Source organism: Tiliqua scincoides, chromosome 9, assembly GCF_035046505.1.
Source record: "Tiliqua scincoides isolate rTilSci1 chromosome 9, rTilSci1.hap2, whole genome shotgun sequence".
Classification (NCBI taxonomy): Eukaryota; Metazoa; Chordata; class Lepidosauria; order Squamata; family Scincidae; genus Tiliqua; species Tiliqua scincoides.
In genome coordinates, this window is record NC_089829.1 from 4,952,169 (window position 1) to 5,060,356 (window position 108,188).

General features: G+C 46.3%; 3 protein-coding genes and 1 pseudogene across 3 annotated transcripts; 3 read left to right on the forward strand and 1 right to left on the reverse strand.

Moving 5' to 3' along the window:
- Nucleotides 1-2,049: 2,049 nt before the first annotated feature.
- LOC136660254 (solute carrier family 2, facilitated glucose transporter member 5-like) lies at nt 2,050-15,905 on the forward strand. The gene is made up of 8 exons (XM_066637379.1): nt 2,050-2,072; nt 5,642-5,766; nt 6,985-7,137; nt 7,221-7,346; nt 11,037-11,224; nt 11,811-11,921; nt 12,632-12,733; nt 15,630-15,905. Exons 1-8 carry the CDS (start codon nt 2,050-2,052, stop codon nt 15,903-15,905), a joined length of 1,104 nt encoding a protein of 367 aa, XP_066493476.1.
- Nucleotides 15,906-20,818: 4,913 nt separating this feature from the next.
- LOC136660255 (solute carrier family 2, facilitated glucose transporter member 5-like) lies at nt 20,819-37,953 on the forward strand. Its single transcript, XM_066637380.1, has 12 exons — nt 20,819-20,878; nt 22,084-22,179; nt 24,744-24,904; nt 26,768-26,892; nt 27,884-28,036; nt 28,115-28,240; nt 30,490-30,677; nt 31,726-31,827; nt 32,204-32,279; nt 32,395-32,514; nt 33,978-34,093; nt 37,795-37,953. Exons 1-12 carry the CDS (start codon nt 20,819-20,821, stop codon nt 37,951-37,953), a joined length of 1,482 nt encoding a protein of 493 aa, XP_066493477.1.
- Nucleotides 37,954-39,838: 1,885 nt separating this feature from the next.
- Nucleotides 39,839-39,954, reverse strand: LOC136660811 (5S ribosomal RNA; annotated as a pseudogene).
- Nucleotides 39,955-42,226: 2,272 nt separating this feature from the next.
- LOC136660256 (solute carrier family 2, facilitated glucose transporter member 5-like) lies at nt 42,227-76,677 on the forward strand. Its single transcript, XM_066637381.1, has 19 exons — nt 42,227-42,283; nt 42,957-43,052; nt 44,136-44,296; nt 45,299-45,423; nt 47,193-47,345; nt 47,424-47,549; nt 53,738-53,925; nt 58,886-59,039; nt 62,004-62,056; nt 66,132-66,292; nt 67,055-67,179; nt 68,236-68,388; nt 68,469-68,594; nt 70,963-71,150; nt 72,033-72,143; nt 74,395-74,496; nt 74,953-75,028; nt 75,142-75,269; nt 76,519-76,677. Exons 1-19 carry the CDS (start codon nt 42,227-42,229, stop codon nt 76,675-76,677), a joined length of 2,442 nt encoding a protein of 813 aa, XP_066493478.1.
- Nucleotides 76,678-108,188: the final 31,511 nt, after the last annotated feature.

Genomic DNA, 108,188 nt, shown 5'->3' on the forward strand with positions numbered 1-108,188 from the left:
CAGGTGGGTCCCCATTCATTTCAATATTTTATTTTGAATATATTAGACTTGTTGCTACCATGGCATGTGACTGCATTTGGGGAAATGTTACAGATCTGTACTTTTAACGGCTGCTATATATTTGCTTTTAACAATGATAGTAAATGGGACTTACTCCTGGGTAAGTATGGGTAGGATTGCAGTCTAGGATTGTTAAACATTTTCCTGCTTGATGATGTCACTTCTGGTTATAACATCACTTCTGGTAGGTCCTGATAGATTCTCATTCTAAAAAGTGGATCCCGATGCTAAATGTTTGAGAACCATGACCCTACTGATTTAAACGAGATGTCCTTTACACAAATGTCCACTGAAGAAGGCATCGTGATGGCCTCTACCCTATATGGCATTTTTAAAATACTGTTAACTACCTAAATTTAGAGAGGATGGGTCTTGCAAAAGCTATTAGCCCCGCTAACCAAAAGACCTCAGCATTGAAAGTCAGGCTGCATCTTACACAAGACAGACCTGTGTGAATCCAAGCATATGCACTCTAATAGAGAAAAACAGTACTTTAAATAGTGCAGGGGACACCACCTGCCATTCTTCTTACCCTTTTTATGCCCCGGAGCTACCCAGAAATCTACTGTTCTAAGTGCAATTCTCGAAGTGTGCTTTTAGTTCTTAACGAGATAGTACATGTTTATTGGTTTTAAGTATGTTTAGACTATATGTGATTTAGGCTTTACACTCCAACCTCAGAATGTAACCCTTGCCTCTAAGATGTGGGCCAACTGTGCATTCAAATACCAGGTGCTAGGGAGAAAAGAGGAGGGGCAGGTTAGTTATTATTTTTTTAAAAAATGATATTATTATTATTATTATTATTATTATTATTATTATTATTATTATTATTATTATCATTATTATTATTATCATTATCATTATCATTATTATTAATAGTGTTTATATACTGCTTTTCAATGGAAAGTTCACAAAGCAATTTACAGAGAAAATCAAACCAACAACTAATGGCTCCTTGTCCCAAAAGGGCTCACAATATAAAAGGAAAAGAACCTGCCTTTCCCATGCTGAAGCAAATGCCCAAAGGCAGCTTACAAAATTTTGCAATAAATGTACAATAAACGTATATTTTATAAAACGTATATTGCTCTATAACATTTATAAAACGTATATTGCTCTATAAATATTTAAAACTATTTTGCTCTATAACAGCAATATTGTTATATACAGCTCTATAACAGTATATTGCTCTATAACAGCAATAAGTGAAATCATGTAAAAACACACACACAAACATAGACATTAGAGCCATTGGGAAGGGGTAACTATTTGGCCCAGAGTTATTTATTTTATTTATTTATTAGATTTGTATTCCGCCTTTCTCCCCGAAGGGCACCTAAGGCAGCCAAGCCACAGTATTAGGGCAGACATCAAGTCATCATCCCAATGCCAGATGAAACAGACATGTTTTGAGCCCCTGAGGGAGGGGAAAGTTCTCAATTCCCCTGGTAGGGAATTCTGTACACTACAGGGTGTCATTACAGAGAAGGCTCACCCTCATGCTGCCATCTCTCTAACTTGGGACACACATGGCATTTGAATGAGAGCCCCCTTGGATGACCTAAGAGGGCAGGCTGGAATGTAGGAGACTAAGTACCTGTATTGAGGATTTCCTGACCAGGGGGACCTCTGTCTTTTCTGGATTCAGTCTCAATCTATTGGTTCTCATCCAGACCCAAATAGCTTCCAGACAGTAGAACTTCCACAGCTTCCCTGGAACAAGATGGCAAGGAGAGATAGAGTTGGGTGTCATCTGCTTATTGGTGTTGCCCTACTCCAAATTCCCTGATGATCCCCAGTGGTTTCATGAAGGTATTAAAAAGCATGGGGGAGAGAATCATGCTATTGGAAACCACATATTGGATAAATGACCGACTCAGCAAAACAATCCCTATATTCTTAATCAAGTTGGAAGATCACCCTTTCCTTTCCACACAGTCCTGCCTATTTTCTGATTTCTATGCAAGAAAGCATGGAGTATAAGACATGGCAAAGAGTCCCAAAAAGAGGTGAGCTTGGAAGTTCATCCAACCTGTTCATGAATCATTGACAATGTGAGCTGATGTACAGTATTTTTCTGAGTTGTCAGTAGTGCCAGTATGTAAGCAGAACTATACCATTTATGATTATATTATAGATAACAAATCCAATAATCCACCTCTAGAGCCAGCTGCCAGAAGATCTGAGAACAGCTTCTTCCAGCAAGGTTTGAAGACCTATCTGTTTCACCTGGCCTTTGCGGGGGGGAGGTACTCCCTAGGAACCCCTTTTTAAACTTTTAAAAACTTTTATGCTGCTATATATTATTTCCTATCTTCTCTTTTATTGTTGTTGTTGTTTACATTATTTCATTGTTTTAATGGTTTTTTATTTTAATAATTTATTTTGACATTCTTATGTATTTATGCTTCGTTGTAAACTGCTTTGGATGTTTCGAAAAGCAGTATAAAAATCTTTTAAATAAATAAATAAGGGGGAGAACAGAAGCAAAACAGGGAAGACAATAAAAATATAGTGGCATCAAAAAAGGAGGCTAAGGAGATAAATTGATTCTGGGTCCTTTCCACTGAGGCCACCAGGACTTATTTCCAAGCAAATATGTTTCAGATCAGAGTCTGCACCTTGGCAGTTTTTAGGAATGTCTTCAGGAAGACTATAATAAATTATGTTAAGGGTACCATTGGGTATGAACCACTGATGGACACATTGATAAGGTGCACCCAAGAAGAATGGGAATATGAAAGAGACAATACTACTGTACAAAACAAGATACAATTTTTACTGGTTGCATTTCAGAAATTTGTGTGTATATTAAAAATGTATTAATCAAAGATATTTTTTCCCATGGGAACCAATGTAACTGGTGTGGTTAATGGTTGGCAACCTTCAGTCTCGAAAGACTATGGTAGAAGCCTACAGCACCCGGTATTCCTAGGCGGTCTCCCATCCACATATTAACCAGGCCTGACCCTACTTAGCTTCTGAGATCAGACAAGATCAGCCATCTGCAGGGTAACAGTTGCATAACTGGTATGGCTTAGGGGAAAAGTAATGGATCACTCGTGCCGACAACAGGCAACTTCTGCTTGCCTATGATGGCAGAGGGGGAAGTGGAGGAGGAAGGTTACTGGGACTGGGAGGGGCTACTGATGTCAATGGCTAAGAAAGCAACGAGAAAAACAAAGACATTAATCAAGTGCTGCCTGCACATCCCCCCAAAATACTGGGATTAAGTCAAGCTAAAACAGGGCTCAGGTTACAAAGCTTTTCTTAATTATTATTTTTTACTACTACTACTACTATCTTTTACTGGAAACAGAACCAGTCTATAGAGAAAAGTATGAATGATGTGCTGCATCTGACTTCTTTTTTTATTTTACAGTTCAGTTTGGTTTGTGACCCAGAAATGAACTTAGGGCTCCATCCTAACCAACTTTCCAGCACCAACTTAAGGGTAATGCAATTCCGAGGTAAGGGAACAAACATTCCCTTACCTTGAGGAGGCCTCCATGACTGCCCACCCCCAAATGCAGGATGCAGCACCTGCCCCAGTGGCACAGCTATGCCAGTGCTGGAATGTTGGTTAGGATCGCACCCTTAGTGTCTAATTTGAAGGTTTCACAAATGCTTCTCTGTTGCTTCTTCTCACAGGAAATGACGTGGACGCTGATTCTGGCCACGGTGATTTCCTGCTTTGGATCTATTCAATATGGCTACAACGTCTGGGTAATCAACCATCCATTAGTGGTAAGATAGTCCAGCAGTGCAGATGATCCCTCTCACCCGGGTGAGGAAGACATGAGATTAAGGATGCAGTCCTACTTTGCGCTGGAACAGGCAACCCAAGAGGCTTGCACTGTATCCAGCACAGGATAGGGGCCCAAGGCAACTCAGCCAGAGGCAAAGAGAAAAGCTTCCCCTTACCTCTGGGTAAGGCACTTTATCCCCTTTGGGTCTCCTTGGACTTGCACCACCTCCTGAGGTGGCAAATGTCCGAGGAGACTGGAGTGGCTTGAAGCTCCCTGGGAATGGGAACTGGATCCATCGTACGTGCTGGATCCCAGCCCCACCTCCTGCTCTTCACCCTCCTGCCCCTAGGACCACCCACCCTCCCCCTCCCAGGAACACCTCCTCCCCGCCCACCCCAGAGGCTTGTGTCAGCCCAGGCAGGCCGACGCAATCCTCGCAAGGAAGCTGGCACGGAGGCTTGTGTCAGCCTCCACAGGCTGGTGCACCTCCGTGTGCCAGCCCAGCTTCCTCCCAAGGAGGCGCAAACATGCGTTAGGGCACATTCGAGACCCTCCTGGGCCAGCACAAGGACCTTGCGCCGGCCCAAGTGAAGGGCAGGATTGCGCCCTAAATGTGCGTTTGCTTTCCTATCAATAGAGGTGGAAGAAAATTGTTTGGCATAAGCTGAAGTGGATTGTTGTCCACAAACGCTTGAGCTGAAATAAACACGTGAGTTTTTCAAATGCGATAACTAGACTCTGCTTTTTGCTGCTACAGTTTAACAAGGAGGCCTTTGGGACTTGCTCTGCAGACTATAAATATCTTTAAACAGTTGCCTGGGGCTATTAAGCAGTGGCGGCTCTCACAATGGCAAATTTGTACATTGAGCATGCAGAGAAGTGGAGATGAATTATCCCATCTCAGCCACTCTTCCTCAGAGTGGCCGGTTGAAAAAAGCCTAACTGCTGACCCCAGTGTCAAAAAAATGCAAAGGTGCAAGACAAGACTGGAGGCCAAAGCATGCCTCTGAAGGGCCATTTTGCCTCTAAAAAATGTGATGTGTGAATGAGACAAAGCTTTGTATCCTATAGGGAGACTCTCTGTGCAGCCAGAACTGCCTGCTGCTCCCTGCCGAGAGTACATGTCTTTACAAACCTGGGATTTCTGCCATATAATGTGTGGAAAGCTCTCACGCCAGTCATTATGTGCTTCTCTCCTAGCTCAGGCAAGGCTCACAATCTCTGAACAACACCCAACTGAAAAGGCCAGAAGAGGAGGAGACCTCCGAATTCCTTGAATTTTTGATGGGACTCACCATTTTTATCTTCCCGTTGGGAGGTTTTGTTGGTTGTCTTTTGGTTGGCCCACTGGTGGATATCTGTGGCAGGTACAGAGTTAATATTGCAACTGAAGAACGTGCTATACAAGGGCACAAGTAGACACTGGAAGAGGAGGGAACCTGTGGCTGCTGCTGACTCCAAGCAGGGCTTTAACCCACCTCTGCCCAGCCCACAGGTGTACACATTTGGTTCCTGTTGTGTATATGCAACGTTGGGCAGAAATGGTTTAAAATCAAGGTTCTAACCCTTATGGAAATGCGTGAGCAATGTCAGTTGAACCCTCAAAAAAGGAGGTGGCTTAATAAGATTTTGCTGGTCGTTCCAGTTGGAGTTGCCTCCGAATCATTGTCCTTTCCCACAAATAACAAAACTAGAACCAAACCACCACAATGAGATGAGATGAGAATTGGAGGCTAATTCCCCAGCTCCCACACCACCCCTTCTCTTCCTCCCTCCTCTTATCTGTCACATTCACTGTCACCCCCTCCCTCTTTTCATTGCATTTTCAGGAAAGATACATTGGTGCTAAATAACTTCCTGTCCATCATCTCTAATGCCCTCACGGGTTTGTCCTCCGTCATAACTGACTACGAATTCATTGTCTTTTCACGTTTGTTCTGTGGAATATGTGCAGGTCAGTCAAGGTCTTCAATTTGCTGTTCAAAAAGAGGCGTGCCAGGGGTGGAATCTACCTAAAATCCATTCCCTTCGATATGGGATACTAGCTTCATTATTTCATTCAGGTGCTAGGAGTATTCGGCAGTATATAGAAAAAACTCTGCATGTGCTCAGAGTACCCTCTTTGCTCATACATTCCGGCACTGAACAGAGACGCCGACAACTGACTCAAAATGGGAATCCAAAGCATCAAAACGCACATGTGCAAAGGACAGCCATGAGCACAGATTTGGTTTAGTCATTGCCATGGTAGTTCATAGGACCAAAGAGGCAAGCTGTGTTCTTAACTTGAAAATTGGCTAGGCTGTTTGGCAGCAGCAATGGCTGCAGCAGAGACAGCCAGGAAAGAATCCCCATCCCATTCCTCCTAAGTGGCTCAGAAAAACAACATGGTCAGTAGGATCTAATGCTGTTGTGGGGTCCCTGAGAATCAAGAGGGGCGCCTCCCGCACACATCTTCTGCTGCCAGTCACCCACGAAGACAAAATCAAAACAGTCTTTGTTCCCCAGACAGGTCGAACAGCAGACTAAAAGGGGTCTAGATCAGTGTTTCCAACCAGTGGTACCACAGGTGGTACTTGAGGTGGTGTCCAGTGGTACGCACATGATCCCCAGACCCCTACCACCTGGCAGCAAGACCAGCAATGCAACACGACAAGCAGCATTAGGAGGCTTGGCTCAGCAGGCAGAGCTCCAGTGCGCAGTTTCTGAGCACTCGAAAAAGCCCTCCCATCCGCTCTGGGACTCTTACCAGTGTTTGTTGCGCTGCGTCTGTCCTCCCGATCCAGAAGTAATTGGCAATGGCACCATCACCAATTTACTGTCAGTGGTACTTCCAGCAGGTGGACCGTGCGAAGTGGTACAGCAAGGGACAAACACTGAGAAACACTGATCTAGAGAGATTGTTTCATCCAGGGAAAACGGCAGCAGCCAGCTCATGAGCTCACACTCCAAGCCGGCACACAGGAACAGAATGTTAGAAACTGGATTTTAATTATTTAAATCAGGGATCCAAAGGTGAAGGGGGGGTGTTAGAGGAAACATTGACACACTAGGGCCTCCCTCCTATACTCCCAAGAGATGTTAGCATGTCACAGATGCTTTAAATAAATTAATACTTCCACCCATGTCGCTTGCAGACTATAAGTAACCTCTTAATTGCTTATCCACCTAGGCATATTTTCTTGCGCCATCCCATTGTACCTTGGAGAGATCTCCCCGGTAGACCTGAGGGGAGCCACCATTGTCATGCCGATGCTCTTTGTCAACATCGGGGCCCTGTTGGGTCTAATTATGGGCCACCCAAAAATCCTGGGGACCAAAAAAGGTATTGTGTAGAGCTGTGGCCTTTGGGCTCCGACAAATCAAACGTTACCTTGCAGAAGTTTGTGACTCTGTCTTTTTGCACAGGTTTGCCCGTATTCATGAGCCTTGCCATAATCCCGGCGTTCCTGTCTATCTTCCTGCTGCGCCTCATCCCTGAAAGCCCAAGGTACCTGTTGCTTCAGAAAAGCAATGAAGAGAAGGCCACGAGAGGTATCAGAGCCCTGGATTTCCCAGAAACGTCTGGGCGCATGGGTGTGATAGTCAAGAAAGTCAGGAGGCCAGCAACCACCCAGCTCTGAATATCCCCTTCAGGTTGCCCTGCTGCAGAGGTGGAATCCTTAAAGGGGAAGCCTCTGAACTGGGGCTAGGGTCAGTCTGTCCATGAGGTCAACTAAAACACTTGCCTCAGGCAGCAGATTGGGGGGGGCACCTACCTACTTGCCCCCACTGCTTTTCCTTCACCTTCCAGTCCCTGGATTGGAAGAACAGATCTAGAACATTGGAGAGTGAGAGGAGCAGGGCGGGCACATCATCAGGTAATGGGAGCCATATGTGGCATTGTTACCCCAGCATCAGGAAGTCTTGGGCCGGCCTTGCTTGGAGCTGAGCATCCAGCGGCCTCTCAATCACTGCTCACCTGATGGGCTCACTGTGTCAGCAGGTAGGCAGTGAAGGGTGAGGGTTGTTCACATGTTGGGGGTTTGACCCCTCAGGCAAATATGGTTCAGGAGGAATTGCCTTGGGGGAGGGGGTTGACTTCCAGTTCCTGGAGCTCTGAGGTGTCCTGACTAGTTACTATGTGTTCTTCCTGTACAGTTTTTGAATTGCGGGAAAGTTTGTTTTCCCTGTGTTTGTTTTGTACTAATGCTTTCAATTCATTTTGGCTACCTTGAGCTTTGAAACTGCGGGAAAGTTTGTTTTCCCTGTGTTTGTTTTGTACTAATGCTTTCAATTCATTTTGGCTACCTTGAGCTTTGAAAAAAAGATGCCAAAACCAAGGAGAAGTGTCCTTTTTGTTCAATAAATACATAAATTGCTCTTTTCAACAGAAATTCATCAGAGCCTCACCTCACAGTAGTTTATGATCTAAATTTGACCATGAGGAATATCGGAATTGGGAAAGTGAGGGTAACAGCAGAATCAGGCTGCTGGAAAAGGTCCATGGAAAAGTATCCACCACATTAAGAACATAAGAACATAAGAACAGCCCCACTGGATCAGGCCATAGGCCCATCTAGTCCAGCTTCCTGTATCTCACAGCGGCCCACCAAATGCCCCAGGGAGCACACCAGATAACAAGAGACCTCGTCCTGGTGCTCTCCCCTACATCTGGCATTCTGACTTAACCCATTCCTAAAATCAGGAGGTTGCGCATACACATCATGGCTTGTACCCCATAATGGATTTTTCCTCCAGAAACTCGTCCAATCCCCTTTTAAAGGCGTCTAGGCTAGACGCCAGCACCACATCCTGTGGCAAGGAGTTCCACAGACTGACCACGCGCTGAGTAAAGAAATATTTTCTTTTGTCTGTCCTAACCCGCCCAACACTCAATTTTAGTGGATGTCCCCTGGTTCTGGTATTATGTGAGAGTGTAAAGAGCATCTCCCTATCCACTCTGTTCATCCCCTGCATAATTTTGTATGTCTCAATCATGTCCCCCCTCAAGCGTCTCTTTTCTAGGCTGAAGAGGCCCAAACGCCGTAGCCTTTCCTCATAAGGAAGGTGCCCCAGCCCCGTAATCAGCTTAGTCGCTCTCTTTTGCACCTTTTCCATTTCCACTATGTCTTTTTTGAGATGCGGCGACCAGAACTGGACACAATACTCCAGGTGTGGCCTTACCATCAATTTGTACAACGGCATTATAATATTAGCCGTTTTGTTCTCAATACCCTTCCTAATGATCCCAAGCATAGAATTGGCCTTCTTCACTGCCGCCGCACATTGGGTCGACACTTTCATCGACCTGTCCACCACCACCCCAAGATCTCTCTCCTGATCTGTCACAGACAGCTCAGAACCCATCAGCCTATATCTAAAGTTTTGATTTTTTGCCCCAATGTGCATGACTTTACACTTACTGACATTGAAGCGCATCTGCCATTTTGCTGCCCATTCTGCCAGTCTGGAGAGATCCTTCTGGAGCTCCTCACAATCACTTCTGGTCTTTACCACTCGGAAAAGTTTGGTGTCATCTGCAAACTTAGCCACTTCACTGCTCAACCCTGTCTCCAGGTCATTTATGAAGAGGTTGAAAAGCACCGGTCCCAGGACAGATCCTTGGGGCACACCGCTTTTCACCTCTCTCCATTGTGAAAATTGCCCATTGACACCCACTCTCTGCTTCCTGGCCTCCAACCAGTTCTCAATCCACGAGAGGACCTGTCCTCTAATTCCCTGACTGTGGAGTTTTTTCAGTAGCCTTTGGTGAGGGACCATGTCAAATGCCTTCTGAAAGTCCAGATATATAATGTCCACGGGTTCTCCCACATCCACATGCCTGTTGACCTTTTCAAAGAATTCTATAAGGTTCGTGAGGCAAGACTTACCCTTACAGAAGCCATGCTGACTCTCCCTCAGCAAGGCCTGTTCATCTATGTGTTTTGAGATCCTATCTTTGATGAGGCATTCCACCATCTTACCCGGTATGGATGTTAGGCTGACCGGCCTATAGTTTCCCGGGTCCCCCCTCTTTCCCTTTTTAAAAATAGGCGTGACATTTGCTATCCTCCAATCTTCTGGTACCGTGGCCGTTTTGAGGGACAAGTTGCATACCTTAGTCAAGAGATCTGCAACTTCATTCTTCAATTCCTTAATAACCCTTGGGTGTATGCCATCAGGGCCCGGTGACTTATTGATCTTTAATTTATCAATGAGGTCTGAAACATCTTCTCTTTTAACCTCTATCTGACTTAACTCCTCGGTTAGGAGGGGCCGTTCGGGCAGCGGTATCTGCCCGAGGTCTTCTGCCGTGAAGACAGATGCAAAGAACTCATTTAATTTCTCTGCCATCTCTAAGTCTCCTTTTATCTCCCCTTTCCCTCCCTCACCATCCAGAGGGCCAACCGCTTCTCTGGCGGGTTTCCTGCTTCTAACATATTTGAAGAAGCTTTTATTATTCCCCTTAATGTTGCTGGCCATGCGTTCCTCATAGTCTCGCTTGGCCTCCCCTATCACCTTCTTACATTTCTTTTGCCACAGTTTATGTTCCTTTTTATTCTCTTCATTAGGGCAAGACTTCCATTTACGGAAGGAAGCTTCCTTGCCCTTCACAGCCTCTCTAACTTGGCTGGTTAGCCATGCGGGCACTCTCCTGGATTTAGTGGAACCCTTCTTTCTTTGCGGTATACACCTCTGCTGGGCCTCTATTACTGTTGTTTTAAGCAGCCTCCATGCACTCTGGAGAGACTGGACTCTTTTTACCCTCCCTTTCAACCTCCTTCTAACCAGCCTCCTCATTTGAGGGAAGTCCGCCCGTCGGAAGTCAAGGGTTTTTGTTAGAGATTTGCTTGGTATTCTTCCCCCAACGTGCACATCAAAACGGATCGCAGCATGATCACTGTTCCCCAATGGCTCAGTAACGTTTACACATTACTCTTGTAAAGTTTGGGTTGCCATTACCATCCCACTGGTTCTAGAAATTTGAAAGGTGAGGTACCCACCCAGATCAGGAAAGGGTCCACCATCCATTAAGCATAAGCATGTTTGCCTAAAAACCAAAGGTAGCCTGTGTGAATTCTCAGCTGGACACCTCATTTCAACTGAGTTAGGTGGGCCTGCAGAGATTGGCCTTAACCAAGAGCTCTCTGAATTCTGGAGCTGGACGCTGGTTGTTTGTGGTACCAGAGAGTCTCCCACCCAGCCTTCTCCTGCAACTCAGAACCTTTCTGTGTCACCCAGCCTTGAAGAAGCTGAGAGAACGGGAAAACGTGGAGGAAGAAATGCAAGAACTCTATCAGGAGGACATCTCTGAAAGGGGAGAAAAGAACATGAATGTCCTTAAACTCATACGCTTCCGAACCCTGCGATGGCAAGTGTTGTCCATCATCATCCTGATGGGGGGTCAGCAGCTCTCCGGAATCCACATGGTAAGAAATGTGCTATCTGAGGCATTTGGGAGGCTGAGCTAGGAAAGATGCAGGCATCTACACTCAGAGGTTGTTGCAGGGTGGTTGCTAATCTTGCACTGCCCATTCTTGTCTACGTAAACAAGGAATTCCAAAGTGTTCTCAGGCAAATATCGTTACTGTGGGCATCCATAAACCACTCCTCTTTCTCCAAATGTGTTCCAGCTTCTGCACATGTGGGGGAGATTTTAGTTCTCCAGACACTTGCAGGGATCCGAACAACCTCAGAATGGTCAAGCTTCATAGCAAAATGGGCATCACCAACTTGGCTTAAACGTGTTCCTGTTACAGAATGTTTTACACAGAGAGTGTATGACATGATTGAGAAATGCATAGCCAAAAGTTTGGGATGATCATGTCAGGCCTGGCCTGACCACCAACACCCAAAACATGCACATATTGCCACATTGTGGTAGATGCGCAAGGAGAGGTGGGATACAGTTCTAGAGACTTTCCACACTCTGGAAAGTCTTAAGTTTCCAGAACTCTGTCACAAAGTGCTTCTTCCTCACAGCTGAAACTTTTGATGATTGTGATCCAATTTCAGGCCTTTGTCTACATGGGGAAAGTAGATCAGATAATAGCAGTAAAAAACTACCAAGTCGCGGCCATTGGCTTAGTATCAATCTTCATTACCGTCTTGAGCTACGTGGTCTTGGTAAGTCTCTCCTGATTTTTAAGTCTCTAAGCTGAATGTCCTCATGAGGGCACTCCTTTGCTAGTAACTTTCAGTTCAGCTAACATGCCTGTTCCACTACAATGCTGCCTCTCCTCAAGCTGCACCTAGTCCCACAGCCAGAGGCTTTCCTTGGGTAGGTTAACTCTTGCAGCCACCATGGGCCCACCCTTTCATGACCGACATATGGCCATAATAAGGGGACATTGCACTGGCCAAGTTGCCCCAGGCCTACACCCTGCTAGGAACAGCTCTGTACATCAAGCCTGAAATGGTGTGTGTCTTTGTTGTCCGGGGGGGGGGGGCATATATGCACACATGCATGCACTCCACCCCCTTCACCCTACTTCAAGGACTCCTGCTGCCTGTTCTCCCTGATATTCAAGCCACCACTGCCTTTTCCTTCTGGATCCTTAGGCTGGTTATGTAGGAGGAGGAAGCAGCTGGGGAACTGTCCAGTTGTCCAACAGGTGCATGGAGGGAGCATGGACTGGGAATGCTCTAGGTAGCCCCACCGTATCCTAACCTCCTGTTCACCTGTCGGCTGCAGAATCGGCCCACTCTTGGACTGCTTTCGAACCAACCATCATCCAGTGCTCTAGCCACCTCTGCCACAGCTTGTCCCTAGAATAAATTTGTCCTGATGCTCTCTCTCTCTCTCTCTCTCTCTCTCTCTCTTTCTCTCTCTCTAGATACATATCATTGATTCTATGGGACGGCGGATTCCGCTTCTCTTTGGCTATGGTATCACTAACATCCTCAGCATTTTGTTGACCATGACTCTTGAACTCGAGGTTTGTAATTCAAAGTATAATGGTGGACTAATGGTGCATTGGAATGAGGGATTTCCTTCAGGCCAGTTGACCTGCAGAAAAATACAAAAGAGTGACGTTCCTTTGCCATGAAAAATTCAATTGGATCATGCATGACCGCACCAGGTGACGTGCAAGGGGGGTGACGTGCACTGGGGGTTGACACGCTAAAATCGCGGTGGTTAGGGATAATGCTGTCATGTTATATACCGTTGGATGCAGAATTTCCAGTGGAATGCAATGAAAAAAACCAGAGTGAAATATCTCTTTTCTATCAAAAGTTATTGGCAAAAAAACCAGACAACAAAAAAATGCATGGAGCCCTATGGAATGTGAAACTTGGCCATATCACGCGTTTACTCGCGAGTAAGTGAACTTGCCTTGGTCTGTCACAAAGGGCAGGCTGAGAGGAATCCAACGACACCAGAATGGTCCTGATCCAATGAATGTAGCCCCCAAAAAACACCCGAGAAGGAGGTCCCTTCCTCCAAGCTGGCAAATGTATTGAGCCAGTGAATGGAAAGTGAAACTAAGCCTCACAGTCGCATTTACTCACGAGTAAGCAGACGTGCCTTGCCTCCTGGGCAGGTCAGGCAAAGGGCAATGTGAGGCCACCAGAATGGTCTCGATCTGATGGAACTGGAGCTCAAGAAATGTTCCAGATGGCAGCCCCCCCCCCCCATAAAAAGAATAAAACAGACTGAAGAGGGTAAGGTGAATTTTTTTTCTATTTTAGACTTGTAAAGCCAGATGGGTCCTGATAGTTATATGCTTGAAATATAAGAACTTAAATTGAACTGGGTACTGGGTAGGGCTGAAAATCTTACTGATTCTTTTTTTTTGGGGGGGGGGTGTTATTGCAGGCAGGCTACAGAGAAAATTCACTTGGTGGAACAGGGCTGGCTTCCCCTTATTTAATTATCTGTTTTACTTTAATTATTTATAATTATTTTAATTTGCTTTATGATGTTACTTCTGGCCATGACATCACTTCTGGTGGGTCCTGGACAAATTGTCATTCTAAAAAGTGAGTCCTGGTGCTAAAAGTTTGAGAACTGCTGCAATAAGGTGTTGGTAAGTTGACACCCTGGGGGAGGTGACAACTGTCTGTCTGTTGGCAGCCTTCAGTCTTGAAAGACTCTGGTATCACGCTCTGAATGGTGGTTCTGGAACAGTGTCTAGTGTGGCTGAAAAGGCCAATTCGGGAGTGACAATCCCTTCCACGCCGGGAGCAAGTGTAGTCTGTCCCTGGTCTGTCTCCCTGGCTATGGGCCTTCCTTCTTTGCCTCTTTGCCTCAGACTGTTGGCCAAGTGTCTCTTCAAACTGGGAAAGACCATGCTGCACAGCCTGCCTCCCAGCGGGCCGCTCAGAGGCCAGGGTTTCCCACTTGTTGAGGTCCACACCTAAGGCCTTCAGATCCCTCTTGCAGATGTCCTTGTATCGCAGCTGTGGTCTACCTGTAGGGTGCTTTCCTTGCACGAAGCGGTTGAAGACTTTGCTCTCAGTCTGGAGAGGTTGAAGAGCTCTTCAGACGGAAGAGGTGACACCACTAGTGACCAAAATCACTAAAATCACAGTTTGGAGGAATGTTATATCTTATGTTATATCTCAATCAATGTGTAATTTCATGCAGAATGCAATGAAATAAACCGTGTTAAAATAACTATTCTATCAAAACGTACAGTCAAAAACCAGTGGGGGCAGGGTGATGGCCTGGGGTGTTGCCCTGCCCACTGCATGGGGTGATGCGTTGGCCTCCACACCAGGTGATGCGAACCCCAGTGACGCCACTGCCTTAAGGATAAGGAGCTTGTGCATGACTGAAGCCAGATTACTTTTCTCCAACAGGGCACCATCTCCTGGATGTATTACATCAGTATAATTTTTCTCTTCATTTTCATCTTTGGATATTCATTTGGGCCGGGTAGGTGCTCAAACTATATTTTGCCCTTGTTTGGGGAAACACCAGTTACAAACATGGTAGTGATCAGTGGGGAAAACTGGCACTCAGTGGTTTACCCATCCTCTCTCCCCAGGTCCTATTCCCACTGTGCTTATGGTTGAACTCTTCCTCCAGTCATCCCGGTCATCAGCCTTTGTACTTGGGGGATCTGTGCAGTGGCTGCTGAACTTTTTAATGATAGTCCTGACATATAATACGATGGTAAGCTATTTGTAGATTGATTTACCAGTGAACCACACACAAAATCGCAGAGGAAGCTGGATCCTAAGACTGATCAATTCATTATCACTTGGTGCCCCTAAACATTTAGGTCACATGGTAGAGTGGACAGGCTGGAGTGCAGATTCCCAGGTGGCCATAATACCCACTTTGTGACACCCAGTGAGTCACCGTCTTTTAGCTTAACCTGCTGTCCAAGGCCCAAGGGAGTAGACCAGGAGCCTTATGGCTCGAGACTGGGAGCTTCTGTGAACTGCTGGCACCAAGTAAGTTCAGGAAGAGAAGGAGCAAGAGGGTACCTGTGCAACAGTAGCCCCTGTGATTGCACAGGCGTGTATCCACTCTAGGAGTTTGGCCTTCTGCTCTGGCTAGCTGAACAAAACAATATCTTCAACACACTGGACTTTTCCCAACCCTATATCAAACTGGCAAGTTCTAGCAGCTCATTGTCAAGATCCTGGGGCAAGAAATTCACCCTCCCCTCCCCAATTCTTGGTGCTTTTCTTAGCCTGTCCCTGATGCCTGTCATCCAGGGTATTGTTGGAGATAACAAGACTTGAGATAATCCCTGAGCTCCTTGGAAGGTACCCCTGGGATAAACAAAGAAGCTTCTGCATTTGTTCATGTCCTTCTCTCTCTCTCTCTCTCTCTCTCTCTCTCTCTCTCTCTCCCCTCCTTCTTACTGTAATTGCTAGCGTTTGGGAGCCTTTGTCTTCCTAATCTTCTGGCCTATCTGCACAATCACCTTCATCTATAGCATCAAGGTGATCCCGGAAACCCAGCAAAAATCTTTCATAACGATTAAGAAACTGATGGCGCTCTATATGGCCAGGAAGAAGATGGTCAAGGGACCAGCCAGAGATGATTTCAAGCGCCACTCAGCACGGAGCTCCAGAAGAAGCAGCTCAAAGCGGAGTTCCTCAGTGAAAACCTCCGCAAAATCCTCGGTGAAACCCTCAGTGAAACCTTAATGTCCTTCTGCTGTCTTGGCTCTTGGTGATAGTTGTTTTCCTGCTCATCCTAAGGGGCAGACCTGACCTTTTTGCACTCAGCCCTCTAAAGAGACTTTTCTCCTCTGCTGTCATGAAAACAATCAAATTTATCAAATTATAATGTATACACATCATTACAGATTTCAATATATGAAATGCTCTCCTGGCTTCCTAATCTCAGTCCTCAGTTCCTCCCCATGCGCCATGTCCTCTCCGTACCTAGGTGCTGTGTGAGTTCTTGGGACAGACAGGTTTCTGGAAGATTCTTCTCGTCCATCCTCCCTGTCCCTTTGCCAAACTTCTCATTACTGGTTTCTTAGCTGCACGATGGGCAAACTTCCAGACCTAGAAGAACCTTTTTTTGAGCCCAGACCCTGGTAACTGGAACCAGTCAGAAAATGGTGGATTGGAGGTTGGGTGGATGTCAAAACACGTCACAGAGTGTCTGAAGCAGCACACTTGCATTTTCTTTCTCACATTCACAGCTCACACACTACACGCCCAAACCCAAGTTAGTAAATTGGGCAAATTGGATTCTCTCAGTCCTTGGGCCAAGCCCAACTGATGCCCTAAGATGGTATGAAAATTCATCCTGCCCTGGCTAATTTCTGGTCTTGGTTTTTTGGCATGCCACCTCAATCCTCTTGCTGGCTTTCCATCCTGCTTGCAAGGATCAGCAAGGTGGTGGGACTGGACAATGACAAGGCAGGAGTGGGATGAGGAGACTGGCCAGTGCTCTTGCCCTTCCTCCAGGCCTGCCCCTGACATCCATTGCTGCTTCCAATGTGGAAACAAAAGCAAGGAAAGAGAATCACAGAAGCAGCTCAACTGGAAAAGGAGAACATCAGAATAAAAGAGCCCTGCTGGATCAGGCTCAGGGCCCATCTAGTTCCACTTCCTGCACACAAGACACACAAGAGTTCTATCTCCTGTTGCCAATTTCTTGGGTATGGTAGACAGCTCACCACTGCCATTTTTTTCTTCATGGTTGGCAACTTTCAGTCTCGAAAGACTATGGTATAAGCCAGGGGTGCCCAAACCCCGGCCCGGGGGCCACTTGCGGCCCTCGAGGCCTCTCAATGCGGCCCTCAGGGAGTCCCCAGTCTCCAATGAGCCTCTGGCCCTGTGGAGATTTGTTGAAGCACTGGTCCAAATGCAACTTCTCTCAGTGTGAGGGTGACTGTTTGACCTCTCATGTGAGCTGTGGGATGAGAGCTCGCTCCACTGCTTGCTCTTTCACATCTGTGATGCAGCAGTGGCAGTGAAGGAAAGGCTGGCCTTGCTTTGTGCTAGGCCTTTTATAGGCCTTGAGCTATTGCAAGACCTTCATTCATTCATATAAGTTCATCTTTAATATATTCATTTATGTAAACTTATGTAAATTTATTCAAATTTTAAATGTAAATTAATTCTTTTTCCCACCCTGGCCCCCGACACAGTGTCAGAGAGCTGATGTGGCCCTCCTGCCAAAAACCTTGGACACCCCTGGTATAAGCCTACAGCACCCGGTATTCCCAGGCGGTCTCCCATCCAAGTACTAACCAGGCCTGACCCTGCTTAGCTTCTGAGATCATGGTATAAGCCTACAGCACCCGGTATTCCCAGGCGGTCTCCCATCCAAGTACTAACCAGGCCTGACCCTGCTTAGCTTCTGAGATCATGGTATAAGCCTACAGCACCCGGTATTCCCAGGCAGTCTCCCATCCAAGTACTAACCAGGCCTGACCCTGCTTAGCTTCCGAGATCAGACAAGATTCATATTTTGCAGTCCTTTTCACAAGATGAATGTGCAAAGACAGCTGCACTGCTGGGCATGCATGGCTGAGCTGGGCAAGCAGCTGACTGAGCAGCCAGATGGGGAAGGCTGCACCACCCCCAGTTCACCACTCTCCCCAGCTGGGAAAGCAGCTGCTTCACCCTACCTCATGAGCAGGTCAGACCTGAATTTCCCCCTCCAAATTCAAAGGCTTGAAGAGAAGGTGCACTTTAACTCCTCTTAACCTCTTTTGCCTCACTCTGCCCCTACTCCACATAAGGGAGTTTGCTCAGACGAGGGGGGGAAAAGCAGAGCTGCTTCCATCTCCCACAGCATACCTGCAGGAGAAGCCCCACTTTTGGGAGCAGTGGAGGCAAAGAGCAAACAGTGATGCCATGTTACCAGGAAACCCCAGCAGCACCTTCACTGCTCTGTTAACCATGCTGGCTTGAACCTGGGTTTTCACATACCTACATTTTGTGTTGGTGCAAGGACACCAGTTCAATTCTGGGAAATGTGCACTGGAGATGGTGGGAAACATTATGCATGCTTTTGGAATCAACTCTGAGCAGAGTTAAAGCAGGGTCCCCTCCATCCAGCAGAGATGACTTATATTGTTGTTGGCATCCTTCAGTCTCGGAAGACTATGGTATCGCGCTCTGAATGGTGGTTCTGGAACAGTGTCCTCTCCAGTGCGCGAAGCCTGGGTAAAGAAGGTATGGAGGATAGGCTGTTACCCATGCAGCAAATTCCCCCTCTCCACGTCACTGAAATGGTCCAATGGAAAGGCAGAAGCCAATACGGTTGGTTCCAGTGACGTCGCAGGAGTTGCCAGAACGTGACTGTGTTCAGCCATGAACTGCCTCAGGGACTCCGGCTCTGGATTTTGCCTCGAGGTTGACTCCTGAAGCCTTTTCCATAACTGGATGTAGCCACAAGGCAGTGGAGGTTTGGGATCAGAGTTTTCCTTCTCTCAGATGAGCTGCCTTCCCAGGCTGACGAGTCCCATCTACCCGTTGGCTGTTTAGTCGCCTCTTACGACAAGTACAGCCAAACTGAGGGCCTATTCTTATCCCCAGCCCCCAGGGGTTATATTAATCTTATATACGTATATCTGTCCACCTACTTGCCTTCCCTGCTCCTCTCCTCCTTTTTCTGCTCCCTGGATTGCAAAAGGAAGAGGAGGGAAGACAGAAGGAGGAACTGTGGAAGGGATTGATAAGCGAGAACCTTAAAGAGTGGGAGGAGCAGAGACTGACGCGTCATCAGATAAGGGGAGCGGCATTTGGCAGGCCACCTCAGGAGGACTCGGGCCAGCTCCACGTGTGCATAACTCTGCCTGTTGATCTAGTACAGCGGGGCATCATGTCAAAGTACCTCCAAAAGTAAGCAGTCAATAGGCCAGAACTTTACTAAGAAAATAGTTGTTTATTAAAAAAAAAATTTAGGGCACCTGAGAACACGGCAGCAGGCAACAGAGTCCAAGAGACAAGGATTTATCCCCACTGTATTGGAACAGGGAGCCATCAGTCCATTATGGTTTCCATTTTTCAAGAAACTTCTGCCAACCAGACTTTCACAAATGAGGTGGCAAAGAGCAGAGTGCTCAGGGCCGTCTTTCCTCCCTTCCCTAGCTAGCCCTAACTAGCTAGACTTGTCCAAAACAGAGGGTGCAATGGTAACAACCTCTCTGGGCAGTGGAAAGAATAGTACTGTACTCAAAAGACGAGATGAGCCAATCTACAAAGATAGGAGCTGTTGCAAGACAACATGAAGAGTTGGTTTACAGACCACACAAGGCTTCTATTTTTAAATACTTTGCTATCGTCCTTATGAAAGGACCTTTGTCTGCTGAAGAGCTGGGTAACCAACCTCAGAATGAACAAACGTAAGGAAGGCCACTTGCAGTACAGATGGAGTATGATCTGGGCCTTCCTGAAGCATCACTGTTTACTACTGTGCTGTACCAGCTCTATTATGGCAGTAACAAATTCATACTGAGCTATTGCAAGAGCATGTGCTTGTGTTCCACAGTGAATCACAACTGGTCCACGGACCCCTTCTTCGGCTACACAGAGTCAAGGCGCTGGCTTCAGATGTTCGGAGATGACGCCACGCATCATCACCAAACTTCTAGGTTGCTGAGCTCCATGCTGAGTGGAGCTTGGTTTGGAGCTGTGTGGCCATGTGGCTTACAGGGAACAATGGCCGCAACTGTCAACAGCTTCTCTCGGAACATTCCAGCATCCTTCACCTGATTGGCTCCCATGATGCCATTCACCCTCCAAGCAAGAGAAAATAGGGCTTGGTTGATTTCTCCCCTACTCTTGTGAACAGATAAATACGGTCGGTTTGTGCGCTCATCGCCCACTCACCCCCAGACACCTAAGTGGGACTCATCCTGCATAGGAGGGAGAGGTTGGCTGTGGACAAAAGTCACACTTATCCAGCTTTGGTGCTGTTTATGAAGTCTGGGGTACAAAGGCTCCTGTACTCTCCTGAACTCCTGAAATGTTGAAGGGGTAGGGGTATGAATGAAAACACTTCCCTCCCATGGACAATTACGACCAGCAGATAAGAGGGCAGCCACTAGCTTAGATGGCTTTTTAAAACCGGTTCCGCGCATATATGGTGGGGAACATGTCTATCAAGAACCTTTAGGGTGAAATCCTAACCAACTTTCCAGCACCGAGGTAAGGGTAGTGCAACATTGGGTAGGAACAAACATTGCCTTCCCTTGTGGAAGCCTTCCGTGACTGCCCCCCAACTGCAGGATTCAGCACTTGTCCCACTGGCACAGCTATGCCAGTGCTGGAAAATTGGTTAGGATTGCGCCCTTAAGCAACTAAATGGGTTTTACTTCTGAGTAGACACGCACTGTGCCATTCAAGTTACAGGGATCATCCATGTTCAGATGCAGGATTTCTCCAAATACCAGATGAAGCGATGCAACAAGGGCAGGTCGTCATGAGCTTCCTAGAGGCTTCTAGGTTGCTCCTGTTGAAAACTAGATGTTGATACTTTGGTCCAACTGAATGAGGTAATTCTTACATTCTTTAGGGAGCTGAAAGAATTGGCAGCCTCCTGAGAGGATCCTCCTCTTCCTCCACTCCAATCATTCCTAATTTCTGAAGCAATGGAAGAAACCATAGAAGAAACAGAACCGGAGACAGCAGAGGAAGTGCGCAAGAAAGGAGTAAGTAAGAGGGTTGTCCATCATGCCGAATTTCTAAATAACTGGCAATCTACATCATTCTGTTATTCTTATGCAGGCTCTGAGTAAAGCTGCTGCAAATACTTATCCTTAGATGTAATGAAATTACATTATTGGTAACGCAATTGTGAAATGGGATGACTGAGGAGAAAAATAGAGACGAGACCATATATTTCTTATACAGGTCCAGCCTATTTATACATGGATTTTTTTATACACAGATTTGACTCAATATGAATGGGTCCTGCAAGCGAGAAGGAATGTGCTGATCCCTGGGGAAGGGGAAAATGCACACCTTTAAAATCAGTTTAAAAAACTGAACAGTCCTTTAACAAGAGCCTCCTTAATGAAAGACGGAGGGCAGCTGGCTGACAATCCATCAGTCCGTCTCTCCCTAGTGGACCCCTCCCTTCCCCCTAAGCAAGTGAAAGAAAGGTTTCACCTTTGCGTTGGTGAAGGGAGGGGCTGAGTGTAAGCTCTCAGCTCTTTGTAAGCTCTTGGAGGAGGACTGATGGATTGTCTTCTTAAGGACTCTTATCTTACATCACAAAGGTCAGCAAGGCTGTTTTGAAATCACTGGAGCAAAGAAACTTTGTTTTTTAAATTGATTTTGCTATAGTTTGTTTTTTGCCATTCAAAAAAGTGCTTGGAACTGAACCCATGCAAATAATGAGTCTCAACCTGTAGTTCCAAAGAGGCAGATGAAGCAGGACTCTAGTTCAAGTTGAGGCAAAGCTTTTATTTTGTCCTGGAGACAGAATCAATTTTAATGGAGGAGTATAAGAAGAGGTTATGGATCTAGAATTGGTCTATCCACAGGTTTAAAAAAAGTGTGTTTTTTTTTCTTTAGGTTAGTAGCTAAATATTTGTGTTGTCTTTATAGTCCACATTTCATTTATTTAGGAGATTTTTAAAATCTCACCTCTTGGCCTCCAAAGGAGCTCCAAAGTAGTTCACCTATTTAAGTTTTTTTTTTTTTTGTAAATTAATGTAACAGACTATGAACAAAAATTTTTTTTATTTTATACAGTTGCTTTGTTGTTTTAAATTATGCTTTTACTATGTTGTGCACCTCACTGAGCCATGTAAAGCACAGTAAAAATGTTTTGAAATAAAGAAAATAAATATATTTTTGAATGCTATGTCCTGTACATTCAATTGACACTACCCACCATGCCTTCTTGTAGGACTTCACAAAGCATCTTATCCTGGTTACGGTGATTTCTTCCACTGGATTTCTCCAATATGGTTACAATTTCTGGGTCCTCCACTTCCCATCTGTGGTAAGGTAGCCCCTCCCCCAGCACTGCAAACCCCTTCTTAGTGCTCTGGTTAAGATACTTGCTTGAGTTGTCACATTTTTATATCAACTTTCCTCCAAGGAGTTCAGGGTGGTCTACATAGTTCCCTCCCTTCTTTTGTCCTTACAACAACCCTGTAAAGTAGGTTAGGTTGAGAGATAGTGACTGGCCCATGGTCACCCAGGAAGCTTTGTGGCTGAATGGATTTGAATCTGGATCTTCCAGGTCTCAGTCCAACTCCTGAACCACCACACCAGTGGTTCTCACACTTTTAGCACCAGGTCCCACTTTTTAGAATGAGAATCTCTCAGGACCCACTGGTAGTGATGTCATGACTGGAAGTGACATCATCAAGCAGGAAAATTTTTAACAATCCTAAGTTGCAATCCTAGCCACACTTACCCAGGAGTAAGCCCGATTGATATCATTGTAAAAAGCATATACAGAGTAGCCTGTTAAAAGTACAGATCTGTAACATTTCCCCATTACTGGGGAAACCCCTGCTAACTGGGTAAGAGGCACTCTTTCAAGTGGGTGCTCCTCTTTTTAGCAGGGGGAGAGTAACTGGCCCACCTCACCCCAGCAGTGTCTTTTCTAGTGGCTGTCTGCTGGTGTTCTTTTGCATCTTTTTAGATTGTGAGCCCTTTTGGGACAGGGAGCCATTAGTTGATTTTTTTCTCTGTAAACCGCTTTGTGAACTTTAGTTGAAAAGCGGTATATAAATACTGTTAATACTGTTAATTACAGTCACATGCCATGGCAGTATCAAGTCTAATATATTTAAAATTAAATATTGAAATAAATGGGGCCCACCTGAAATCAGCTTGCAACCCACCTAGTTTGTCCTGACCCACAGCTGGAGAAACACTGCACTACACCATCCTACCTTTCTGCTTATATTGTCTCTGTAGGAAATAATGATGATGATGATGATGATGATGAATATTTATATACCCCTTTCTGGCAAGAAGTTCACAAAGCAGTTCACAGAGAAAATCCCATATATAAATAAATAGTCCCCTGTCCCAAAATGCCTCACACTGTAAAAAGATGCACTAGAAAAGGAATGACACAGGAGTTGTTGTTCCACCCTACCGCCTGCTAAACACTTTGAAACAGCGCCTCTTTGCCCAGCTTGCAGTGGAAATCTTGTAGATGCCTACAGTCCCTAGAAGTTAACAGACCAACCCTATGCATGTCTACTCAGAAGTAATTCCCATTATATCCATGGGATTTACTGTCAGGGAAGTGTGATTTGCATTGCAGTCCAAGTCTCAAAGCTGGATAGGCACTAGTTTATTTATCTATTTACTTATTTATTCTCCCCACTCTATCACCCTAAGGTAAACATACAGGGGGGACCAGTGTGGCCATCATGTGGCCATGCATGTCAGGTGTTCCTGATCCACCTCTTAATTCTTGCAATACTGAAGAGTATTGCTTTGTTGGGGGGGGGGACCTAAGACCCCCGGACCAAACTGCATGGCTGCCCCGTCAGCTTTTTTCTCCATTTATAGCATACAGAAGGCATGTAATTGAGTTTGGAATCAAAGCAGGAAGAAAGTTCTAAAGCCCCCCCCCCATGCAATTTATAAAATAAGGGGGAGGGGACAAAATAGACCTTTCCCTAATGTGATCTGGCCATCACTGAGAAAGTAAATCTGTGTTTCACCTGTAGTACTTCAGACCACTACTTGGGACTCAAAAACTTGAACTCCACCATACAAAAATATGACATCCTTCCATGATGGGAAACAAGATAAAAACATGCATTGGCCAGGTATACCTGCTAGGCAACCAGGATCACTTGCATTACCTTGCAGTGGCATAGCTAAGGGAGTGCAGGGGATAGCAGTCGCACCAGGCAACAAGCTTTAGGGGGGCAACAAGCTGAGCTTGACACTAGTGACCAAAATTGTGAAAATCTTGGTATGTATGAATAATACCATCATGTTATATATCATTGGAAAGGTAATTCAATGCAGAATGCAATGAAACAAACCACATCAGAATATCTACATTCTATCAAAAGGTATGGCCAATTAACCAGAAAATGAAAACACAACTACTTTAAGGAACAAAAAGTGGATTTCTGTAACTCAAAACTGACCTATGAGACTGATTGTTCTGAGAGCCAATGAGATGTTATTATGATGCAGCATGGAATCAATAAGGTATTAATATGGAGCAGGCAGGTTTCCCCCCAATATGCACTTTTTAAAAAGCCCAGGTGTGACGTCACTTCCGGTTGTGACATCACTTCCGGGGCATCTTTTTGAGCTCTGCACTGGGCTACACGTTCATTAGCTACGCCACTGCTGCCTTGTCAAGTACACAGTCTGACAGGCTGGAGGCAGTGGGTGAAACCAGTGGGGGGGCGGCAACATGGCTGTGGGTCACTGCCCCCCAGACATGCCAGCTGGGGTCACTTGATCCCCTAGACTTCCCACCCAGGTATGCCACTGCAGTCTATAGTATCCCCAACCTGGCCACCATATAACATGTAGCAAGGTATGAATGCCAAATGTTTTGCTTTTCTCTCCTAGGTCTTGATGAACTTTTACAATGCCACTGACGACCAGAGGGGAGAGGGCAGCGCCCATCAAAGCATTCTCTGGCTCCTCTTCTTTCTTGCCATTGCTTTGTACCCACTTGGTGGCCTTGTCGGGTCCTTTATATTTGCCCCTCTGGCGGACATGTGCGGAAGGTACAACACAGAGACAACATGGCAGTCAAGTATCAACTGAAAGATCCAACTTGAGATGATGCATGGGTGGCGGCGGGGGAGGGGTGGAGGGACAACATATATCACTGCTACTCTCTCATGTCTCCCTAGTTGCATTTACCATTACTAAAAGTGTCACCAGAGCCTTCAGCACCTCCCCTCCCATTTCCAGAATTCAAAGAAAGAGCAAACACAATGTGACATCATCTCTAGATGATCCTACGCCAGGGGTGTCAAACATATGGCTCGGGGGCCCGATGTGGCCTGCAGAAGCTTTATATCTGGTTCTCAGGGTCTCAGCTGCTGAGCAGTGCTGAGGTGTTACTGCTGAAAGGGCAGCCCCCACGAAAATTGGGCTCTCCCATATCTTGAAAGATTATCGAGATTTGTGTGCTTTCTCTTCTGTCATTTGCAACTAATGAGTTCCTAAGTGAAAAAAAGTGGTGCATATTTTTGGTTATGACCAGTTTAATGACATCACTTCTTGCCTTATGACATCACTTCCAGCCCTCAGAAGGCACCATGAATGCTATTTGGCTCTCAGTGTGAAACAAGTTTGACACTACACATTATGTAGGGGACAATGGGGGCTACATGAGCTACATATCTTCTACTTATCCACCTAGAATCGTAGATGACCTATTACTAGGTAATGAAACATTGGAGGCCGAAAGGTAGAATTTTTTTTTTTTAAACAGACTAAGGGCACAAGCCTAACCAGGTCTACTCAGAAGTAAGTCCTATTTTGTTCAATGGGGCTTACACTCAGGAAAGTGTGGTTAGGACTGCAGCCTAAATTTTTAAAAAGTGCCATCCAGTCAACAGGGTACTACTCTTCAGTTGATTTGGCCCTTAGGACACAGAGGGTTCAGCATCAAAATGTTGACTGTGTCTGAGCCTTACTGAGTAAGCATGTCCTGACTCAAACTGGCTACAGGTCTGCAGCTGGGTGGGGGAATTTTTTTCTTTTTCCAAACTTTCTAGCTCAGCTAATTTATTAAATTTCTCCCTCTGTGTTCAGCTGCTTTTGCTCCTCTCTCCAGCACACATTCCTCAAGCAAGCCTTAGGCAGTTCAAAGGATGTCAATGGAAATGGAAAATCCTTTTTGCTCCTTCCTAGGGGTTTTTGGAGCCTGGATGTGTATTAATAATAATAATAATAATAATAATAATAATAATAATAATAATAATAATAATAATAATAATAATAATAATAACTTTATTTTTATCCTGCCCTTCTCCCAAAAAGGGACCCAATGCACAGCTATACCTCTCTGGGAACTTTAACCCTCTCCCTTTAACCCTTTGGTTTCCCAAGAAGTAAAACTTTTGGGGTGTTGTTTTTTTGTTTGTTTTTTTGCATTCTGTTCAGACGTAATTCTGCTAATCTCTGGAGTTTGGTGAGTGCCCAGAAACTGCCACCTATTTTATGAGTGATCCAAATTTGCTACAGTTCTATTGACACAGAGCTGTGGACTTCAGAAACTGAGGAGGAAATTGCCCTTAGGGAAGGACCAGAGTATGTGCTGAATCAAGGTCTCAAAATCAATCTGTAGTGGCAAAGTAGCAACGCAAGTGTCTCTCCCTTGCAAAACTATGTGAGGGCAGTCTGTTGAGAAGCCAAAGTATGTGGCTGAATAGGGTTTATGCTGGCTGGAGTTTGGCACTTCAATGCCTTGCAAAGCTTTGTGTCCCATCCCATAATTAGCAAACCCAAAATAAAATGGGGGGGAAACAAGTGATACTGTTGCATCGCCTTCACTCCACTCTCACCAAGCTCCACTGCTCTTTTGACACCACTACTGACATCTCCCAAACCCTCTTTCTTTTTAATTCTCTTTCTAGGCAACAGACTTTGATCATAAATAACTTTTTATCTATGGTCTGCGCTATCCTGATGGGCTTTTCCAAAATGGTACAAGCCTACGAATTCTCCATGTTCTCACGTTTTCTCACAGGAGTAAGTTCAGGTGAGTCAGGGTCCTGAATTTCCTGGAGTTTCTGGCACTCAAATCTACCTGGAATTCTTTTCCTTAGACCAGAGAACATTACCTGGTAATCCCCGATTCCTGGAATCCAGAGTCTCTCCTTCATTGCATGCTTGAGCACTGAGAAGGAACTGAAAACGGGCCACAATCCATTTTACAGACTGTTGCAGCCCACACAACATGCTTTTCCCCTGCACTTTGCTACATGAACACTCAAAAGCCTGCTCTCCGATACTTTATTTAGAACCCAAAAGTATCATCCTCCTTTGAAGTGTTGCTATCATTTTTTTGTGAATCAACAGTCATCTACAATTTTATACTGCTTTTGTACTGGGGGGAGGGGTTTTCATCCTTCACTTCAAGAAGCAGAATGTATGGGTCCTAGTCCTGGCTAGCCCTGGGTCACCCTATTACAGTTGTCTAACTATCGTACCCTCTCTCTGGACACCAACAATGCCTATGAATAAAGACATCTTATGGTATTTCTGATTGACATACTGACTCTGAGAACCAGAGACTCTGACTGACTCTGAGAACTCTCATACAGAACCAACCGTATTGGCTTCTGCCTTTCCATTGGACCATTTCAGCGACGTGGAGAGGGGGGGTTTGCTGCATGGGAAACAGTCTATCCTCCATATCTATTTTACCCAGGCTTCGTGTACTGGAGAGGACACTGTTCCAGAGCCACCATTCAGAGCGCAATACCATAGTCTTCCGAGACTAAAGGATGCCAACAAAAAAAAACTGACTCTGGTTTTGCCAAGCCTCCAAGGGAAAAACATTCCATCAACATACCAACAGCACTGAACATGTCTTTTTACGATTTCACCAGAAGCCTCACATGCACATTGAGGAAGCGGGAGCAAAATTACCCATAGCCACCTAGAGATTTTCCTGCATTCTATAAAGATATTTGTGTGTTTCTAAAGAAGCATAATGTAAACTAACTCTTGAATTACCATCTCACCAGGCATATTCTCCAATATTGTCCCAGTGTATCTCTCGGAAATAGCCCCTAAAAATCGGAGGGGAGCGATCAATGTGGTGGCCTCATTCTTCCTCATCTTTGGCATCTTGATAGGTCAGGTCTTTACTGCTCCACAACTCTTGGGGAATGAGAAAGGTAAACCACAAAGGTGCATCCTTGGGTTGGTCACCTGAGACCTGTGAGCACACTTTGTAACTGGATTTTCTTCCACAGGTTGGCCAATATTGATGAGCTTTGCTGGGTTCATGGCATTATTTCAGATCGTCCCACTGTTCTACATTCCTGAAAGTCCTCGGTATCTATTGATTCAGAAGAGGGATGAAGGGAATGCAAGGCAAGGTACAATGTCCCTGCACAGCACACAGACCTCTGGGAATGGGCACTCTCCACAGCTGGGATAACTCCTCACACTGAAGGGATTTCACATGGGCTACTCCCAGGGTGAAAATTAATGCCATCTCTTGCCCTTCTCAAAGGTCCTCACAGCACTGATATTACCAATTAGTTACCCTTTGCTGTTTATATGCAAGCAAGATACATGAACATGATATACACGCATTTATGACTATCTGTGAGAAGCCAGGAGTGCTCTTCAGATCAGGCCCTGCTTCTTTGTCTTTCAAGGTGCAAAGCTAACAATGTAGCTGCCATAGAAGGGCCATTTTTGAATTGGTTTTTTTTTTTTTTTTACATTTTCCGTCATTTTTTTGGTGTTAATATTTTTATATTTCTTGGTAGGATGCTTTCAGATTTGGAAAACCATCTGAAATGCATTTTAAATAAATAAGTACTCAGAATTTGGACAGAGAGTCATAAGGAAAGAAGAAAAAAAACAGAGACAGATTCCTGGCCCTTTAATTTTGACATTAATTATTGGAATTTATTAGTTTTATCATTAATGGAGAGGCGAGGGTACCTGGAGTATTGTGTCCAGTTCTGGTCGCCGCATCTCAAAAAAGACATATTGGAAATGGAAAAGGTGCAAAAGAGAGCGACTAAGATGATTACTGGGCTGGGGGCACCTTCCTTATGAGGAAAGGCTACGGCGTTTGGGCCTCTTCAGCCTACAAAAGAGGCACCTGAGGGGGGACATGATTGAGACATACAAAATTATGCAGGGGATGGTCAGAGTAGATAGGGAGATGCTCTTTACACTCTCACATGACACCAGAACCAGGGGACATCCACTAAAATTGAGTGTTGGGAGAGTTAGAACAGACAAGAGAAAATATTTCTTTACTCAGCGTGTGGTTGGTCTGTGGAACTCCTTGCCACAGGATGTGGTGACAGCATCTGGCCTGGACGCCTTTAAAAGGGGATTGGACAAGTTTCTGGAGGAAAAATCCATTACGGGGTACAAGCCATGATGTGTATTCTGATTTTAGAAATGGGCCATGTCACAATGCCAGATGCAAGGGAGGGCACCAGGATGAGGTCTCTTGTTATCTGGTGTGCTCCCTGGGGCATTTGGTGGGCCGCTGTGAGATACAGGATGCTGGACTAGATGGGCCTATGGCCTGATTCAGTGGGGCTGTTCTTACGTTTATGTTCTTAAGAGTGCCATGGGATGGTAGCAGATGGAGAATGACAAGCATCCCATCTGTGTAACTTACAGGGAAGTTCCTAGTATCTCTCAGGTCCCGATCAAGAGACCTGCAAGACTCCACATTTACCAAGGCCAGTAACGGGCTCACCATCCCCAAAGAATTGCCGTTTCCCTTTTTTATGGAGGTTGCAGAGTATGTGAGTTTATTCTTAGGTTTGTGCCCTCAAGACTTATTCAGGACTCCACAAGCACACCATATGTGGGCGCCATCAGTCACGTAACTAAGGGGGGAAAGGGCTGCATTGTCCTGGGTACCCCGCCTTGTGGAGTGCTAACTTGCAACCCCAATGGCAAATTCCAAGGTGGAGCCAGAGCCTTAGAAGGCCTGCGGGAGGCCTTAGAGAAGCAAAAAAAAACCAGGAGTGCCTTTTTAATGCCTCTAGGAGGCCTTCCGAGGTGTGGGTAGGAGTACACGCAGCCTGCCTGTAGCTCACCTCCTGGATGCGACTGGATGCAACCGGGTAAGTTGTTAAATTTGATGGTGTTAAACATTTTTTGTGCCTTTGGGTGCTAGAGGCGTTAGCTATGCCACTGGCCGCCACCTACTCCATGCTCTGTGTCTCTCCATGCATATGCCAGCACTCTGGGCAGTGACGTAGCTGGAGGGGGAAGGCCGAGCGCTTAGACTGGCAGAGAGCCTCAGCAAGGTGGGCAAGCAGCCCCTCCCTTCGGAGCCATTCTATATGGCTCCGCTTTGCTCCCCCGCCGGGAATGGCTCGAAGGGAGGGGCCACTTGCCCGCCTGGCTGAGGCTCCCTGGCAGCCTGTGTGCTCCGCCCCTACTCCAGCTACACCACCGACCCTGGGGCTCCCCAAGTCTCCTGTTCTAGGGGGACACACTGAAGAGGCCCTGGAGCAAGGAATTCTTTCATCCTGTCGATGCCGTTGGTCTTCCTCTAGGGCCCTTGGTGCGCAACACTTGAAAATTTCCTGACCAGCTTCCTCCTGTAACACCAGTCCTGTCTTCTCTTCTTCTAATTCAGTCTTGATGAAACTCAAAGGTCAGGACAATGTAGAGGAGGAGATGGAAGATCTTCGCCTGGAGGATCATGCTGAGAGAACAGAGAAGAACATGACCATTTTCAAACTCATACATTTCCCAGGTCTGCAGAGGAGATTCACCATCATCCTTGTCTTGATGTTTGCCCAGCAGTTTGCTGGTTACTCTGCGGTAAGGAACACACAGCCCAATCCTACGCATGTCTACTCAGACCTAAGTCCTGTTATAGTCAATGGGGCTTACTCCCAGGAACATGTGGACAGGACTGTAGCCACAATATCCTAAGTTGCTAGAACAGTGAGCAGGAAAACGTGGCCAGGCATTCACCATCAAGATTCAGTAGCAGTGACATAACTGTTGTCATCCTGAGTTGCAAACTCTTGTCTAGGCAGACATGGAAATCCAGAGTGTTTTCAGCACATATCTTGACTGCTCAGAGTTCTTGAGGACAGGAAGAATTTTCCTGCTTTTCAGTGCCTGCCCTCTGCAGAAAGGCACTGAATGCAGCAGCATCCAAGCTCCTGGCGAGCCACGCAACCTCCCCGGGTTCCTCACTCCTTTCCTGCCCCCCCCCAGGAGCCACTAGATAAGGGAAATTAGTTGGATGTTGCTTGCTCCATTTTGAAAGCCTGCAGGAAACATAAATTAACCCACAGAGGCAGGATGCACTGTGGCCCTTTCAGTGGGAGGCAGGTGGGCAGTTTGTGATCTGCCTGAAACAAAGAACAGATACCTGTTAACAATCTCTCCTATCATTTAATCTGCTCAGGTGTACTATTACGTCGATGGAATATACCTGTCTACCGGAATGAGAAAAGAAATGCTCCAGACCCTCCATATAGGAACATTCACGTGTCTCATACTGATTTCCTTAGTGTCGGTAAGACCCTTCCTCATCTGACTTTCTTCCCTTTTAAGTTGTAATCCTACACACATTTTCCTGGGAGTAAATCCCATTGATCACTATAGAACCTATGCCAAGAGACAGCACTTGATCCAATGTCAACCAATAAGTCTGTTGACCAAGCAGGAAGCTAACCATTGGTCCAGATACCCTCTCTGTATTCAACAAACTTCATTGCCTTGTGATAGTATCTAACACACACACACACACACACACACACACACACACACACACATACACACACACAGAGAGAGAGAGAGAGAGAGAGAGAGAGAGAGAGAGAGTCACTTGCTTCCATGCCCTTATTTTCCCTAGATGCATCTCATCGATTCCGTGGGGCGGAGGATTCTTCTTCTCTCGGGCTTTGGGGTCTGCAGCATCTGCTGTGCCGTATTACCCATAACCATCCATCTCCAGGTCTGTAATTCAAAATCACAAGTCCTGGTGGGCCCAAAAGGGCCCAAAGTTGTTCAGTACTCACCCCCTCCCCGCCACTCCCAATCTGTGCTAGAGAGATGGTTGCAGATACATTTCAACAGCCACTGTTTCAGCTGAAACAGCTTTTCAAGCAGGACTTTCTCTGCAAGCCGAATGAAAAGAATTCAAGCAGTGGAGTGGGAAGTAACAGATATGCCTTCCCTGTTGATGTCCTGAGGTCTCCATTGCTTTCTCTGAGCAAGCAAGACTATGGCATAAGGGAGCCCAGCTGCAAGGAAGAGGCATCCCTGAACATAAGGAGTGTCTGTCCCCTGCATTTCGGCACGATTGAAGCAAGATTTCTTTCTTTCAACAGACGTTTCACTCATGGATGTCTTACATCAACACAATTTTGATCATCACCTTCCTCCTCGGACACTTCATTGGGCCAGGTACGTGTTCCGATGATGAGCCAGACTCTGGATGAGCACAAGATGTGCACAACCCAGACAAGTTAGAGAACAACTGAAAAAAGGCCATCAAGCCTGCACCTCTCTTTCCAAACAGGCTCAATTCCCCACCTCCTGGTCGCCGAATTATTCCTTCAGTCATCCCGTTCCTCAGCCTTTGCAGCTTCAGGAGCTATGTTTTGGTTGTGGAGGTTTATTGCAACGCTGACACTGGGAGGTATAGAGGTGAGTGTTTTTGCCAATGAATTTGGTGGGAAGGGGATGGTCTAAACAGGTAAGAAGCCAAGACCCGCCTAAACCCCTTAAAGCAACTCTGAAGCTTCATCTTCGGCCAGAGATGTCAAACTCATTTCAGGTAGTGAGCCAAACAGCAGACTTGGTGACTGCTGAGGGCTGGAAGTGACATCATTTAGCACAGGGGTGCCCAAACCCCAGCCTGGGGGCCACTTGTGGCCCTTGGGGACTCTCAGTCCGGCCCACAAGGAGCCCCTGGTCTCCAATGAGCCTCTGGCCCTCTGGAGACTTGCTGGAGCCCGCACTGCCCGAAGCAACCACTGTTAGCCTGAGAGCAACTGTTCGACCTCTCACGTGAGCTGTGGGATAAGGGCTCCCTCCACTGCTTGCTGTTTCATGTCTGTGATGCGGCAGCGGCAGCCAAGGAAAGGCCAGCCTTGCTTTGTGCAAGGCCTTTTATAGGACTTGAGCTATTGCAAGACCTTCATTCCTTCATCTAAGTTCCGTCTCTAATATACTCATTTATGTAAATTTATGCAAATTTATTCAAATTTGAAATGTGAGTTAATTAATTTTTTCCCCGGCCCCCGACACAGTGTCAGAGAGATGATGTGGCCCTCCAGTCATAAAGTTTGGACACCCATGATTTAGCAGGAAGTGACAATAGGCAGATGGTGTCCAGAAATAAGCAAATTGTTCTCACAAAGAATCTCATAGAAGAGATAGTGCGCAAATCTCGTTCATAATTTCAAGATATAAGAGAGCCCATCATGCTGGGACAGCGCAATTATAATGGTGGCTAGAGAAATGGCTTCCAGGGGGGCACATCCAGCCTGTGGGCCTTATATTTGACACCCATCTTAGGTAGATCCATTTATTCTCATTTGCGAACCCAAACATTCAGGTTAGTGTTTGTTGCTTCACGTCAAATTCAAAGGCATTCAGAAATAAGTGGTACATCTTTTGCAACGTGTTATAGTGGACCAACTGGACCTCGATTTCCTCTTGGCCATACCACCCACTCCACAACCTTCAGTCCATTGTGTTCTCCAAGATTAGCCTGCTGCCCGGGCTCTGAGAATGAACCAGGAACTTCACTGTCTAAGCCTAGGCTTTCGGCTTAGATTATGTGCATGCTGATGATTAACAGGGTCAGGACCAGTGGTGGGATTCAGCAGGTTCTCACCTATTCTATAGAACCCCTACCTAATCCAGCTGTTGGTTCTAAGAACCGTTTGCTGGCCAGGGAGTTCACGCCTTGAAATGTCAGGGCTAACCCTCCTGGGGGCAGCAGCCGTGCGGGGCCAACCCGTCCTGGGGGGAAAGGGGGTCGCTCCCAGCGGGTGCCGAGGCTGCTGGGGCTGAAGGGGCAAGCAGGATGCGGCCAACTGGAGTCTCCCGCGACGCAGCTGCCGCTCACCAGCCCTTGCGAGCTCGCTTTCACAGCTCCTGCGAAAAGGGCGTGCCTGCAGATGCAGCCTGCTGACCAGGGCGAGAGAAACAGCCCAGCTGCTCGCCCCACGCCGCGCCTCCCCTCCCCGGCCGAGCTGGCTGACTGGCAAGTAGACTGCTCCTGCGCCTGGAGGCTCCTTGGGCTCAGCTCTCCCGTGGGCACCAGAGCAGCTGCCGCCCAAAGCCCCTTTGGCTATAATGACTTACTCCTGAGTAAACATGCATAGGATTGTGCTCAAAGGCTGCAGTCCTAGCCACACTTTCCTGCGAGTAAGCCCCTTTGGCTATAATGAGTAGATATGCATAGGCTTGGGCTCTCATGCTGCAGTAAGCTCTGTTGACTATAATGGGACTTACTTCTGAGTAGACGGGCATGGGGATTGTGCCCTTACTTCCCACAAGCACAGGACTGCACCATGGGGTTGGTTTTCATCCTTGGGGTTTGGGAATGCAGTTTTGTGCCTGGGATCTTTTCATTGCAATACAACTTGTTGTTACACAATGATTGTATAATACACTATCAGACACATAGAGGCGATGCTCCCACAGCTGAAATTCCTCAGGTTAAAAAAAGGCAGGAATGTGGCACAAAACATTACTTCATTAAAGGTACAATCCTATGCAGGTCTTCTCAGAAGTAAGTCCTGTTGTGTTCAATTGGTCTTACTCCCAGGAAAGTGTGGATAGGATTGCAGCCTTTGAGCAGAATCCTATGCATATCTACTCAGAAGTAAATCTCATTATAGCCAATGTGGCTTATTCCCAGGAAAGTGGAAGTAGGATTGCAGCCTTTGGGGCACAATCCTATGCATGTCTACTCAAAAGTAAGTCCTATTGTGCTCAGTGATGCTTTCTTCTAGCACCTGTGCAGTCACAATGCAGCCCTGAGGTAAGGGAACAAATGTTCCCTGCCCCCCACCACAGGATGCAGTGCATGCGCTATTGGTACAGCTGCACTGGCACTGGAAAATTGGATAGGATTGGGTCCTAAGTCCTCTTAACTGTAACTTTCCAGCACCAAGTCCTGGAGGTCTCCTTGTGACAAGGGAATGTTTGTTCCCTTACCTTGGGACTGCAGTGTGGCTGCACTGGCTCTGGAAAGTTGGATAGCCCTTAGGCTGCAATCCTACTCACACCTGGAAAGCAAGCCCAATTGACTATCTAATGTGATTTACTCCTGTGTAGGCTTGCATAGGATTGGGCTGCTATTCCCAGGTAAGTGTGCTGAGGATGGTACAGTTAGCATTGTTCCTTCTCTAGCAGAAAAGTTCCTTTAGGTTATTCCCCCCCCCCCCCCTAGAAATTGAAGATTTTTTGAACAAGTTTGCAAATTGGGTTTAGGTCTTATCACCTAATGAAGAAGAACTGGAGAAGCACTGGGAAGAACTTGTGATCAGGGTGAACCTCAAAACCTGCAAGGCTTGTTACATGTGCAGTTAATTTTCATTTTTAGGCTGGGTGGTGGGTGCTTGGGCACCTACACAGCTGTAACACTTTTGAAGGACTGTGGTGGGGAGGTTCTGCCTCACCTGCCTCCCCACCCACTGCAGGCCCCTGCTTTGCACTCCCTGGTCAGTAGCAGCCCTCAAACTTGTGGGAGAATCGCCACTAGAGTAGACCAAAGTGATGGGTATCTGCTGTTGCTTGTCAGAAAGCAACCTAGAAGAACAGTCCCCTCATAGTACCTTTTTGCTCATTAGTGAAACTGTCCTTCAAGGCTGCCATTCTCTCTCAAACCCTGGAAGTCAACAACTCCCCTTGAACTTGTTGGGCTTCTGAGTAGACGTACATTGGATTGCAGAGTTGGAAGTTGGAGGGGGAAGCTTTAGAGTTCACTGGAATTCTTTTTGGGGCTGGGTGGTAAAAGCAATAGAGCAGCATTTCTCAACCAGTAGTACTCATACCACCAGTGGTACTTGAGGTGGTGCCCAGTGGTACTCATGGCAGGACCCCCCCCCCCCAGACCTCCACTGCCTGGCAGTGAGACCAGCAATACGATGCAACAAACAGTGGTAGGAGGCTCAGTTCTGCTTTTCTTGCACTCAAAAAAGCCTTCCCATCTACCCTGGGAGCCCAATCCTATGCATGTCTACTCAGAAGTAAGTTCCATTATAGTCAATGGGACTTACTACCAGGAAAAAGTGGATAGGATTGTAGCCTGAGCCTCTATCTTACCGTGGTTTGTTGCATCATATCTGGCCTCTTAGTATGGAAATAACTGGTGATAAAGTCATTCCAGTTACTTCCAGTTGTACTTCCCAGAGGTGGGCCATGCAAAATGGTACAGCGGGCGAGAGGCAGATGCTGAGGAATGCTGTAATAGAACAAAAAAGAAGGGGAGATATAAAGATGTTACTATGCTGTTGTTGCTTTTGGCTGATGATGAGGTGTCAGACTATGTGCTCAGTGCACTTTTGCTGACCAGATGTTCACCACTAAAAGTGAACCAGATCCTTGAGAGGATTGACTGCTCTGGTAAAAATCACCAAGTTCCCACTGAGAAGGAATGTGGCCCAGCTCAAAGCCCAGTGCAGCAAGTTGGTTTGTGCAGATGTGAAGGTGCTATGCTGCTGTGGTGTCTCCAGAGGTTGGTAACCTGGAGCCCTGGCAGTTCCCACCTCCTCTTCTTGGTGCCTTCCTGATTTCATTATACAACTGCCTTGAGAATTCAAGAAAAAATGTCCATTTGAAGTGTGCATTTCAGTCGCATGTTTATCCTCCTTGGAAACTAGTGGCCAGAGGCCTGTAAGTATGACTATAGAGGACAGAATTGCAGCCTTGCAATTTGGATTTAGACATTGGGTTAAAGTTACAGTGCAATCCTATGACTGTCTACTCAGAAGTAAGTCCCATTATGTTCAATGGGACTTACTCCCAGGAAAGTGTGTACTGTACAGTATAGGAGTACAGCCGTAGTCTTTCAACTTCCTCTGCGGCAAACAATTGAAGCTGAGTTGCTCATTGCTCATTAGGACATAGAACCTGTTGTTAATTTATTTGAATCCCACCACTGGTCAGGACCAGGCTGCTGTCTTGGCCCTGGGGTGTGTGTGGCCTCCCCCATGGCGGCCTCCTCTCTCTCCCTGCCATCTTGCTCTCTCTCCTTTTCCTTCCATTCCAGGCTGAGCTCCTCTTTCTCTCTCCCTTGTCCCCCCTCTCCTATTTCCTGGACAGGCAGTTGAGCCTCTCCTCCAAGCTTGCTCTCCAAAGTCCCCCTGCACTGGTTGCAAGTGGAGGCAGCAACAACAGAAGAGTGCATCTGACCATTGTGAAACAGGGTGGGGGGGCAACACAAGCTCAACTCCAGGTCCTATGATTAACCTTCTTGGCCAGGGCCGGCCCAAGACCTCCCAAGACCTGAGGTAACCGGGGGATGTGCCAGCCCCCGCTCCTCCCTCTACCCATTGTTCCAGCTCAGCACACTCCACATTTCCACAAGTAGGTGGACAGAGATGGGCACCCCCCCCCCACCAATCTGCTGCCTGAGGCATCTGCTTTAGTTGGCCTCATGGATGGGCCAGCCCTCTTCTTAGGTCTGTACAAAACTTATGGATTGTCTTCTACACTTGACTTGCTCCAGCCCACTCTAAGAGCAGGACTGAGTGACGTGGCTCTGGCAGCTGAATGCCTGGGGGGCCCTACTCTGGGGTGTAACCACAGATTCGAAGCCCAAGATGCTCCTGGCCTCTGCTCCTTGGAATCAGCAGCCCAGGAGGTTATGCCTATCCTGAATCAAAAAACCCTGTTATTGTGCTCATGCCTCTCTCTCTCTCTCTCTCTCTCCCCCCCCCCTTTTTGTTTCCGTCTCCAGGCTGCTCTCAGGGCGTACGCCTTCTTGCTCTACCTGCCCGTTGGCTTGGCCACTTTTCTTTTTATCTTCAAGTTCATCCCAGAGACCAAGAAAAAGACATTTCGAGAAATCCGGAGGATCTTGGCGACCCAAGCGACCAAAAAGATTGTGGTCAAGTAGCAGACAGTGACACAGGAACTCTGGGAGAATCCTGTGCAGTCTTTTCTTTAATGGTGATAATAGGAATAATGTTAATAATAATAAAAAAGCAAAATTTCAAAGCAGCCTCTGATGTTGTTCTTCAGCCATCTTGGCTCTGTGGATATATGTCATGAATAAGTACGTGTTAGGCCTAGGTTGGCGGGAGAAGCCTGAGCAAAACTAAGACAGTGTAACTGAGAAGTTGCTAGCAGTTCCCAGCTGCAGGGATGTGAGTAAATAAACAAAAGGATTTGTTGTCTCTCCTTTGCCGGGCAGGAAGGACAGATAACAAGAATTACAACCAATTGGAGTGTTTAGCACCTTAGCAGACAGAGCAGAGCCTTATCAAGGGTGATTGAGGGCAGCTGTGGATCTCCAGTTGGGAGGAGTAAGAACTGAGAGGGGTTAGCAATCAGGCCAACTTCGAGAAGGTTCTGTTCCTCAAGGGTTTTGACTGGACAGTCTAATAAGTATGAAGTCACCTCAGCAATATTAGCATAAGAAGTATAATAATGAGTATAATTATAATAAAGTATAAAAAACACCCAGGGGGTGTGAGGGGTTCCTTCTTGGACAGAGTTTTGGGTACAACATCCTGCATGCATGGGAGCTCCGTTGTCTATCATGGGCACCTGGCCCCATAGGTAGCCCTGGAGCTAAGAGATCTACAAGAGTAACTGACCCAGGTGAGAGATAGGGATTAATAGAGATAGCCAGCTAGCTTTAATAATTTATTGCTGATATGTTTCCTAGATGTTTATGCCTCTAGCACTTGCTACCTTATTGTAGAGTGTGTAACCTTATGCACTTAAGAAACTAAAATACCTTTTACTAAGTTGTTTCATTGTCTGATGGGGACAAAGGTTCAGAATCCTGCCTAGCCATTCAGCAAGCTACCAAGTGCTCATTGAGGTCTAGTAACTTGAGGACTGAGGCTTTAATTGGGGAAAGAGCTCAGTGCCTGCAAGGGATAGAATTAAGCCTAGAGGGTCTCAGTGAGACCTAGAGGGTCTCAGAGCCACTGGCACGTACAGGGTGGTTGTAGTACTACTGGGCAAGGGGCCTTGAGGGCTTTAGGGTTCGAAAACCAAGATCTCTGAGCCCCCAAACCCCCCCCCCTTTGTTTATGACAATACAGCAGTTTCCCTTCAGTTGGAAGGACCTGTCTGTTCATATACAACCTTTCAACTCTCCTGGTGTGAAGCATACCTTATTAACCTATGAAATGCACGCATAATTACAGAGTTTCATATATGAAATGTTCTCTTGGCCTTTTTAATCTACAGGCTTCAATTCCTCCCCTACTAGTGGGATGAAATGTGCCCATTTGCAGCAGGGTTGTGCCTGGTGTGGTACTGTTAGCCAAATTGCTAAAGTGCTTAGGGGGCATCTATGGTTTGTCGTGGTGTGGAAGAATCAAAAGCACAACAGGTTTGAAGTTTCCCATGTTATTCTGCAGGAGAGAGACACAGCAGTTTTACAAGGGGCAGACAAACAAGCAAGTCTCTATCTCCTTTCACAGTAAGTCTTCAGTATTTATACAAGCCATTTTCAACCAATGTGCCATGGCACATTGGTGTGCTGCGAGTGGTCCACAGGTGTGCCACAGGAATTTGAGGGAAGGTCATTTATTAGTAGGGCCTATGAGGATTAAAGGCCCCCACTAGCAGCATGGTGTGCCTTGTCAATTGTCCAAAACCTGATGGTGTGCCTTGACCATTTTAATGCCTCGTGTGCCATGAGATGAAAAAGCTTGAAAATCACTGATTTACACAGTCATGCAAGCAAGCACATTTCTGCCCCTTTGAGGGCTGAGCTCATTATACATGGTTGGCAACCTTCAGTCTCGAAAGACTATGGTATAAGCCTACAGCACCCGGTATTCCCAGGCAGTCTCCCATCCAAGTACTAACCAGGCCTGACCCTGCTTAGCTTCCAAGATCAGACGAGATTGGGCATGTGCAGGGTATGGTAGTCAGTTGAATTTCCACCCCATTTATTGTTATCTACACCCTTCCCTCTTTGGCTGGGTTTTCTGAATTCTTTAGCCCCCCCCTTACAAATAGCCCCCCTTAAGAACAGGAAGCCACTTATAACAAGCGGCTTCCTGGCCTTCTTCTGTGTGGGAACGGTAGACTTTGCTTAAAGTGTCTAGTTCTCAAAGGCTAGCTACAAATTCCTTGCTTCTTGTGCTAACTACAAGCTGCTGGTGCCTTGACATATTTCAGTCATTTCCCCCCCCCTGCTTATTTCATGTGTCCAGGGTGACCCCTTCCCTACCTCCAGCTTTGACACCAGCAGCCTGCCCCTCAGAGCCAGTGGGAACCAGAGATCTTCTCCTTGTAGCTGCTGGCCCCACAGCCCAACAGCTTCACTTTGACAGCTTGTCTAGTGCAACAGTACAGCCTCTGCACAGATTGTTAGAGCAAGCTTTGCCTGATGCCAAGGTTAGCACCCCCCACATGATAATCACATCCAGGTTTGCCACCAGGCGTCCAGTCTGCAAGGGCTTGTAGCCTCAGCCTCAGGAACCCCCCAGGCCTAGCAGGACAGCCAGGTAGAGAAAGCAAGCTCCTTTGGGAGAGCGACCAGAGAGCAACATCACAGGGGGAAGGCAGGAGGAGCAAAGCAAGGGCGAAAGGACTGGCAGGGCTTGAACTGGGGCTGAAGCAGGAAGGGGCAGGGTGGAAGCAGGAGGCTCTTGTATGTAAGGACCATTTCGTGGCCGAAGAGGAGCTTAGTACAAGGGTAGGTGCCAACCCAGCCAGGGTTGTTGCCCATTACCCCTGCAAGTAAAGGCTCATGACTCATGAGGAGGAGTCCTTATTTCTGTTCCCTCCAATTTTTCTAGAGGGTTCTTGGGCATCCATCCGGGACATCACTTCATTCTTGTCTCTGGCGACTGCAGCCAAATAGTCTGGCATGGACCCCCTAACACAGCATCAGTACACCATGATAAAAGCATATCTGGGCAGTGAAAAAAATAGTACTCAAAATATGAGATAAGCCAACCTAAACAACCTGTCTGGGCAATGAAATTATCGTACAGCACTATACAAAAGATATGAGATGAGTCAATCTACAAAGACAGGAGGTTTTGCAAGAGAACATGAAGAGTTGGTTTAAAGACCACACAAGGCTTCTACTTTTAAATACTTTGCTGGTCCAGGACCTTTGTCTGCTGATGAACAAACATAAGGAAGGCCACTTACAGTACAGGTGGAGTATGATCTGGGGCTTTCCCGATGCATCGCTCAGCCTCTGCACTACTGTGCGATATCAGCTCTATTATGGCAGTAACAAATCCATGCTGAGCTATTGCAAGAGCATGTGTTTGTGTTCCACAGTGAGTCACATCCTATATGTGGACCCCTCCTTCTGCTGCAGAGTCATGGCACCAGCTCTGGATGCTTGGAGATGACGCCATGCATAATTACCAGGCTTCCAAGTTGCTGAGTGGAGCTCGGTTTGGAGCTGTGCAGCCGTACGGCTTACAGAGAACAATGGCCACAACTGTCAACGGGTTCTCTTGGAACCTTCCAACATCCTTCACCTGATCGGCTCCCATGATGCCATTCACCCTCCAAGCAAGAGAAAATAGGTTGATTTCTCCCCTACTCTTGTGAACAGATAAATACGGTCAGTTTGTGCACTCATTGCCCACTCACCCCCAGACACCTAAGTGGGACTCATCCTGCATAGGAGGGAGTGACTGCCTGTGGACAAAAGTCACACTTCTTTGGTGCTGTTTATGAAGTCTAGGGGACAAAGTTTCCTGTACTCTCCTGAACTCCTGACTTAACTTAAATGTTGAATGGGTAGAGGTAGGAATGAAAGCACTCCTCTCCCATGGACAACTACAACCAGAAGAGGACGGCCAATGACTTAGTTGGCTTTTTAAAACTGGTTCCATGCATCTATGGTGGGGGACATGTCTATCAAAAGCCTTTAAGTAACTAAATGAAATTTACTTCTGAGTAAAACTGCATCAGTGCACTGTGTTATTCAAGTTAAAGGGATCGTCCATGTTCAGATGCAGGATTTCTCCAACTGCCAGATGAAGCAACGCAACAAGGGTAGGCTGTCACCAGTTTCCTAGACGCTTTTTGGTAGCGTCTGTTGAAAACTAGATGTTGATACTTTGGTCCAACTGAATGAGGTAATTCTTACATTCTTTAGGAAGCTGAAAGATTTGGCAGCCTGAGAAAGTCCCCCTCTTTTTCCACCCCAAGCAATCCTAATTTCTGAAGCAATGGAAGAGACCATAGAGGAAACAGAACCGGAGACAGCAGTGGAAGTGTCCAAGAAAGTACGTTTAACAGGGTTGTTCATCATGCCGAATTTCTAAATAACTGATAATCAGAATCATTCTGTTTTACAGACTCTGATTAAAGCTATTGATATAAATATTTATACTTAGATATAATAAAATTACATTGCTGGTAACACATTTGTGAAATGGGACGACAGGAGAAAAATAGAGACAAGACCATAAATTTATCATAATACCAAAGAGGCAGATAAAGCAGGACTCGAGTTCCGGTTGAGGCAAAGCTTTTATTTTGTCCTGGAGACAGAATGAATTCTAACAAAAGAGTGAAGGAAAAGGTTATGGATTCAGAAATTGTCGGTCCACAGGGAGAAAAGAAATTGTGTTTATTAAGTAGTAGCTAAATATTTGTGTTGACCATATTTTATTTATTTAGGAGATTTTTAAAATCTCATCTTTTGGCCTCAAAAGAGACTCTAAGGCAGCTCATCTATTTAAGTGTAAATTGATCTAAAGAATTTTTATATTAGCAAATTTGTTATTGTATTTTATTTTATGTAGTTGTTTTAGCTATTTTAAATTATGTTTTTATTATGTTGTACTGTACACCACTTTTGAGCCATAGAAAAGTAGCACAAAAACATTTTTGATAAATAAATTATGTTTTTAATGCTATTTATTAAGCGACAATACCCACCACTCCTTCCTGCAGGACTTTACAAAGCCTCTTGTCCTGGCGTCCGTGATTTCTTCCATTGGAGGTCTCCAGTATGGTTACAATTTCTGGGTTCTCCACTTCCCATCTGTGGTAAGGCAGCCTCCACCCCACCCCTGCACTGCAAAACTCTTCTTCAAGCTCTGGTTAAGACACACACTTGGGTTGTCCCAGGTGGATGTAAAATTTTGTATTTCTCGCACTTATTTGTTATTTAGTTTTTCACATTTTTTATTCCACCCTTCCTCCATAGAGCTCAGGCTGGTCTACATAGTTTCTTCCCCCATTTTGTCCTTACAACAACCCCGTAAGGTAGGTTGTTAGGCTGAGAGACAGTGACTGGCCCAGGGTCACCTAGGAAGCTACATGGATGAGTGGGAATTTGAACCTGTATCTTCCAGGTGTAATTCCAACACCAAAACTACTATACTAGCTCTCTGCTTATATTGCTTCTGCAGAACTGATGATGATGATTAATTTTTATACAGGCAGCCCTCCGTATCCATGGGTTTGGTATCCACAAATTTGAATATCTGCAAATTCAAAATCTGTGAGGTGGGCCACCTGTAGCCCTCCAGAGCTATCCTACCAGAGCTACCTGGAGGCCTTTCTGTGGACCAGGAAGGCCATGTGCAACCTCTTCAACTCTCAGAAGGCCTTCTGAGGCTTTCAGAGCGCTGAAAACCACGACTTTGGATTTTTGGCTGAAAACCGGAAGTCGTGCTTTTCGGCCCTCTGGAGACCTAAAAACACTTTTTAGGTTTTTAGGGTTGGGGAGGTGACTTTTGGGGCGCCTAAATCCACAGATTCTGACCTCTGTGGGGGTTCCGGAAACAGAATCCCCATGGATAACGAGGGCTGTCCTGTATACCACTTTCCAACAAGAAGTTAACAAAGCAGTTCGCCAAGACAATCCAATAAGTAAATGGCCCTCGGTCCCAAAACACCTCACAATGTAAAAAGATGCAGAAGCTAGTATGCTCCACCACATGAAAATATTATGTCCCTCCATGTTGGTAACGAGACAAAAACATGAATCGGACAGATATACCTGCTGGGTGGCCAGGATCACTAGCAATGCCTTGTCAAATGCACAGTCCGTCGTTTCCCTGACCTGGTTGCCACAATCACATGTAGGAAGGTACAAATGCCAAATGCTTTCCTCTTCTCTCCTAGGTCCTGGTGAACTTTTACAACGTCACTGAAGAGCACAAGAGAGATGAGGGCATCCATCAAAGTATTCTCTTGTTTCTCATGGTTTTTGCCATTGCTTTGTACCCACTTGGTGGCCTCGTTGGGTGCCTTCTGTTTGCCCCTATGGCAGATATGTGTGGAAGGTATAACACAGAGACAACAAGGAAGTTAGTCAAGTACCAACCAAAGGATCCAACTTGAGACGATGCATAGAGTGGGGGGGGGGGAGGGTTGGAACATTGCGCTGCCACTCTCTCATGTCTCCCCAGTTGCATTTACTAAAAGGTTCACCGGTGCCTTCAGCACCACCCTCCCATTTCCAGAGTTCAAAGAAATGGCTAATGCAATAACGTGGCATCATCTCTAGATTATCCTAGCCATTCTGTAGGGGGCAAGGGGGCTACATGAGCTACATATCAACTTTTGATAAAAAGGGGGCTTTTTTTGCATGCTATTGGGGTGGTTTTAATTTGCTTTAAATTCCAGAACTCTGCAAATGTCTGGAGTTCAGTGAGTGCCCCGAAACGGCCGCCTTATTTGTGAGTGATCCAACTTTTGCTACAGTTCTATTGACACAGAGCTGTGGACTTCAGAACATAAGAACCTAAGAACAGCCCCGCTGGATCAGGCCATAGGCCCATCTAGTCCAGCTTCCTGTATCTCACAGTGGCCCACCAAATGCCTCAGGGAGCGTACCAGACAACAAGACACCTGCATCCTGGTTCCATCCCTTACATCTGGTGTTCTGAGGTGACCCACTTCTACAATCAGGAGGTTGCACAGGAGGTTGCACATGGCTCATAACCCATGATGGACTTTTCCTCCAGAAATTTGCCCAATTCCCATCCAGGCCAGATGCCAACATCACATATAAGCACAGAAACCAGAAAAAGAAGGAACACTGTTGCAACAGCTTTGCTCCTCTCCCACAAGGCTCCCTTGGAGTGGCGGAGGTGTCTTCCCTGTTGCTCTCGCCACCTGGAATGGCTCTGACAGTGAGGGAGAGGGGCAGCTTACACAATGTGCTGAAGTGCCCTGCAAAACTTAGCGCTCTGTCCCCCTCTGGGAACACCACAGCTCCCCTGCTCTTTTAACACCATTATAAGCATCCCCCAAACCCTCTCTCTTTCTAATTCTCTTTTCAGGAAACAGACTATGGTGATAAATAACCTTTTCTCTATAGCCTGTGCTATCCTGATGGGCTTTTCCAGAATGGTAGAATCCTACGAATTCTCCATGTTCTCACGTTTTATCACTGGATTAAGTTCAGGTGGGTCCTGAATTTCCTGGCTAAATTGATTGAATGGGAGATCTGGAGTTCAAATCTGGCTGGAATTCTTTCCATTAGACAAGGGAACCTTTGGTTGTTTGTTTGTTTGTAGTACTTATATACTGCCTTTCTCTTTCTGTACACAGCATTCGAGGCAGTTTACATAGACAGGCGAACCCTAAACCACCATTTTTCAATGGGGTTTTTACAATATTGTTCTGCGAGAACTCACAGAACCCTCAGTCCCCCAGATGTTGCACTTCACAGTGTGGTTATCTGCACTGGCTGTGTGCCATTGAGCTTCCACAAGTGACTGTAAATCACGTCCAGGCAGGTTCTCAGGCTCTTAACCATTCTTGCCAGCTGACCTCTCCAAACTCCCCCACTCTCATAGTGACTCCATCTGCTCACAAAGGGTTAGAACAACTTGGGAGGGGCAGTCACTGGGGCCTCTTCAAGGTATGGCAGCATGTGTTTCCTTACCATGGGGCTGCACTGTGACTACACCAGAGCTGGAAAGTTGGATAGGATTGGGCCTTTTGTCAGCTTAGCTTCATGTCTCCCCTCCAAGGGCCCAACTGAATTGTTTCTGCTTAGCTTTAGGCAGTACAACAGCTCACACTTCCTGCCCTTATACTATCTTGTCATCCCCAGTTCCTGGAATACCAGATTTCTCCTTGCTTGCATGCATGAGCACTGTGAAGCAACTAACATGGGCCACAATCCATTTTACAGACAGGCTTTCCCCCTGTGCCTTTGCTAACCATCTGCTGAATGAAGTGTTCAGTACAACTCAAATGCTGCTCTCCAATACTATACTTTATTTAGAACCTAAAAGTGTCATTCCCCTTTGAATGTTTGCTATTATTCCTTGTGGATCGACACAGAGTCCAATCCTATCCGATATTCTAGCACCAGTGCAGCCATGCCATGCTGATTTTGTACCTGTGGGACAGGGCTCAGCCTTCACAACAGGAAGCAGAATGTGACAGTTAGACAGTCTAACTATTGTACCCCCTCTTTGGACACCAATAGCACTATGAATAAAAACATAGGCTACTTCTGGTTGACATACTGGTTCTGATGTTGCTGGCTCAGGGAAAGAATATTCCATTGTCAGGAAGCAGCCACCAAGAACCTCATTCTGGGTATCCTTAAGGTGCTTGATTTGGTGCAGAAGCAGAGCTGCAGCCCATCAACATAGCAATGGTACTGAACTTGCCTTTGTACCAGTGGCATATCTGGGGGGGGATCCATATGTGCAAGTGACCTTGGACAGCAGGGCTGCGTGGCGCCACTGCCACTTCAGCTGTGATACCTCAGGAGGCCTGCACCCGCTGCCTTCCCCTGCAGGTGTTCTGAAGGCCAGAGAGGTCACATGCAGCCTTCCCCAGCCTCAGAAGGCCTTCTAAGGCTTCAGGGGGTCTTTGAATGTCACTTCTGGTTTTCGGTCAAAAACCCGAACTGATGTTTTAAGACCTCGATGTTCTATTTTGCCAAGTGCATCAATTAAGGGATTGATGTTCAAAGGCCCTCTGGAAGCCTTAGCGGGGGGGGCACCTCCAGGCGTGCCCATGGTTGCAACAGTGGCCAGGACTGACACTACTTTGTACAGTTTCACCATAAGCCTCTCTCACACACTGAGGAAGCAGAAGCAGAATTACGCACGGCCACCTAGAGATTGTCCTGTGATCTATAAAGATACTCACGTATTTCTAAAGGAGTATTAAGAGTAATGTAAACTAACTCTTGATTTATCATTTCCCCAGGCATATTCTCCAGTATTATCCCCGTGTATCTCACTGAAATAGCCCCTAAAAACCATAGGGGAGCGATCAATGTGGTGGCCTCATTCTTTGTCATCTTTGGCATCTTGCTAGGTCAGGTCTTTACTGCTCCACAAATCTTGGGGAATGAGAAAGGTAAACCACAAAGGTGCATCCTTGGGCCGGTCACCCGAGACCTGTGAGTACACTTTGTAACTGGATTTTCTTCCACAGGTTGGCCAATATTGATGAGCTTTGCTGGGTTCGTGGCATTATTTCAGATGGTGCCACTGTTATACATTCCTGAAAGTCCTCGGTATCTATTGATTCAGAAGAAGGATGAAGGGAACGCAAGGCAAGGTACAATGTCCCTGCACAGCACACAGACCTCTGGGAGTGGGCCCTCTCCAAGGCTGTGATAACTCCTCACACTGAAGGGATTTCACATGTGCTACTCCCAGGGTCCCCTGGTGGCTGGGGATAAGAATAGGCCCTCAGTTTGGCTGTACTTGTCGTAAGAGGTGACTAAACAGCCACCGGGTAGATGGGACTCCTTAGCCTGGGAAGGCAGCTCATCTGAGAGAAGGAAAACTCTGATACCAAACCTCCACTGCCTTGTGGCTACATCCAGTTAAGGAAAAGGCTTCAGGAGTCAACCTCGAGGCAAAATCCGGAGCTGGAGTCCCTGAGGCAGTTCATGGCTGAACACAGTCACGTTCTGGCAACTCCTGTGACGCCGCTGGAACCAATCGTATGGGCTTCTGCCTTTCCATTGGACCATTTCAGCGACATGGAGAGGGGGGATTTGCTGCATGGGTAACAGCCTATCCTCCATACCTACTTTACCCAGGCTTCGTGCACTGGAGAGGACACTGTTCCAGAACCACCATTCAGAGCGTGACACCATAGTCTTCCGAGACTGAAGGATGCCAACAACAACTCTCAGGGTGTTACTGGGAGTTACTCACAGTGCAATCATTACTTGATGCGGAACAGGCCGGCCGGCGGGCCTGTGCTGTATCCAGTGGCATAGCTAATGAACATGTAGCCTCGTGCAGAGCTCAAAATGATGCTCCGGAAGTGATGTCACAACCAGAAGTGACATCATGCCAGGGCTTTTTAAAAAGTGCAAATTGGGGGGAAACCTGCCTCCTCCCCCCCCAGCAGCTCACCACCCACTTGCTCTGCTGCCTCCCCCCAGCCAGTGGCATAGCTAAGGCATCTATCTGCTACCTGGGGTCAAAGAAGATTTTGTAGCCCCCTCCCAAAACAAAATCAAATTTAATGAAGTACATAAATAAAAAGTGTGTCCCTGATTGGTGTAAGACACTGTGCTGGAGTGAAGAGAGATAATTCTTCTCCCCCTGCTAAATATAAGAGGAGCACAACTTGAAAATGTGCCTTTTTACCCAGTTAGCAGAGGTAACTATCAAGAACTCTTGTTCTGAGTTCTATCAAAACTCAAAAACTCTTGACTTCCAAGAAGTGGACTTTCCTCAAATGAGGAGCCTGGTTAGAAGGAGGTTGAAAGGGAAGGTAATAAGAGTCCGATCTCTCCAGAGTGCATGGGGGCTGCTTAAAACAGCAGTAATAGAGGCCCAGCAGAAGTGTATACTACAAAGGAAGAAGGGCTTGACTAAGTCCAGGAGAGTGCCCACATGGCTAATGAGCCAAGTTAGAGAGGCTACAAAGGGCAAGGAAGCTTCCTTCCGTAAATGGAAGTCTTGTCCTAATGAAGAAAATAAAAAGGAACATAGTGGCAAAAGAAATGTAAGGAGGTGATACGGGAGGCCAAGAGGAACACATGGCCAGCAACATTAAGGGGAATAAAATAAGCTTCTTCAAATATGTTAGAAGCAGGAAACCCGCCAGAGAAGCAGTTGGCCCTCTGGATGGTGAGGGAGGGAAAGGGGAGATAAAAGGAGACTTAGAGATGGTAGAGAAATTAAATGAGTTCTTCACATCTGTCTTCACGGCAGAAGGCCTCGGGCAGATACCACAGCCCAAACGGCCCATCCTGACCAAGGAATTAAGTTGGATAGAAGTTAAGAGAAGATGTTTCAGACCTAACTGACAAATTAAAGATCAATAAGTCACCGGGCTCTGATGGCATCCACCCAAGAGATATTAAGGGACTGAAGAATGAAGTTGCTGATCTCTTGACTAAAATATGCAACTTGTCCCTCAATATGGCCACGGTGCCAGAGGATTGGAGGATAGCAAATGTCACACCAATCTTTAAAAATGAAAGGAGAGGGGACCCGGGAAACTATAGGCTGGTTAGCCTAACATCTATTCCAGGTGAGATGATGGAATACCTCATCAATGATAAAACCTCAAAACACATAGACGAACAAGCCTTGCTGAGGGAGAATCAGCATGGCTTCTGTAAGGATATGTCTTGCCTCACGAACCTTTTAGAATTCTTTGAAAAGGTCAACAGGCATGTGGACGCGGGAGAACACGTGGACATTATATATCTGGACTTTCAGAAGGCGTTCGACATGATCCCCCACCAAAGGCTGCTGAGAACACAATCAGGGAATTAGAGGGGAGGTCCTCTCCTGGATTAGGAACTGGGTGAGGACCAGGAAACAGAGAGTGGGTGTCAATGGACAATTTTCACAATGGAGAGAGGTGAAAAGCGGTGTGCCCCAAGGATCTGTCCTGGGACCGATGCTCTTCAACCTCTTCATAAATGACCTGGAGACAGGGTTGAGCAGCGAGGTGGCGAAGTTTGCAGATGACTCCAAATTTTTCTGAGTTGTGAAGACCAGAAGCGATTGTGAGGAGCTCCAGAAGGATCTCTCCAAACTGGCAGAATGGGCAGCAAAATGGCAGATGCGTTTCAATGTAAGTAAGTGTAAAGTCATGCACATTGGGGCAAAAAATCAAAATTTCACATATATGCTGATGGTTTCTGAGCTGTCTGTGATAGATCAAGCGAGAGATCTGGGGTGGTGGTGGACAGGTCGATGAAAGTGTCGACCCAATGGGTGGAGTCAGTAAAGAAGACCAATTCTATGCTTGGGATCACTAGAAAAGGTATTGAGAATAAAACGGCTAGTATTATAATGCCGTTTTACAAATCGATGGTAAGGCCACACCTGGAGTATTGTGTCCATTTCTGGTCGCCACATCTCAAAAAGGACAGAGTGGAAATGGAGAAGGTGCAAAAGAGAGCAACTAAGATGAATACTGGGCTGGGGCACCTTCCTTATGAGGAAAGGCTATGGCGTTTGGGCCTCTTCAGCCTAGAAAAGAGACGCCTGAGGGGGGACATGATTGAGACATATAAAATTATGCAGGGGATGGACAGAGTGGATAGAGAGATGCTCTTTTCCTCTCAAGCAACACCAGAACCAGGGGACAGCCGCTAAAATTGAGTGTTGGGAGAGTTAGAACAGACAAAAGAAAATACTTCTTTATTAAATGTGTAGTTAGTCTGTGGAACTCCTTGCCACAGGATGTGGTGATGGCATCTGACCCTTTATTGAAGACTGTTTTCCAAGAATTTAAGTATCCCATATATTGAACCTTGTTTCCAGCAATATGGTAACGATGTTCAAAGAGTATCATGGGATAGAGATAATCTTATTAAGTTCTGCACTCTGCTACAGTTTGGCAATTTATAGCTGCCAGAAGTAACCAGCATCTCTCATATAAATGATTACATTGATACAGGGCACAATGGAAAGACACCTGTGGGCTGAGCAAGTCCCTTGCACCAGCCCAGAAGGGCCGCAAATGGGCCATAAAGCACATTTACACCTCCTCGGGAGTAAGTCATGTTGGTTCACAGAGGTGCGCCGACACACGGAGGCTGAATCCAGCCTCCATGGCAGCTTACTCCATAAGTCTTGTGTCAGCCCGGCTGCACTGAAGCAAGGATCTGGGGTGGGCGGGAGGGAGGCGGAAGGGAGGCGTTCCTGGGCGGGGGGAGGCCAGGGGCGGGCAGGCAGTGGGCGACCCCGGCAGCAGGAGGGTGGGGAGTGTGAGGCAGGGATGGGATCCAGCAGTTATGCCAGATCCCAACCCCCATTCCTGGGGAGATTGGAGCGGCTTAAAGCTGCTCCACTCTCCTCGAACTTCCACCACTTCAGGAGGTGGTGCAAGTCTGAGGAGACCCATTGGAACCATGGCGCCTTACCCAGGGGTAAGAGGAAAAGTTTCCCTTTGCCTCTGTCTGAGCCGCCTTGGGTCCCAACCTGTGCTGAATACAGCAGAAGCCTCTTGGATTGCCTGTTCCAGTGCAGAGTAGGATTGTGCCCACAGTTGAAGATTTTATACATTCCTTGACTATGACTCTGGCCCAGCAAGGTCATACAAAAGCTGACGCAAAAGAGGGGTATATGTGTTTGGGGAGATAAAGATATTATTGAAATTAAATCTGAAGTTAGGAGAATCTATAGGGCAGAGGTGCTCAATAGGTGGATCGCGATCTACCGGTAGATCGCGAGGCAAAATGAGTAGATTGCGGAGCCCTGTCTCTCCAAACTGTTAATATGTCAGTTTCGTCTAGTGACTAGACGAAACTGACATATTTAGCTAAATTGACACTGAAACTGACACTTTAGCTGCTCTTCAGGCATGCAGCAACAAAACTGACGAAACTGACTAGACTCCAGCAGGGGCTCCATACATTAAAGGGGGTTCTGTCAGACGCTTCCTTCCCCCCTGGTAGATCTCCGGGCCTTGCTGGGTTTCAAAGTAGCTCTCGAGCCAAAAAAGTGTGAGCACCCCTGCTATAGGGAGTGTAAATCTTTAGGTTGACAGATGCTACGAACACATTACTTTCTCCTGTGTCAACAGCTCAATAAAAAGATTCAACTTAGGGCACAATTCTACCCTGTGCTGGAACAGGCAAGCCAGGAGGCTTGTGCTGTATCCAGGGCAGGATAGGGGCCAAAAGTGGCTTAGCCAGAGGCAAGGAGAAAATTTTCCCCTTACGTCTAGGAAAGGCACCTTTTCCCCTATGGGTCTCCTTGGACTTCCGTCACCTTTTGAGGCGCCACCTTAACGCTGCTCTGTTCTCCTCGGGAAAGGGGGTTGTGATCAGGCAGTTATGGGCCCGCTCCCCACCCACCTGCCCTTGGGGCTGCCCACCGCCTGCCCTCCCCCGCCCTCCCCCGCCCTCCCCCCACCCCCCTGGATACAGTCAGTGGCATAGCTAACGGAGTGCAGGGGGTAGCAGTTGCACCGGGCAACAAGTTTTAGGGGGGCAACAAGCTGAGCTTGACACTAGTGGCCAAAATTGTGAAAATCTTGATATGTACGAATAATCATATCATTGGAAAGGTAATTTAATGCTGAATGCAATGAAACAAACATCATTGAAATATCTGTATGCTATCAAAAGTTATGGCCAATTAATCAGAAAATGAAAACAAAACTGCCTTAAGGAACAAAAAATGGATTTTTAAAACTCAAAACTGACCTATGAGACTGATTGTTCTGAGAGCCAGTGAGACGTTATGATGCAGCATGGAACCAATAAGGTTTTAATACGAGTTAGCTCTCATTTCCATGTATCATAATATAAGAACCTAAGAATGGCCCTGCTGGATTCAGTATCTAGGACACAGGCCCATCTAGTTCAGTATCTCACAGTGGCCCACCAAGTGCCCCAGGGAGCACCCAAGATAGCAAGAGACCTGCATCCTGGTGCCCTCCCTTGCATTTGGCATACTGACATAGCCCATTTCTAAAATCAGGAGGTTGCACATACACATCATGGCTTGTAACCCATGATGAATTTTTCCTCCAGAAATTTGTCCAATTCCCTTTTAATAGCATCTAGGCCAAATGCTATCACCACATCCTGTGGCAAGAAGTTCCACAGACCAACCACACACTGATTAAATAAATATTTTCTTTTGTCTGTCCTAACTCTTCCAACACTCAGTTTTAGTGGCTGTCTCCTGGTTCCCCCCTCAGGTGCCTTTTTCCAAGACTGAAGAGTCCCAAACATTGTAGTCTTTCCTCATAAGGGAGGTGCTCCAGTCCAATAACCATTTTGGTTGCTCTCCTCTGTACTTTTTCCATTTCCACTATATCCTTTGCATTGGGTGACAACAAGGAGCTGTCACATGGAGCACAGGTCCACCAGCACTCCAAGATCTGATCTGTTGCAGACAGCCCAGAATTCATTAGCCTATATGTGAAGTTTTGGTTTTTTGCCCCAATGTGGCAATAGGACTGACTGGGGAAGTGCAGTCTTAGACTGCACTTCCGGAAAACCACAAGTGAGGCTCCCTGCCTCAGTGAGGCTTCTCGCGCAGTCCTACATTCGCGTGGATTCAGCGCCCAGGGCGTTTGCCCAGCGCTAGGTCCACTGCTGCCACCCAACAGCTCTATCTGAGGCCAAGTCTCTTTCTTGCCACTTGATCAAGCTGCTTAGGAACTCTCTTAGTCAATTTCTGAATTATTATATTTTTTTTGCATTTTTGCCACTGGTCTTCCTTTAGGGTCAAGGGGCCAATGCTTGAAAGTTTCCTGATCAGTTTCCTCCTGTAACACAAGTCCTGTCTTCTCTTCTTCTAATTCAGTCTTGATGAAACTCAGAGAAAAGGAGGATGTAGAGGAGGAGATGGAAGATCTTCATCAGGAGGACCATGCTGAGAGAGTAGAAAAGAACATGACCATTTTCAAACTCATACATTTCCCAGGTCTGCAGAGGAGATTCATCATCATTCTTGTCTTGAATTTTGCCCAGCAATTTGCTGGTTACTCTGCGGTAAGGAACACAATATCCTCAGTTGCTAGAACAGTGAACAGGAAAATGTGGTCAGGCATTCACCATCAAGATTCAGTAGCAGTGACATCACTGTTGTCATCCCGAGTTGCAAACTCTTGTCTAGACAGACATGGAAATCCAGGGTGTTTTTCAGCACATACCCTCTTGGGCTATCCATAGCTCACCACCTGTCTCTAGGAATAGCCAACATCTGTGGGCTTGGGACACAGACGTTGGCCTCCAGGTGCTTATATGGAAGCCAGAAACCTTTATAAACTGGCATCACCTGGTGGTGCAAGTTTCACATGTACAGAGATCCTGACCTCAGATAATAGGTGGTCAAAGGATAATCTTGAACCAAACATTAGACACTGCAACAGGGCTGACCTAAGCAGTCCTTGCACCCTGATTTGGTGATGTGTCAGCCTCCTCCCGCACCACCCTGGACTGAAAAAGGAAAAGGAAATGTGGAGGTCATGGTAGATTGTAGTATCCAAAATTACGCTCCACCTCCTCTTCTTTTTCCAGTCTAGGGATGTGGAGAAGGAGCAAATGGAGGGATGTGGGAGAGATGGAGGTGAGTGCGCCCCACCAGTCTGCTACCTGAGACAATCAACTCAGTCGGCCTCAGGCCCTGCAATAGAGCAGAATGAAAAGCTCTAGGAGAGTCACTGCTTCTTCACTGTAAGTGAAACAATTCAACTTCAGCACAGGTGGCTGTTTAGCATTCTTGAGGACAGGGAGAATTTCCCCATTTTTCAGCACCTGCCCTCTGCAGACAGGCACTGAATGCAGCTGCTCCTAGCAAGCCACGCGGCATTCTCTGGCTCCTCATCCCTTTCCCAGCACCCCTGGGAATCATTAAAGCAGAATTACCATAGACGCATGTCGATCTGTAAGTTGATCTTACAAATAAGGCAAGGGCAGGTTCTCAGCTAGAAATCATGGAATGTTCCGTGACCCTCAGATATGCTGGGGGTAAAACTTGGGGAATGGTGCTTGTGAGGAGGACCTGCAGCTTGCCCTTTAGTATGATTGAAAGGGGGGAAAGAATCTGAGCCACACCACTGTTTCTGAAGACATTAATAATGTGATTATCTAGGACTGTGTGCCATCCTCCCCCCCATTTTCCTGCTTTTCAGTGCCTACCCTCTGCAGAAAGGCACTGAATGCAGCAGCACCCAAGCTCCTGGTGAGCCACGCAACTTCCCCAGGTTCCTCACTCCTTTCCCGCCCCCCCCCAGGAGCCACTAGATAAGCAAAATTAGTTGGATGTTGCTTGCTCCATTTTGAAGGCCTGCAAGGAACATAAATTAACCAACAGAGGCAGGGTGCACTGTGGCCCTTTCAGTGGGAGGCAGGTGGGCAGCTTGTAGTCTGCATGAAACAAAGATACCTGTCAACAACCTCTCTAGAACCGCCTATCATTTAATTGCTCAGGTGTACTATTATGTCGATGGAATATACCTGTCTACAGGTCAAAGAAAGGAAATGCTCCAGACCCTCCACATAACAGCATTCACGTGTCTCGTACTGATCACCATAGTGTCGGTAAGACCCTTTCCTTTCCGGCTTACTTCCTTTTTAAGCTACAACCCTACCCACATTTTCCTGGGAGTACATCCCATTTAATGCTATAGGACCTACACCAAGAGAAAGTACTTGATCCAATGTCAACCAATGAGTTTGGTGACCAAGCAGGAATTTAAACATTGGTCCAAGCATGCTCAGTGTAATCAGTACACTTCATTGCCTTGTGATAGTCTTACAGTGCAATCCTATCTTGCGCTGGAACAGGCAGTCCAGGAGGCCTGCACTGTATCCAGTGCAAGATAGGAGCCTGAAGTGGCTCAGCTGGAGGCAAGGGGAAACTCTTCCCCTTACCCCCAGGTAAGCCAACTTACCCCCAGGTAAGCCACCACAGCGCCAATGGGTCTCCTTGAACTTGTGCCACCTCAGAAGGTGGCATAAGTCCAAGGAGAGCAAGTCGCACTGAACTGCTTGAGAAATTACAGCCGAGTTCCACCCTGCCTCCCACTCACTCCTGTCTGCCCCCAGGACCGCCCTCCACCCACTCCCCCCCACCCTGGAATGCCTCCCTCACACCTTCTCCCTGCCTCCTCCCCACCCACCCCAGACCCTTGTGTTGGTCGAGCTCGGCCAACGCAACCTTCCCTGCCAAAGTCGGCACGGAGGCTGGATTCAGCCTCCATGGGCCAGGGAGCATCCCTGTGCTGGCCCAGCCAAGTCTTGAGGAGGTCACATTTGTGACCCTCCTGGGCCAGCGCAAGAAACTTGCGCCAGTCTAGGGCACAGTCAGGATTGTGCCCTTAGTCCAACATAAACACGCACGCACGCGAATCACTCCCTCCCTTGCCTTGTATTCTCTAGATGCAGTGCATCGATTCTGTGGGCCGGAGGACGCTTCTTCTCATTGGCTTTGGGATCTGCTCTGTCTGTTGTGCCTTTTTAACCGTAACCATCCAACTCCAGGTCTGTGATTCAAAATTTCATGTCCTGGTGCGGTTTTTGCCCAAAGATATACTTCCCCCTTGCCACTCCCATTCTGGTTGCAGACACAATTCAACAGACACTGTTGCATTTGAAACAGCTTTTCAAGCAGGATCATATTTAAGGGGAATGTTACTCTGGAATGTAAAACTTCTTTGCAAGCTGCATGGAAAAAATTCAAGTGGTGGAGTGGGAAGTAACAGATTTGCCTTCCCTGGAGATGTCCTGAGGTCTCCACTGCTTTTTCTGAACAAGTAAACCTGTAGCATAAGGGAGCCAGCTGCAAGGTAGAGGTAGCCCTTAACATAAGGAGTGTCTGTCCCCTGCATTTCAGCATGACTGAAGCAAGATTTCCTTTCTTCAACAGAAAACTTACTCATGGTTGTCTTTTATCAACACAATTTTGATCATCATCTTCCTCCTCGGGCACTTCATTGGGCCAGGTAAGTACTAAGATGATGAACCAAACTCTCTTGAGGATCACAAGCTACAGCCCGAACCTAAGCTTGAGCAGTGGCATCAAAATGGGTGCAGAGAAGCAGCTGTAGGTTTCTTCAGAGGAATGGGATTTTCTTCCCCTTCTCCCAGGGAAAGCTCCAAGCCCCGCAATGGGGCTTCTCAAGTCTGCACTGGCTATTTTGCCAGCACAGACTTGAGAGACTCCATGTCAGACCAGAAGGCCCAACACTGAGTTGGATACCACTTTCCCCTCCCCACACCCTGCCCTCCTCCTGCCTTCCCTTTGTCCCCCCCTACCCAGGAATGCCTTCCTCCCACCCCAACAAACCTCTCTGCCCCCCAGAGCTTGTCCCTTCTTCCAGGCGGCATGCAGCTGGCTTGTAGCTGGCAGTGGGCTCAGCATGGACTGGTGCTAGGCTGGTGCCAGTGCTGACCTGGAGTTGAGTGTTCCAGGCATGCCTTATGGCACATTTGGGACAACCAGCACCAGCATAAGGCCAGCATGCCAAGCTCAGGGTTGGGATCCAGGAGAGCAACTGAAAAAAGCAATCAAACCATCACTGAGTCAGGTAAGTGCTCAAATAATGATCCAAACTCTCTGGATGAGCACAAGATGTGCACAACCCAGACAAGTTAGAGAGCAACCAAAAAAGGCCATCAAGCCTGCACCTCTCTTTCCAAACAGGCTCAATTCCCCAACTCCTGGTCACCGAATTATTCCTTCAGTCATCCCGTTGCTCAGCCTTTGCAGCTTCAGGAGCTATATTTTGGTTCTGCAGGTTTATTGCCACAGTAATGCTGGGAGGTATAGAGGTGAGCGGTTTTCCAAATCGGTTTGGTGGAAAGGGGGTGGACAAAATATGTAACCTAAGAACAGCCCAAACTCCTCAAAGCACCTCTGAAGCCACAGACCTAGGCAGGTCAATTTATTCTCATTTGCAAACCCAAACATTCAGATCAGTGTTTGATGCTTCACATTAAATGCATTCAGAAATAAGTGGTACATCTTTTGCAACGTGTTATAGTGGACCAACTGGACCTCGATTTCCTCTTGGCCATACCACCCACTCCACAACCTTCAGTCCATTGTGTTCTCCAAGATTAGCCTGCTGCCCGGGCTCTGAGAATGAACCAGGAACTTCATTGTCTAAGCCTAGGCTTTCGGCTTAGATTATGTGCATGCTGATGATTAACAGGGTCAGGACCAGGCTACTGTCTTGGCCCTGGGGTGTGTGTGGCCTCCCCCATGGCAGCCTCTTCTCTCTCCCTGCCATTTTGTTCTCTCTCCTTTTCCTTCCATTCCAGGCTCAGCTCCTCTTTCTCTCTCCCTTGTCCCTCCTCTCCTATTTCCTGGACAGGCAGTTGAGCCTCTCCTCCAAGCTTGCTCTCCAAAGTCCCCCTGCACTGTTTGCAAGTGGAGGCAGCAACAACAGAAGAGTGCATCTGACCATTGTGAAACAGGGTGGGGGGGGCAACACAAGCTCAACTCCAAGTCCCATGATTAACCTTCTTGGTCAGGGCCGGCCCAAGACCTCCCAAGACCTGAGGTAACCGGGGGATGTGCCAGCCTCCGCTCCTCCCTCTACCCATTGTTCCAGCTCAGCACACTCCACATTTCCACAAGTAGGTGGACAGAGATGGGCACCCCCCCCCCCACCAATCTGCTGCCTGAGACATCTGCTTTAGTTGGCCTCATGGATGGGCCAGCCCTCTTCTTAGGTCTGTACAAAACTTATGGATTGTCTTCTACACTTGACTTGCTCCAGCCCACTCTAAGAGCAGGACTGAGTGACGTGGCTCTGGCAGCTGAATGCCTGGGGGGCCCTACTCTGGGGTGTAACCACAGATTCGAAGCCCAAGATGCTCCTGGCCTCTGCTCCTTGGAATCAGCAGCCCAGGAGGTTATGCCTATCCTGAATAAAAAAACCCTGTTATTGTGCTCATGCCTGTCTCTCTCACTCTCTTTCCCCCTTTTTGTTTCCGTCTCCAGGCTGCTCTCAGGGCATACGCCTTCTTGCTCTACCTGCCCGTTGGCCTGGCCACTTTTCTTTTTGTCTTCATGTTCATCCCAGAGACCAAGAAAAAGACCTTTCGAGAAATCCAGAAACTCGTGTCAGCCCGAAAAACCAAGAAAATGTGGCCACGTAGGAGAAAGTGACACAGGAACTCTGGGAGAATCCTGTGCAGTCTTTTCTTTAATGGTGTTAATAGGAATAATGATAATAATAAAAAAGTAAAGATTTCAAAGCAGCCTTTGATATTGTCCTTCAACTGTCTTGACTCCGTGGGTACAATCGTTTCCCTTCTGTTGGAAGGACCTGTCTGTTTATATACAGCCTTTCAACTCTCCTGGTGTGAAGCATACCTTATTAACCTATGAAATGCACGCATAATGACAGAGTTTCATATATGAAATGTTCTCTTGGCTTTCTAATATTCAGGCTCCAGCTCCTCCCATACTAGCGGGACGAAATGAGCCCATTTGCAGCAGGGTTGTTCCTTGCATTGTATACATATTAAAAACTAGCGAAGTGTACCAACAACATTATAAAACAGTCTCAGGTCTGGGGCTGACACCTACTTTGAGTCGCAGTGGTCATTGTTTCAGTAGGGCTGCCAGGTGATCACCATATGCAACAGACCCGAAAACTTTAATTCTCGTGCGACTATAAACACTGAAACGGATGTGACTGCACACGCATTCACTCAGAGTTTATCGGTTTCTAGCTCCTGCAATACAGCATCAAAACAATCCTATGCATGTCTACTCAGAATTGTATTCAAGAAGATATACTCCGGGGAAAGTGTTTATAAGACTCTAGCCATACTGCTGTTATGTGTAAAAAAGTTGAGTTTGACTGAGGAGGACCTGAGGGAAAACTGCTGCAGGAGAGGAGGCTGCAGTACCCGTGGAGGGAAGGTAGAGGCTGCTGCGTGCAGAGGCCTATAAAAGGGGCTGCACAAGACTGGGCTTGGATATAGACCACCAGGGAAGCCTTGCTGAGAGGAGCTTCAAGACTGAGCTGGGAGAGACCATGCTGCTGAGAGCTGAAACCTGAACTGAGGTTGCAGCAAGGAGCCCCTGGAAGAGCCACACAGAGAACCAGGAAGCAATCACCCAGCCCCTTTGCCTCAAGTCCTGCTGCCTCCTGCCTGCATAGTGCCTGCCTGCCTCAGGGAATTTGGAAATAGGTTGTGTTTTCATTTGGTTAAGGTTCCATTCCGAACAATAAAGGCCTTAAATCTTTTGTTGGTGTCAGTAGTCTCTTTGGTCCTGCGTAACACTTCTGATCTGCAAGATGCATGAAAACCCTTGAATCATCAGGCACTGATGAGCTTTGGAAAGCTTTTGATGTGTCCACAATTTATGATACACAACAGCCCACAAGGCTGCCAAATGCTCTTAGTCTTAGGTGCTTCCCTTATGTCTTACACTCATTGGTTGTGGAATCATGTCCAAGTTTAATGGAAGTATCAACTGTCAACAGTTTGCCCTGGAACCTTCTAGCATCCTTCTCCTGATTGGCTCTCTCAATGCCATTAACACTTACTACAAGTGAAACCATCTGAAACAACTTGAAAGTTATTCAAGTGAAACCAGGGCTTCATTGATGTTGCCCGTATGCACCAGGACAGACAGCTACGGTTAGTTTGTGTACTCTTTGCTACCAAGGTAGGAATTAGTTTGCAAAGGGTGTGGTGTCTGCTTGCAGACAGATTCCTCAGCTACCCCCTTCTGGTCCTGTTTATACAATCAGGTACTCTGCACAGTAAACCTCTGTACTCCTATCTGCTCATTCCAGCCTAAAACTTGAATATTTAAACCAAGGGTGTCCAAACCCTGGCCCTGGGGCCATTTGTGACCCTCAATGACTCCCAGTTTGGCCCTCAAGGAGTCCCTTGTCTCCAATGAGCCTCTGGTCCACTGGAGACATGCTGGAGTCCACGCTGGCCTTATACAACTGCTCTCAGCGCTCAGCCAACTGTTCAATCTCTCGAGTGAGCTGTGGGATGAGGGCTCCCTCCATTGCTTGCTGTTTCACGTCCGTGATGTAGTGGCAGCAGTGAAGGAAAGGTTGACCTTGCTTTGTGCGAGGCCTATTATAGGCCTTGTACTGTTGCAGGACCTTCATATAAGTTCTATCTCTAATATATTCATTTATGTAAATTTATTCAATTTTGAAATGTAAATTAATTCTATTTTTTCCCAGGCCCCCGACACAGTGTCAGAGAGAATGATATGGCCCTCCTGCCAAAAAGTTTGGACACCCCTGATTTAAACAATTAGGGCTCTAAAGCAGGGGTGCCCAAACCCCGGCCCTGGGGCCACTTGTGGCCCTCGAGGCCTCTCAGTGCGGCCCTCAGGGAGCCCCCAGCCTCCAATGAGCCTCTGGCCCTCCAGAGATTTGTTGGAGCCTGCAGTGGCCCGACGCAACTGCTTTCAGCGTGAGGGCAACTGTTTGAGCTCTCGTGTGAGCTGTGGGATGAGGGCTCCCTCCACTGCTTGTTGTTTCACGTCTGTGATGCAGTAGCAGCAGCAAAGGAAAGGCCAGCCTTGCTTTGTGCAAGGCCTTTTATAGGCCTTGAGCTATTGCAAGACCTTCATTCATTCATATAAGTTCATCTTTAATATATTCATTTATGTAAACTTATGTAAATTTATTCAAATTTCAAATGTAAATTAATTCTTCCCCCCCCCGGCCCCCGACATAGTGTCAGAGAGTTGATGTGGCCCTCCTGCCAAAAACTTTGGACACCCCTGCTCTAAAGCAATTCCCTCCGGTGATACTTACTACAAGTTGTGGTGATGAACCACTCATTTTTTAAAATGAAGGAGGAACTTATAGAGAAGAATAGGTGTTTCAATAGTCATTTTAGCCAGATGGGATCTCCATTCTGAGACATAGCAGACCTTCTACAACAGATGCCATGGGCATACAAAAAGAGCAGGACCAGTTTCTGAGCTTCCCAGATTCATCTAAGAGGCTCAACTTTGGTGTGATTCAGTAAGGCTATTCTTAAGTTTTCAAGTAAGTTGAGTCAATCTCCTGAGAAGATTCCCCTTTTCCTTCCTCACAGTTGAACCTGATTTCTAATTCTTACCCAAGAAAGTATGGTGGAAACACGACAAGAGATAGCAAAGCCAGGGCCCAAGAAAGAGGTGAGTTTGGACAGTTCACTCATCCTGCCCAGTTCCGGTGGTGTAGCTGAAGGGGGGTGGAGCACTCAACCTGGCAGGGAAGTGGGCGAGTGGCCCCTCCCTTCGGAGCCATTCCCGGCGGAGGGGCAAAACGGAGCCGTACGGCTCCGTTTTGCCCCCCCTGGCCGGGAATGGCTCCAAAGGGAGGGGCCACTCACAGACTTCCCTGCCAGGCTGAGTGCTCCGCTCTCCTCCAGTTACGCCACCTCTCAGTTCCGAGACAATCTCAGTTCACACATCACTTTTTTCCAGACAGCAGAGAGGAATGGCTCATAAGACAATATGGAAGATGTAATTACAGTATTCGTGCAGGGGAAACACAGAAGAAAAATTAGTCAGAAAAATAAATATTAGACAAGGGCTAACTCCTCCTGGCTCCCTCCAAAATAAACCGGGTTGTTTGGAAAAAAAAACTTCAAGGGGAAGTTCATTGTTTAACTAAAATCCTCAACAGCCCAGTTTAGCTGCTTCTTCCCCATTCCTGTAACTCCATTCCCTTTATCCAGCCCAAACAATACTTTCCTTGCAGAAGGGACATGTGTAACAGAGGGCTCCCATCAATGGAACTGGGGAAGCCTGTTTTAACTGGGGGACATAGAGATGGGGTAACGAGAGGAGGAGGCAAGGCGCACGTGGGTGCAAAGCCCAGTTTTAGTGGGGAAAAAACTCAAAAGGGGATGTTACCAAAATTCATTTGGGGCTACCTTAATTCAGAGAAGGACATTTTACATGCAGAAGTACTATCAAGGAGTTGACCCATCTCTAATAAAGATAAGAAAGACTGGGGGCCCAATCCTATCCAGCTTTCCAGCACTGACTAACCTAACCTAAGAGGATCAGCAGTCCTTATTTCCAAGTACCTGTGTTTTTGATCAGGGCCTGCATCTTGAATTCATGAATGCTGCAATGAATAACTGATGTAAAGGATATTATTGGGTACTAACTACCTCTGGACTATCTAAACCAGTGTTTCTCAACTGTGCTGGGACCCACTAGGTGGGTCATGAGCCAATTTCAGGTGGGTCCCCATTCATTTCAATATTTTATTTTTTATATATTAGACTTGATGTCTAATTATGTATGTGACTGCATTTGGGGAAATGTTACAGACCTGTACTTTTAACAAGCTACTATGTATATTATTTTAATGAGTAAATGGGACTTACTGCTGGGTAAGTGTGGGTAGGATTGCAGCCTAGGACTGTTAAAAATTTTCCCACCTTATGATGTCACTTCTGGTCATGACATCGCTTCCGGTGTGTCCTGACAGATTCTCATTCTAAAAAGTGGGTCCCGGTGCTAAATGTGTGAGAACCACTGGTCTAAACATTTCATGCCTCAAAAAAAATTTTTTTTTTTACAGATTAAACACACTGCAGGTGTGGGGAAATACCATAAATTAACATGTGTTAACTGCTGTACTTATAGCAAGAAATTGGACACAACAGGGAGTGCCATCAAGAGAAAAATGGAACAGGAATATGCATCAGATACTTCTATGCAGTGCTCACTCTTGGACAAAATAAAGTTTTTATTTTGTATTGGAATCGAATCAGACCTTATGGGGAAAAGGGAAAAAATTTGTGTCTGCAGAATTTTAATAATTGGACACTCCCAAGAAGTCGCATTCATTAAGTAACAGCTAGATGTTGAACCTTTCTGTTTACCACATATATCATCAGTATTTCTGTGTATGCATTTAATAAATGACTAATAAGCATTTGTGAACACTTTGCCCTGTTCATTAAAGCTACAGTCTCTACCGCTCCTTCTCATAGGATTTCACCAAGTCCCTTTTCCTGATTACGGTGGTTTCCAGCTTTGGATCTCTTCAGTGCGGTTACAACCTCTGGGTTGTCTACTCCCCATCAGTGGTAAGGTGGCCCTGAACATAAGAACAGCCCCACTGGCTTAGGCTATAGGCCCGTCTAGTCCAGCTTCCTGTATCTCACAGCGGCCCACCAAATGCCCCAGGGAGCACACCAGATAACAAGAGACCTGAATCCTGGTGCCCTCCCTTGTATCTGACATAGCCCATTTCTAAAATCAAGAGGTTGCACATACACATCATGTCTTATAACCCGTAATGGATTTTTCCTCCAGAAACTTGTCAAATTCCCTTTTAAAGACATCTAGGCCAGATGCCATCACCACATCTTGTGGCAAGGAGTTCCACAGGCTGCAGAATAGATGACTTCTTAGGGCAGCAATTCATGCATGTGTGTTACCAAAAAGGGCTATTTTGGTTTAGGGGAATCAGTACACTACCCTTTTGGAACTTCAGGATCGCAGGCTAGATAACAAGACGACGTACTGCAGAGAATTTCCCTTTTAGCTTGAAAAGAGACTGAGAGAAAGATAACTTTCAGTAAAAGATTATATTTTTATTACAAAGCACACAGGTAAACATAATGCACATGAAAAATTATGAGCCTTGGTCCTAGTACTTTCATCTAGTGTACCTAGCTTATGGTGGTTGCGTGTAGAGTGTATTTGGTGCATCCGAGAAGATTAGAAAAAGGGAAAGATTTTAGGGAAGGATTTTAGGGGTCCCTGGTCCGCATAACCCAGTTGTTAGCTAAAGATGGGGAGAGATGGGGAGAAAAGGAGGGAGGGAGAGAAAGGAAGGAGTTCCAGATGCGATATAGTTACCTGTCTTGTAGAGCTGTTGGATGGGAGGGGGGAGAGTCCTGTGTAGGTCCTTGGAGGGGGGGAGCAGAGAGAGAGAGCACATGGCAGCCTTCTTTTAAAAGGGTTTTTGCTGTGATTGAAAATGGGCTGGGCGCTGTGCTGAGGGAGAACTGCCACCCACCAGGGTGTTTTGGGGTCCAGATGTCCCTTATCAGCAGAATTAATGGCTGGCTTTCTACCTGGGGGACCTTACACAATAACCAGTAAATACAGCAGCTCAGGAAGGCAATTCAAATTTGCATAGAGCACTTAAGCAGTGGTGAGTTAAGACAATACAAAGAATAGGCGATACTTAAACAATGATTTAAGATGCTAGACTTCTTCCTCCGGAGGTGCATGCCAACTTGTTTTGCATACACAGTGATTGGATCAGGAGACACTTTTGCATATATTTCTTAAAACAATACAATGCTTTGGACTTTGTTGCTAGAGTCTTTGTTGCTAAAGTCTTTGTTGCTGTGTGCATGGAGAGGTGGAGGTTGTGTAAACTTGTGACTTTTACCAGGGTTTTTGGAAATTGGGCCTGTAAGAAGTTTGGCTTATAACCAGATATAAAATCACAACTTAAAAGGGGGAAAAAAGCGGATTTTCACGTAACACGTGCTCCAATTGCCCAACTGACACTGTGTATCTCTGGGACTCGTCCTTTATTCTGCAGAAGAGGTTTGGCACACCGTAGTGGTGTTAGGGCACAATCCTATTCAGACTTACCTGGGAGTAAGCATTGACTTAAATGTGACTTACTTCTGAGTAATCATGCATAGGATTGGGCTCTTAGTGTGTACATGTCCATCCTAGGGTGTTTAAATTTCAAGAACTGCTAGAGACCAGGAGGATCCCATGGACATGCAGATAAATGTATGTTCAAGAACACACTTTGCCATTCCTGGTACATATATCTCAATAGTGGCCTATTCCATGTTTCAAATGAGGCTGAGGACTTCTTTATTTCAGCAGACGTTTCCTGACCTCTTGTCATTTGTGATTACTGCCCCCACTCTCTCTTGTTTTAATTTAATTTGTTTTAATTGTAATATGTCATTTAATTTTTATTGTGAGCCGCCTTGAATCCAACAGGGGAAAGGTGAGAGATAAATATTTCAAATTTTTTAAAAGGTTCAGGGCCAGATCTCAGATCACAGCATGTCTCTGTCCTTCAGCAAGAGCCAACTGGCTATTTCTCACCTTAAAAAGGACAATTGTGAACCATACAAACACTTGCTCCATACATGTGAGTTCACTGGCCAGCCAGTATTGGTTACAAATTTATCTCAAGCTCAGTCATAAAGTTGGCATGTCATGTGTGAAAGATCCTAATGCTGGTTTTTACGTGCTTCTCTCCTAGATTGTGCAAGACTTTTACAACATATCCTTCGGAGATGTCCCCTCACTATCAGAGGACAAAAACTATAACAGATTCCTGACAGGCATCACCATTGCTTTGTTCCCACTTGGAGGCACACTTGGATCCTTTGTGGTTGGCCCCCTAACTGATGATCATGGCAGGTAGAGAGAGAACATCTTGACTGGCAGATTAGCTACCCCAGAGTCTCACTACTGGACAGTCCCGGGCAAAGGGAACAGAGAAAGACACATACATACACTGTTGCTGCTGATTCATACTTTCCTAGCAGTGGCAGTTAATAAGTTATAACCAGATTTGGGGGAGTGGCAGGCCTGATGCACATTTTTCCAGATGTTACATCAGGGTGGAGATACAGCGGTCAAATGTCCACTGTTTCATCTAGTTAGGCCCCTACATAGAACTAGGAAAAGATGAATCTTCATGAGCTAATAAGGCTATTAAGCAACACAACACAACACACAACACACCTTCCAACCACTAGGTTACACTACTCTGTCTGGCTCCAGTTGGATCTGTACCAATCCAGTTTTGCATGGTCTACAATCAGTCTCCAGCTCTGCATATATTCTATGGATTACCATTGTAGAAGAGCCATAGCTCAGTGGCAGATTTTCTGCCATTAGATACCAGAGCCAGAAGGACAAAAACAAATACAGTATCTGGCCCTTTTGTGTAAGCGATGTCTGCTAAAATCTCCAAAGCTAAAAGAAGGGGCAGAATAAGGTTTACAGTGCTGGGGGTTGGAGCTTCAGTGCCTTCCCAAACTTTGCAGTCCCAGAGCAAATTATCCATACAAGATTAGGGCCCTATTGAAGTCCCATAGCTCCTCCCCCTCCTTTTGAGACTTTCATACATCCACTGGCAATCCTCGCCACTGCCAGTCCTTTTCACTCTTTTTCCAGGAAAGGTGCCTTACTAGTAAATAGTGTTTTCTCCATGATTTCTGCTATCCTTGTGGCTTGTTCTACAGTGGTGGAAGGTTATGAATTCACCATGATTTCACGCTTCGCCAGTGGAGTATGTTCAGGTGAGTCCAGTTTCCAGATTTGTGGTTTTGTTCATGTTGTTGTTGCTGTTTTGTTGGGCTTTAAATCTGCTTGGGCTTCATGCTCTTTGACCTGGGAGCCTTATTTTGCAATTACAGGTTCCTATGGTTAGCATTAGACAGAAAAATACTCTGCGCGTATTCAGAGGCACTCTCTTCTTGCTTGCATGTTCCAGAGTTTTTTTGTGTTTTTTTTGGAGGGGGGGGAACTGAAAACAGCCTGCATGCCAAAGAAATGTTATGCATGTACACAGACAAAAGCTACAAGCTACAAGCGCAACCTCATTTTGAAATGCAGTCACCGGGTTTTGTGCTATTAAAGATGCAAACAGTTTTCTTTAACTGAACTGCAGCTTAGTAACTTTGGTGGGAAAAGCACCAAGGGAAGCATTTCTAAAGCATTTCCAATTTGTTCAGATGTGCCCTTCTCAGTTCTCAGCTTCTTGGCCAGGCTTTGGAGCTCTGACTCAAAATTAAGCCTTCAGGGATAAGAATGGGGTGGTTTTATAATTCTGAAGAATTTGGGGTTGATTTATTTGTGTGTCATTTATACCCTGCCTTCCTGTATTAATATACACTTACAGTGGCTCACTGCATTTCAATACCCAGGAGAAGAGTGACTGTCCCAAAGTTGAGAGGCAGACAATGAGAACACCACTTTGTACACCTTTGGGGAAATTGATTTGGTGCAGATACAACTGAATGTCACCAGTGTATCAATGGCACTGAATACTATGTCTCTGCAGTGTCACTCTGGTCTCTTGTGCACACGCATGAGAGTAAAAATGGTATTCTGCAGAACTCCAAGGGGCAATTACCTGTGTTCCATAAAGACCTTCATGCCTTTCCGTATCTTCATGCCTTTCAGGATGCTGGGAGGGCACCAGGATGCAGGTTATCTGGTGTGATCCCTGGGGCATTTGGTGGGCCGCTGTGAGATACAGGAAGCTGGACCAGATGGGCCTATGGCCTGATCCAGTGGGGTTGTTCTTATGTTCTCTCTGAAATGATTTTACTCTCAATTTCTCATCCAACTAGGGATATTCTACACTGCTGTCCCTATATATCTCTCTGAGCTCTCCCCCACGAACCTGAGGGGAAGCCTCACTCTGATGCCCCACTTCTTTCTCGTCTTTGGTGTCATGATAGCTCAGATCTTGGCTCTTCGTGAAATTCTGGGGACCCAAGAAGGTAAACTGGAGGGGTGTGTTGTTTGGCCTGTGGCAGACAATACATGGTACCACTGTTCATAACTGCTTCTTTTTGCACAGGTTGGCCAATACTGATGAGCCTGGTTGCGATCCTGGCATTTTGTCAGATCATCATAATGCCCACCTTCCCTGAAAGTCCTAGGTACCTACTGATTCAGAAAGGGAATGAAGAAAAGGCAAGGGAAGGTACAGTGGCTGAATGACCTGTGGGTGTGGACAGCTTGTGTAGCTGCAGTAACCTTCATGCTTATACACACGCAACCTCCTCACACAATCAGCGCTGCTGTACTGTCACCAGAGCAGTGTTGTCAGTCCTCTGTTGTTGCTCGTATGTGACGCAATGGACACTGAGAACACCAGCTGCATCAATGAAACACCAGCTGCATTTTTCAAACCAGACCACACTTTTGTTCCATCAGCCCAGGAAGTTAGCTCTGCCACTGGCAGAAGTAGGAACCTTTACAGTGGTGGGCCTCATGACTGTCGTACAGTCTTCTACTTAAGGGGCCTGGCTGTACCACCCAGCCCAAGATTGGGGCATGAGATTTTTGGGCAACTGGTGAACTAATCTTATTCTTAATCACTTTATATGGCTGCTCTTACAGTAACAGCTTTGGGGGAGGTTGGTTAGTGCCATCACTGCTTAGTTTATTGTTAATCATTGCATTGTAACTTGAGGGGTTTTCAATCGTATTTTAATGGACTTCTTATAAGTCTGTTTTTGTCCTGAACACCTTCCAATGCGGACAGGAAAGACACATGTGATCAATGGCCTGTTCTTCCCCCATGTTTCCCCCCCCCCTCTCTCTCTCTCTCACACACACACACACACACACACACTTCTAATCCCCCAGAAACATCTGTGCTGACTGAGGAGCCTAAATGCTGCTGGGACAGTCCCCTGCAGTGGCCACTGCCCTTTGTCTAAAATCCTGTTCTCAGACAGCCAAATGCTGGATGTGTATTTGAGCCTTCTCTATGGTGGACTAGCCAGGCCTCTACTGAGATTGGCATGCATCCACCGACTAGGCAACCAACTCTGTCTAGGTAAAGAGGTGGGACCAAGTGGCCAGGTGGTTTCCTCTCATCCAGCTGGGACATAATCAACTTAAGGTTTCTGAAAAGCAAGAACAAGGATGCTTAGTTGTGTTTAGCTGATTCACGGCATCAATACAGGTTTGCGGAAGACACACCCAGTAAGTGTATGAACAGAGATTCCTGAGACAATTAAAGAACTAGCAATAGGGATGGCATTTATGGCTAGAGGCACTAAAGGAACTGCTATTGCTTTGTTGGCTCTTTTCACTCCATTGAATATGGCTTCAGCCAAGTTCTCTAAACCCGGTTATGTGTTGTACAGGTATCCCCCACTTTCTGAAAATTCATATTCGACAATCCGCTCTTTCAACACATTTCAATCATACCCGGAAGTCATTCATTCAATGCATGCTATCCACTTTTTCAACATCTCTCTGTTGTTCTAAAACAGCCATTTTCAACCACTGTGCAGTGGCACACGTGTGCCACGAATGATCCCCAGGTGTGCCATGAGAATTTGGGAGAGGACCATTTATTAGTAGGGCCAATGGGGGATGTGAGCCCCCCAACGGCAGCATGGTGTGTCTTGTCCGTTATTAAAAAACCAATGGTGTGCCTTGACCATTTTAGTGCCTTGACAGTGTGAGATGAAAAAGGTTGAAAATCACCATTCTAAAGGATAAAATTACCCTCCTCCATATTGATTTGCATATGACATGGCGATTCAAACTGTTTTGGGGTGTGTGTGTGTGTGTGTGTGTATGTGAGAGAGAGAGAGAGAGAGTGAGAGAGAGAGAGAGAACATAATAACAACCACCACCACCTTTCTGGTCATCGGATTACTCCTCTGACTTTATGCAAGGTGGTTTACAGAGGCAGGCGTTTCTAAATCCTCAAGGAGATTTTTACAAACATAGAGGTTTTCTCTTTCAAGAACCAACAACATTTCAGAATAGATCTTCCTGGTTTGATCTTACTTCTGGCCTCCAGTTCTCCCATGCCGACTGACAAGCAGCTCTATCTCTCACATAGAGGGCAGCCAAGATATTTCATCCTCACACCAAGAGCAGGTGGAATCACTCAGCTGGGCTTGTCAGCTGCTTCAAGGTCTCGCCATTCTCAGCTGTTCAGGGAGCTGCTGGTGTCCTCGAACTGGCAACCTTCTGATGTTATCTTTGGGCTAATGGAGGCTCTACCTCTAGACAAGACCTCCTGTCCACATGCCAACTTTAGCTCCTGGTTTATTCCCATTCCCAAAGGTGTCCAGTTGCAGAAATCTTTCTCTGACAGCACAAATTTGCAAGACAAAAAAAGGCATTTGCAATTTGCTAACTAAAAAAGCATTGGAAGCAACATTTGGAAACTAAAAAAAAGATGGGGTTCTGCTTTTCAACCATTTCTGCTTTTCACCACTGCTCCAGTCCCTAACCTGTCAAATGAGTGTGGGATGGCTCTACCTGAAAGTTGCCCACCAGTTACCCAACTCTAACTGTTTTCTGCCTCTCCTCCCAACAAGCTCTGAAGAAACTGAGAAACCAGGAAGACGTCGAAAATGAGATCAAAGGGCTTCATCAGGAGGACCTCGCCGAGAAGGACGAAAAGAACATGAACATGCTTAAACTGCTCAGTTGCCCCAACCTGCGACGACAGGTCTTCAATGCCATTTCCCTGGCATGTAGCCAAGAGCTCGTGGGCATCAATGCAGTAAGGAAGGCAACAGTTAGGAGGCTGAGAGCCCACAGCTATCCAACTTTCCAACACCAATACAGTCCCAAAGTAAGGGAACAAATGCTCCTTTACCTTGAGGAGTCCTCCATGAGTGTCTCCGCTACTTCAAGATATGGTGTACACCCTGTTGGCAAAGCAGCATCAACACTAGAATGTTGGGTCAGATTGGGCCCTAAGGGCCCAACCTCTTGCCCAGAGGCTTTCCCTCCCCAAAACTTCACTTAACTTAGTGGGTAAAGGTTCAAAGCCTCCAATCCAGTCTCCCAAAGCACAATCCAGTTCAGTCTTCTGCAGCAGAGTCCCTCCTCTGTGTCCTCTCCAGCAGAGTGTCTCCTTCAGCAGGGTCCTGGCAGTCTCCTTCTCCTGTAGGTCCGTCCCATAGGTCTGGAGTGTCCCATAGATCTTGGTGCTGTAGGTCTGGGTCACGCAGCTCTGGGCTCCTTCTGAAGCTGCCTTTTATCCTTAGATGTCCCATTACCCAAAATGCAGCTCAGCTGTGAGCTACCTTATTAGCCCCTTGTTAAGTCCAAATTAGGCTCAAGTGAGTCATCTCTTCAGTCCAAGTCCATTCAAAGTCCCACCAAAGTCAAATGAAGCTTAGGTGTCCATCAGAGTCTGCATTGCCCTTGATTGATTACAGCTTCATTTGGAGCCAGCTCTGCCCTTCCCAGAGCTGTCAACCAGCTGTCAAAACATGGGAATCGCTATCAACACCACATCATCCACCTGATGATCTTCTGATCTTCCATTACAAGGACCAAGTGAAGAGATTCACACCAGGGTCCCTCCGAACCTGGCACCAACACAGTAAGGCTCTTCCATGCAGTTAAGACTTTCTGTTGCTATGATCTGTTTTAGGCATACCATTATACAGAGAGAATCTATATAGCTACAAACGTTGGCTTGGATAATGTTCGATTCATGACTATAATCTCAAGTACTACCATCCTCATCATCCTCTTCATAATGGTAAGCATCTATCAGTACCTGTTCAAGTCTGTCCTCCCATTTAAGTCTCTAGCTTAGATATTTTCAAATGGTATGCCGCAGCACTTTAGTGTGCCATGACAGGTCCACAGTTGTGCCACCGGAGTTAGGAGCATAGCAGTTAAAAAATCACAGAAAAACTCTTCTAGATTCTGCAGATCTGTTTTTTGGTCAACTCTCTGTAGTAACAAATTGTCTGTCCCTCTTCCTCCATCAGCAGAGCCAGACCATTATTACAGACAGTTAACCTAAAAACAGAGCTGCAGAACCTGGAAGAGTCTCCTGGAAGCCAGGAGTGACATCACCAGAGGTGAAGACCATAGAGTCACCGTGCTGTGAAAAGTAAAATGTTGAAAATTGCAACTCTGTGGAATGCAGGACATATAGCTGCCCAGCCATAACTACACTAAGGGCACAATCCTGGAAATGAGCTGGGCCAGCACAAGGGCCGGCTCAAACGTAAGACACGTTTGCGCCTCCTCAGGCCATGTCCGCACATGGAGATGCTCTGATACATGGAGGCTGAATCCAACCTCTGTGGCGGCTTCCTTGCGGAGGCTTGCATCAGCCCACTTGGGCCGATGCAAACAGCAAAGGTAGGTGGGGGGAGTTGGGGAGGAGGCGGGAGGGAGGAATTCCTGGGCAGGGGGAGGGCAGGCAGGGGGTGGCCCCGGGGGTGGGCATGGAGCAGGAGGCAGGGCAGTTAAATCCAGCAGTTATCCCTGATCCCAACCCCAGTTCCTGGGGAGAATGGAGTGGCTTCAAGTCACTCCATTCTCCTCAGACTTGTGCCACCTCAAGAGGTGCCACAAGTCCAAGGAGACCCATGGGGGCCAGCAGCCCTTACCTGGAGGTAAGGGGAAATGTTTTCCCTCGCCTCTGGCTGAGCTGCTTATGGCCCCTATCCTGTGCTGGATACAGCGCAAGCCTCTTGGCTTGCCTGTTCCAGTGCTGGATAGGATTGCTTCCTTAGTCCTTCAGTGTCTTGGTTTTTCCTGTGGACAACTATCACTTTTCCCCCACAGGACAGGAAATAAAATGGCACCAAAATCAATCAGTCTTATCCCCAGACAACCACATCGTAACTCAAGTCCAACTCTGCAGATATTCCTAACAAAGCACCACCAAATGTCAATCCCCAGGGTTCCCTTGAGAATAGGAATGCCTGTTTAACTAATTTAAAGCTGGGGTGCAAACATACCCCTCTGTCTCAACCTTTAAGGGCCTTGACGCCCTTGCGCCCTTAATATGTCAGTGGCATAACCCATTCGACACACTGTGCACTTCAATATCTACTGTCGAAATGAGGAACTGTTATCAGTGAGAAATAAGGATCCCTACTCCTGTGCAACTTGTTGATGCAACATCAACAGAGGTCAGGTCTCATCATGTAATACCCACATTATATTTTAAACTTGCCCTTCTTCCAAGGAACGAGTGGTACATGGCCCCATCTCCATTTTATACTCTCAAGGATCCTGTCCTAAGGCTAAGCAGGGGTGTGTGTCTGACATAAACAACATCAGTCAATGAAATTCATGACCAAGCAGAGATTTGAACTCCAAAGCCAAAACTCTTTGCACTATATACAACACTATATACAACACTGATGGTGACTTAACACAGGGTGCAATTCTAACCCCTGATGTCAGTGCTTTCCAGTACTGGCATAGCAGTGCCAATGGTACATGTGTTGCATCCTGCAGTTGGGTGTCGCTCACAGACACCTCCTCAAAGTACGGGAATGTTTGTTACCTTAGAGCTGCGTTGCACTTAGAGCTTTCCAGCACTGACATAAGGGGTTAGGATTGCGCCCTTAACTCTATGTACCATACAGGGTACATACCATATATAAGGCTCAATGTTTCATTGTATTTCTGTCATTTTTTTAAAAAGGGGTAGCTGCATTTAAGATAGATAATGCAGCCCTAGAAAAGAATAAATCCTTTCCCCATGCCACTTCCCTGATGAAAATCCTCCTCCCAAATCTGCTGTGTGCCCCTGGAAGAGAGCAGCAATTGGAGATAACAGTACCTTCCCTCTCAGTGCAAACAGGAGCTGGAGGAAAAAGGCACAGGAGCAAGGGTTAAAAATCTCACTGCAGATGAAAGCATTTCCCCTTCCCAGCTGCTGTCATTTTGAAAAGACACAAAACATGATACGCATTCTATTATATTTTCTTTGACCCATGCTCATTTTTGATCACTCACTTCCCTGCCTTCATATTCTCTAGCTGTATATCATCAACTTTGTGGAGCGCAAGACTTTGCTGCTTGTTGGCCTCGCAGTCTGCGGCCTTTGCTGTGTTCTGTTGTTTGTGACTCTCCAATACCAGGTTCGTACTTTCAAGACTTCAAGCATTCCTGCCATACAGAGCCAAGTGTTACCTCAACTCCCCCCCCCCCACCTGTGCCAAACTACTCCTGAAATCAGGTGGAAAGTCGATCAGATACCAAAAAAAGATCTTTCAAAAATAAAGTATGTTTGAAACCGAATGTATACCCAGACTGAGAATGACACCTAAAGGAAGCTCCTGCCCTTAGTCTGCTTACACTTGTAAGCCTTACAGAGATAGAATTACAAACTTGAGTGCTTTTTTAGCACTACCGTGGGTCAGGTGGATATATTTACTTGGGACTATGGCCTGGATGATTTCAAGCGGCAGGCCAGATCTGGTCTGTGGGCAGTAGGTTGCCTACCCTTAATGGTAGATAACCTACCTGCCTTAAGGTAAGGGCACCTGGCAACCTCATTGGTATATGGCTGAATCACGACTCACTTTCTCCAACAGGATACTGTCTTGTGGATGTCTTATGCTGGGACAATTGTCGTCAACCTGTACATTATTGGACATGCCATAGGGCCAAGTAAGTGTTCAGATTAAGGTGCTCCTTAGAAGAAGCACAAGTTAACAGGATAAATAAATTAGCAAATCATTGACAAATAGCATTCAGCACCTTGATCCTCTCTCTTCACCCAGGTACTATTCCCAATGTGTTGACAGCGGAAATGTTCCTCCAGTCATCCCGATCCTCTGCCTATGTGATTCAGGGGTTTATGCATTGGCTCATTTCCTTTATTATAGGTGTGACATACCTTAATATAGAGGTAAGTGAGGAGGCAGACTATTTGGTGGGGAACAAACTGTTCAAGCTGGTAAACAAAATCCAGGTCCACCACTTGCAAAAAAGCAAATGAAGCTGTGATTTTGGGCTGAACTGTTAATTCGCAGAGCAGTCCCAAAAAATTCAGGTGAGTGGCTTTTGGGAAAGATGAATTTGAAGACATTCAAATTTAAGGTGACATCTTTTGCAGTGCAGTGGAGTTGATTGTGTGGGATTCTAATCCCCAGTTGGCCATAAAATCCATTGCCTGGAAGTTACTCTCTTGCTGCTTAGCCTGCTGCCAGAGGGTCTGGGGCTTGTAGAAGGCTCACAATCTAAGGCTGGAAGCTACTGCAGGCTGTGTGTGTTTTCTGGATCATGCCCTTTTTGGGCACTGGAGGCCAGCAGCAGGCCTTCCATTGATTCAAAGGGGCAAATGCATTGGATGCAAAGTCTGTGCACCTTTAAGACCGCATCAGAAGATTCACTGTGGCTCCCAACGCAGTCAGAAACTGTATTGGAATCACAGTTTAAGAGCCCGGGGAAGCTTCAGTAGACTTCCTCGGTGCATCTTGGAGTTGCACGAGGCTCCTTGCAGCAGGTAAGTGGGGGTGGTGGTTTTGTTTGGAGTGGGGCGCCATTACGGACCTTTGCCCCTAGGCGCCCCAAGGGGGATCTGCTACTGCCAGAGGCCAGAGACAACAGTATGCTTACTCAAACTTCAATGTCAGCCTCCGTCACTGTCAGGTAGCATGAAACTAGTCCCTGGATATGCCCAGTCCAGGTTCAGTGGTAGGAACTTGGCCTCACACCCTTGCCTATGTGTCTAGGATTTTGCACAGTCCCTGGCTGGATGGTTCCACATCTGGTTTTATGTACAGCCTTCCCCAGCCTAATCTCTCCTAATACCTTCAGGATTTTGGCCAAACCAGACATTGCATTACATGTGATGAGCCTAATTTTTCTTCCAAAATTAGCAGCTGTGGACTTGATCCAGATTGGCAGATGGACCTGAATTCTTTGCTTTTACCGCAGGCCCAGTCTGGGAGTAAGATGCTGCAGCTGCATTAAATGAGGAAAAATTCCCTTTTGTGACAATGCCTTAAGAGAAAGTTTCACTTGGCCCCCAGCGAAGGTTAAAAGAATGGGATAACCTGATTGCCATGGGAAAAGATGATCAGAAGATACACCTGTGATACATGAGCCTCTGTATGGTGCTCATGGACATTTCCCTCCTCTCTTTTCATCTGTAGGCAAAGCTGAAGAGCCACATATTCCTCCTCTTCATCCCATTCAACATAGCTGCCTTTATTTACAGCTTGAAGTTTCTTCCAGAAACCAACAACAAAACCTTTCTGGAGATCAGGATGGCAACCCAGAGGACCCAGGTCAGGAGGCCCACAGCCACATAGAAGCTCTAGATGAACCCTACGCAGCCATTTGTTTTGGATGATATGCAAAGATGGCAAGAGAACAATGACCTCTAGCTGCATTGGCACACTGGTGACAGTGACGACCCTTCTAGTCAAAAGTACCATATCTCATAAGCAGACTGCTGGCAGGAGCAAGTCAAGAAAGCCAGAAGTTCACATCTCCTTTGCTGCCCTCTCTTTCAGGGCAAAATAGCCTTTTGTGAATACTGCTGATCAATGTTTCGGATTTATAAAAGTTTCTTGACCACATGAAACTGCCTAATGCTCAATCAGTTCCAATCCCAGAGATCCTTGGTGGAAGGATATACCTGAGTTTAGACTTGGAGCGTATGACCCAGAGCCTCAGCATAGCCCTAACACTCACATATCATGGTACAGGTGTGCGCCACTTAATGATGGGGATTCGGCAATACGTTCTCCTATCCCTGTTATGTGATTAGGTCATTACGTGAACATTCAGTCCAATCTATTACCTTTGTTGTGTAAACAGACACTCCCTGCCAGACACTAGCTAGCTGTACAGACTACTGGAGATAGATTGCCTCTTCTTTGCATTAAGAGCCTCTCTGTTGTGTAAACAGACACTCTGCCACAGGCAATAGGAGATGCGATTGCCTCATTTATTGTGCTTTGACCACCATCATATATGTGGTCCGTCATTAAGCAAACAGTTGTTAAGCAGCTCAAGTCTGTATATGGACTAAGACCTCTTTCATCAGAGAAAGGAATAAGGTGCCCTTGCAATCAGGAGGCACCCAGAAGCCTCTGGACTTGACAGGCCTGGAATAAATACCAGGAGCTGTCTTTTTTTATTCCTTCACTTGAGGCTTCAACTCATGCCTGAGAGCCTAACCTCAGGGATTGGAGAACATGCACTCTAGGTCTGAGTTTGGACACATTTACCCTTAGTCCCAACCACAATCAGAACACAGCAACCAGGAGTCCAACTTGTGAATCAGGATTGGTCAGGGCTGGCCATCCACAAGGCCAACTGAAGCGGTTGCCTCAGTCAGTGGATTTGTGGGGAGGTTGCCCATCTTTGTCCACATACTTGTTTTCACTGCTCTTCCCACTCCCATTTCCTGAATTGGAGAAGGAAGAGGAATTGCTGTGCAAAGCCCTGAACTCAGGCCTCCCAAATCCATATTTAACACTACCTATACCCCTACACTGTTTCCCCATGCCATGCAGGTAAAACCTTTAAAAGAACTTTATGCTAAGTTCTAGCACTGTACATTTAGCAGCCTGTATGCTCCTTACCATTGAGTAAAGCCCGTGAAGATTTGTTCAAAATTCTATAACAGTTATTGCCACAAGGCGTCTGTAGAGGGAACCAGAGGCTTGTATTCTTAACATTGCAAAAGGAGCAGTGAACCCATATTCACTCATTTGAATAAGTCCTGTGCAACATAAGTCCTGTGTACTAGCCCCTAACATGCATAATGGGTGGTGCTTTGATTACCCAATGGTGAAGGAAAAGACTCTGCACTTCCTCAGAGGCACTCTCTTCTTTATCATCACTTTCTATCACATAACAATGATGATATATACATTTAATTGGTACTATGGTGTATTTGAAGCACTTCATGTACCTTCTCCTGCCAACATAAAACTCAGTAAAGTGCAAACTACTTTTTGCTGCAGCAGCTGGCAGTACTGGTGCTGAAAGGCTGCCTCACTGAAGTCCATCTACTATTTAGCCCAGGTGAGATTCTAACCAGCACAGCAGCAAATACTCCAAGAGCAGAATAGATTTGTGGAGCAACCTCCTGGTGAGCTCATTGTTACTACTTTGGTTGCTTGCTGATATTTTTGTCTCTCAACATGCATTCCATACACACAATTATATTTCACTCCTTATAGTTTTGTCTCACTGGGAAGCTCAACCCACTGATGTGCAACTGGCAGCCTCCTACCATTGCCCAGGCCACAATCTGCTTGGGTGAATCAGCATCAATTGCCAGGCAATACTGAAAGCAAGCTTGGGACTTCCAACAGAGCCTCCTTGGTTTAAGACAGTGGTTCCCAAACTGTGAGCCATAGCTCCCGAGGAGCCGCAGAAACCAGCCAAGGGAACTGTAGAGTCCTCACAGAAACCTGCCACCCTATACAACATATAAGATTGTAGCCCTCATGGGGAGCTGTGGCCAATGGCCCAGTAGGACAAGGGAGCCACTAGTCGCAAAAGTTTGGGAACCACTGACTTAAGGACATGATGTCACTGTTGGGGAAAAGAAATCTGCAGGAATAACTTTGGTCAGAGGTGGCAACTCATTCCAGAGAGAAGGGGAAAGCTGCAAGATAGTAGCTTGCGTAAGGCCACCTATTGAATTAATTACTTAGGCAGGAGTTGAAGTGCAGTTTTATGGTTCAAGTCTGGGTCTCATTAGCTCCTGTGCTATCCTAGTCTCTCTCCTTCCCGACACCCGGCAGCAGCTCTGTGTAACATGTCCTCAAGCCACTCATGACACAAGGTATAAGATCCGGCTCTTAACAGGCAGACAAATAAATATAGTTGGCCAGCTTCAGGTTACCTGAATTCACTAAAAGAAAAGGATAGCACCCCTTTTTGTTTGTTTTAAGGATATAAGGATGTTCTCAGGCCAGATTTGGTTCACAGATCCTTGAACCAACCCCTAAATGATGGAATATGCAACTCTGACAAAGCATAGAAGAACGGATCAGGTGGCAAACATGTATGAGTGGGTCAAGACTCTGCCCACAGCTTGGTTTGTGTGTTTTGCCAATGCCAGGAGTTCATCTGCATACCTAGCCAATTCCCACCCACCTATCCTTTCTTCCACATTGTCCCTCCAGCTAGTTAGTCCCAACCAAAGAACTACAGTAGACAAGCAGGATCCAAGCCTGATCATCAGCCAGGTTTCCTTTGCTGCTCAGTCTAAGAAACACGCTGGCCCTTCGCCAAATGTTAAGATCATGGCCCTTTTTTGTCTACCCACAACCATGTTATGTCACATCTGAGTGTCCAGAAGAGCCCTGAACGGATCCACAAAAACAAACCTGCTCTACTTCAATTGCCAAGTTCAGCACCCATTCTTTGCTCTCCAAAGCAACTGAGAAGTTGCAAGACAGAGAGCAACACACACACACACGCCACCATCTACTGGCTACTTGAAGAATGGTCACTTCAAGGTCCAAGAGGGCAGAATCAACCTGTTAAGCAATCAGAGTCTTGCACGGAGCCAAAGTGCAGAAGACACTTTGCACAATCCCTTATCTCTGCGTTTTCCTTCTATTAGCAGAAGTCAAACTGTTTTCCACTCATCAAGCATGAAAATGGAGGCCAGCTCTCAAAGGACACTAACCTCCGAGGCCAAGGAAGGGGTGAGTTGTGGAGCATTTGCATTTTCCTCCCTTTTGAACTACATATTTTTAATGGTTATGAACAGAGGCCACCTTTAGTAAGGCAAATGGGTTTTGATTCAAATACAGTATTGTCCAAGAAGGAGCAGGGATTTGTTCAATGCGGCTTACTCTCAGGAAAGTGTGGTTAGGATTGAAGCCAATATGTCTAGCTTTGCAATACAATGTGGCAAGAGAAGCATGGCTATCTATTTCAGGCACCCAGGGGATTTTGCAGCAGAGCAGCATTGCTAACATTATTCAGCAATGGTCACCATGATGGTGAGACAATCTGGTGCAGCATCACACAGCTGCAGAGGGCATTCTGGTGATATATGTAGCTCTGAGCTGCTTGGAGGAAATGCATGACAAAAACACAGAAAGGAATTAAAGCCCAAGTCAGCAATTTCTGGGCTGACTTGTGAGGTACTGTATACTATACAATGCTTTCAATGTGAACGTGTTTTAAGAAAGGCTTTCGCACAAGTAATCGGAGTGTGAAAGTCATCCATTTGGCTCAGTTTCTACACTAAGAAGTTAAGGATCAAATAAATGCTGTACCTGCAGTTCTTCTTTGACTCAGCTGGGAGTTGCTCTTAGTGATGAGAGCCCCAAGGATGGATAGTATTGATCCGACTCAGCTTTTCTCGTCGTGTGCTCCGATTCAGCACTTCTGGACTTTGCTCCAATCTCTACTCAATACTCATAATTTTTTCCTGCAATACCATTGACAACATTTTTTATTTAGACTTTTTGTATCCTTTTTTACTCACAGAAACTCAAAAGCGGCTTACAGTTTATACGTATCAGGCAAATAAGGAATTCCTGATGTAAACTGATATTTGTGACACTCTTCAAACGGACCGGACAGCACTCATTTTAGCATTCCTGCTTTCTCCGACTCCAGAAATGTCTTTTGTTTTAGCTTCATCGCTTCCAGAAAACATGGGCCAAACCACATCCCCTTCAAAGTGGTTTTAATCAGTATGCTTTTAGCCTGACCAGGTCTCTTTTTCATTAGGGAAGACAGCTGGCAAGTGGGAGATACAGACTGAGACCCTGGCATGTGGGAAGGAGAGCTCAGCTCTGCCCCCACCTGTACCATTTCAGACAAAACCCCAGTGCCACCCGAAAGTGCATATTTACCCCGTAGTTTCTGTTTCGTGGCCCAGCACAGTTAACAGCCAACAATTCTTGGTTTCAGGCTAGCATTATTCTGAACTTTCTGGCAGAGATAAATCATCTTGCTTAGATCATTAACAAATGTTCCTGACTGCGTTTCAGTGCCTATTTCGACTCTCAGCTGTACGCCCACTGCAAGTGTGTGCCCCTTTGATTAAGCAGGCCAAGAGGTAGTCACTCTGCCCCACACTGATAACCCAGGGTTATTAGCACCCCCACAAATGCCAGGACCTTGCAACAAAGCCAGGGCTTCCTTCCAATAATTATTTTTAGCGCTTTTATCACATTTTCCAATGTGGAGCACACGTGCACTGTTTTCTCATCCTTGAAAACCCCAATGAAGGGAATTGAATGCAAATAATAATCTTCAGCCTTTCCAGATTAAGGGCCGTCTTTTAAATCTTACTTAATTTATGTCTTGTATTTATAACCAACACTTCCTCCTAAGAGTTCAGGGCAGTGTTCTCCCCTCTTACTCGCACAACAACCCTGCGAGGCAGGCTAGGCTGAGAAAGTGACTGGTTCACCATCCCCACCAGTGAATTTCATGGCCAAGTGGGGACTTGAACCCAGGCTGAGTCTAACACTCCAGTCAGGGCACAGCCCTTACAGTGGAGCACTCACTCTAATTCTTTTCAACTGACTATTTGTTTTAAAAAGTTTATCCTTCCTTGTGGGAACCACTACACAGTCATAACTAGGGGTGTTTGAAAATTATTTTTTTTTGCAGATTTCGTGATTTGAAAAGCAAAAGGTGGTGTTGTGTGTTTTTATTCCAAGTTAAGTTATGTTTCATTCCAAGAGTTATGTGTTTTTATTCCAATTAAATTTTTATTAATTTTAAACACTTTAAAAGTGTACTCAGTAGGTAATATAGGGGATATAATATCAGCAGATGCATCCACAGTATTATTTCTAACTGGAAAAATAATCTATTCTAATTTCTGGAAAATATCTTAAGCACCAGAACACCGCAGTTTGTGTTTTTAGTCAGATATTTTAAAATATGGTGTTTTGTGTTTTTATGTGCTTTTAACAAAAAAACCCTCTAGTCACAACATAAAATGTAAGAATAAATATGGTAATAAAATCAATGTCATCATAGCATATAATAAGCATTAACCAGGCAAAAACAGGAAAGTGCCAGACCCAGAAAATCTAAACACCAAATCCCATGTTTAAAGAGTCACTATATCCAGTGCTTTTTTTGTAAAAAAAAAAAAAAAAAAAAAAAAAAAAAAAAAGTGCAGGAACTCAAAACTTGTTAATCTTTTATTTAATTTATTTATTTATAAACCGTTTTTATTGGAGAAATAAGTAATAAGATACAACTAGACAACATGTGTTTAACGCGTACAGAGAGGATAACAAAAAGGCATTCAACACTATTGAATACAGATATTGAAATTGGCTCATGACCCACCTAGTGGGTCCCGACCCTTAGTTGGCAACCTTCAGTCTCGAAAGACTATGGTATCCCGCTCTGAATGGTGGTTCTGGCACAGCGTCTAGTGGGTCCTGACCCACAGTTTGAGAAACACTGTTCTAATGTAAAATGCACTAAAATACACAGTGCCTATAGTTATCAAGTTAACCACGCTTTGCTATTGGCAAAAAATAGTTCAGGACAATCTTTAATCTATATCAAAGACTTGCAAAACTGAGGATCAGAGGGTCAGAAAAGCATTTTATCAAAATTTATGGTGTTTTTTTTATGAATTTGGGTTGCTGATTCCAAAAATGGCCATAGCATAGGCTTCCCATGAGGAAGCTCCTTGAACCATTCACTGGCAAGACTATGCCATGTTTCCAAAACTAGAAATGAAAGGGGAAAACTGATGCCATTTTTGGAATCAGCACCCCAGTGGCGTCACTAGGATTCGCATCACCCGGTACAGGAGGCCTGCGCGTCACCCCATGCAGTGGGCAGGGCAATGCCCCAGGTGGTGGGCATGGTGATGTACCATCGCCCTGCCCCCACTGGTTTATTGGCTGTACCTTTTGTTAGAACACAGATATTTCAATGTGGTTTGTTTCATTGCATTCTGCATGAAATTACGCATAGATTGATATAAAACATGATAGTTTTGTTCCTCCAAATTCTGATTTACTGATTTTGAAAACTTGTAGAGTCTCTCTCTCTCTCTCACACAAACACACCCCTGTGTCAACTTACTAACAACTTATGGCAGCAGTTCTCAAACTTTTAGCACCTTGCTTTGTCAGATTCCAAGGCCAAGCTCTGCCTAGAGAATTATGCCCAATTTAAGCAAATTAGCTCCCTTTCTTTTCCCCAACAAATGACCCTGGTTCTGCCCTGCAGTCCTGCTGGACCCCACCTCCAGGGTAGCTCACCTGTTCAACCTGCAGAGGTCCTCTCTCCTGCCAGCAGCCTCCCGCCACTACAGCAGACCCTTGGTCCTCAGCAGGTCTTGGGCACAGCAGCCACACACCAAACTCCAGTGTCTTCAGCAGTCTGTGCCAGCAGTCTCCAAAATCTATTCACCAGCAGTCCATTAGCCATCAATTTCTTAGTCCATTAATCCAGTCTCCCCTGCCTCAAGCTTTCCTCCTTCTGCTGCCCACAAACCCTTCCTGCCTCAGGTGCTGACACCACAGCCTACCTCCTTTCCAGATCTACCGAGATTCCAATACACACCGGGACCCACTTTTTAGAATGACAATCTGTCCAGGACCCACTGGAAGTGATGTCATGGCCAGAAGTGACATCATCAAGCAAATTAAAATAAATAATTAAATTAAAAGAAATAATTAAATAAGGGGGAGCCAGTCCTGTTCCACCAAGTGAATCTACTCTGAATATTGTTGTGGTCAATTTGTGGTCCTATTGTGGTCAATGGGGCTTACTCTCAGGAAAGTGTGGGTAGGATTGCAGCCTGTGTGCCCAATCCTATGCACGTCTACTCTGAAGTAAGTCCCATAGTGGTCAATGGGGCTTACTCTGTAGCCTGCCTGCAATAATCCCCCCCCCCCAAAAAAAAAGAATCAGTGAGATTTCCAGTCCTCCCCAGTGCCCAGTTTAAAATTCTTCTATTTCAGGCCGATCAAGATAAAGACCCTCCTGGCTTTGTAAGTGCAAAATAGAAAACTTTCCCCTTACCAGTTGAAGCCTCTTTTTTGTTCTTTTTAGGGGAGGGGGGGGAGAGAGGCTGCCTTCTGGAGTATCTCCAGCTCCATGGGATTGGGACCATTCTGGTGTCCTCACATTCCCCTTTGCCTGGCCTGACCAACAGCCAAGGCACATCTGCCTACTCATGAGTAAACACAACGTGAGGCTGCTTGCTTTCCATAGGGCTCAATAGACTGCAGCTGGGAGGGAGGCAGGGACCTCCTTCTCCCTTTTGTGTTTTTGGGGGCCTGCATTCATTGGATCAGGACCATTCTGACGTCCTTGGAGTCCTCTCAGCTGCCCTTGCCGACGGACTACTAGCAAGTAAATGCGGCCACGTGGCTTCCTTTCTGGCTCAGACTCGCAGCTGGGAGGGATGGGACCTTCTCGGGTGTTTTTGGGAGGCTGCATTCATTGGATTGGGGCCATTCTGCTGTCGTTGGATTCCTCTCAGCCTGCCCTTTCCGACGGACTATGGCGAGTACGCCTGCTCACGAGTAAACATGCATTACGGCTCACTTTCACTTTCCATAGGGCTCCATTCATTTTTTCCTGCAGGAGACTGCATAAAAAAAAAGGTGCAGGAACACCGTTCCGGTGCATTCTATTACAAAAAAAAGCCCTGACTATATCCATCATTGTTTTTCTCTCTCTCTCATTCTTGTAGCTTTCTTTACTTTTTAAAACAACTTTAAACTACTTCATATTGTCTCACAGTTGCCGCTCCCCTAAGGTTGGAGCAGGATTCCCTTGAAAATGAATGGGTTACACAAGAGATAATGGTAATTCACTCAAGACCATGGTCTGTAATGGGCCCCTCAATAGGTCAGGGTTTGGAATTCACAGTACTATCAAGAAGCACAAGTCCCTGCCCCAAGGAGATTGCAATTTCTCTTTCTATAGGAAATTCAGGAAACCACAGTGGGAAGGCAAAGAAGGGAGAGGCAAGGGGGAATTAGTGCTATTATGCACACTGATCTTCCTTCCAGTTTGTTAGTAGAGGATTTAGAGCTCTGCTGGTGAAGATAACTTGAGGTAAAAATGTAACAGCAGAGATAAAATAAAGCTATATGTGTTTTCTGTATAAGTTCAAGAGCGTTCATGGTTAAAATCTTCTCAAACGCCCTCTGAAACATCAAGAGTATTGAGGAGGTTGTGGTGTGTGAAAGGGTTAATCTGCTTCAGGAAGGTTTCCCGCCAAAAGTCAACTGTACAATTGTCCATATTTGGGCATGGCTCAAGGAAGGTTTCCCGCCAAATTTCAACAGTACAAATGTCCATATTTGGACATGGACATGGCTCAAGGAAGGTTTCCCGCCAAAATTCAACTGTACAAATGCCCTTATTTGGACATGGCTCAGGGAAGGTTTCCAGCCAAATTTCAGTTGTACAAATGCCCATATTTGGACATGGACATGGCTCAAGGATGTTTTCCAGTCAAAAGTCAACAGTACAAATGTCCATATTTGGACATGGCTGTGTCCTATCTGATTTTCCCCAATCCTGCCAACTACGCCAATTTGTCCCATCCAAATATTCCAACTCCCTTCTAATGCCCACTTTTTGGCTAATTAACACCCTCCTTTTCCAAGAAAAACAGCTGTGGTGTGCAAAGAAATGAACAGAACTCCTTATCGGTTGAGCAATTAATGAGAATTTATTGCTACAAACACATACACTCCCTGCAAGTCCTCTTGTCCAGAGGCGTTCCTCCTCAAAACTCCACTTAACTCAGTGGGCAAAGGGCTGAAGCCTCCGGTCCAAGTCCAATCCAGTCTCCAAAGCACAGTTCAGACTTCTGCAGCAGAGTCCCTCCTCTGTGTCCTCTCCAGCAGAGTGCCTCCTTCAGCAGGGTCCTGGCAGTCCTCTCTTGTCCCGTAGGTTCTAGTCCATCCATGTCCTGTAGGTCAGGGGTCCTGGTGTAGCATAGGTCTGGGCCAGGTAGCTCTTGGTCAGGGTAGCCTTTGGTCTGGTCAGGTTCCTGCTGGGTCAAGTAGCTAGATCTGGTCAGGTAGCCCTGTGCCTTCTGAAGCTGCCTTTTATCCTGCAGCCGCTTCTTAAGTCCAAATTCAGCTCAGCTGTGAGCTACCTCATTAGCTCATTCAAAGTCCCATCAAGGTCAAATGAAGCTCAGGTACCCATCCAGGTCTCCATTGGCCTTGATTGATTATAGCTGCGGAGCCAGCCCTTCCCAGAGCTGTCAAACAGCTGTCAAAACATGTCAACACCACATCATCCATCTGATGTTCTTCTGATCTTCCATTACAGGCTGCCCAGAAGCTTCTGAGGGCAGAAATTTTTGCCAAGTAAACCAGCTCCAATTCTCACTTGCCTTATCTCCGGGTCCATCAGAGGGCAGAGCCTTTCAACTCTGAACAGTTTGTTTCTCAGTTGAGCTGTTGCTCAGCTCAGGCAGGCACCTCCTTAGTTCCTATAGTTGCTTTCCAGGGACATTCCAGCCAAAGTTAATCTTTTATTCTCCTTCCTTCTGCTGCAACCTGGTTTTGCTTGGCAAATGCTTGCAAAGCAGGTCTGTTTTTTGAAACACCAGGATGGGATCCTCCTTCCCAGGCTACAGTTCAGCGCCTTAGAATTACTTAAGAATAACACCCATGGAAAGCAGTGGGTCTACTTCTGAGTAAAAAGGGTTGCAAATATCTCATCTCTCTGCTGTGAATTGAATTGCACACTCTCAGTTATGGGTTGTATGTAGAGCTTCTGGCTTAACACACCAGACACCTTAAAGGTATCTTTGATTCATGGTTCTCCTCATGTCCACCTTAAAGGTGGATTTGATTCCTGGTTCTCCTACAGTAGTTCCCAACCTTTTTCACTTGCATATCCCTTGGCAGCCCATTTCCATAAATTGTACCCTTCATATTAGCAAAATGTTTGTAATAATACAAGCCCTCATCTCCTCTCTATGAAAACCCAGACTTCATGTATTCATCACATATTTACTCTTTTTATCTGTTTGAAGAACAGAAGACTCTGCCTTTGCACTGTCTTGCACCAGAAGTGTGCTGAGAAATTCTGGGCGATTGATCACTTTCCATATTATGTTTCAGCTTTTTTACTGTGGTGGTTTTCAATCACTGGTTCATAGATGAATTGATGACCAAAAACTAGCTATTGGTGGAGCTTTAGGCCAACAGCCAACTAGCTACCTCCTTTCCTGCCTTCCTGCCTTGCAAGTCATTCTGGAGCACGGCCTGCCTTTTTCTGCCATTCTGCCATTCTTTTTCAAGTACCCCTATAGGTCCTGTTGAGTGTCCCTGGGAGTACGTGAATACCAGGTTGGGAACCACTGTTTTACTAGTATGTAGTTTACAGTGCACTTACTCTGATAGTGTTTACAAAAAGGTGGCAAAGACCAGAATTTAAAAAAGAATAAAAGTTTATCTTATGATCTTTTACTATGTTTTTAATAAATTAGAGACTACAGTTCTTAGGTAACAATTAGTGGTGGGTTATTTTTCAGGATCTGGCTTGGGTAAAATCAGACAAAACTATACTCAGACACCCCCCTAAGTTTAACCCCCGACTTATCCAAGGGTCATAGAAAATTCCATGATTGTTGCCTCAAAGCCTGCCCTCAATTTGTCTGTGGGGCGACTTATAGGCGAGTGTCTGCAGTATTTCTGTTCCCACAAGACATTCTGGAGACTGTAGTTTGTTAAGAGTGGCTCTAACAGCTCTCAGATTCCTTAACAAACTTCAGCCCCCCCCAAATGCATGGGGGGGGAGAAGAAGTGTACTGAAAGTGGTGGAAATGCAACCCAGGTCTTCTCCATAAGCACTAACATTATTATAATTCGGACCCCAACCATAAGTCCCATAGGAATTTTGAGGTGGATGGATTTTCTCTTCAGATCCTCTTAGGGCATGCCTCAATTGGGTTGACATCTGGCAGTCCAGGCATAAGGTGGCAATCCTACACTCACTGTTTTGTGAGTAAGCCCCATTGGACACAATGGGGACTTACTTCTGGGTAGACATTCATAGTATTGGGCTGTAAATTTTATAGGATGCCAAAAACAAAATGATACAACTTATAGCATGATCCTATGCATGTCTCGTGAGAATGGATGATGGCCGGATCCCAAAGGATCTCCTCTATGGAGAACTCGTGCAAGGAAAGTGCCCTACAGGTAGAGCACAGCTGCGATACAAGGACATCTGCAAGAGGGATCTGAAGGCCTTAGGAGTGGACCTCAACAAGTGGGAAACCCTGGGCTCTGAGCGGCCCGCTTGGAGGCAGGGAGTGCAGCATGGCCTTTCCCAGTTTGAAGAGACACTTGGCCAACAGTCTGAGGCAAAGAAGGAAGGCCCATAGCCAGGGAGACAGACCAGGGACAGACTGCACTTGCTCCCAGTGTGGAAGGGATTGTCACTCCCAAATTGGCCTTTTCAGCCACACTAGACGCCGTTCCAGAACCACCTTTCAGAGCACGATACCATAGTCTTTCGAGACTGAAGGTTGCCAACATGCATGTCTACTTAGAAGTAAGTCCCATTGTGGCTCACTACCAGGACAGTAGTTATAAGATTGACACCTTAATCCCAGGTTGCCAGATATCTGATCAAGATTTTTACCCTTTCTTTGGGCATTCCCTAACAAATTTGAAGAGAAAACCCGTCCACCTTAAAATTCCTATGGGACTTCTGGTTGGGGTCTGTATTATAATACATGTTTGGTGCTTATGGAGAAGACCTGGGCTGCATTTCCAACACTTTCAATACATTTCTTTCCCCCCATGCATTCTGTGGGCACTGTATTTTGTTAAGGAATCTGAGAGTTGTTAGAGCCACTCTTAACAAACTATTAGTACAGGAATAGTCTGGAACAGTCAGGAATTAAACTATTAGTACAATTCAAACAAGGGAAAGTGAAAATTTCACCTTCAGACCACAACTAGTTCACAGAATTCCAAGGCCCCAATAGTAATCTCCAGCCCTTCTTCTAGTTCAGTGTGTGTCTACACAGCATTGGATCAAGTCAGTATGTGTTTTGGCATTGTTTGAAGGTGAAATTAACTGTATGGAGTCCTGTACAAATATAAGTCTGGAGCAGTGGCATAGATAAGGGGGTGCAGAGGGTATCGGTTGCACCAGGTATCAAGCTTTAGGGGCGCAGCAAGCTGAGCTTGACACTAGTGACCAAAATTGTGAAAATCTTGGTATGTATGAATAATACATTCTTGGTATAATCTTGGTATGTATGAATAATACATTGTGCCCTTCGGGAAGAAAGGTGGAATACAAACCCAATAAATAAATAAATAATACCATCATATTTTCTATCATTGGAAAGGTAATTTAATGCAGAATGCAATGCAACAAACTGCACTAGAATATCTGTATTCTATCAAAAGTTAAGGTCAATTAACTGGAAAATGAAAACACAACTGCCTTGTGGGGAAAAAAGTGGATTTAGTTACTCCAAACTGACTTATGAGATTGAATGTTCTGAGTGCCAATGAGATGCTATTATGATACAGCGTGGAACCAATAACTTTTTATTTATTGACTTAATTAAATTTGATTTTGTCATGCAGGGGGGGCTACAAAATCTTCTTTGATCCCAGCCGGCAGATATATGCCTTGGCTATGCCACTGACTGGGGGGAGGCAGCAGAGCAAGTGGGTGGTGAGCTGCTGGGGGGGAGGAGGCAGGTTTCCCCCCAATTTGCACTTTTTAAAAAGCCCTGGCATGATGTCACTTCTGGTTGTGACATCACTTCCGGAGCATCATTTTGAGCTCTGCACGGGGCTACATGTTCATTAGCTATGCCACTGGTCTGGAGCATAGAAAAGAAAAAGGAGGGGATGAAATTTTTTTATTTTTTATTTTTAAAGGCCAGGTAGGTAATGAGGGAAATCGCAAAAGTCCTTGGATGCCCGTGCATTATTAGAAGAAGAAAAACCAAATGAGGAGGACTTTGCTGAGTCAGAAGAAAAGAAATGCAGTAGAACTCAAAGGAAGGAAATCATTCCATTCTCAAAAATATTTTCATTTAGTTTCAGTCTTGCTCGTGCTAAACTAAAACTGTCAATTAAAAACTTATTTTAAAATGCAGTAACATCTGGTTTGTAGGAAAATTTAGGAAGGGGTCCAATACCAGCTCTCAGCAGCCCTGACCACCAGGGTATCTCCCCAAGAAATTTGGCCAAAAAGCTGGAAATGAGATTTAAGGGATTAAGCTAAAGGATATGAAAAAGTGTGTTTTGAAATAGGACCTAAAGTAAGAGAGCTTTTGGGAGGGACTTCCAGAGATAAGGGGAAAGAAAGAAGAATGGATGGAGTCACTTAAAAGAGTTGATGAGCTTCATGTGGCTGTCCTGGAATGAAATGATCATGAAATAACCATGCCTCTTGAACTACTTTACTCAAAAAGCCAAAATGTCTTTATTAGGACCTTCAAAAAGGTCACAAAGAGCAAGCAAAGTGACCATATGTTCACTTGTGACAAGTTAAAATAAAGCTTCATTCAGCACTTGTGGGGTCCTTACTTTCTTTTATCAGATTTGACAGAAAATCCCCAAAGTAACAGTTTTCAGATGGAGTACTGGAAGTTTTATGCAGTTTTTTTCAGACAGATTTCAGTTTTACATAAGAAGAGTGGGCTACTAAGGCTATAGTCCTATGAATGCTTACCTGGGAGTAAGCCCCACTGAACTAAATGGCACTTGCTTCTGAGTAGGTATGTACAATACTGCACTGCAAGTCAGAGCAACAAAAACAGCTGTGCCCCACCTAGCAGAGGGTAGTCTCATTAAACCTGCCTACACATCTCTTCTTGAATCTCTAAACACTACACTTCTAAACTGGCTTGCTGTTCTAAGAACATAAGAACAGCCCCGCTGGATCAGGCCATAGGCCCATCTAGTCCAGCTTCCTGTATCTCACAGTGGCCCACCAAATGCTTCAGGGAGCACACAAGACAACAAGAGACCTGCATCCTGGTGTCCTCCCTTTTATCTGGCATTCTGACATAGCCCATTTCTAAAATCAGGAAGTTGCACATATACATCATGGCTTGTAACCCGTGATGGATTTTTCCTCCAGAAATTTGCTCAATTCCCTTTTAAAGGCATCTAGGCCTGAATCCATCACCACATCCTGTGGCAAGGAGTTCCACAGACCAACTACATGCTGTCTGTCCTAACTCTCCCAATACTCCATTTTAGGGGATGTCCCCTGGTTCTGGTGTTGTGTGAGAGGGTGAAGAGCACCTCTCTATCCACTCTATCCTTCCCGTGCATAATTTTGTATGTCTCAATCATGTCCCCACTCAGGCGTCTTTTTTCTAGGCTGAAGAGGCCCAAACGCTGTAGCCTTTCCAAATGAGGAAAGTGCCCCAGCCCAGTAATCATTTTCGTTGCTCTCTATTCTGTGACACTCTGCCCGGTCCTAATAAGGATATTACCTGATCTTGGATTCTCTTTCCAATTGGGCCAACACAATGTCCTATGATTTTTACCTTTATTCAGTGATTCCTAGAGTAGAACAAGCCTCTGAGAAGAAAATGGCCACAATCCAGCATGGCACGCCAAAGCCCTGTGGTTCACTGTGCAAGAAGAAGCATTTGTGCCTGACATGCTGGGATGATTAAGAACTCAGATGACTCTTTCTGCTTTTCCTGAGAACCTGCCTGCCCCACTTCCGTTCTCCTATGAACTCCAATTTACAATGGGCAATTTACTCTTAATTGCACCATAGCAGGAGGGGCTGTGCACAGAACTAGGCTGAAGACGTTCAAGTGAGCACATGTGGCATTCAGGAGTGTCTATCTGGTGAAGTTGGAGGGAATTCACACAGAGGCTGCAATCCAGGAGTAGTGCTGGATAGAAAATGTGTATGCTACACAACCCTACCCACAATCCTACCTTAACTGGATATATTTTAACTGGCTGTTGTTTAGGTGGAATTGTTGTTTAGGTGGAGGGGGGCCCAGAGAGGCTTCCTGGCAGTGCCATGCCCGCAGCCATGCCAGTTTTGCTGGCGGCATCCAGGATGCCTGTGCACTCCTTGGCTGGAAGATGCAGCTGGAGAGGCCTGAGTGTGGGGCAGGGATGTGGAGCAGTCTGTGGGACCTAATCCAGGCCCCTCTAGAACACCATCACTCTGGCCCCTGCTGGGTCCTTCCATGCTGAGCACACTGTTTGTCACTTCAGACACTCAGGCAGGGCAAATCCAGCCCAGACATCTATATTTGAGCACAGAGCCTGGACAAATTCGAGACACTGATTTTGCCAGAATGATAGGATCCGATTTTCTTTCTAGCACTGTACCCCTGAAGCTGCAGAAGGCCAGTGTGATTTGGGGTGTTTCATTTTCCCAAAGAGAAGCCCTGGGTACAGTTCCCTACTTAACCTTGCTCTCTTGATGGCCTCGATTTTAGTTTAGCTTAACTAAACTCTGAGTTGTGATACACGAGAACCCCAGGTACAGTGGCCTGAGATCCAACGACTTGGATGAGGCCCACAAAAATGTTAAATACCATCATTCTCCCTGCATTACCTGCTTTGCAAGAAGAGCTCACGTGGAGGATGGAATGAGGACTGCAGCATTCTGATCCGGTTCTGAGCGCAGCAATCCGGTGTCCTCACCTTCCTCTACCCTGGGTGCTTTAGGAGAGCCCAGTGGGGGGAAAAATAAAACTTTCCCCTGAGCTATAAGCAACAGATTTTATGGCACCCCATAACCTGCAGGAATTAGGTTAATATCTGGTTTAGGTTTCATCCAGAGAAGGAGACAGGGATATTTAGACCTGTCTTACCTGTTTCAGAGTCTACTATAGCATTTTAAATCCTAGCTAAGAGCTCTTTCCCTCATATGTGAAGTTTAGAAATGCTGGGTTGATGACAAAATGATACTGTTGGTGTTGATGACAGTATCCAAAAGGAGAACACTAACCAGGATTTTGGAATTTATTGTGCTGTGTTGCATTATCACTAGACCTGATGGTCTCTTGGCAAGGTCTGGATTCCTCACAGCTTTTTGAGAGGGTCCTTCTACCTTCCAGCTTGAGATTGCAGAGCAAACAAGTCTCCCTGCAGAGTAAGGCCAAGGAGAACACGTGGCTATCAGCACATCTTTTTTTGCTCCCAACCAAACTTGACTCATAGATACTGAGTGTCATCTGTTCACCATACATCAACTAGCCAAGTCCCCTCTGGTGTTATTTAAACCTTATTTGATGATTTCAAGGCAGGATGGCAAAAGCTTAAAGAAAGAACCTCCTGCAAAAGCAACACTTATTCTTCAGGGGCAGCCATGATATTTAAACTGGTACAAAACCATAGGCTGTATAACCTAGTTAGCGCCCCAAGATGGCGCTACCATCTTGAAGCAGCCCTTCAGTCACTGCAACATCAGATGAATGCACAGGTTCGGCCAGTGCATGAAGCCACTAGAAGCAGGCTGCATTGGCAACCTATTTTGAGAGGTCCAAAGGGGCAGTGGACTTGGGGGACTGTCACCCCAAGTCTGCCGCCTGCACCACCGCCCTCCTTCAATCCAAGAATGATCAGCTTTCCACTGGAATGAGACTGAAACAGTTTCTAACAATGGCTGTATCTCCCATATCCAGTGGCATAGCTAAGAGGGTGCAGAGGGTAGCAGATGCTGCTGGAGGGGCAACATCAGGGGCTGGGGGGGCAACAACTCCCACGCACGACTTGGGGAGTGATAGTTGTCCACTGTGATCACCGTGTGCAGCCGAGTATAAGTCGTGCATGCTGCAATGGACTACACTGTTGGCCCCCCAGCAGTCTTCAGCAGCTGGGAGGGAGCAGGGAAGCCCCTTGGAGGGGGGTCAGGGAAGCCCCACCTGGGCTGCCCTCACTTGGGCAGGAAGGGAAAGCAAAGGGGGTATGGGGCAGGCCACCCACCCGTCTGCCCTTGGGAAGGCGGTTGAGGTGGCGACTGCAGGCAGAAGCTGAGCGGGGAAAGTTCCCAGCCAGAAGAGCCAGCTCTGCTTCACCCCAGACCTTGGCAGGGCTGGGGGAGATCTTCGTGGGCTACCTCAGTGCTGGTGCCGCAGTCGTCGTCGTCCCCCACTCAAGAACCAACAGCCACCCCACCGAGGTGCACTGAGGCAAGGGAGCTTCCTCTGTGGGGCTGCAGCCGCCCCCACCTCTCTCCTTGCAGCAGCGGGAGGGAAGGAGAGGGGCTGCTGCTGCTGCCGCCTCCTACATGAACTCAAAGCCAATCCTAGACACGTCTACTCTAAGTCCCCTTAGAGTCAGTGGGGCATACTCCCAGGGAAGTGCGGATAGGATTGGGGCCTCAGTAGGTCAGGCGCTGCTTCCCTCCGCCTACCTGCCCTGAGTCCTCTTCCCCCCCTGCCCTGTGAGCCAGCGAGCGGGTGGCGCTATCATCACAGCCTCCTCTCCCCCCCCACCCCAAGGCATCTGCAGGACTCAAGTTCTGCCCACCAAACAAAATGGTCGCCTGGTGCGGGTGGGGGCATGCCCCAACCCGCCCTCACATGCGCACCCCTCAGACAGACAGTCTGAGAGCCCCATCCTAGGACTGTTTACTCAGAACTAAGTCCCATTAGAGTCAATGGGGCTTACTCCCAGGTAAATGTGGATAGGATTGGGGCCTCAGTCATTCAGGTGCAACTTCCTCCCACCTGCCTGCCCCCAGTTCTCGTTGCCCCCCCCCCAGCCACTGTGAGCCAGCGAGGGGGCTGGCTGCTTCTCCACAGTCTCCTCTACACACACACCCCTGCGAGGCAGCTGCAGGACTCAAGCTCTGCCTGCCAAACAAAACATGGCACACTTTTATTTCTCACTTTTTGAAAAGTGAGTATGAATTCACAACCCGGAAGTGACGTCACTTCCGTCACAGAGGGCATCATTTTGCGCTCTGCACCGGGCAACAGGTTCGTTAGCTATGCCACTGCCCATATCCTAAATAAAGTGTTGCCCTATAGAGCAGGGATCTCCAAACCCCGGCCCGGGGGCCAGATGCGGCCCACAGCAAGCTTATTGTCTCCTGAAAGCCTCTGGCCCCCTCAACTGAACATGACCAGTGCTGTGCCCTTGTTGTGTCTGGATGGTGTTCTGAGGGCCAGAGAGGTTGAATGAATGAGCCCAGTCATTCATTTATTCACTCATCTAAGTTTCATCTCTAATTTATTTATTTAAACTTTATATTTAATTTTTTTCCCCAGCCCTCAACACCACGCCAGATATTTGATGCGGCCCTCTGGCCGAAAAGTTTGGAGACCCCTGCTATAGAGCATCCTGATGCTAACAGAAGCCACCCCTCACTCTTTGCAATTTGTGGATGTTGTGCAGCAGGCTAGTCCATTTGGACAATGCAGGACAGACTCTGTGTGATCTCTGACATCCTGCTTCACAACAAGCAGTGTAAAGTCCCCCTCTGGTTCTTTGCTACATGCCTTAGTTGGTAATTGAGGGATGTTGTGATAAGAAACTCTTCAAAGCTCTCCCAGCCAGTAATTTGTTTGCCTTGGGAAAATGCATGATTGTGTGTACGGTATCTAATCTCCCCTATCACCAGCCCTGGCCACTTATTTATTTTTCATCACAAGTTAACAGTGGAAAGACATCAGAAAATTCCCTCCCTTAGTCTCCAAGCCACACTTTTAGTAACTTGGAGTCAGGTTCTAGAGACCAAAAAGCTGGGACAGCATTGCAAGGAGAGCAGCTAGCAAAAATCTTCCAAGTTTAAGGGGCTTATTTTTTCTAAAGGGTATAACTTTTTAGGCAAATTCATGCTTAAAGACAGACTGTTTTTATTTGCAAGAGAAAAGAGCCCAAAAAACCAATAAATATCACTTTACAGAAAAGATGCTGTACCATACTTACTGAAACGAACATTGTGTTTTTATTTCTGAAATACAAATATTTCAATCTGCAAACACCAAAAGCCTCAAAAGCCTTCAGTTTCAGCTTTCCTTCCTTACGCTATAATAAGTGAGGGCCCAATCCTATCCGATTTTCCAGTGCCGGTGCAGCCGTGCCATTGAGGTGTGCACCGCATCCTGTGATGGGGAAGCACTTCCAGTGACCTCCTTAAAGTATGAGAACATTTGTTCCCTTACCTTATGGGCTGCAGTGCGGCTACACCGGAGCTGGAAAATTGGATAGGATTGGGTCCTGAGTGTGTCATGGCCAACACTGTACTGCAGTGTTCTTCAGCCTTGGGGCTGGGACCTCAATGCGGTTGCGATGCCTCAATTGTAGGGTCGCGGCAACTTATGGTTATGAAAAGGGTTGAATGCCATTGGACTAGAGCAGGGGTGCCCAAACCCCGGCCCAGGGGCCACTTGCGGCCCTCGAGGACTCCCAATGCGGCCCTCAGGGAGACCTCAGTCTCCAATGAGCCTCTGGCCCTCCGGAAACTTGCTGGAGCCTGCACTGGCCTGACACAACTGCTCTCAGCATGAGAGCAACTGTTTGACCTCTCGTGTTAGCTGTGGGATGAGGGCTCCCTCCACTGCTTGCTGTTTCACATCTGTGATGCAGTAGCGGCAGCAAAGAAAAGGCCAGCCTTGCTTTGTTCAAGGCCTTTTATAGGCCTTGAGCTATTGCAAGACCTTCATTCATTTATATAAGTTCCACCTCTAGTATATTAATTTATGTAATAATAATAATAATAAACTTTATTTATATCCCGCCCTTCTCCCTAAAGGGACCTAAAATTTATTCAAATTTTAAATGTAAATTAATTCTTTTTTCCCCCGGCCCCCGACACAGTGTCAGAGAGATGATGTGGCTCTTCTACCAAAAACTTTGGACACCCCTGGACTAGAGCATCACCAGCTAAAGGGAGAGGCATCTGGTGTATGCCTTCAGGTACCAGGAGATTGTGTCCCAGTCCTGCTCAGGTTCTTAGCAATTGTTTTAAAATACCTTTCACTGGTGCCAGGTTTCATTGCCAAGTAGGAAAGTAATTTTTCCTACTTTCACTAATAAGAATACTTGACTACAGTGAACAGTGCTGGGAGGGCGTTACAGGGGTGGGGAGTGGCGGTGATAGACATTATGGGGCTGAGGACTGGGGGTGGTGGTGGTGGTGGATAGGGTCCTGGGAAGGGGGTGGAATTGACAGTGGGGCCCCAGACTCTCATTCATTCATTCATTCATTTATTTATTTTTGGGGATCATGGCATGAAAAAGGTTGAAGATCACTGGGCTGACCCAGTAGGGCTCTCCTTGTGTTCTTTATCAATATCCTTTATCTTTGTCCAGTTCTGGTCACCGCATCTCAAAAAAGACATAGTGGAAATGGAAAAGGTGCAAAAGAGAGCGACTAAGATGATTACGGGGCTGGGGCACCTTCCTTATGAGGAAAGGCTACGGCGTTTGGGCCTCTTCAGCCGAGAAAAGAGATGCCTGAGGGGGGACATGATTGAGACATACAAAATTATGCAGGGGATGGACAGAGTGGATAGGGAGATGCTCTTTACACTCTCACATAATACCAGAACCAGGGGACATCCACTAAAATTGAGTGTTGGGCAGGTAAGGACAGACAAAAGAAAATATTTCTTTACTCAGCGCGTGGTCAGTCTGTGGAACTCCTTGCCACAGGATGTGGTGCTGCCGTCTAGCCTAGACGCCTTTAAAAGGGGATTGGACAAGTTTCTGGAGGAAAAATCCATTACGGGGTACAAGCCATGATGTGTATGTGCAACCTCCTGATTTTAGAAATGGGCTATGTATTGGAATGCCAGATGCAAGGGAGGGCACCAGGATGAGGTCTCTTGTGATCTGGTGTGCTCCTTGGGGCATTTGATGGGCCGCTGTGAGATACAGGAAGCTGGACTAGATGGGCCTATAGCTTGATCCAGTGGGGCTGTTCTTATGGTCTTATGTTAATAGCCACTGACCAGAATAGTTAAATGCAGTCTCCAAATTTAGAGGCAGTCTATCTCTGAACACCAGTTGCATGGGTGCAATGGCAGGAGAGGTATGTATCCTGAACTCCTGTTCATGGGCTTCCCAGGAGTGCTGGTTAACCTGGGGGGTTGGACTAGATGCGGCAGGGCTCTTCTTATACTCTTAAAGGGAAATTTTTTTTAAAAAAGCACCAAATCAATCTTCCAGTTTTTTAAAATGATTGAGGACTTGCTTGTAAAAATAATTTTTTAAATTTTATTTAGACTATACAAACATACCAACTAGTACGTACACAATAAAGCAATTGTACAAAATACTGCCCTTGTTAACAGCTTTTTTAAAAAAAAACAACCCTTTAAACCTAATATTTACAGCAAGCATTCAATCGTCATGAAATATTGTCGAAGCAAGATACTGTCAAATGTCTGCAGCTAACTGGAATTTCATCAGCTTGGGTAAATTTCTACTCCAATAATGTTTCAATGAGCTTCAATCATTGACAAATAATTGCATGACACTCATAGAGGCTGCTTGGCTACCTGCAATCTCAGTCATTTTATTTCCAGTCATTACATTCCACACTTTCTGGGGCCGCTCTTTCCAAGAAGGGGTCTTCTCAGCAGGTTTCTCAGCGATAAGCATCCCTACTGCTTATTGAGTTAATTACTTTGGCTAACATTCCTTTTATCAACCAGGCCTCTTAAATCAACAGAATGGATTTAGCTGATAAAGTCACTCCCCCCCCCCCAAATTCCTGGAATTACTTGTTCTGTTGCTTGTCCGCATTGCTTAATTCCATCTCTACCCCACCAGGCATCAAAATCCACTGGTTTCATTTTATATCTGTCATTGTATACAATTTGATCTATACATTTTCTTAACCCCAGAAAGTGCTGCCAATACACCATCCTTTATGAAAAAAATTCTCCTTCACAGCCTTGTTCACAGATATAAAATGTGTACAATAGTTTTGACAGTCCTGATTAAAAACAGGATGTATATCCCCACTTTAGCCACCCAAAACCTTTCAATAAAGGAGTCTTATAATCCTCAAAATTATATAAATCTTGCAGGAAAGTGAATGCCAACTGTTAGTTTCCTTTTTGCATTCTGTTTCCTTAACCTCTTGGAAACTACATTCCTCGCTTGCAGTCACTGAAAGAAGAGGACATGTGAATCTTCATTATAAGGTAACATACCTTGATTGCCTATGAGATAAAAGAGCGGGTTCCTTTTCTCCCACGACTCTAGCCCCCATAAACCTTTCAGCATAAAACCAGTGAAGCAAGAGGGGAAAGGTCAGAAGTCCAGACCTGTGTTTTTCCCATACCTTAATAATACCTGCTCTTAATTTACCCCTTTGAGAGGCAACACTGACTAAACTAAGCATACCACTCATTCCCTCCAGGGGATATTCAAGCCACATGGTTCTGGGTGAGAATATTTAGCTATTTGGGGTATTTCTATGGGCCCAATTCTATCCAACTTTCCAGCAGCGATGCAGCTGCATTGCAGCCCTGAGGTAAGGAAACAAACTGCAATGTTACCTTACTATTACCTTACTTACAATGTTACTATTACCTTGAGGAGGTGCCCCTGACTGCAGGATGCAGCGCATGCCCCATTAGCACAGCTAATGCATCAGTGCTGGAAAGTTGGATAGGATTGGACCCTAAGGGAGCAATCCTAACCCCTTATGTCAATGCTTTCCAGCACTGGCATAGCAGTGCCAATGGGACGTGTGCTGCATCCTGCAGTTGGGTGTCACTGGGTAAGGGAGGCCTCCTCAAAGTAAGAGAGTGTTTATTCCCTTACCTCAGAGCTGCATTGCCCTTATGTCAGTGCTGGAAAGCACTGACATAAGGGGTTAGGATTGCTCCCTGAATCTCCTTTACAGCCTCACCAGAACACTGTTCTTGGGCCACACAGACACAGTGCCAACCCTCTTGCACTGCATCTTTGAAATACACACAGCCCTACCCTCCTGATTACTTTCCAGATATTTACCTAGCACTGCTCTGTAGGGAAAACAAAATGCATTCCGCTTAGTTGCTTGCTCAGAACTGTTGCAGGTAAGAGCTTGGCTTGAGTTGGCTCGAAAGAGACTTTGAGTAAACACCAGGCCAGGTCTTGTATGTCTAAGCCTGAAGAATAGCACTGTTTGCTTGGCGAATACGGAAGAACACAAAGAAACAAAGGCAGAGAATGAATGGCAGCCTATTTAAATATTTTTATAGTATTAACCTTTATTTGAATGCAGGGGGACCCTGGCTTTCTATTAGCCAGTTGGAGGGATTGTAAAATCAACACTAGACTGTCAAGAGGAAAACTCAGGGGTTAGGGGTCAACCCAGTCTACCTGCTTTTATGAGGAAAAGATAAGGTGGAATCCGCTGGGGCCACTTGTTCTGCTGCATTGGTCCTGTTAAAAAATCTGCCTGGCCCTTTACTTAAAAGCAGGTTTGGGGAAGGAGAGTGAAGAGACATCTATGGGCAAGCCACCCATTTAAGTGCACAGTTGCCATCCCTGGTGGTAGTAGTACATGTGCAAAAAAGTGGCACTTATTTTTAAAGCTTTATTTTTGTTCTATGTGAATACAAAAACTAACAGAAAACAGCATTACATGGATATAATGTTATAAGTTACATATTAAGAGTGCAATCCTAGCCAACTTTCCAGCACTGACCTAGCCGCAATGCAGCTCCAAGGTAAGGTAACAAACATGCCCTTAACTTGAGGAGGCCCCCTTGACTGCCTCCCCACTGCAGGTTGCAGTGTGCACTCCTATATCAGTGCTGGAACGTTGGCTAGGATTGTGTCCTAAGTTACCGTAGATACTCACCTATAGTACATAAAATTTTTGCCAAGTAATCAAGCTCCAATTCTCACTTTGCCTTATCTGATCTTGTCAGTCAGAGGGCAAAGGCTTTCAACTCTGAAAAGCTTCCTTTCTCAAGCGGCAGATAGGCAGGCGCCAAGTTTCTCAAGCAGGAGGCAGGCACAGCTCCTTAGAAGCATTTTGTTAACCTTTTATTCTCCTTCCTTCTGCTGCAGCCTGGTTCTGCTTGGCAAATGCTTGCAAAGCAGGTCTGTTTTTTGAAACACCAGGATGGGACCCTCCTTCCCAGGCTACAATTCAGTGCACCATTACTTAAGAATAACACCCATGGAAAGCAGTGAGTCTACTTCTGAGTAAAAAGGGTTGCAAATATCTCATCTCTCTGCTGTGAATTGAATTGCACACTCCCAGTTATGGGTTGTATGTTGTAGGTAGAGCTTCTGGCTTAACACACCAGACACCTTAAAGGTGGATTTGATTCCTGTTTCTGCTGCAGTGGTTCCCAACCTTTTTCACTTGCATATCCCTTGGCAGCCCATTTCCATAAATTGTACCCTTCATATGAGCAAAATGTTTGTAATTAATCATACAAGCCCTCATCTCCTCTCTATGAAAGCCCAGACTTCATGTGTTGATCACAGTGTTTTCTCTTTTTATCTGTTTGAAGAACAGAAGACTCTGCCTTTGCACTGTTTTGCACCAGAAGTGTGCTGAGAAATTCTGGGTGATTGATCACTTTCCATATTGTGTTTCAGCTTTTTTACTGTGGTGGTTTTCAATCACTGGTTCATAGATGAATTGATGATCAAAAACTAGCTATTGGTGGGGCTTTCACAGCCAACTATCTACCTACCTCCCTGCCTTGCTGGTCCTTGCAAGGCATTTCTGTCTTGCAAGGCATTCTGGAGCAGGACCTGCCTTTTTCTACCATTATTCCATTCTCTTTCAAGTACCCCTAGAGGTCCTGTTGAGTGTCCCTGGGAGTACGTGAATACCAGGTTGGGAACCACTGTTTAACTGGTATGTTGTTTACAGTGCACTTACTCTGATAGTGCTTACAAAAAGGTGATGAAGACCAGAATTTAAAAAGAATAAAAATGTATCTTATGATTTTTTACTATGTTTTTAATAGAGACTACAGTTCTTAGGTAACAATTAGTGGTGGGTTATTTTTCAGGATTTGACCTCGAGTAAAATCAGACAAAACTATAGTCAGACACCCCCCTAAGTTTAACCCCCGACTTATCCAAGGGTCATAGAAAATTCCATGATTGTTGCCTCAAAGCCTGCCCTCAGCTTATCTGTGGGGTCAACTTGTGGGCAATTGTCTGCAGTACATATTTGGGGGGGGGGGGTTGAGAAGCCCTGACTTGTTAGAATCAACAAGAGTATCGCAAACTAGTGAGCAAGCTTTTCAGTTCAACAGAACACTTCTTCAGGCTGGGTATGAAGCAAAACAAGGGAGGAGGAAGCTCAATGTGCAGCCTGAACAAGAGCTTTGGAGAACTTGGAGTCTTGCCCACAACCACTTGGCAAAATGATAGTCAGTCTCCAAAGTATCACCCTGTGCTGGATTTTGCTTAGGATTCTGATGGATTTTTCTTTTCAATAGGCCAACGTGGCTACCTACCATTTTAATTCATTAATATTGCATGCTGCACAACAGAACAGCAGCAGACTAACAGCCCAATCCTGAGCTACCCGGAGCGCCCTGGCACAGAGAAGGGCTGCCACCGAATCCTGCACCTCCTGCGCTACTGCAGAGGCTCCTCGGGAGAAGGGGACATTCGTCCCCTTCCCCCAAGTAAGGTAAGCAGCTCTGCAATGGGCGCTCATGTAAAGGGTGCTCGTGTAAAGGTGCACAGCCCTCCACAAGCGCCCTGGATCTTGCAGAGCTCAGCTCCTCAGATCCTCCTCCCACCTGCCCCCCAGCATGCCTCCTGCCCCCCCTCGGCACGCCTCCTCCCCACCCCTCTCCCTGGAACGCCTCCCCCACACCCCCATACACACCCCCGCCTCCCATTCCGCAGCCCAGCAGTCCAGGAGACCACTGAGCCACGGAACCTGGGCCACTGCCCGGTGCTACCGGCATGTAAGGCACGTTTGCGGAGCTCACCACCAGGCTCCCACCAGTGCTAGCCCAGCACCAGCAACTGTGGTCAGTGGCACGGAGCCGTGTCGCCGACCACAGGATTAAGGCAGTGTTTCCCAAACTGTGAGCTGTGGTTTCCCGAGGAGCCATGGTAACCAGCCAAGGAAGTCTCAAAATCTTCATGAAAAACCTGCTGCCCTATACAATGTATAGGATTGTATCCTAATGGGAAGCCGTGGCCAATGGCCCAGTTGGTCAAAGGAGCCACCAGCCCAAAACGTATGGGAACAACTGGACTAAGGTATCAAGAATTAACTGAGGTACCCAGGTTGCCAGTTTGTCAGAAATGGCTGTTTTGCCAGCTCAGGTAGATGATCTTCAAGCTTAATCTCAGCCCATTTTTAGCCATTAGCTGACTCCTCCCCTTTACCACTGGGTCCACCCCCTTAGTGCAGGGCTCCTTCTTTTCCAAGGTTTGAAAGTTTTATGACATCACCAAGTACCACTTCAGAAATCTCAGGGTTTTGGGGTTTTTTGTCAAACCTGATCATCGTTGCTCATTTTCATGTTTTACTGCCCCAACTTCTTTCCAACTGGGAGTCTATGTCCCCCCTCAGCCATGAAGCTTCCTGGGTGACCTTGGGCCAGTCAATCTCTCTCAGCCTCACCTACCTCACAGGGCTGTTGTGAGGACAAACGGAGGGGAGCAGCTGTGAGCTCTTCAGAGGAAGGCTCTTCAGAGGAAGTATAAAAATGTGAAAAAATAAATAAAATAAATATAATCTAGACAGCCAAGAGAGCATTCTCAGTCACCTAAAATGCAAAGGGCATGATCACACCCACAAGCTTGGATTAAGCCTTTGCATGTCTCCTGCAGAAACACGTGCAAAACAGCCACAATCTCAGGTGCAAAACAGCCACAATCTCAGGTGCAAAACAGCTGCAATCTCATCAAGGCATTTATATTGCTGGGACAGGGCAAGCACCCTTGAAAGGCTGGCAGCCAAGGCATCAGCCTCACTTGCCGTGGTGGTCACGCTGGCCCCATGTGGGAGGTACACAAGCAGCTCAGGAGGGAACATCCATGTGGGTAGTGCACGAGCAGCTGGTGAGGGGCAGAGAGGCCCTGCTCTAGTCATTAACTGGGAGTTATCAGAATATAGTGGTTGTAGGCAGAGATTGGCTTTATCCCTGCTAATGCTACTATCAGCACCTTGAATTGCCCTCATTAACCAGCTGGTCTACTGTCAAATAGCTGTGCTAAGCACAAAGGGTGAAAATCAGCAAGAAGTGGCAGTGAAGGTATCTCAGCTTCATACTTCCGGCATGCCCAGAGATGGAGTTATTTGGAGAAGTGTATGGGGAACAGGTCTAGTGATGGGGTTGTTTGGGGGGGGGGGGGAATGTCCCACCCAAATGTGATCCAGTCCCTTGCTTGCATCTCTTGGGGTTCAGGTGCCTGCACCAGTAAGAGGATCATTTTCTAAGCAACAGAAGTACTTTTTTGGGAACCGGTGTGGGGTCCCTGCAGACAGACTATAGGCAGGTTGCATATAGAGGATGCAGCCTCCTCCTGTCTGTGCTGAGTGGATGTTTCTATGATGTGGTAGCTTCAGGAAACAGAGTGCCAAGGGCTGCCCAGCCACTATCCTCCACTGCTTCTCTTCCCACTCCCTGAACTGGAGAGGGAAGGGGTGGAAGTGGAAGTGCACAGGAGAGGAGAGTGGTGGACTGGAGTGTTTCCAGGGAGGGCAAGGAGCTTACTCAGTGTGTGGTTGGTCTGTGGAACTCCTTGCCACAGGATGTGGTGATGGCGTCTGGCCTGGACGCCTTTAAAAGGGGATTGGACAAGTTTCTGGAGGAAAAATCCATTACGGGTTACAAGCCATGATGTGTATGCGCAACCTCCTGATTTTAGAAATGGGTTATGTCAGAATGCCAGGTGCAAGGGAGGGCACCAGGATGCAGGTCTCTTTTTGTCTTGTGTGCTCCCTGGGGCACTTGGTGGGCCGCTGTGAGATACAGGAAGCTGGACTAGGTGGGCCTATGGCCTAATCCAGTGGGGCTGTTCTTACGTTCTTATGGTGCAGCAGCAGGTGAGGGAGGGGCAGAATTTAGCATGGTGACTCAGTCACCCGAACATGCATTCTGCCAGCCTGGGCTTTGGACAGGAGTGGGCCCTCAAGGAAGCCAGAAGAACGAGTGGAACCTGATGGTACTTTCTTTTGTTTTGCAATCCTTTTCCAATCTTTTTTCCCTCTTGTCCCACATGACTCTTGTGCTTATAGATCTTGGCTGTGAAAGCTACTCTGAAAATGACTAGTCTGTGCAGATTTTCCTAAGAAGCCCTTGGCGTTTTACAGGATCTACCCTTGGATCAGACCACTAGCCCAGCTTAGTCAATACTCTCATCACAGAAAGGCCAAAGCTGTTCAGGTAGCTACCGAATACAATAGCTACCAAATACAATATTGAATTAAAATAGACACATAAGCATTTCTATAGCACTTTTCAGAGCATGCAAAGCACTTCCCATGCATTGTCTTGAACCAAATTCTTTCAACAAGACTGTAAGGTAGGTGAGAATTCTCTCACCTGGCCTCTCTCATCCTGAGGCCTTCTGGGTTGCCTACTAAAGCTGCAGTCAGTAACCACTCCACCTTCAGATGTGCTCCCAACATGCTTTTGACAGGCCGTTCCCCATTCTTATGAAGAAGGGACCCCTCAAAGGCCTCTCAGGGTTCTCCATACCTGTAACCTAGCAACCCCTTCACAGCAAATTTACTGAGACAATAGGAAGAAAGCAGGATTTGGGAGAGTAGAATGTACCAAAAGCCTATTGTGCAATGTTTTGCAAAAGAGAGCAGAGAAGGGTAGCTGCAGCTGGAGAGGGGAACTCTTCCCCAAGGCCACAGGTTTTCAAACTTATTCCAAAGAACCCTGTTGCTCCTTGGACTACTATCAGCAAGCACAAACAAAGACCAAAGAGCACTGCTAGCTCCATCTGGTCAATATCCTGTTTCCAGCTGATTGACCAGATGCTCCCAGTAAACTCAGAAACAGGGAATGGCATCAACAGCTCTCTTGTGTGTGTTTGTCTCCAGCCTCTGGCAGTCCTTGGAGGTGGAGCTCAGGGTGGTGTACATAGTTCTTTCTCTCCTTTTTTCCCCCCCACGACCCTGTGAGGCAGGTGAGAGACAGTAACTGGCCCAGGAAGCTTTGTGGCTGAACAGGGATTTTAACCTGGATCTTCCAGGTCTAATTCCAGAACCACTAAACTCTTTGGCAGCTGGACTTCCCTGATGTTTTCAAGGTCAGGCTCCGTGCAGGGAGTCTCTATTCAAATTCCCAAATGGCAGCAAACCTCATCAGATGCCCCTGGGTGAGCTGCCTAACCTGCCTCACAGAGTCATTGTACAGATAAATCAGAAGGGTGAATAAACTGAGATCCTTGGAGGCAGAGCGGGAGGAAAATGCAAGGAACCTGCAATTTGTGGTCCACATTGGGACCAGTTCTTTGTTCCCCCCCTAAACTCATACATGCTGGCTCAGCCCTTTGAGAACACTGGCATTGGGGTGGGGGAAGGTAAGGTGCTGCCTAGACAACCACACAACGCTCCCCTCCCCCTGTAGCCTTCCCATCACCAGAGTGGGTGGGCTAGGAAAATCAAAGGACTTCAGCCCCCTCCCCCTCTCCATTCAACAGAACCCACCCACTGGCTACGTGAGCTACGTGACAAGAGTCTCATACCAGACCCCGAAGCGCCATGAAGGACAAAATTCCTCCAAAACATAGTTCAGAAAGGATGCAACATTCACGGCATGTTTTTGCTCAGATGTCTTCAAATAGTCTGGGATTAGGTAATACACACACACTCAGGACCCTCCAGCACTCCCCAGTTGTCTTCATTTGCCTTTGCAAGCCTTGCCATTTACATGACAAAGATGTCTAAGCTGCCTTGGGGTTTCCCACTTGAAAAGTACCCTTTCTTCTGTTAATTACAGAAAAAGATGCCTTTTCCGATTAAGGTACGCAAAAGCCGGAAGGTATCCCACACACAAGTTATTTGCTCCCATTGCCAGATCCCTGTGGTTCCCTCTCCCTGCTCCAGGACAAGCAGCTCCTCTGTGCCAGAACTGGAGAAATAGCCAGGGGAGGTGGGAGAACATATAACTCCATCAAAACAGGACTTACTTTAAAGAAAATATAAATTTTATTCATATTTCTGTGGCCATTATCTCCAAAAGGCTCAACGTGCAAGCCTCTTGCACCAAAACCAAGCCGGAGTCTTGGGATATTGTCAACAGTGACGGATTTATTGTAGTGTAAACGTTTTGGGGACTATTGAATACTCCATGAGAGGACAGATGGATTAGGAGAAAAATAGGTCAGTGTGAGAGGCCAAAAGGCCAAGGAAATGCCTCCCATCCCATGCCTTGCCACAGTCTCTTCTCCCATCTCTTTCCTCTCCATCTGGGCTTTTTCTGCATTGTGTAGCCCAAGGGGCAGGAACCTGGCCTCTCCTGTTCCCTGGATGGGAAAAGGAAAAGGGAGATGGAGTAGAACAGGAAGTGTGGAGAACAGGAGTCTGATGCTAAAGCCCAGCACTTCTTCTCCGCACTTCTACTCTGTTCCTCTCTTCCTTCAGGGAGTGGGAGGAACAGAGGTGAGGAGGACACAGCACCAGATAAGGGGCACATCACCAGGTAAGGGAGGACAGCATTTGGCACACCCCAGGAGGTCTTAGGCCAGCCAGTTGCTGGCCCCTGTGCTGCCCTGGGGCACAGGATCAAAACATGCTCCTCGCCCCTACAAAATGCCAACCCCTGGAGACACCCAGCCTATGGAGCCTTGTGCAGTGTTCCTGGGCACTCTTAAAGCCCTCTGAGACCTCCAGAGTGCCATTAAATAGTACTTCCAGTTTTTCTAAGAAAACCAGAAGTCCTTTTAAGGGCACTCGGGAGGCCTTAGAATAGGAGTGCTTAATAAGTCGATCCCAA

What these genes read in the sequence shown, in the direction of transcription:
- LOC136660256 (XM_066637381.1), top strand. Translation starts at nt 42,227, where the DNA reads ATGGAAGAGACCATAGAGGAAACAGAACCGGAGACAGCAGTGGAAGTG. An exon ending in CAGTGGAAGTGTCCAAGAAA is followed by an intron (nt 42,284 to 42,956) that starts GTACGTTTAACA and finishes TCCTTCCTGCAG; the next exon opens with GACTTTACAAAGCCTCTTGT. An exon ending in AATTCTGGGGACCCAAGAAG is followed by an intron (nt 68,389 to 68,468) that starts GTAAACTGGAGG and finishes CTTTTTGCACAG; the next exon opens with GTTGGCCAATACTGATGAGC.
- LOC136660255 (XM_066637380.1), top strand. Translation starts at nt 20,819, where the DNA reads ATGGAAGAAACCATAGAAGAAACAGAACCGGAGACAGCAGAGGAAGTG. An exon ending in AGGAAGTGCGCAAGAAAGGA is followed by an intron (nt 20,879 to 22,083) that starts GTAAGTAAGAGG and finishes GCCTTCTTGTAG; the next exon opens with GACTTCACAAAGCATCTTAT. An exon ending in CGGACACTTCATTGGGCCAG is followed by an intron (nt 32,280 to 32,394) that starts GTACGTGTTCCG and finishes CTTTCCAAACAG; the next exon opens with GCTCAATTCCCCACCTCCTG.
- LOC136660254 (XM_066637379.1), top strand. Translation starts at nt 2,050, where the DNA reads ATGGCAAAGAGTCCCAAAAAGAG. An exon ending in AGCTCTCCGGAATCCACATG is followed by an intron (nt 11,225 to 11,810) that starts GTAAGAAATGTG and finishes ATCCAATTTCAG; the next exon opens with GCCTTTGTCTACATGGGGAA. An exon ending in CCATGACTCTTGAACTCGAG is followed by an intron (nt 12,734 to 15,629) that starts GTTTGTAATTCA and finishes TGTAATTGCTAG; the next exon opens with CGTTTGGGAGCCTTTGTCTT.